The sequence below is a fragment of the Myripristis murdjan genome, chromosome 20 (genome assembly GCF_902150065.1).
Source record: "Myripristis murdjan chromosome 20, fMyrMur1.1, whole genome shotgun sequence".
NCBI lineage: Eukaryota > Metazoa > Chordata > Actinopteri > Holocentriformes > Holocentridae > Myripristis > Myripristis murdjan.
Window position 1 is genome coordinate 9,097,603 of NC_043999.1, and position 112,893 is coordinate 9,210,495.

Genomic DNA, 112,893 nt, shown 5'->3' on the forward strand with positions numbered 1-112,893 from the left:
ACGGGATGAATTGAAACTTTCAATTACTTGAAGAAGAAGGTCGTGTGCAACATCCTAAAACCTGCCACTGCACACCAATGAGGCTTGACAGGACCGTATATCACAGGGACTCGCTTTACTTCAATGTTTCTGTCAGCTTTCTGTGCCTGGATAGTTTATAGAGCAGCTCCATGCTGCCTTCATGGGACCGGGACGTCCGGGTATCAAATATAAAATTTTCACCAGCACAGCGTTTACTGAGTCAACTCGGGAAAGCGTATGTCATCTTCCTTGGTATTTACTTTCTTCTTCTTGAAAACATTAATTTTAGAAATTTATAAGTTAGACTTGCTGTGAAGGCAAGTCACTGTCTCACACCCAGACGGTCACCGTGGTCTCATGTGGCCATCGGTGTGGAGGTAGACAAGCATTCTGAAACTGGAGTGTGTGTGATCGGGCTGCATATTTTTGTCCAAACCTGACCTGAGCCAGAGCACAGTAACTGAGCCTGACCCGAACCCGACAGGCATTCTTTTTTTTGTGCCCGAACCGCAAACTGAGTCCGAGATTTTGCTTGTCCTCCATCGCTACGTTACATTTTCCACCTGAAATTGCCAATGTGTTGCCTTCAGCGTCACATAAACTCCAACAGTATATAGTGTTTAGTGAAATGTTTTGGAAGTTGCCCAGAACAAACAGTAGGTCCATCATTTTTCACTGAAATAACACCGATGTGACCGAACCCGACCCAAACCTGAACATAATTCACAGGTGTGTGACCCCACCTGTGAGTTGACAATCTCCTGTTACAGACGAAGCTGTCAGCAGCTTGATTCTTTGTTTTTGAGCTCTCCTCTGCGACGTTTTACAGCGGCTTCATCTCATCGTGAAGCTATGGCCTAAACATAAGATCACTCAAGCACTGGAGTATCCTAAAACTGTTTTCAGTAAACAGACTCAACAAATATTTTCAGAACATGATAATGGCAAGCAGATGGTATATTCTGTTTCCAATGCCGACCATTAGCTTGCCTTGATGCCCTAGCTCAAGCTATGGTTTGCACTATGCCACAGTTGTTTGCAGTCAGTTTTAATGCGTCATTGTTTGACTTTTTATTGTTTCTTACCATTTTTCTTACTTGTTTATTATTCTGTTTGTGTGCCTAAATTCTATTTCCTTTTAACTGCTAAGCTTTATTACTTCAACTGCTGCAGAGTCCCTACTTCCCCTATGAGAATCAATAAAGTTCAGCTTTTCATCTTGTGATTTTTAATTTGTATTTATTTATATATTAAAGTTTGGAGTACTCACATCTCATTTCTGCTGAATGTGCAAATCCAAACCGTGCACACCCACTCTGCAGATTACTGTATATCCCTGACTTACATACAACCTGCTCTCCGTTCAGCTTGTGACATGTGTTCAGTGTCAAATTAGCTGATGATTGATGCCATCTGAAGAGCCTGATGACTGTCACGACTCAGACCAGGAGGACCGATTGTTCCCCTCACTGCTAAATCAATGTAATATTGCTGTCTATCAGTGTCTCCAAATCGCTCAGGCAATAAAACGGGCTGGGCAGACATAGGATTCAAATGTGCGCATTGGCCACCGAGGCAGTACACTGGATCTCTGCCGATACAGTGGAAGCTGATAGAACTGTTGCGATTTTTTGACTTCATAATCAGCAAAAACTGATTAGTGTGACGCTGATAAATCACCCAAGAAAGCCATCCGCCTATCTCAGGGTTCACGTTAAATCCCCTAACAATATAAATGAAGGCAGATATTATCAGCGACGAACAGCCAAGGGCCAGAGTTAACCTCTTAGCCTCCAACCGAACTTAATGACTCCGCGACATCTCATCATTCACTGCTGTCACAAATCCTACTGATTTCATTAAACCCTCTACAGAGATGAAAATCAGGACACTTCATTCTGCTGTGCGGCATGACACACAGATTATTGGCAACACATGCAGATTCATTTAAATATTTTTCAAATCAGACCATGAAAATATGCTCATCATGCACCCTTGAGCTAATATAATATAAATGTTAATGAAGATTTGTGCAGTGAGCTGGGGAAATGAACATTTGCAATATAGCAAATACTCTCCAACTTTTGGATATGAAATTGGATACTGTATTAGAGTTTTTTTTTTTATACACAGCTGTATATTTGTTGTAGCTGTCAGTTTGTGGGAAGATAAATAAACAGGAGGAAATAGATGAACGCTGAAAATATACAGGGAAAATGGAGCAGGAGAAGGAAAAAAAAAAACAGTTGTTATAACCCAAATTCAGCTTCTAAATATGTGGTGATTTGGCCTGGGCCCAAATTATTATTTATTTCTCTCCCAGTTTTCCATATGTTTGCTGCTGTTCAGATAATTTAAAAATGCATATCTATATGCAAAACTGCAACAATGAGTCTGAGTTTGAGGCGACCTGCTAAGCTAATTTATTCTCCAAATGTAGACAAACAAGTTAATATTGGAGCTGAATCTGTCAGCTGCTGTAAATGCATCTGAGTTGATGCTTGTGCGCCAGACTGAATAGCAAATTTCTTTAAATGAAAGAATGCAGGAAACACATTTCCAATAACTGCTGCCCTTTCAAACAAAACAACAGCAGGAACACCAGTAATGTATTTTGCCATTCTCACATCGACTTTACCTTGTGAAAAAGTGCATTTTCAACATGGAGAAAAAAACCTGTTTCAAATTGAATTCAACCCATGCAGGCAATATCCTTTTATGGCTTACTGTCAAGGTTGAATATCATGTTTTTTTAATCATCTCTTCAAAATTTTTACTTGGTCATACTTGTAGAAATAATTGGATTGCAGTGCATTATTAAAGGTGACAAGGTTTCTCATATATAGGTTAAATGTGAACAGCTGTGGGCAATCACGCCAGGCACTGGTGTGTGGACTTGATACAGCAGGCTAATTGTGTGTGGCATTGAAGTTGGCCCTCATTAACCTTACTGCATTACCTTTACTGTGAATAAATGGAGGGCTTTAAATCGGCCATCTGTTGCTGCCCAGCTACCTTTACACAGTCTCTAATAGAGTGGAAGTGACACACCGGCACCTTTCAGTGACGTCAAAGCTGCAGTCTGACAAGGAAGAAATCTTGCATATAAAACCTGAGGAGCTTTGTAAAGACTTGCTTTTCAAGTGATGATCTCTTCTAATTTTTCTCAAGCTTCACTTTGAAACTTGATCTGGAAAGGATAATGTTATTGGCATTATTTTGCTCCTTTACTGGTAATGCCTTCAAGGTTAGAGGTATGCACCGGTGATACAAAAGATACTGGCATGATTCTTGCAGTGGGCAGCTCACAGGGTGGTGTAAGCTGCTTTTGAGGATCAGAGGCGACACAGTCCATGCAGTGGACCGGTCCTTATTAAGAAGCAATTCTTGCAGAAACCAGATAAAGCAGAAGAGCATTGGACTGTGAACTGATTGTTTCTCTAAGGTAAATTGGGCAGCAGTGTGGTGTAATGAGTGGAGAGATTACCATTCAACCACAGGACCAGGGACCAAATCCCATCTTGCTGAAGTGTTTTTGAGCAAGACTCTAAATACCTAACAGTTTTAAAAGAGCTGCTCCATCACTGACCTCTGACCTCTATGGAGCCCCTAAGGCAGGGGGAGCTTTCAGGCTGCATGCGGCCTGCAAGATCATTTGCTCTGAGCCAAAGAGGTAATTAATACAAAATAATACAGTACAAAATAAATGATGTAAAAACAGCAGCTCAGAAATGCTCTAGAGAGCAGTTACTTTTTTTCTGAGTTAAAAGAAAATAACATAAGATAGTAAGTAGCCTTACACATGTTCCCAGTGGTCTCCTCCAGCTGCAGGCCTGTCAGGGTCAAGGTCAGAGTAAACACAAACATTACGTGTCATCGCTCACATGCATCATAGTGACTTTCAGTCATTCAGACCTCAGACTTCACTTCAGACATTCAGAAGGGGAATTTGTGAGGGGATGCCTTGTTTCAGCTGTGGAGCTGCCAGCACTGGACAAAGTAAAATTGTTCCAAAGTGTCACTTTCTCTCGAAAAACCATCGCAGAGTGGATTACTGATATGGCACATGATATGGAAAAAACACAGCAGTTTTTCTCTCTGGCCTTGAAACAACAGACAAAGTAAATACCGCCAAACTATCCATTTTTGTGTGTGGGATTTCTGCCGAGTTTGATACGAAGGAGGAATTGCCGTCTTTGCAAGCCATGCATGGTGCTATCAAAGCTGAGGATTTGTTTGAGCGAGTTGTTTTAGCTATGCACAGATGTGAACCACCATTTGAAAAGTTACATGCGCTTACCAGAGATGGAGCTCCGGGCATGGTTAACTGCACTTGCCCACAAAGACATGAGACATCTGCGTTTCAATCTATGTGATGTAGTTGTAGTCGTGTCTGCCATTAATTTTATCAAAAGAAGGCCAGTTCAAGGAGCTGCTGAGTGAGGTGAGTGGTTTACCTTTGTGATGTGCAATGGCTGAATCGCTCACATAGTTTTACAAATTGAGAGAGGAAGAAAAAACATTTCATGGAGATGAAGGGAGAACCTGCCGTGGAACTCAGTGATAGCGAGAGGCTTTGTGATTTGGCCTTCATGACGGACGTTTCCAAATACCTCTCAGAGCTGAACGTCAAGCTCCAAGGTCTCAACCGGCTTATCAGCCCTCTGCTTTACAAAGTGAAATCATGTGAAGCAAAATTAAAGCTGGGGCAAGTGTAACTGGAAAGGTATAACACTGTGCATTTTCAAAATCATAGCCTGCTGTGACATCTGAATATGCTGGTGAGTGTGCAAAAACTTCAGGTGTTTGACGAGAGGTTTCAGGACGTGACGAGTCAACAAAAGGAACTAAACATTATACTGTTTGATCTGGAACCAGCTGATATGCCTGACAATCTACAACATGAAATCACTGGGCTGCAAAGCAACGATCAGCTCAAAACTGGGTACTGGAGCTGCCTCTGCTCCATTTCGATAAACTGTACATACATCCTGCGGGTCTTCCCATGCTGAGGAGACATGCACTGAAGTTTGGGACAACATACCACTGTGGGTAGTTCTTTTCAAAACCGACTCTTGTACAGACTGACCCAAACCTGGAAAACCAGCTCTCGCATCATCATCACCACCATCAGACATCAGACATCTTGCCAAAGAGAAGCTATTGAATTAAAAGTTTGACCAATAAAAAGCATGTTAATTTTACAGTTAAATTCCTATTATTAACATTAAAAAAATGCAATACATTTTATTTGAGATTTTTTTTTAATGTCTCTTGAATGGCCGTTGATAGGAGAAAGGTTCTCCACCCCTGCCCTCCCTGTCCTAAGGGGACGTGGGTTTTCATTTCCTAATACAGTGACCAAGGCTTTAAACCACTTTAAGCCAATCCCTAACCTAAACCTAAACTTAACCTAAATCCTAACCATAACCAATAACCCAAAATGACCACCCAAACTGCAAAAATAGGAATAGGAAACGCAAGGTAGCTAAGTATACATGGGGAGGACAAAAAATAAATAGGTAAAAAAAAAACAAACAAAAAAAAAACATTAATATTTCCATATTCTCCCGAGAAACTTTTGCATTCTCTTGCAAACGTTTTGTGTGAAAAAAAAAAAAAAAAAAAAACATGTAAAAATACATGTAATCTCATTTGCACATATTACACCATCTATTTCTTTTTTTTTCATTTCCCTCCCTCATGTTGCCTCTGGCGCTCTAAAGACGTCCCTGAATGTGGTAAGCAAAAATACATTTTTGATACAGGAATACCACACAATTATGATTACCACCACCAATGAGGATATGTTTTTGCCCTATTAGTTTGTCTGTCTGTCAGCGGGACATCTGAAGTGCTTCTGAACAGTTTTCCATGACATTTCCTGAGGCAAAGGAGCAGCTCCTTCAGTTAAGGTGGTGAGCTGCGTCTAGGACTCCCATCATCAATGTGATTGTCAAGTTTTCCCTGGCACTATGAAAGTGATGGAGACTTGATTGTAAAGGTGGCTGTCCATAAAAAAAGCGACATTTGCTCAGCAAAATAGCTCCGCAGTCATTGTCAGTGAGACCAGGCAGCCAGGATGTGCAGGGAATTGTGCTGAGACACAGCGAGGAAGTGGAGAAGGTCTCAAATTTATGCAAAATAGAAGCAGCATCAGCTCCCAATTTCACCTCAGGCACCTATAAAGTATTTCTGATTCCGATTATGATTCTGATTGGCTCTGACCAATCAGGCGGCTGTATGTGTGTCGCTTGAGTGAAAAACCAACTAGTTTCTATTCCGCCTGAAATTTGCTTCCTAATGGACGAAAAACTAATAATCACCACCTTGACTTTTCCAAAGTTGTAGGACCCATGGCTCAATAGCACTGGCGTTTCTGCTGGGTTTTTAGTTTGTTAGAAGAGAAAACGTGTTAATTCATGTTTTGTGTTGTTTGCCAAAGTGTTAGCTAACCAGCTTAGCAATTAGTTGTGTTTGATTTGGTGTTATGCTTAAATAATGCTTAAATAATGGCTGTAATGGCTGAAGAGGTGGGCTGTAGTGAGAGTGCTGCCTAGTTTGGACATTGCACACTGGACACTGTAGATCGATGTGCTTCCAAGAGCAAAAAAAAAAATCAATTTAACCAAAATTTTACTGATTGCATTGACATCATTATGTACAACAAGTGGCTTGTTCCCCGAATGATTTTTAGTTTACATCACAGATTACATTCATACATTTATTCCAGCCCTTGTGCACGACAGGTCATCGCGACCCGGTCCACTAATGCAAATGTGTGTTCACTGAATTTCAGAATTTCAGCCAAACTGCCAATTTGCCTTTCCAAATGGACTATGAATCATTGTGTTGGAGCTTTACTCTGTCTGCATCCAAGTCAAATTGTGCATCGAGATGCCTTTTCACAACCGAGCGTGTGTGTCAAATTCAGCTGACATGAGACGAAATTAGACGAACCCAGACTCAGTGCTGGACTTGACTCTACTTTTTCATGTTTCCGATAGGCTGACCAATCAAAACTGATTTTATATGGCCTGGGCTGATGTGCGCACACACTGACCTACTTTGAAAGGCTTTTACATGGAGGGAGGGATGACCCGCCACAGGTTACACAGTCACAGGACGGGATCATAATAGGAAAAAAGACTTGCAGTTGGTATGTGTGTGTGTGTGTCCTGAAGGTACACACTCATATTAAACTGGCACCCACACTGGCCAAGAAGACTGATGGAATTAGTGGAATATGAGGTGACAATCTGTCGTCATGGCATCCAGTTTTCTGCTGATTGACGATAATTTGAAAGATTTATTCAAATGCTGTGGCGCAGTATGGCTGTTGCGTAAAAATTAAATTGTGATGGCAGCAGTAACACGGTGCATAATCAACTATAAATCATGATTAAACGAGACACCCTGTATTAACAGAGGATGTGTGTTAATGAACGGAGGGGAAAATAAATTTTATCCTGGTAAGCCTTAATGATCTACCAAGGATTTAGAGATGCCTGTAAACAATTTGCAAGTAATTGTCAAGCACTAATGTATGCTTAGGGAGAGTAGGAACAGGGATCTCCAGCCATATACTTTACAATTATAGCGGAGTATAAAGTTTTCTTCTTGTCTTTCAGTTTCTATTTATCGGCAAAAGAAAGTATTCATCATTAAAACTTTTGACTGAAGAAATAAATCACACAAACAATTTTATTGACTGATAAGAACACAAATAATTCTCTACAATGACATGTCATTGTATTTCAGTTTAGGCGATGGGTTCTATAGCCTTACAACAGCTGGAATATACTGTATTGTACATTAAATTAAAATACAAAGATACAATAAACATGCCTTTGATAAAAATATCTTTACAAAAAAATGTACATTTCTATACAACAGTTGTCAGTTACACATCTCTACAAGCCCCATGTCAAATCCCAACACAAGCATGACTCTGGTTCAAACAAATGGGATCATCTGCAACAATTCCAACATATTGTCCCCTATTAGTTGAACATTTTCTTCAACTTAATAAAATTTCTTTTCTTTTTTTTCTAGGTAATCTACTAGGTATTTGAAATAATTGTGGTAAAGTAGTATTTACAGTGCAAATAATAACAGGTAAGGGTGAAAATGTTCTGAAGTGACCTGATCAAAATACAACAGTTAAAAGCAATGGGATGTTTTTTTTTTTTTGTTTTTTTTTAATTATTATTTTTTTTATTTTTGCAAAACATTTGACACATCACCATACTGTTCATTAAATAACAGGCTACCAGCAAAAAAGATAAACATGTAGCAGAGCCATTTCCTCAAATATGTTTTTGAATACAAAAATAGTGCTAAATATTACACATTATTATCATTAACCAGACACGTATTTTGAATGAGCTGCAGGAAAGTCAGCTTTTTTTTTTTCTTTTTTTTTTTTTTTCCTGTGGAGGCAGTGCTGCCAGGGTGGATTTTCATGACTTTTTTGAATTCTAGGAACATTTGTGCAAGGTGACTTTCCCTCCCCAAAGAAAGTATGTCTTTATTTAAAATATCAACAACATTGCATCACTTGATTCGACTGATGCATATCAACAAAAGGAGGAACAAAAGGATCAAATTTGGGGCAAACGTGTTGTGAATGATGAATTCATTAATAGAACATGCTGACATTCAGCGACTCAAGGGCTGTAATTCACTTTTGCAGCAATTCAATAGGACTCCAAATGGCAACAAGAGGTGACTGTATGAAAACTCTTAACTTTAATACCCAGAAATCCTGCAATGTGATGTCAGTAAACTGTGCACAGCCTGATTGTTGCTGTTGATGTTTGCCAATCAGTCCAGTCTGTGACGCTTAATACCAAAAGATACCAAAGGCAAAAACTTGAGCTCACTCACTGCTGTTTAAACAGTTTATCTTCCACTCTCAAGTTTGATCTGTCGCTTTTTCTGCAGGTGGAAATGTGACCATAGCTGCCACCGGAATTTCATTTGGGCAAATAGAGCGAATCTACATATTAGTTAACGGGGAAGGGATGCTCTTCTCTAGTGTAGCCCCATTTTGTCATTTAGGCTGAAAAGACGGGTGCATTTTTACATAAAAATCTTACAAAGTGCAGCTTTAAGGTAATGTAAGCCGTCATGTAGCGTTAGAGTGTTCCCTTTTCATGCCTGGATTTAAAAGATCTGGATCATGGATCGCACACCTGGGGCATTTAAAAAGCCTTTCAGCAGACCGGCCTAAAATAATACGACTTCCATGTTTTCAAAAAATCTCCCTCCCTCGCCTAAATAAGGTGGAATCAGTGCAGAATGCAGAGGGAGATGGAGAGGGAGACTGAGAAAGGGCGTTGGCTCCTTAACAGCCGCAGTTCATGTTGGGATGCACAGGCTGAGCAGGGAAGAGTGCATTGAGACGTAGGGCACTGCTCCCTGGCAGGAGGCCTTTGCCAGTGTTGGCTGGCTACCACAGGAAGCCCTTTCTGCTTTTGAAACTTGGCAGGAGTTGGAATATATGATGGAACAGCCCCACAGGGCATTCGTGTGATAAATGGATAAGCTGGATAAAGTTAATGCTCACAGCGATAGGCTTATGCATGAGTTAAGTCCGAAGCAGCCAGCACCGATGTTCCATTCATTTTCTGAATATCATAGTGGGATTGCAGATTATTGAACTGTCATTTATTCATTTGATTTTTTTTTTAATCACAACAAAATTTAATGGAAAACAATTTGTGAAATTACAGAGCAAACACATTTAAAAAAGCAGCGACAATAGATCATCAACAACAATGCTCGTTTCCTAAGAACATATTTTGATTTATAGTAAATAAACAAAAACAAAAACAAAAAAAAGCCAACAAAAAACATGTTTTCCTCATTTCTTTTATTTTGTCTCTCAGTCAGGGACAAGAATAGTTTATGATGTTGTCAGCCTCTTGCAATGAAATGTAAGATGCACAGAATATCCGTGAGTTAAACTCAGGCCAATGCATTGGAATAGGTCTTGGATACATCTTCTTTAGAAAGCACATCACATTCAGTTTGTGCTGCACAGTTGGGCATTTAAATGTGACTCAACGTCTCCTGAACACAACTTAAAGTCCAGAATGGGTAGCTTGATCCCTCAGAGATCCTTTCCTGTCTCCTGAAGGTGATGATGAATTCTTATACCACAGACTGGGATGTCTGCTCCCTCACCCTGAAGTGATAAGGACAAAACTGATGAAAACACATTATAGGACTGTATCCCCTCCTCAAACATGGTGGCTATTTATAATGTTGTAAATCTGATGAGGATTAGACAGAGCTTAAAGCTTGTCCGTTTTGAATGGCCTCAGAAATATCTTGGGAACTGCAGAAATATTTGCTGGTAGCCAGCGCCGGTTCCCTAATCCTTGTGGACATGACTTATTGAGGTTCTTCTCACTGCAATTTTCTATCCTTGGTAGGCCTGCAAGCGGAACATTCATATATTCTGCACGACCAAAAGTGGGATTTTCATTTTTTTTTTTTTTTTAAATGCATGCGCTCTGAGGAGGCTCCACTTCTTATGAATTGGCTAGCAATAGAATTTTAAAATGGCAGACATATGGAAAAAGAAATGGAAAACTGGAGTGTAACATGTGGCCTCCTTTACATATGGATGAGCAGAAGTTGCGAATTAGGACACCAGATGCCTGGACATACAAAGAAAGATGGGCGAGCATTTTGCTGGGACATGCAGAAACTTTACAGTCTCTAATGAACAAAGTCTTTTTTAAAGATTTCCTGAGTCGGGAGCATAAATAATACATTTTGCTCACCCAGAACCAAAGAAAACTCTAAATGTTACATCAACAGTGTGCAACTCGTAAACACTGCCAAGCACCCCTGCTAGGAAGAGCCGGCAAACACCAAGCCAGCTGATGATGTGGCTGCATCATTACCCACACCCTGAGAGGCACGAGGCGGGAAACACTTTACCTTAGGCCCTGCCATTCACACCCTCTTCCACACAATTCAATTAGACGAATGTTGTTTATGGGCAGTTCTGGGCCATTGGAATGCCATTATTGCTCCCTCTGTCAAAGTCGGCATTAGCTGCCCTTCAGTGGCGCTGGCCTTCCAAATGTCATGGGACTTATGACTTAGGAGATGATTAACGAATGTTTAGAGATGCTTGAGACGCGGTTCGGCGGTTATGGCTTTAACGAAGACCGAATGTAAGAGCCTGCAGGACCTTAGGAGTCATGTCGAACTGCGTCACACATGCTAATATAACAGCTAAACGGCCATCCAAAGCCCTTACCTGGCCTCAGTTGTCAATGTCCGATACATGGTTCTCTATCTGGAAAGGAAAGCACAGAGAGGAGCTTAAATTATGGATATGATATAGCTTTTTCCAGAGTATCTTCTAAGGGTCGCATTTTATCATTCTTGAAGGTGACAGCTGGTGTGCGTAGAGCAGCCCTGCCAACATGCAGAAGAGTCTTTGCGGTGCGCTATCACGATTTCTGATCAATATGACCTTCAAGAAACAAATAAATCTCTTCCACCTTGTCGCTGAAAAATAATCTCCCCCATTAGAGAGGAGACAAAACTTACATCAAGAATGGCATGCCCACGCTCACCTGGTTAATGGCTAATAAATATAACATAATATGGGAGGCATGGTCACAGGCATGGCCGCCCTGAACCGCAGCTGAACCCCAATGAAAAGGAAGATAATTCCTTTGATGCTACTTTTAAAAAAAATGAGACATGAAAGCGGCTGCAGAGTGCAAGTAATATTTTGAAAAATAAACACATAAATTCTTCAAGTGCTGCATAATATACAACACTGTGAGAATTTAAAACCTTCAGCACACAGATAACAGTTATTAAGCCAAAACATTATCTCATGGTGTTTAAGGGGCTGTATGATATTTGACCAGAGCTGTGTAAAGAGACACTAATTAGATTTATTCTAGTTTAATAGTGCAATATTAACACGCAGTTCTCTTTCTGTTCTTTTTTTCCCAGTAAAAGTAATGATCATTGAAATAGGAGCATGTTTTTTCACCAGACACCAGTCCATTTCCCTGTCCTGCATGGGATCTATTTTTTTTTTTTTTTTTTTTTTTTTTTTAAACCAGACATTTTTAAAACAGGCTATTTCAGATTATCTCAAGTTACTGTAGCACTTGACAGCTGGGACGTGCTATTGATTGACACTCCTCTCCAAACAACAGATTCTCAAGATATTTTGGCCGGTGCCTCTGAACAATTTTCCAGCTTTCTGCATGGCTGTGAAGCACTTGGGCTGTAAAATGGCCTGAATGAATCTCAGAAAAAAATCAGAGTTTGTGATATTTTTAGTGTAGACTGCGAGCTGAGCCACAGTCTGCTCTCTGTGGTTTCATTGTCACCTTAGGTTTGGATGAAATTCTTGATGTATTTTATATTCAAGAAGTCCAGTAAATCTCAACCTTTCCCAGTCTCAACAAATGCATCACCAGTGTGTAACCAGCCTGTTGTGGTTGCAAACGAGACTCAACTGAAGTTACTTCTGAGAAGCTGTTGATTTTACATGCCGCAAAAACCACTGATCAAACGTGGCAGGTAGTTGTTGCTGTATAACACCTGGATGTCAACCTGCACGCAGCCCAAGATGAAGAAGTTACGTTGAGCTCGGCTACTTCATTGGCGAGTGTTAGACGGCTTTGTTAAGGCTCAGCATTCTCATCAGGCGGACCGCACTCTGTGGGTTTGCTGGGTGCAATTTCTCAAATCGGCACAAATAAGCAACTATCTGCGAGGAGCAACCGTGTTTTTTATTCATGCGTGCGTTCATATGCAAACGTCTCACATGCCTCATCTGCAAGTGTCAACTTTTTGATCAAAGCTTTGTTCGAACTCAATTGCTAGTCTTGCAGGCCTGTATCATTTCAACTCTGGAGGCTGGGAGTTTTAAATATCATCATAACATAAATACCATACTGTATATGGTGTTGTCACACAGGAGCGGATCTCCTGTTTGGTCCAACCAACTTTAGTGCTAAGGTGTGTGGCAAACACTGCAGTGTGTGTGTCAGCAATAACTTGGTCAGTTTTAACCTGTTTTGGGTCAAAGGTCAGGACCTTAAATTCAGATTATTTTCCTCTTTTTTTTTTTCAAATTGGGCAAATGTAAAGGTCAAGGTGGGACACCAAAATTTGCCACACATACAGTAGATGCATACAAGGGGCAAATTACTAAAACAGCATGTGGGGTGGCTGTCTTATCTCCCTAGACTACACTTGTCCTACTTCTATTGTGACCTTGTGAAAGAAAACCGGCTATTCCAGAGCCATCCAACCTCATCTCTACCACTTTGTATCCATAACTTCACTGTCACACCCCCCCGGTTCATATGAGTCTGGTTTCAAATGCTCCTCTACGTGTCTTGAGCTCCCTACTTGAATTCCAGCTTGAGACTGTGCATGTGTATGAATGTGTGTGTGTGCTTGTGCCTGTGTGTGGGCATGTGAAGAGACCAGCCTCCACTACTCGAGCCAGGGTCGATGGGGAGAAACTGTCAGTCCGGGAGCCCTCACCATTCACTCATGTGAAAACCCCACTCTCTCAGATCTGAGGCCATGAATAATTCTGGAAAATTAACTTTCAGAAGGCGAAGACTGTCTGCCCACTTGAGATCTCCCAAAGTGCCTCCCTCTCTCTATCCCTGTCAGCCCTGTCAACCTTTTTCTTTTACCAGATGGTGGCTGCCCTCCTCATCGTAGTCATCCTCGCCTCCATCGGTCATCTCTCCTGCCTCCACGTCCAGCGCCCCTTCACCAGCCTCCTCCCCAGAGTTTTCTGCCGTCTCCGACACAGACTCCTCATGCAGGGAGTCACAGTTGTCCTCATACTTTCTTTGAGCCTCTGAACAGGAAATGAGGGCAGAAAAAAGGGAGTTAAGGGAGTGATTACACCTTCAGTTTGGTTACTTTAATTCCCACTACAGTACAAAAGTTGACTTTGTTGCATTTTTAAAAAAATATCCAGTTCATTTAGGCCAGGAGTTCTCAAAGTTTTGATGACTGAGGGCCAATTTGTGGGGCAAAAATTTGATTGACATTGCATTTAATGACAAAGGTGCATGTCTACAGTTTATGCATTGGAAATGGTTTGCAGCCAGTAATGTATAATAAACACAATTTGTAGTTAATGAGGCTAAAACAGATGTGAGAAACCGACTGCTGGGCAGTTAAGCCGCTTTGAAATTGTTCAAGCTGAGTGGTGTGCTACTCGCCCGTGAACTTGTACATTTTATGATTGATATTATAATAGCGTTTTATATTAAACCCTTAGCACACTGTGTTCACCTGCTTGCAGATTAGAAACATCACTTTATCTGACCCGTGAGGTACAACGAAGCAAGCGTTGCTCCATTTCTCCTGAGACTTCCCTTTTCTCCTCGCTGACACGTTTTTTTCCCGCAATGGCCCGGGCTTCCCTCTTTCGCTGACTGGCTAATTTACCTTCATTCCCGGTTTTAACCATTCTTAACAGCAAAGTTCTGTGTGATGTAGGTTGGTTTAACAATGTACTGAAACTGGACAAAATATGAGGCATACATTTCATCATGTCACCTTGACTCATTGTGGACCACCAGAAATGTTTCCAAGGGCCGCCACTGGGCTGTGGGCCACACTTTGAGAACACCTATAAACATATTAGGCACCTTACACCAAAAAAAACCTTGTGTGATGGGGTTGTTTCCTTGTTGGTCCAGATTATAATCCCACTCCTAATAAAATGCACAGCAGTTTGCGGGGGAGGATGTCAGAAACTCCCATTTTCATGCAGTCTCGGTGATTTGGTTTTAAAACAGCGCCGTTCCAGAGTTTGAATAAATTGACTCAAACATGCTTGGTGTGAAAGGAGGACAGAACTTTGATCCCACCAGTGATATGCAGCACTACCTGACATGAAGTTTACACTTCTGAGATTGGTGTATACTTTATGTCTGCATGACCTTCACAGGGTGCTGCTTATATGAGACTGTCCTACAGTGCAGAGAATCTATAAAGACCCTCATATAAACTGAGTCAGCGTGGTGTTGACACCTGTCTGCTGTTATGACAGAGAGCTCTGCTTCTCTTATCTCCCACAGTGTCAGAAAGACTGATGGCTAGTGTGTGCACTTAATTTCCTTCCCTCACTGGTGGGTTGCCCTTTTTTCTTTCTTTTTCCGGGTTGCCCTGGCCCGCTTCTCACCAGACTCGGCTCTTTGTTGCTTCTCGATCTTCTCCAGGCGTCCCAGCAGAGAGTCGATCTTCATCTTGATCTGAGTCAGCTCCCGTTTAATGGTCTGAAGCTGGTCTGTCTTCACTGCTGAGACACAGGAATACACAAACAGATATAAATCAGCTCATCACTATTCCACTGTGGGGAAAAAGATGCTGGGCTGTTTCTGTAAACCAATTGCTGGGTTGGGCCACCGATCATTTTTTGGGGTTGTTTCTTCCATGCTGGATCATTTCACTACCCGGCATGGGATTAGCTGCTGGGTTATGTTCACTAACCCACTGGCTGGGTCACTTCAACCCCATAAAACAGCCATATAGCTTGGGCAAAATTGGTTGAACCAGACAATCCACACCAGTTTGGTCTGGCTTTTGAACACGTTGTAGCCTAAAGAGCAACACAGACAGGAGCCAAACAAAATTCTGTCTTCCAAAAGGTTTGTATCAACAAATTACAAATATAATGTGTATTTAACATCAGAGATTAAGAGATTAAGTTATGATACTGTGTGAAGTAATGGAGCTGAGGAGTGAGGTAGCCATCATTAAGTTAAACCCCTTGTGGATGTCAAACAACATCATCGGTGGCTATTTTTTTTTTTTTTTTTTATAATTTTGGATACATTTTATGTTGAAATTTGGGGTCATATTGTGTTTTAGAGGCATGATTCCTCTCCCAGCTGACCGCCTGGCCAAGGACTGATGAGACACAAAGGTCCTTGACTGACCTTCAGTCTGTTAGTATGGATTTCTCAAAGCAGTGAACGTTTCTCCAGGAATATTTTTTCTTTCCTCTGCGCCGAGTTAAATCATTCCTCCTCTTTGTGTGTGTGTGTGTGTGTGTGTTTTTTTTTTTTTTTTTTTTTTTTTCACAGGTTGGAACAGACGGCGCGGCAGCTGGAGCAGCCGAGGGATTGAAGTGTATTGTGAGTTGGGCGGCTGGGAGAGCACACCACAGGCATTTGTCATTTCATACTTTCAAGACATTTATCAAGTACTGTTGGTTTATTGTCATAGTAATAGTATTTTTACCATCCAATGACTGTATGTACTGTGGAATGTTATTATTATTGTTGTTATGGTTATTATTATTACAACCCAAATACTAAATAATAATATATGAATTTTAACTTCAACACTGTTTTGACTGTACTGGGAATAAAATAAAGTAATAATAATAAAGATTTTGTTGATCCTTGAGTTAATAATCCAGAAACAAACAAATAAATTAAAAAAAAAAAAAAAAAAAAAAAAAAAAAACTCAGTGTGCTGGGTTATGATGCCTAACCCAACTTAGTGGGTTGAAACAACCCAAAATGTGTGTTGTCATATTCGCTCAGTAGCTGTAATAAAAACATATAAAAAAACAATTTGGTTTGCTTTAGCCCAGCGTTTTTTAGTGTGTTTGATTTGGGTTCTTCTTCCTCCTAATTTCATTTTGTACACAGTAGATTCAATTTAATGATGCCCTTTCATACGCCGTTGATCACGGACCCCACGTTATCATCTGTTAATACTCTTAGTTTTGGCTATCATTTTATCACCCCGAGAAACATTTTCCTCGGGGGCCTACATCTCAATCCGGCCGACTGCAAAGGCGCTCTGTTAAAAATGCGAACCTGCTGCTTTCAATTTGAAGATTAGTGCATGGCTTACATCCACCATGCTGTGCAACGCTGCTCAATTTCAGCTTGCTAGTGCCAAAAGCTATATACGTGTAATCTTTCAATGGCTGTTTGATGTTTATATCGAGCATGATGAGAATGCTTAAAGTGAAAGCAATTTTTATATTGTTGGGTAACACTTTAGAATAATTGTAATTATCACCGAAGCTTGTCTGAGCACATATGTTTGCTGTTGGGTGAAAGTCCCGTATCTCGAAAGAAAAAAAAAAAACACTTGATGAGAATGTATTTTTGAGTTTATACAATAAGTTTTGATAGGATTTAATACCCAGGCGGTTAGAAAATCATCAACGCAAGCGACCGCTGAAGTGAAAATATGGAATCACGAATCATCTGCAATTTGCTCCCTATGTGTATTTATGCTATTTTCGCAGCCCGCCAGTTACACACAGTCAGTGCAACCACACTGGGCAGGCCACCAAACGGCTCCACAAGGACATCGGGGGTGTTTTGTGCCTTGCTCAAGGGCAATGTGACAGTAAAAGTTGAACGACGGGACACAGCACTTTTCATTCACTTCGCCTGCCAAGATTCTCAAAGTTGGTCTTGGATCCAGACAAGCAAACTTCTAAAACCTCATTAATGCTGTATCTATAAAATATTTCACTTTAATTACTTCATATCTTACCCACTCCAAATCTCCTGGGAAAAGTGAAATGTTCAAATGATTGAAATGCATTGAAACAGCAGGACGTAACTCATTTAAAATTTGAAATATCCATGCACATGAAAAATCCATGCACACATACTCTAAAAACCTTGGTAAAGGATTAATTTGCAGCTGAAATGTCTTTAATCAAATGGAATTTATGTGATTGTACATAATTGGTGGAAAGTATGATGTTTTTGCAATGCTAAAGACAATTTTTTGCTTATTATTCCAGCTCAGTTCAAGTCAGATGGAAATGAGAATTCAATGATGAACAACACTCTTGTCCCTGAACGCTGAGCTGGATGACTAACATAACATTCATATCAGTGTGCTTTTGATTAATTTTTGCATTTCGTGCACCCATTGCACCTTTGCCTGATATGTTTCCTCACAAGTCATACCACATGAGACGCGAGCGGGGTACAATTTGTCTTCCCACAGCTTCTGTTTGCTGCCTTATGAATAATTACTCCCCCCTTTCTGTTTTGATTTCAGTTTAATGTTCAGTGCTGGCTGTACAGCAAATGTTTAAAGTTGGGATCAACGAAGCGCAATGGCATCATGGCACGGAAACGCCTCAAAGTTTGCGACTTAACCTTGATGCACGCAACAAACACTGACTAAAAATAATATAGATAATTCGGCATCTGACGGACGTCAACATTAATTCAAGCTTGCCCATCTCATGGATGCTGAAACGAGGGTGTACTTCTTAGCGGCTTGAACTGAGCTGATTAAAGAATTTATAGTATAAAGTAATAAGATAATCTCATTCCTGAACCCTCGGCGGTCGAAATGTGTCATCTTTTCAGAGGAGGAAATACAGACACCAGAAGTTGAGTCGAAAACATAAAATTCTCTTTGACACCTATCAGATTCTGTCAGCGCTGCGGAGAGGATGGATGAGCAGACGGTAAACAAACCCACAAGTTCCTGTAAAGCTTTGACTGGAGAATCAGAGGCTCCAGACTCACACGGAAAGAAAATATTACTCTTTACTGGTGTCATGTCTGTGTTTGCCTCCTTACGTTGCGCGCTTTGATGTATACAGTGTTTCCACCCACGCATATCACAATGCAAAGCCCCTCCCATGTCAGTATAACACTATTTATGAGCTGAACCCATGCATAATGCATAAACTAAGGTTAGAGAAGATGTCAGGGTATCATATTTTCTTTTCTTTTTTTTTGTCTTACATCCTATTAGCTCAACCTAAACCCGGTTACCCAATGGGACAATTTAATCTTTCACCAAAATTGGAGCTGAAAAACAAAGTCAGCGTGCTAAGCTAAGACCCAAAGCACACTGAAGGTATCCGTAAGACTGTGACATCCTTAAAACAGAATTTTTTAGTATGTGTGTAACAGAGAAAGCGACAGGGAGAGAGGCACACAGACAGAGAGAGAGATAGAGAGAGGGAGAAAGGAGTGTATAATGGCACACCAGAGGCAATACATAGGTGATATGTGTGTGAAAATCAAAGGAATGAGCCTCGTGTTGTTTTGTGAAGCGGCCATCAACCCTGAAGCTACAGAGGAGCAGGGAATCAACCTTTCTCGAGAAAAAGAAAGAAATAGCAAACAGAATGATATCTTGATGGTGGGACACACTGAAGTGTCTCTATCTCCTTCCTCAATATTACCTGCTCCCATACACGTGAACACACAAGCACACACACACACACACACATGCACACACATACCCGCACGTACATTCTTTTTTTTTTATTTCAACATCATCTGAGCTTGCTCTGGGCAGCTTACTAGTTGTCCTTTGATGATAAGAAAGTGTGGAACAGTTTCTAATTTATCAGTGGCTCCAGGCCTTTTTCTTTTGTGCTATCAGTCACATAAGCCACAGAGAGAAAACACACACATCCTCATCCAACATCGTTTCATCAACTGAGCATCTTTAGAGTGTTCTGGTGTGGGGAGGAATGTAATATCAAAAAGAAAAATAACCTCGTTGTTATTAAGCAAGCATTAGCAGAGACTTGGTGAAGGAGGGATGAATCCAATTTTGGGACTTCACGATGACCCAACATTTCATCTTGGGGTAAATGAGTATCTCTTGAAACCCAGCTCTGAGGATTTAAGTGGGCAAAGCGCTTTTGGTTTTGCTGATGTACTTTCTGTCTTCACTGATGGACTTTAAATCATTTCCAAGTGCTGGAATAGTCTCCGGTTTGGCCCTGTGAGCGTCTGAGTGATTTTGAGCCCCATGGAAGACACTCACAGGTTCATTTGACATTCATAGTATTCCTTAATTGAATGAATGTGGCCAGAGCCAAAGTCTGTCTTTACAACTGACACTGAATGTGGCAGCAGGAGGGTGTGAACATAAAAAAAAAAAAAAAAAATAGAGCTGTATCCATTCACATGATCCATAGCTCTGATGACAGTTAGCTTCAGGTGTAAATATTTCTTATACAGAGCAAGTGGTTCAAACTACAAACGCAATCCCTTCCAAATGGCTGGACAAGCTAACCTTATTTTGCTATCCAATCTATCCAGGCCAAAGTCAATACAAACAGCAATTTTTCATGGTCCTGGCAGGGGCAAATTAGTCTCCTGTACATAGAGCAGCACTGCAGAGACAGAGGAGAGAATTCATTGACTCGGTCCAAAAAGAGGGTGTGAAATGGGCTTTTTTTCCTTTCTCTATGAAACCAGTGCAACTGGGTCCTCCTGACAGACCTTACCAAGCTGTTTGGGCTGATAACGCTGGCCTAGACAGGCAACAATGAAACAAACAGAGCACACACTGTAGCCAATTACACAAGCTATGGATAAAGACTATGTTTAGGAAAACACAGCTGACCATAGCTCCATAGGGACGGCCCCAATCTCACATTAATTACATTTAGAAGGTAGTGTTATTACGCATCAGCAGTTAATCAGAGGACCAAACGAGAGACAGATACAGATGAATCCTGGGTGACAGGAATAGCGCTGTTTGCTGAATGGGTGTCGGGGGAAGGCTTGGATTATATTTGTGTTTGTGATTTAGTGTTTGCGCTCTACATTGCAATGTGGCTTGTTCCGTGTTGCCGGAGTGAATTAAATAGCTTTTTATAGTGGCGTAGTGAAAGTAGCACAGCTGAATCACGCCACCCCTTTTTTTTTTTTTTCCACAGAGCCATGGGTTGAGATTTGCATTAGGCCTTCAGTTTTAAAAAGGACAGAATACCATTAGCGTAATTGTGCCATGTTCTCTTGGAACAAAAAAAGAGGAAACATAAGAAGAAGAGGAAAAGAGACAAAGCAAAGCTCGGTTGGTGTAAACAGGTAAACAGAGACAAGAAGAAAGCACCTTGGGGTACGTACGTTTGAGCCCAGAAGAGGATGATGAGGTGGGAGGTCTGGAGGATGATGAGGAGGTAGAAGAGGAGGTTTTGATGGGGAAGGAGGTCTTCCCACGGCGGGAGGTGGGGGCAAGCACCCTGGAGCGTTTGAGAGGGATCACAGCCCTGGGTGGGGGGGCCACTCGGCCGTGGTAGTCAAAAAGCCTCAAGAAAAGGAACACCTATAACATTACACTTCACTTTCTACACCGTGGAACACAGTACAATCAGTGTCTTGCATTAAAAGGCCTATAGCTTTCCAAATACATTTATTACATGCTCACAAAAAAAAAAAAAAAAATCCATCTGCTAGCCTAAATAAGAGGTAACTCCATCTGTTTCACAGGCACCGCATCCCATTCCAAAAGCTATTATCTGCTCCCGATCTTGTATTTCAAGATACAATTTCCATGGATTTCTATTGCACTCACTCTCTTTCCAGCAGCACACACAAAACAAAAGTCAAAAAATTGCCTATCAAATGTTACAATATGCCTTTTTCTCACGGGGCTAGGTGAACCGTTGCATGCAAAAAAAAAAAAAAAAAAAAAAAAAAAAAATCAAAACACTACACATCCCTCAAAAGAGGAGAGGATGAAAAGAAAGAGTGCTAAATGTCAAATGAAGGTGTCAGCTTTGACTGTTCTCCGCGACAGTAGAGTTCCATCACGGCTCTCAACAAGTTTGACATTTAGAAAATGTCTCCCCAGATAAACGCTCTGATCAGCCGCAAATAAATGAGAGGGAAAATAGCAGTTCTTTCATCAGCACTGGAGCTTTGTGCTTCAGCCATTTTTGACTGGAAACGCTCCCCTCTTCTGCTGATCTTTGTTCGTCTATTGGAGGAGTTATATCTGATAGGGGAGGCTTTTACTGTGAAAGGCGCACATGCTCGGTGATTACTCGTGCTATCCCTTTTTGTGCCTGATACGTATTATGATAGGTGATACATACCTGCTGTAGAAATCATCTCTGTAGTACTCATAATCAAATTCATAACCACTGTGGGAGAGAGAGAGAGAGAGAGAGAGAGAGAGAGAGAGAGAGAGAGAGAGAGATGGGTTGTGTTAAGCAAAGTTTGGCATTTTGGATCTGTCTAAAGCAGGTGGATCAAAATCAAAACTGTTTTGACTCTGATGGACACGCTCCAGCTTATGCCTAAAGCTCACCGCAGGTTGAGCAGCAAGCCTTAGCCATCCTGGCATGCAAAGACCGCAGATCAACAACCGCAAAAAAAAAACAAAAAAAACAAAAAAAAAAAACAAAAACAGAAACAAAACAAAAACCCTAAAAAAAAACACTGAGACACAATTCTAAAAATACGGACATGGTTTCTTGAGCCCTGAACGCAGACAAGAATCAATCTTAAGTAAATGTTCAGAAAGGAAACTAATTTGGAGTTCAGACCGAAGTGAGACAGAGGGAAAGAGGAAGGAACAAAAAAGGCTTTTTCGAAACCTTGCTATTCTCACAGGAATTTTAATTAGGATTAATGTATTACTATTTCAATTTAGAGTAGCGCTGTGTTGGTTTTTGCCTCTCCTGTTCCTGTTCCCAAATTACCATATTACATCTTGGCTGTTTTCAGCTGTAGTTATAAAATGCAAATGAGGTTTTATAATGACACAATGCGCAAACTAATAAATTAGTAAACTGAGAGGTGTAATGCAACGAAGCAACAATTCAGAATATAGTGAACTGCCTGGAAATGTAATCTGTGCCAGTGGACAACCTACTCACAGCGCACAGAAACGAGTCCCAGTGAACTGAAAAATATGTCTGGCCTTCTGTCATATTAGACTGCAGTAAACAAGCCCTGCTTTGATCTGTTTGTGACCAGGAGATGTGAACAGGGCAGAAAATCAGGGTCATGCTTAATGAAGCTTATACAACAACATTTCCTTTGAGCATTATATGGCTGTATTGAATAAACTCAAGTCAAGGCTGAAAAATATGGAGTACATTAAAAAGTCAATTAGAAATTCAAGGTTCGAAAGGAAAAAAAAAAAAAAAGAAACCCAACAAAAACAGACCCCAGCCAAAAAAAACAACAAAAAAAAACAAATACAAATCCCTGTATCCTAAATATTGCTCCACATTTGCAACGGCATGAGCGGAGGGATGTGAGAGATTTTTAATATTTATGACAGGCGCTGCACCTCTGCATGTAGGCGTGCGAGAGAGAACTTGTAAGCGAGCCGAGCCTTACCTGTAAACAGCTGAGAGCGGCCGTTTGGATCCTGCCTTAGGCCTGTATGGCTTCGGTTCGCCCGCCATGTTTATGTCTGCAAAAACACATGCACAGCTTGTCAGTCATGCCTCCTCGACAGTGAGCAGCCCTTGCTTAAAACCGTGCATATTAATTCATGAATATTCTCCACTGAATATGTCCCGCTGAATATCCGCATTGTATCCGGAGTCTTCCAGTATCTCAGTCGATCCGGGGCGATCACGTCAGAGTCTAACCCAATTTAATACTTGAGTGCTGCGCAAATGAAAAGCAAAATGAGTGCTTTTCTAAGGCTTCCACAAAATGATGGTTCATGTTGGCAGTGATGATATAGTAGCTGAAATAAGTGCCTCAACTCCAGGAAAGCATACCTGTCAGCTACCTACCTTTTTTTTTTTTTTTTTTTTTTAACCGTTCCCCCTGATATCCTCTGGTTTACTTATTTCTGCAAAACATCTCCATCTTTGCCATGTGATTTAGTCTCATATGCAGTGCTTAAGATTTTATTTTTCTTTGAACAAGTCCAAATCTGAAAGCTGGGCTGAGATATTCCATTTGAGTCCAATGCTAATCAGAATTTTCCAGAATTTTCTTTAATCAAGTGTCATTTTCTTAATTGTACTTGATCTGACTTACTCTGCCTTGTTTCAACACATTTATACTGCTTAAAAAAGTGAAACCGCATTAGAAACAAGTGGCATTATCTCATCCCACTGGCATTTTCACATCCCACTGGCATTTCACATAAAACACCTATTGGTGTTTTATGTGAAATTTATGTTGCCAGATTAGAGTGAGAGAGTATAATCTATGTCACACGTTAGGCTTAAATTTTTCTTACACTACCTCAAAACCTACATCAAAACATCCTCTTAAAAAATGACTACATGAACTGGCTGGTCCACACATAGAAATCATATGGGCTTATTCTATTCTCGAGATTTGGTGTTCCCTAATAGGATTTATACAGATCAATGCTGAAAATCTGTCAGACAGATTGCATATTTGAGACGTTGGATAATTTCACTTTTTTATGTGCATATTTATGTGCATGTTGGTATTAGCTAGCCACACTCTGGCATTAGCCAAATATATAAGAGAACTCATTGACTGTACACTTTCTAACAGTGTTTGCAGTTGATGTGATGAGTAGGCTATGTTTTGTGATGTGAACTGAGATGCTGAACATTTTTTATGTGCATTTTGAATATGCTTATGCTATGTTATTTTAAATCATTTTACTTTTACATGCTTCATCTATTTTTGCTAATTGGGCTGACCAGTGTTAATATTGAACTTCATATCAACTTAGCATTAAAATTGTATCAACTTTGTGTCAGTTTAGTATCAATTTAGCATCAGCCAAATGCTAACCCAGGTACAATACTAAAACTAAATACAGCCCAACAAATCCTCCAGCCCAAATGAATATAAGTCAAATGTTCCAACCCTCTAATACGACCAACTGGAGTGTCTCTAATCCCCAAAAGACCACTGCCTGAGCGACCTAGCTAGCAAAGTAATGTTCGTTAATGAATGCTAACTAGTAAGCTGGCTCGCTAGCCACTAAAAATGCTTGGTTAAAGTTAGGGGAAGCTTTGTCATAATGGTTAAGTTTAGGAAAAGATTGTTTAGGTTAGGGAACATTTTATCATAATGGTTATGGTTAGGAGAAGGTTGTTTAGGTTAGGCAACGGTTTATCGTAATGGTTAAGGTTAAGAAAAGGTTGTTAAGGTTAGGAAATGGTTGTTGTTAAGGTAAGGGAAAGGTTTTTTGTAATGTTTAAGGTTAGAGAAAGGCTGTTAAAGTTAGGGAAAGGTTTTTAGTAATGGTTCAGGTTAGGAAAGGGTCACGGTTAAGGTTACAAAATGTCAGCTAACGCTCACTGACATTAGCTAGCTAACAAACACTGCTCTCATTTGAGGCAGGATGTTAACTGAGGTCGGCTGAGTGAATGTCCTTACACAGACTTTTAATACCACACCAGTGTCGTTATTTACAGAACCACTAGAGGTCGCTCAACTTTAAAACATAACTATTGGTCGTAATAAGCTGCTGTATTTCAACATGTAGAGTCGTTTTTTGCCGGAGGACAGTCTCTAAACGTCAACTGAGAGTCTGTTGGCACTGAGTACTTCAACTGGACAGATTGATAGAAGTTAAGCATCAACACTGACTGAATGTGAAGTGAGTAAGACCCTTATTTCTAGTTATCTGTGGTGTGGGATTATAGGCTGAGACGAGGGCGGCGAGGCTGGCAATTTGCTAATACCTGAGAAAATCTTTTTTTTTTTTTTTTTTTTTTTTTTTTTTTTTTTCTTCACAGTGTAGTCTTGACAGGTATGTGCAGGAGAAAAGTGTAACTTATAATCAAGATGGTAATACATAAAGGAAGCTTTGTGCCACCTTTACTGCAAAGCTGAAAACATGTTGGTCAAAATTTAAAAAAACATGGCATTATAGATTCAGTAGTTTTCATTCATTCATTGTGAAAGTCACTCTCTCTCATCTTCTTTGCAAACAGACATTGCCAGAGTACACTGGAAAGATTACAAATAGGTTTCCTATTGCAAGGGATAAGGTGTGAATCCTTGAAAAAACATAAAAACAATAAAAATGAATAAGCAGAAAAAAGAACAGAAGCAGGATGATACAAAAGCTTTGATTTACAGCCGCTCATTTTATGTGTAAAAATGTTATCTGATGTACAGCTTTGTGGCTAAGCCAGTCGGTGGTGCAGATTTTTCAAATCGCTATCTGTATATTGCCAAGGGTGTTGCAAGGTCCTCATATTTTGTACACAGCCTGAGTGGCTTTTGGGAAAGCAGCCAGTGGGTCAAAATAAGCTCACGGCCCAAAGTGAAACACACTCATAACCTGAGGAAAACAATGGTGCAGGAAACTATATGGTTGCAGAGAGGAGGATATATCCCCAGCAGCAACACCTTGGAAAAACATCTTTGCGTGAGCTTTAGAGTTTGAATAGCATCCTCAACTCTTACCTTACATCAGACCTGAGCAATTATAAACATTATTTTCGAGAAAGATGAAAAGATTATACATAGCAGAGGAGAGAAAATGGATCACTTCAGGCAAAAAGCGAGAAGATTTTTAAGTAGTTTCTGCAAGTCTGACCAGAGGCACTGGTATTCCATCAGTCATCGGCTTTTTTAAATTGTTTTTAATGTCACACAGCATCTCGCATACCTCTGCATACTTATAAGCAGCAGTGCAGTTAAAAAGGCCATCTCCTAACTGGAGGAGGAAAGGTTTTAAGACCTGCAAAAATGTACCAAACACCAGCCATGCATCTCATCAAAGCGTCCTTGAGACACTAAACTCCAAATCACGGTTTGTAAGTCGCTCTGGATGAGGGCATCAGCTAAACGCCTATATGTGCAGCATTTTAATGGCATTTTCTGACAAATTTCCCATCTGGCCAGATATGTTAAGCTTAAAAAATTTATGCCTCATCCTTAGCCCCCCAACAAGTGGAAGCACCCCAAACCCAGGAGAGGAATAGCACTGGGGCGAAAATAAGCTTCTGGCAAACTCCTGCCTTCTTCTCCCAGTGGCTGCTCTTACAAGAAATAGGATTAAACCCTCGGCTGTTTGTATACTACCTACTTAGACATGCTAAAACACAGGCTTTTTTTTTTACAGAGTGCTGCATGGCCAAATGTGTATCTGCATGTGTGTGTATGTGTGTGTGCATACTTGGCAAAGCTTGTTGGGATCGACTGCGATGTTGACATTGGAGATAATTATGATTTTTTTTTTCATTAACCAGCACATTTACCCAGAAAGACATGTAATGAGCAAATTTCTAATCAAATCCATAACTCGAAACAATGCCACTAAATAGAGCTGGAATTGAAAAACCTGATCTGTTTCAACATGGTAATCATAAAACAAGCAATCACAAAACCACACATACATTTTCCTTATGGACCACAGGCACTGCCACTATATTGGTTCCTATAGTCTATGCAGTATAGCAGCCAACACCCTGTTAGACTGTCCTCTGGCACTTGCTAAACCTGGCAATCGTCTACTCTGCCAGAGGAGAGCTTGAGCTCACTTTGAGGCTGTCAGGATAAGCCTGAGTCAAGAGCTAAGTCCATCGGAGCAGTGAGACCCATCAATACCATCGTTTCATGACAGTTAAGGTTAGGCTGATGGGTACACGTGCCGTCCAGATACCACTGTGCATTTGCCGGTCTCTGCTTATGCATGTCGCCGTCATAGAGCTGTTTTACAGTCTACTGACAGCTGCATATGAAACACATTTGCTCACAGCTAGGGATGTCACAATATCAATTTTTTGGAATTTAATATCCATACCTGATTCAAAAGCATGGTGAAAAGAGAAATAAACACTAACTGCATGAATACTAACAAGTAAACGAGGTTTATGTATGAACGCATAGGCTACATTTGAATAAGAACCCTTAGAAGTGCATGACAGGCCTGTAGTCTTCAAGCAGAAACCCAAACACCCCGCCTTAATACTAATCTCAGATTAGAGGAACTGTATAACATGTCCTGCTGCAACAATAAACACAGTGATTTGATTATGTGCTCCCATTTTGCTTTACAGCTCTATAAGCATGACTGCTATTTACGTTTCTCAGCATTTAAACATACAGACTAAAGCTGCATTTGAATGAAAACACTGAGTTACTGAATGAGGCATCAAGTTGTGTTGAAACTATTCATATTAAAAACACTAGTATTGGTATCACTTTCAACATTTTGGTTATGACTTGATAGCTAAATATTTATTCTTGCAACATCCCTGCTGACAACTATGGCAGGCTGAACACTGGTTTATAATGGCATATGCCACATGGTTCACTGATATTTGGACTGGGGTTAGTCTGATGAATTAGTTTATCTAGATCAGATACTGGCCACTCACTGAAATCCACTGCCAGTATCATGAAAGCTCCTCTTTGACTGTAGCTACATGCAAACATAAATAAATAAATAAATAAATAAAAAACTGCAATGATTTTTTTTTTCTCTCATTCCATATTTTACTTTGGAATTTAATTACTCTATAATGTTTTTCAGTTTAATTATTCATGCAAAGGCAGTGATGCATGTATCCCAGATCTTCCATTGAGTCAGTATGATGGGAAGTCTTGTCTTAACTTCTAATCCTGAAAGAATTTCATTGGCATGATATCCAGTGGAAGAGCTGTAGCGTGTCCATGGTTGTATATGCCATTTCAGAGGCCTTGAAACCCCAACAAGAGTCCAGTTCTGTGAGGAAAACTGACAATTTGATATTTTCTGGTGCACAGGAATGGTCAAAATCAGATATACAGATTGTTTTTCAAAGTAGTTTCGGTATAAAACACATTTTAGTTTTTTTATTTACTATATATTAAAGGGGGCTAGGCGGAGGTGACTCCAGAACGTGTCGCTGAAGCTCCATGAAATGCGGCTTTCATCGGATCGGCACAACTGCTCGACTGTGCCGCAAGGGACTGAGGTATTGGTATGAATGAGATGCACCCAAGGTCATGGGCCAAAACTGTTTGGTTTATTTTCTATCTATCAGTCATTCATCTGTTCAGCATTCATTTATCGGTTTACTCAATATGCGGCTTGGTCAGAATGGAAACGGCAGAGCTCTCCATTGTGCTCAACATCATACAAAGGCTTGGCTGGGTCCATTACATTACCATAGTGTAAAAAAGGGCTCAGCCTTGTAGCCACATATGATGCCATTTCATTTTTGCATCATTAAAAGAGAGAGAGCAAGTCTATCTATCTATCTATCTATCTATCTATCTATCAAATAAATATAATTCATGTAAGCTTGAAGAGGTAAGGAAACACTGTTAATGGCTGAAGAATCAATGAGTAGGATGCTTCTTGAGGGGAATTACATTGGAAAGTCAGAGTCAGGAAGTATAAGTAATCATCTGGGTGAGAACCGTGCTCGTCTGACAAGAGAACAAGGATCCGTGACTCCCTGAAGGAACCTGGTCTTGCGTTTTATTGGACTCATTTGTTCCCTAACATCTCTGTCTCTCTCAGACGACTCCTGCTTGTGCTTCCTGCTCGGCTCTCGCCCTCGCCCTATCCCTCAATGTCTCTTTCTCTAGCTCCGTTCCCCTCACTTGCTTTTCCTCCATCACTTTCTCTTTTTAACACTTGCACTCAGCACTCAGCTCTCTCTCTCACTTTCTCACACACACACAGGCACACACACACACACACGCACAAATATCTCACCCTACCTCTCCATCCGTCACTCTCTCTCAAACCCCATATTTCTTCCTGTTTCCCTCGGCGGAGAGGAAGCTCATTACGAGACATTTCAGTGCCGCGCATCACCTGTGGGGACTTTTCTATTTGACACCTGTGCTGCAACGAAAGCTTTGCACGTCTTATTTTTCCCTTCCTTTCATTAGCCAGGGTTGAATAACACCAAAGCAATAGAAGTGGAGGCTTTCAATAAATCATGGCAAGAAACCGAGCCATATGGCAACATATTGCAGTGGGAGCACTGGGATGAGCGAAATTACTCCCATGAAAATCAGCAGGACCAAAAAACATGAGGAGAGGTGTGATTCTGCTGAGGATGCGGCATACAGAAGAGAAACCCTCATATCGCTGGAAGGGCTTCCACCTGAACTACTGGAGCAGACATGAGAGCTGGTGCTGCTGCTGGTCCTGCTGAAGCCGGAACAAATCAGACTGCAATCTTTCATTTCTCATCTTTGTCTGTGTCTCTCAGTTTCTCTCCCTCTCCTCTCACACTCTGAGTTCCCGGAAAGGTCATTCATCCATCCCTCTTCCTCCTTCCCTCTCTTCTCCTCTGTCCTCCTCTTTTCTGCTCTCTTCATCTTTCTTTCATTCTCTCTCTCTCACTCACACAAACAGATGAGGGAAAAACCAGCTCATAGCCCAAGGCTTCAGAGGCAAGGCATGGGTAGCAGGGATCATCACAAGGTCAGACACGGGGATGGACAGACAGACAGACGGATAGTGTGTCTCGCCGGTGAGCCGAAGAACATCTTTGTATTAGTGTGTGCAGAGAGATGGTGGAAGGCAGATGAGGGGCTGATTCTTGAATACCTGTTTCTCATGCAGGACACTGTGCTGCCATCATCCATTATAGAGACCATTCAATCACTCAGCTTCCATTAGCTGACTTTACACATGCATCTCTTCAAAATGTGGCATTAAAGTAGGCTCTGTTAAAATGAATGCCGCCTGCCACCTCTGATGATGTAGTCACACTTCGCCCTCGTCGGCCTCGCGTTCCCGATGTGTTACAATCACGATAAACCAACATCTGAATTGCATTTTAAAAAGGCGTGACATGTACTGCAATACCGCTTTAGACAAAATTAAAAGCAGAAATGTATCTGAGTTTGCAAAGAGCAGATAAAGGAGCAGTTCACTCCCCCCCCCAAAAAAAAAAAAAAAAAAAAAAAAGATATTTTCCCCACTTACTCCTGTGCAATCTGTCTTTGCAGATGGTTTCTGTGTGATCTGGCTGTCAAAAGTTTGCATGTAAAAACATCAATGGCAGCAGCTCTTTCCAAAATCAATGACACAGATACCTGACATAATCCACAGCCCTTGGGGCAAAAAGTTTTATTGGGAACTATTGTCTGCCTTAGAGCCATGGCAAACTGCATCTATCCACCTCTAATCTGCTCTGGTTGGGGGCGGATAGACACAGTTTGCCAGTGTTGTTTTGGCAGGAAATGGTGCCCAACAAACCTCTGTTGCTGTTTTTGAGTTTTTCACATGTCGATTTTTGACAGTTTGGGCGCCATGAACAATTACCCATCCAGCCCCACTGGATCGGGGTGAAGGGAGAGAGGGAAGGTCATGGCAGACTGGAAACCTCACCAAATCACACAGAAAAAAAATCCGGATGGATAAACTGTACAAGGGGTGAGTATAACCTAACCACACGACCAGTGAGGTGCTAAATCCTTTCTTCCTTCTTGATTAACTGAAAAGGTTTTATGTTGTCTTTCTAATCATATCGCAGGCCTGCAGCACGCCGGCCAGGTGATTGACTGCAATAAACTCCCTTTCAGACATATCAGCGAGGACCTTCAAGGAATGAGAAATTACGTTCCTTTCTTTTCCAAAAAACACAGGAATATTCCCCGCAGACCGGCGTTGACGGCTCTACAACACATTTGTCACTTTTTCCCTTGCATGTTCTCTCGCTCTCGTCTTCTCCCAGTAGCCGACCGTCTATTTGATGAGATAAACATTAAAGGCGAGAGAGGGAAAGAGAAAGAATGAGAGAGAGAAAGAGACAGAGAGAAACAGAAACAGAGGGAGCTGCCGATCATCTCCTCACGGAACAAAAACTCTGGCACAAATCTCCCCAATGTCTTAATTAATTGAACGAAGTAGCTAATTATGCAAATTGTTCCTCAGCGGGAGAGTCATAAGAAGCGAGACGGGAACAGAGTGGAGGAGTTGAAACAAGCTGCTGATGGACATACAAGGGGGCAGGTAGGAATGGAGGAAATTGGTCCACGCACTCGGTATGCCTTGGTTGTCTTTGATATGAGGTCTTTGCTGAAGCTATGAGGAAAGCAGGAAGCCTGACATGAAGGAACTGCAACTACTAATAACCAATACCTGCCATAATGACCCTCCAGCAAATTAGCCACCGAGGGCATTACTGAACTCCAGGTATGCCTTTTACCGCTTCATTCAATCTCTTTCGAAAGACTATTCTGCAAAAAATCAGTATCCTACAAGTTGTTTATCTGCATATTGAGTCTTAAAATCTTGTCTTTCTTCAAACAAGTTTAAAAATCTGTCGGCAGAGTGAGATAATCCTACTTGTTTCCAATGTGGTTTCATTTTTTCCCCCCTGCGAACAGCCATGATTCTACTGGAACAAGGCCGAAAAAAAGCAGATCGGCCCACTGGTATCAAGAAAATGACACTTGATTTAAGAAGATCCTGGAAACAAGTTGATTAGAGTTGGAAACAAGTGGGATTATCTCATCCCAAAGGCAGTTTTTCCATTTGTCTGAGGAAAAACAAGACTTTAAAACTGACTGACTTAAGATGGAGATTTTTTTTTTTTTTTTTGCAGAGTCACTAAAAGTTTGGCTACCTAATTGGAAAATTTCCCAAAGAGTTTGGTCTTACAGTAAAATATGTCATTCAGTCTGGATCCCTGCTGTGCCCTGACAGGCTTTCATTTTCGCTAAAGCCTTCCTGCTTCCTACTGTATTCAGACGTCACATTTCATTCACTTCACTTTGGAGACATTACCCTTATTCTTACTTTCCTGCGCCTACGGAGCCTTCAATCAAGGTCGCAGACGCTGCCGTCCCTTCACACTGAAATAACCGTTTACCTTTTTCCCTGTATCACTGCTGGGACATTTTCAGCACCTGCAGAAAAACAGCTTGTTTACTGATACCTCTCAGAAAAACAGGGGAGTCGCAGCCGAGGCTCTGGCTCTGGATGGCTGTTGTCTGATCACACGGCAAAAGAGAGGTGTGGAGACACGGGGACTATCTGCATATCAAAGGTGTTGTTCTTTAGACCTCTGAACATCAGACATCAAACAGAGCGGGGCTAGTTGTAACAACCACCTACTGTGGTTCAAAGTGAGGTAATGTGGCTCTTTACATTTTTCTGTTCTAATTCACAATTAGAGTCGACACACACTATTCTTGTGCATCGAATTTGGACAAAACCTTCATTAAATGAGCCATTTCGACTACCATTTCTTCCTACTATAAAAATGACATTTCAATTAAAAATGACCTTGTTAGCTGATTCTCAGTATCATAATATATGTGCCAAGAACAAATTTATCTTGCATTTTTATGTCCAAATCTTGTTACTTTTATTTCCCACAAAATGGCATTTTTTTAGTGTTTATTTAATGACGTTCCAGTAGACGTATAAAAACGAACCTGCGCCGCCGCCCCTCCAATCCCATAAAAATTCACGACTGTCAAAGTGACATAAGTGGCAACATGACACAGCAGTGCATTTTTGGATGTTCTGCCCCGAAAACACTGTTGCCTTTTTTCTACACGATGGTGGCGTCCCGGTGGCTATAATTTATTCATTTTGAAGAATCTGTAATTTGTGACAGCTGAACATTATGCGCAAAGCATTTCACAGCAGATTACTTCACCAGCTACACTGAATATGCAAAAGGAATCGCTGCCTTCTTTTGTTATGGTTCAACTCGCCCACTTTTGAACAGTCCTGCATTATGTTACGTTTCCACATCCTGTTGCAAGCGGAAATAAATCAAATTATGGAAGCATTACCACTGAAATATTGTTTTTTTGTGACTTTGCTATGGGAATTTTTCCTCACTTCCGTATTCAACCAAAAACAAACAAAAAAAATCTCAATCTCAGTCTCATATTCAGGGTTTCGTTCAAAAATCTGCCAGTGGGACGAGATAATCTCACTTGTTTCCAATGCTAATCAACTTTCTTGATAAAATAGGGCTGATCTACCTTACTCCACCTTATTTCAACATATTCATACTTGTTCCCAGATAAAAATCCTGAAACAAGTCAAACTGCATGGAAATATTACCTCATCCCATCGGCAGATTGGTTCACAACAAGATTTTAACCCTGAATATGAGACTAAAAGACTTATTAGGGTGGATTTTAACTACACCGAATGAATTTCAATGAACATCCATTTCACTACACGACTAAAACATCTCTGCGAACGTCCTATTACACTGCTAGCACATCTTTCCCTGAGTAAACACAGAGGCATGACTTTCTATCCGCTGCCCTGCCTCAGTGGGTCTCCGAGGCAGCATGGACCAGAGTCCAGGGGGATCAGTTCATAATCCGCACACCCTTCAGGCACCAGCAGCAGAGATAAAGGCACGGCATCGCTTTGAGATCACATCTCTCCATGCGATCTGTAGAAAAACCAAGTGAGCTGCCATCTCTTGAGTAAACAATGACGTGCTTGTGTCAAAAAGAGAAGAATTCAGGCCATCGGGTGGATAAATACAATATGTCAGGATGCGGAAAGCGCCACCGGGCTAACCTGTAAAAGAGCTCGGCGGCGGGGAGTGAAGCGCACGGTGGAAAACAAACATAAACATTTAGAACAAGTGTTTCCCCTGATACTCGGTGGTAAGAAATAGTCATGACAACCGTTGATAATCAGGTTATCCAGAGTGTTTATCGCCGACGACTTCCTCGCTGCTTGGTGCAGGGTCTAAAAATAGGCCCTTCATCAGTCTTTGGTGTTGAACCTACAACAGGGATCTTTGAGTGCTCTGACATCACACCGCTTTACAATTCCCACTAAGACATCTATATTTAATTTCAACCAGGAAATAAAGAGAATTACTGATCGAGATCACAGAGCATATTACAGGCCTGCATGCATGAAACTGTAATGCAACTACACACTTATCCTTCACAAATCCATGTCATGTGTTTGTCTGCATGTATGTCTGCGTGTGTGTGTGTGTGTGTGTATGAGAGAGAGAGAGAGAGAGACAGAGAGAGAGAGAGAGAGAGAGAGAGAGAGAGAGGCACCATGCTAGGGAGAGAGCGAGCGAGATGTCACCAAATCTCTAATTAACTCGGTTTACGTGCAATGACATTTGACAGACACTCATTTCAGTTATTCAGACTTTTGTACTGGTACAGTCATATCTGTCAACTATTCACATTAGATCCAATATTAATACATGTCATTCACCAAAGCCCGCTGCTCTAAATATTCTGCTGCTTCCCTGTGGGACCCAAAATATTACATTTTGCACATTTTTTTTTCTCTCCAAAACTTATTAGACAAAGGAATGTGAATAATAAGGGTGTCATTTTTTATTTTTTATTTTTATTTTTTGGTCTGTGTGTTGTTTTGTCCTTACAGTATGTGTGTGGATCCGTGCTTGTACTGTATGTGTGTGTGTGCGTGTCTCTCGGTGTGTGTTTGTCATTGTGTGCCCGTGTTTATGTCACACTGATTGGTGCTTCTCCTGGCACCTGTTCAACCAACATTTGCACCACTCCAGGCAAGTGGAGATGGTGAGAGGAGAGAGATGAAGACTCTGGGGGAGCGACATCTTGTTTACTGTGCAGCACTGCTCCATCATCGACAGAGGCAACTCATTAGGTCTCTTCTGACAGATAAAAATCACATTTCCAGGACAGAGTGGAGTGTGATGCTGTTACTCGGTTGCAGGTCAAAAACTCGTGATGCTCTAAGTGTGGAGTCAAAACTCTTAGATCCTCAGATCTCTGTGGGTATGGGCGGGTTATTGTTTAGAGCACATTTTAGCCACTGCATCTTATGTGATGCATTAAAGTATCTGGAACAGGGCTGGGCGGTCTGTGCAAAACCAAACATCACGCCGTCTTCGACTGAAAACCTCGATATCAGAATTGTGACAACATTGCAGAGGTAACGACTGGTGCATTAGATGTTTAATTTTTCCACAGTCATTAGCAATGTGGAGATGATGACCAAGCAGGTAGAGGCAAATAGCAGAACAGCTAGAACAGTCTAATGAGTTGAGAAAATCCCTTTACTGTAATGCAGCCTCTAAAACCAGGAAAAAAAGACAACATTTATGCGGCATCATAATACGACAATATCCATATTCCCAGACAGTATATCACAATGTTTATTTATAATATGGACATGTTGCCCAGCCCTAATCTGAGATGGATTACACTCTATAATTGCTTGTGATTTATTCAAGAGGCGCACAATGGTCAACTTACACAGCTCCACTGAGGGCTGTGCGGTGCATAATTTGTATTCCTTGCCATGGACATGCAAACAGAAAGTTTGGGCAAAAATGGAGCCAAGCTGAAAGGAAGTCAAGTAGGCAAGACAGAAAAACACACACGCTTTCTCTCTCTCTCTCTCTCTCTCTCTCTCTCTCTCTCACACACACACACACACACACACACACACATACACATACATACACACACAACTGTCCTTGACACATGGCTTGAGGTGCTCAGGGGACAGCTGACAGAAGATGCAGCAGCCTGGCTCTTGTAGCCACCCCCACTCCACCCCCAACCTACCACACACACACACACACACACACACACACACCCACCATCAGCAGCACAGCAGACATACAGGCAAGAGCTAACATCTGTAGTGCTGAGAAAGAGACAGTGCCATTCATTTGTCATGCACTGCAGCTCCTAAATCACGACAGAAATTGCTCAATTGAGACAGCTAGAGCCCAGGACCAGACATCTACAGGGCTGCAGCACATGGAGAAAGTCTCAAGAGAGTGTCTAAAGGAAGTTTTTTTTTTTTCTTCAATCTTTTTTTTTTTTGATCAGTTTTGATTAGAACGTCTGATGCTTCAAAGTATTCCTGACCTGGCGATGAGCGAATGCACACAAGTGCACAGACACAGACAAAAAAAAAACAAAAAAAAAACACACACACACACACACACAAAAGGAAGAAAAATCCAGCAGGAAGGCTGAAAGCCGATTTGATGTCAAAAGATTCCTGAGCTGCAAAATGTTAAATATTTATGGTCTACAACTCAAATACCCTCGCTCACAATCAGAATCACATGGAAGCAACTGAGAGGTTTGCCTTTCCTGATTAATTACACTGCAATATTGTACACAAGCTCACACACACACACATACACAGACTCATGTGCATGATAAAGAGCACGAACTGAAAAGCATTACCTCCCAAAGCAGGTACACACTAGATTTAGATGGAGTTTACATGACACATTCATAACAAGTGCATGACGTGAGTGGTATTTTCAGTGGCACAGATGGAAACTCCTTACACACGTGTCACTCACATCCAGCATTCTAGCATTCCTGAATTTTAAATATACATTGAAAACCATATATTAAATTTTGCAATACATCACTGTCACTGTGCCCTCCGCCACATACCAATTCAAATACAGCACGACACAAAAAAGTAGTGCCTCTCACTTCTTTTTTTTTTGCAATAAACTGTGAAGATATTCATCAATGCATCATGCTTTTTTTTTTTTTTTTTTTTTTTTTTCTATTACATGATTCATGGCACCAGCTATTTTTTCCATCTCTGCAAGAAAAGGGCTTGAACCTTCAAGACTGTTCTCAACTTCATGGTGCGAAGGTCTAGTCCACAGGCGCTGGGAGTCTTTCTTTCTTAATAGCTGACAGGTAAAGTGAAGAACAACCTCTAAAACAAGCTCAGCCTCCTCACCAATTTGAGTCCGCGCACGGATTCATTGGCTTTTCCACTACCTCCCTTGTCCTTTTGCTTGCTAGCTCTGAATTTATTTCCCTGGTCTGCCTCTTGACACTCCTCTGTGCACAGAGTCCAAATTTGAGTTTCCATCCGCCTTAGTCTATGTACAATCAGGGCACCCAGAAAACTGTGAAGACTATGCAGTGTGATCTAGCTTGTGCAGTGTACCTCCACAAACAGCATATTTTGCATATTTTGCATTTCAAATAGAAGGAAAAAAAAAACTTAGTTCGCTCTTAAACTGAGCACATCTGCCTAAGCCAGGCTATCCAAGGGCAACGTCTCTCTCTTTCTCTCTCTCTCCCACATACACTCTCTCTCTCTCTCTCTCTCTTTCTCTCTCTCTCTATAGGCACCACAGCATACAGGCAGTGAAATTATGGTACACCTATTACTAAAAAATATGTGCATTCTTACAATCGCTCAATTTGATATACAAATTCTTTGCATTTAATGCCTATGGGTCTGTTTTCATCTCATATTTTCAGTGTCCTCATCAGATCTTTTTTCTTCTTGAGTGATGTAAAAAATAATATGACAGTGGACCTCTGTGGCATGATTATAGTCTATTGTATTCATGAATTAAATATGACAACATGTAATGGCCCTTAATAGTGGTTACAGGGTACTGTTTGATGCTCTGAAGGTTTTCAAAACTTATTAATAGATTATACGATTCTCCAGGGTGCAGAATACCTTCCATACATTACAGCTGTGCTCATTTCAGATTTCAGTTTCTCTGTTCAACTTGACACCAAAGAGAAGATCTCAATCCTGGTGTTAAAGAGAGTAAACATGCTCCATATGTCATTCTGTGCATGAACACAAGCACATTGACTTGCCCTTCAATAGAGATGAACATTTTAATGGGAGTCCAGATAGAAGAAACCTGCCTTTATGTTGACCTGGCATGTAGTTTCCATGAACATGACATGGCACTTATGGAGCTCTTATGAAAATAATGCAATCACATGCAAACACCATGAGGAGTTAAAATGACCACACTCAGTTCCTATGAGCTGCCACATAATCCCAATGGGTCGATGGATTTGAAGCATCATTATAATGTATGCGCACTTGACCAGAAGGAATACATTTCAGCAGACAGCAGAACAGGTGCACGGGTGGCTTTTCAAAATAATAGCCTGACGCAAAAATAATCAGGCGGTGCGCAGCGGTTTATTTCGCCTTACAGAGAGCAGACACCCCACTAATAAGAAGCCATTACCGAAACCACAGCGCTACAAAAGGCAGAATCAATAATTAATGTACTTTTATATGCACCCCAGCAGAGGGTCGCGGTTTTACGCTTAACTTTGGCATGACAGACCGAAACTACGGCTGCGTAAAACCATTTTTTCACTTGAATTAACAACTTAATAGGCCCGCACTCCCGATTAAAGCCAAACGGGACGCATGTGCCATACGTTAATCGCGACCAAAAACATTTGCAACTTATCTCTGGGTTGCAAAGGACGGAGAGCACATCCTCGGCGTGAAAGAGGAAAAAACAAATAAATAAATAAATAAACAAACAAACAGACTTCGGGTTTTCATCAAACCTTTTAAGGATGCTGTGCAACTTACAGCGGTGATTGCGACGCTTCCCCTTGTACATGGTCATTCTGTACGGGTCCAGCTTTGCGCTCTTTCAAAGCCTCTCTCAGATACAAGACGGACACGGAGCGGCTGCCTTCGGCGTGCTGCGATACTTTATGCCTAGAAATAAATTAGCCCTTCAGAGGGAGAATTGGAGATACTTCTTGAGCGAGGATCATACCATGCTCAGCAGCCACAGAGGGGGTGGGTCGGACTACCGTGCATCTCATCCCCACCACCATCATTGGAGTCCAAGTAGCAGCACAAATTAATGTAAACAGGTATCTGAGCCGACCTGCATGTGACCAGCTGTGAGTGCCTGCATTCAGAAACAGACATGATCCCCCTTACAAATTTGAGAAAGATATTATAAACACATCCGGACATATTATAGTGAATTTCTGCCATGGGTTGCATGCAGAATTACAAATGAATGGGTAGGTTTATAAGGACAAAGGGTCACTAGTGCATGATTTCTGTATTACTGATGCTGCAAATTGCATGGTACAGTCCAAATATGGTCCCATGTCTAGCCGTGCATTTTTTTCAACACCTGTAGAGAAATAATTAACTATAATATAGACAATGAAGTATGAACCTGCTCACCTTTTTAAGTCACTGTCTCCAAAATATGCAAAACTGGTGCTCCCATTTTGGCTCTAATGGTACTTACAAGCCTTTAAAATGCTATAATTTGATCTGGTGTTGTGGTGGAATCTGGTGTTGTGGTGTGTTGTGCAATAGATGGATTATAAATATTTTAATGATGATGATGTTTTTACTTTTGGTGTCCTCCATTCATGGCTTTCACCAAGCAACCAAAAATACTTAATCACTGCCACCAAACCCTGAAAACAAGGAATCTGACACTAATTAAATCACCTCAGCAAGTCATTCCATCTGAAAACTTTTTTTTCTTGTAACAAGGGCAAAAAAATATGTCAATGCCATGAGATAATCCCACTCATTTCCAATGCAGTTTCACTTGTTAGCCTACAGTATAAATATGCTGAAACAAGGCAGAATAAGGCAGATCAGCCCACTAAGTATCAAGAGAAAGACACTTAATTCAAGAAAATTTATCAGCATTGGAAACACTGGATTAACAAATTGATTAGCTCTGGAAACAAGTGGAATTAACTTGTCCGACAAGCAGATTTTTTGCACTTGCTTGAGGAAAAACAAGATTTTAACACTGGATTTAAGACAAAATTATGTATTAAAATGAAGATTGTGGTGCAGTGTAACATTCAAGCTACCAGGTCACACCATAAAGCAATAATACACTCCTTTTGGTATGGTATTTGGGTGAGAGAAGTTAAGTATAAGGTAAGGTAGAAATGTCATAAACACTTAACCACTCTCCTAATGGTTTAACTCTATGTGTGTGAGTGTGTGTGTATACAGTGACATTGGCATAAATATATTCTACCCAACAACCTCTGGGCATACTTGAGAAAAGGTGCATCTCATCTTACTTGCAAAGGGGGATTGGGTTGCTAAGGAGACAAGGATAAGGAAGAGGCCTGGATGTTGATATTGTGGGATTCATTCCACCACATTACATTATCAGCGTGTGGGTTGAATAACAACACTTTTTTTTTTTTTTTTGGCCAAAGATGAATTGCGCGGTAGAATCAAACAACTCAAAATCCAATTCTATGGAAACAGCAGGAATCGAATCAATATCCCTGTCTTCTGAAAGTGCGTCTCGCACATGCTCCCGAATGACAAATGGCCTTATTTTTAAGATTTCTTTCTCCTTTTAAGTGCTTAGAGGTGATGGAATTCTCCATTATTAATGTTGGGAAAATGCCCAAATTCAGTGGAGCAACTAAATGACACGGCAGGTGTGATCACTGCCAAATGCACTGTGTTATGGTCACTGATGCAGTCATGCCCTTTTAATTTTAACACTTTGGGACTTCTCTGTCCTCACATTTGAAACAATGCTTTTCATAATGACAAAAAAAAAGAAAATGCAGTCATGTACCATAAGGGTTAACAAACACATGAAAAAAACAACATGTTTCCATACAGTCAAAAGTATAGTGGGGACATCTACTGTCCATGAAGGATTAATACAACAAATAACCTAACAGTAACAGATTTTATGTGGCAGGTTGCCAGCATAACTACCGCAAGAAAAATGTGAAACATAATAATCCTCCTCTCGCCATTCTTCTGCTTAAAACAGAAGCTACAAATGACTTTACATAAGGGTAATGAGATCTTTAATACTTCCAATCCACCCAAGGCCTTTTTAATGAACAGCAGACAGCAGTCTGAATCGCTGAGCAAAGCTAGTGAGTTCATTTAAAAATCTTAATGTTAATCAGAAACTAGAAATTAGAGTTTCACTGCAAAAAAAAAAAAAAAAAAAAAAAAAAAAATGTCTTGTGGTTGGAGAGAGAGAAAGCTTCAGATTTCATGATGTTATAGTGATGCTGAAAGAAGGCACTTAAGAAGAAATCACTAATTACTAGCAATAATGAAACTAATAACACTAATTACTAGTAATAATTAGTAAGTAGTAAGTAGTTGTGGCTGCATATCTGAATAGGAGCATACATATTAAGTCATTTTTCTTATTTTTATTTATCCTTTATTTGAAAAGGAAGGTTCCATTGAGATACAGAGATCTCTTCTTCCAGGGAGTTCTGGTCAAAATACCAGTACAATTCATTTCACTGAAAAAACAGTTTCACATGATAGAATACATAAAAGCAGCATGAGGGAAATAGTGAAAGAAGGGAGGCATGCAGGCCACAGCAGCAATATCCAAACACAGTCCACCTCAAGTCATGGAAATGATGTAAAACAGCAGCACGCTTCCTTCACAAAGGCCTTTAAAAATGTTCAAAGAAGGGAGTAGCTCTGGGGAAAATGATGTTTCTCAGCTCGCTCCATGCAAAATATCATCACAGTATCATTACATTTAAAATCTGCACAGTCTCCATGACACTGTTTTACTGTTTTACTCTGCAGGAAAGCCAGAGGTCAGGGTGGGATACAAAACAATGCCTCACTAGAGCTGTTCTGTTAGCTCAAGGGCACTCCAGCAGGGCAGACACAATGCAGTCGTGCTGTCTATGCTGCCATTACTTTGTGTTTAAATCCAAAATGTTTGTATGTTACTGTCGTTTTTTTTTACCTTGTCTGTGAAAGCAGCTCTCCACTATCATATTTGGACACTGTCCGTCCATCGCTGATAGTGTGATATAGTTTTACAATTTAGCAGCCAGTATTAGTTTGTCTTGCTGCTGAACAAGTCAAATTGAGTCAAATTAATCTGATTACCACACATCCAGGGTGGTGGAAATTACTCCAGTATGGGTCCAGGACTGATATGAAATTCACAACTACGTGTATTAACCTGGATGTGGTGATTTCCTGGAGGGAAAAAAAAAAACACTCTTGCTTTCTATGAACCTTGGAAAGTCTTTAAAGCGCCGAGCACATCATTACTCTCTTTCAGATATGGATTGCTGTCATACTCCGACTGCAGCAGACGAACATGCATCAGCCTAATCTGAAGTGCTTGGCATTCTCAGACAATCTTCACTGGCATTTGAAATACACTGCCTGTTAACAAATGACCCTCATTTGTAGCTGAGATGGAGGGATGCAGTAGTTGCCCAGGGGGTAGATTTTCTACATGATGGATTTAAATCTGCTCAAGCCATCAAATCTCATTGGCCTATGACTTACAGCCTCTCTTAGCTCATTAGACAAGCACCGCTTTTGGCACTGAGTAATTGCAAACGTATCTAGTGTGTCAACTCCCACACTGCTTAGTAGTCTGTGACAGCAAATCATCCCTCATTGCTGATACTGCACTTATACTGCCCGACCCATTCGGTCTCATTCAATCCAATTCAGCAAACCACTGTCAACTTCAAGGTTTCAAGGTTTAAAACAACAAGGGAGAGATAAAAATAAGTACCCCAGCCACCAAGGTTGGACATATGTCTCTTGTGAGCTCTAGTTCCTTAAAATGTGTCTGATTAAATGCATCAGTTTATTTATGCAGCCCATACAAATGCGCCTATCCCAGATCCACACGTGTGCACACACAAGTTGCTAAAATTGTGGCCTATTGTCTCGGTGCTAAGAGTGTTTTTCTGCTTCATTTCATGTATTTTTTCATTTTCCCTCTCCAAGTTTACACATGCAGATTAGCCTTGAACTCTAAAAGGGGCACTGTGCTCAAAAAGAGGCCTCATTGTGCGGGTGAACAGAGAGAGAGCTGCGAGCATCTGAAAATACTTCAAAACAAACACAGTCTAGACCAGTGCAGACATTTTATCCCACAATGACACAGCTAATAATACACAAGTATTTCATCAGAGAGGAGACTGAGGGTTGTTTCTCAATAGGTTTCTTTCTGGCTCGAATACAACATTGCAGCCCAAACCAGAGAAGGTGAATAGCACACTCTAGTGGACAACAAACCTCATGACAGCAACAACTGCATTTTATTGAAGTGTTTATCCTCCTCAGTTGTGCCACTCCCACAGGTGGTTTCGCCACTGCTGCTTGTCAAAGCTTCATTCAAACCCAACACAGCTTTATCTCAAATTATAATGGAGATCCCAGGGTTTTCAAAGATACCAAAAATGTCCTGCTGACTTACTGGGAAACTGTGTATAAAATGGTGCGCAAGATGTATATTTGGCATGCTCTATTTGATATAAGTGTGCAGCCATAAAACGTCTGTGGCATTTTTTATATGAATATTGTGAATTTCCCCGTAATAAAGGCTCATCTTATTTTACCTTAGGCTTATCTTATTTAGCTCAGTGTAAGCGTGATATAGTTTACAAGAATTACAAGAATTACAGTCGGAAGATATAGAATATCTAATGCTATTTTACAATAAATATTTTTCTTCTAACTTTGAAAGCTACATGAGGGAAATCTAAGTTTAGTGGGTTAATTTGAACAGCTGAATATCCATTTTGGAATTACAATAGTTTCACAGAGTTCATTGTTTTTTAATATATATATCAATATATCTATAAATACATATCTATCTATCCAAGAGATCGATAGATAGATTTTTAAAATTTGCAAAATAAACACAGATCCTTAGTCTTCTACCATTTCTATCATTTGTCTAGTGATAATGTACTGAATAATAGCATAGAATAGAATAGACCAGAAAAGAATAGAAAAGAATGGTGGTCACGATGTGTTTTTGTAGCTGTGGAAATCACATTTTGGAAAAAAAAAAGTCCTCAATTACTGGCAACTGAAGCAAATCTGGCTCTTATTAGAAAAAATCCTTGATCACCCCTCGAGCTCAACAAATCCGCAGTGCACGCACACACACACACGCACACGCACACACACACACACACACACACACACACACACACACACACACACACACACACACACACACACACATGCATACATGCACATATTTTGTTTTACTTCAATTGTTTTACTAAGTTAACGGATTATCCTCTAGAGTGTATTCTCATCCGTCCTCTAACATACGCTCATTTAATGCTACTATTTTCTCATAAAGTCCACGCAAATTCCATTCATTCAGTGTACTTTCTCTCTAGTAAGACTTGAATTGATTTTTATTTGGGTCTTAATCTGCAATATCCCTCCTTCTTGTTTCCTCAACCCTCCAAACTGAGTCTCTCCTCTTTTTTTTTTTTCTACAACAGATTTCTCTCCCCGCACTGTTATATTTTCTGTCTCTCTTTAGCTCTCTTGCTCCTCTTCCTCCATCTGTCAGGGTCAGCAGAGAGCAAAGAATCACATTAAGAAATATTCAGATGCTGGGATGTTCACAACCGCTATTCATACAGGCATTAAAGGCTGTCGAATCTAATTCAGCTCAGACGCTATCAGTGTCAGAGTCATTCATCCAGTCAGCAGAGATAATACAAACCACACAGGGCATGAGGGGTTGGAAAAACCTAATACACAGATTGTGATGTCTCTGTATGATGCAGCCACAAATGGCGGCGGCATCACCTGTTAACCGAGGGGGGCGATAGATTTCACTTCATTTCTAGTTCTGTTTCACTTACAGAATGGGATCAGACGCCCCACCATCATTCATCTTGTCCTCTGTATCAGACAATAACAAGGCCGTGATTTCTTACTGTCATTTGGTGGGAAGTTGCACCATCAAAGAAGCGGTTACCAGTTTGTGATTAATGTGCCGAGGATGATAAATGTCAGGTTGTCAGCTTCATTTATTTTTGAACAAAAGACTAGATAAGACAAGGGACACTAACTGGTAGATAACTGTAAAAACGGAGCGTCGATCTGTAATTGTGAGTTGTAGAGAATGGTGGCGCTGTTGCCAAAGCATCTGCTCTCACTGCTAAGCCGCCTGCTGCTGAGCTCAGTTCAAATCCTCCCCAAGTCTCTTGTGTGTGTTTCCACAGTGATTTTTTTGAGTAAAAATAGCAAGGATCCAGGGATGATGCTGAGAGTCCTGTTGCTGCAGCTGACAATGCTGCCATGAAAACACAGCAAAGACACCAAAACCTAAAAATGTATGTTAGTGGTATTCAAAATGGGCTGCAGGGACTCCCAGGGGTCCCCTACAGGAGCTTCAGCTAAATGAGGACCAGTTTAATTTCACTATAACTCATTTCACTGGAAACTGTTACTTTAGGAAAAAAATGGGATTATTTCACCATTATGTTTTGATTTAGCCATTTGATATCTGTTTGTCAGAGTTCAATTCTGACATCTAAATAATTTAATATTTTAGACAAACCAAATATCTGTTTGTATAAGGGTTTCTGGGGCAAAAACACTTATGGCATCATAAATGGCAGGACATCAGCTGAATGAAAGCCAACTTTAGGGTCTGGAACATGAAAAAGTTTGAATACTGTCTAGAAATCATTGTTATCTAACAACTTTATTTTAATGGTTTTACACCTTGTACTTACATTACAAAAAAAAAGCTTTCTTTAAATATTCACATTGTAATTTTGCATTTACAATACATTAGGCAACAATACAGGGTGAATCAACACAAGCACATAATGGACACACATGCATGTACACACATATAACAGACAAAAGACTTTAATACAGATAAAGACAGTATATACTAGGGATGCATGATAAAATCAGCAGGTATCGGCCAATATTGGCTTTAAAATGAAATATCAGTATTGGCTTTATATGAAATTATTTGCTTATATGATGTACCAATATGTGAAATAGGTCAAACGTGCCCTCAATGTGGCTATTTTCAGGATTTATTTGAGGTAAGATTTTGTATAAAAATAAATATGGCATGTTTTGCATGCCCTACATCAGGATCTGTCAGTGGGCCTTCACAATAAGAGTAGCATTAATAAAGTGTTAGTTCCACTACAGGAGAGATTTGATATTCTCGTCAATTAGGTGAAAAAAAAAAACAAAAAAAAACCAAAAAAAAAAAAACATGCATCTGTCGGTATCATAGGAGATGGAAAGAATCAGCATATCGGCTATCTGCAAAAAAATTCAACATCATGCATGCCTAGCACACACACAATCCTCAAACACACATGCATACATGCACACATTTGTTAAAAAAAAATAAATAAATGAGTAAAATCCCCCCTTCCCTCAGTTTAGCAATCCCATTTTTGTCCAAAATGCCAATTAAGCCCTTCTGGCTCCAAGCCCTCCACGTTATGTGTGTCAAATCCTATTGCACCAAAATCCAGACTTGCCCACGGTTTGAGAGGATCACACACGAGCACATGCAGACGCACTTTCTCTCTCAAACAGCCGACAGGCCGTTTCACATACTGAAATCAATCGCAATTAGACCTGGAGAGGAATTGGCTTTAGTGTGACTGGTGTTTCCGGGAAACAGAAACACAGGCTCACTGCACGTAATTGCAACTTAAGATAATGCTGGTTGTGTCAGTCACAAGTGGTAGTGACGGCCGAGCACCACAGCGGGGAGCTCAGTAACCGTGGAGTGAGCGAGCATCTCTCTGACAGGTAGTTCAGATTTCATGATCTTCATTTATTCCATATGAGGAGATGTGACTGACACTGTCTTGACCCATCATTTCCAACCAGATTAACATTTGATGATTTTTTTCCCCTTTTGTTACAACTAGTACCCGTCTTATCCGAGGCTCAAATTCCTTCTGACAGAACGGTCCCCCAAACTCAAAGTAATAACGGCAGCCCATCTTCCCCTGTTAGATGAGGTGCATAAATACAGACACAGCTCATTAATAATTCTGTCACACAGGTAGGCTGCAGAGAAATGGTGACACACTTTACAACGCAAGCACTCCAGCTCCCAGTACTTATCAGTTGCAGTGGCCCACTTTCACGTACTGTACCCTACAAACTGAGACCGTATATCATGCTTTAAGTCCATGGTGGTATCGTTGCATCGCTGCTATGTAACATGCATACAAATCGGGGACCACACTGGAAAGCGAGCACCCCGCTTTGAATCATATTGCATATTGTACAAAAGCAGCATGAGCAGCAAAATGAATGTAATGCTCGCGATGATCACTACAAGCAAAAGAAACTGCACTACATGTGGATTTTGGTCACCTTTAGGGAGCAAACAAAAACTCCTTGTAATCCCTCTTGGCTATTCTTATTAACCACTCATCCTTCCTATTTATAATACCTTACTTACTTTAAGTATTAGTTTGGGGACTTGTTCAGTGCTTCTTACTTTATAACCAAGGTCTATAGGCTGATAAGGAGGTGTGAAAAAGCCACAAGGAGTCATGAAGGTTAGGAAGGCGCTTCAAACCAGCTGCTATCTATTGAATGTGACCCCCTCCTATGTGTATAAAGCTTGCATCTCTCAGTCTAACCTTCAATAGACTGCACAGACACCTTGTGGTGCTTCCGCTCTCCTCGTGGCTATAATAAACTTTTGGTCATCCTGTCAGTTTGACCTCCGCCTGTTCCTTAAATATCTCTCTTTGACTCTAGCAATCTTGCTGAGCTCTTATCCAAAGTGAATTTCACTGAGTGTGCAAGTAGTTCAGTGTCTTACTCAAATATCCGCTGAATGGACAGTATATTAGGGACCCTTGCGCTTTTCATGAGGCACGCAGATGAGGTGAATCCAGGTGAAAGCTATTATCCCCTATTGATTTCCTTCATTAAATCAATGCCAGTCGCAAAGGAGGAGACACAGATAAACAGAGGCAGACAGGGCAGGGGTTTTCAAAGCGCAGTCCTGGGCACCTCAGGGGTCCTCAAGGGGTTTTCAGAGGGCCTTCAGCAAAAAGAGTAATAGTTCAATTTTACTATAATTGAATTTAGGATACAAAAAAAAAAAAAAGGATACAAAAAAATGTTCAAGTATGATGTCTTAACAATTTAATCTTAAACACAAACTGAAATATGTTTTCATATCTGGATACATAGGGGAAAATCACTGCAAATGATGGTCCACAGGTTCATGAAAGTCAACATGGGGGTCCATAACATGAAAAAGCTTTCAAAACCTTGAGTCAGAGAGTGAATTTGAAGCTGTGAGACAGCTGAGATGTTGATTGTGCAACAGCGACTGCAACTGAGTGTCAGGAAATCTCTGATATTTTGTACATTCATAGTATTTTTTAAAAAAAAAAGACATATGGTTGGTAATGAATCATTTGTCAGGCATAAAAACCTGTTCTCTCTCAGTTAGGGGATGACCCCTTAAACCACTCTTCCACTCAGCTGCTCCATGCATAATACTGAAAAAACACCACAGGCTGCAGGTCTAACAGGGCCAAGTGACTAGTTTTGTCATGCACCAGTGCTCTAAGCAGCCTTAAAGTACCTTGGGATGGTTATGGCCTCACAGTAAACTGCATCTGGATGGTGTCAGAGAGGTTACACAGGGCTGCAGCTTCTGCGAAGTGCTGCCTGCAATAAACTTGAGGTAGTTAACGGCCATCATGCTTTTGCCCAACCTTTACTGGACAGCAGAGCCTGAGGCTGGGTTGCCTCCTGCAGACATGAGTCAGTATTCAACACTAACAGCTGGGTGCAGTGATTCACATTCCCTCAGCTTTGCAACTAATTGTGTTTGGCGAGGAGGCCATGTGAGTAAGAGGAATGAGGGAGGGTGGGTACACAGCAAACTAGTGTAGGAGAGAAAGGAGAGGGAGGGAGAAAAGGCATGAGAGAGCGCGAGCGTGAACGATGGAGTGAGCAAGAGAGAGTGAGAGAAGTCAAATGAGGAGATGCGAGTGAAAAAGTAAACACATGAGAGAACAAGAGATTGCTCGGGGCGAGCTTATGGGCTGTTTTTAATGTTATTTTGTTTATAGTGTCCATCTTCATTCCCAGGGTGAACTCCCCAGAGAGTCTGTCAAAGTGATTCTTAATTCACCCAATAAGCGGGGGAGTCAAAAGGGTTATGCTGCAGAGCCCTTTGAGCACGGGTACACAGAAAGCCTCCAGGGTGACAGTAATTATCACCGCATGTGTAATCACAAGTCATGAACCATTACTCACGCAATACGTCACCTTTATCGCCAGGCTATATCTTTGTTGTACAGTTTCAGGCTCATATTGGTGATTATGGCAGGAATTAAGAGCTAGACATGACTGGCTAGATCAATTATTATGGAGTGTTAAAGGGCAGCTTTTCCATTCCAGGGGTCTATATCAGGTCTGTTAAGGTCTGTCTGTTCAGCTGTTAGCTGATGCTCCGTTTAAAGGTCACACTGCAGTGGGCTCGGCTGTGCCAGCGTCGCACGGCTGCACTCCTGGCACAGGCATGCACCCACACACACCTGCACACACACCCCCTTAAGCACGCACTATCAGTAAACAAACACAAAGTTCTCCATTAAAGAGTTATCTCTCAGTATGCGAACGCAAAGCACCTGTAAGAACAATAATCCTACAGAAAAGGCTCATTACTCCTGATGCACATTCCCCAAGTCTCCTGCAGATAAAGTGGGTGTGAAAACAAGCCTCTTTAGTCAATATGCCTGTTGCAAGCTTGCTGTCTCATCTAAACAGGCACACTATCAACATGCATACAATATCAGTTTTACACTCCTGTCCAAGTATTAAAGCATTATATATGATTGCACATTTCCAAGTTTAAGACATCAACAATGTTTTTTGAGAAATGGGTCTAGCCATTCATTATATATCTGTTCTAAAATCCTATTCATTCATTCAGACCCATCTTGATTCTGTTTCTAATATTCAAAGCAACATGACCCAAATGTGAACTCTAGTGCTCCATCGTAAACATGCATCTTTGATAATGCACGGTAAACAATTACAAGGCCACTTTTCCTCTGTCTCTCCCTCTCTCCCTTTGCAGAGCGATGTAAAATTAATGAACACATCTTAAGCAGGGTGGCCTTGTTAGGCTCGAAGCTAATCCTGTGTTCCTCACTGTCCCCACCATTCATACCAGAGTGGGCTGCCATCAGTCTATTTACTGTCAAATAACGGAAAGGACTAGAGCTTCAGATCTCCTCGCTCGACTAAAAGGAAGAGATGCAACCTCGGATTTTGCTGGCTGGCTGGTCAGCCGGAAGATTTGAGGACATGAAGACGAATGTGCGTTGTACTTCCTGTGTGATGGCCTGAATCATGTCAGCACTGAGGTTCAGAGCCTCAGTATGACCTATGCTCTCTTAGTTACTCTACATTGCTTACATTAAAAAAGTAATTAGTTATATTACAAAGTTACTCCTATATTACAAGTTACTCCAAAATTGACACTTTAGCACACTTTTGCCCTACCCAGCACAAGAACACACTGTACGGCTTGTGCGGCTGAGTGTGTTGTCAGTCCTTGTTTCAAAATGCAGTGTCAGACTGCTGCTGTTATTAAAACGACAAGGTATACTTAGATCATGTTTTCAATTAGCAACACATTGTCTGTGTGAGATTCCACAGCACTTTCACCTTTTGCTAGTTTTTTCCCCCCCCTTAATTGGCTTGAGCAAAAATAACCAAAATGAAAGAATATGTAATTAATTAATGGTCTAATTTTAAGTTGACTGTCATTAAGCTGTTGACCCCCATTTTAAGCGATTCTGCCCTTGGGATCCTCATATGAAAAGATACTGTAGTTTGTGTTGAATATTAAAGTGTTTAAACTGACAAATAGATTAAAAGCTGTGAGATGAAAAAAAAAAAAAAAATGCTTTGGACCTCCCGCTGGAAGCCCCTCAATGACCCCTGGGGGACCCCACTTTGAAAACTGGCATTAAGTCACGAGTGAACACTATAATTTATACCAGTTATGTTCTTCTGAATACCGATTTTATATGTTTCATTTTAGGCAGGTGGCTGGAGCCACTTCCAATTAGGGAGCAAGTGGGGTTTCAGTGCTTGGCTCAAGGGTGCTTTGACACATTGGCTGTTGCTGGGATCGAAACTCTGACCTTCAGGACAGTTTCTCTAACTAGCAGGCCACCCTCCAACACGATGTGATTGATGTGATATACTGTGAAGTAGCTGGGCCGCTGTTACCTCCTTCATGCTGCACCATCTCCTCCAGAGGCGATGGATCATGACATTTTGCATGTGAGACCGTATATATCACGATAAAAATAACTGAAGTTCACACAGAGATACCGTATGCACATAAACTTAGATGAATACAATTTCAGGCTTGCAGACGTGAGTATATACACCCACACATGCACCCATTCACCCATCTGCACTGCTTCCTCCACAGACACACACACGCACACGCACACACACTCGCACACCGACACACAGACACACACACACACACACACACACACACACACACACACACAGACACAGCTTGGTCAAGCCCACTGAGCCCAGTGCTCTGACTCTGATTCACAGCTCAGTGTTTCTCTGCCTTCTGAACCCAGGTTTCTAATCACAGAATTAGCTGCGGTTTTCGCTGCCAAAATCCACACAGTAATCCATCTCACTTTGTCCACACTATGGCTCCTGCCCTACAGAGGCTTTTGTGAGTGCGTGTGAAAGGGAGAGAGAGAGAGCACAGAGAGAAAAGACAGACAGGGCGAGAGACAGAGACAGAGAGACAGGGAGAAATCCTAGCAGCGAGGGAAATGCTCCTCCCTGGTTTCCTGGGTGGTTTCATTAATGCTGAATGAAGCACATGCCCCCGATCTTTAAACTCAGTGCTTCTGCAGTATTGTTTCCACCAAAAGAAATGCATTCCTCATATTCTTACCACATTATTACTGTGATAAAACTTTGGGCGGGATATATTGTAAGAGTTATTGTATGGCTTCGGGGCCTGTGTGCATTTCTGGTCTTGGTGTTACGGATGCGTTTGTCGAGTGCTAGGTCAGGCCAACTGTGCATTCAACGTCCGGCCCAGTCTCTGGGAGTGTGATTAATGAGGGACGAGACAGACAACCAGGGTGCATTCTAATCACCCGCAAGGACAAGGAGAGATATGGAGAGAGAGAGAGAGAGAGAGAGAAAGAGAGAACGAGAGAGAGAGAGAGAGATGGTGTTTTGACATTGCCATTCATGTGAAGTGTCTTCCCCCTCTTTAAAATCCTCTTTCACTGAGGACAGCAAAAACCCTGATTCCTCTTTTTACCTTATCTCACCACCCTTTCCAGACTTCCTATAGACACACTGCCATGTGCAAACACACACCCAAACACAGACACACACACATGCCCCGACACACTGAGCAGAGTGTCAAAGCCTCGCAACCAAAGACGGCGACATGAAAGACAGAGAGGGCCTTTTGGGGTTTGCCCTGGCACGGCTCAGTCCAGTGGATCAGGAGGAACTGGTCCATTCAGTTCCATACTGCAGTACCCATAAGGCCTTTCACTCATGGTTGTTTCATGCTTTTCTGGATCTGGCATTCAGAACACAGCTACTGAGCCACAGTTATTGTATAAGTAGTTTGAATTATCTATGCAAATTCGAATGTGAAAACATGCCAATGAATGCTAATGAGGAATACGATATGGGAGAATTAGAAAGATGGCGGTGCAGTGGGAAAGACGGAAGGAGATTGGTTTAGACACACACTGAAGAGGAAATTCACCCCGGGATATTGTTGGACAATTATTCTTTCACATCACTCTATTAGTGATGTTACATGCATTGGATTCCAGAGGCTAATCCAGAGGCTAAGATGTTGTATTTTTTTTTGTTTTGTATGTTTGTGTTTTTATGCATCTTGCTTCCCTCCAACCGGTCTCACTTACTCAAGTTGTGTCCTCCAAAATTTCCTGTAATGCCTTTCAACATCGCCAGAGACAGGCATGAACTTGCTCTCCTCAGCTGTGGATTTTATGTGTAGGTGGAGACAGCAATAATGACAGCGATAAAAATATATTTTCTGCTATTAATCACTATTATAGCCGCACTAAAAAATTTCTCAAAGCAATGTCATATACTATAATCCATTTTTGGCCAGTTAATAAAAAAACAGTCCTGCCGAAAAATACCATCAAACAAAAAAAATTGGCACAACAATGCAAGCTACATTAGCTGTTTCTTTTTTTTTCTTTCTTTTTTTTTTTTTTTTTTGGCCACACTTAAAGTAGCACCTCTCACTCATTCTCCCTTTTTTTTTTTTTTTAACCGTGGTACTTGATGCCTCTCCTTCTTGCCAATATGGTTTATTTTCTGTGTCCTGTGCTGCTTGCTATGCATCATGTTGGCCCAAAATGACGATTGATTGCAGTGCTGCTGCCTTTGTAATCCGCTTAGGATGGATTTTGCATCTAAATCACTTTGTTATTTATGTGCCTAACTCTTGCCAATGCCATTTGGAGGCAGTATGATTGGTGATCCATCACACATTATCCTTCACTGTGGTCATTAATATTGTAATGTGATGGACCTTCACCATGAAACTTCCAGGTGGAAGGGAATGCAGATCTCTTTCGGGAGGGTCGGGTCACTCACAACCGGAGTCAGCAGAGGGGAGATTATCAGACATGCTTCTGGACGGACTCTCCAGGGATGTTGCTACCTCTCACTCTCTCTCTATTATACTCTTAACCTTTCTCTGCTTTACCCCTTCGTTCTCTATCTCTGAACTTCCCTCACCGTCTCCTTCAAGCTGCACAGAGGATTGTATGTTCATATATGGCCTCTTTCACAAAAAAACATGCTGTTTTTTTTTTTTCAGTGTCCTTTCCATCAGAGCTTCAATCACCACCTGCCAATCACACACGTACAGCGCCTTCAGGCAGACACACACCAGCCCACTGAGTCACATCGGGGCATAGTTGAAACAACCGCCTTTGTAGACAGGAAAAACAAGAGAAGATGGATATTCATCTTCCCACACGCAGGGCAAAAGGAATTCGTATCAAAAGGCCTTTAATGCAAATACATCAAACCATTCAGGGAGTATTTCGTTATTCTGCAGTCTTAAACTATTCATAAAGTCTTTCAGAACCCGGAGTTCGACTGGGTGCAAAGGGCTGCATGACATGCTCAGATACCATATGGGCTCTGTGCTGTTGTGTGCCATATGGATTTGGACTCTCATCATAGCACCAACAAGATCTGGAGGCTCAGTGCATGCTGGGACGGCTCAGGGCAAAAAGTCTGTTGCTCTTTGTCTCGGTGGCGGCCCACTGAGCCCAGTGAAGAGTGAAACTATACAGAAACAGCAGACAGATCTCTGTGAGTGAGGTAAGGCAACTGCTCAGATGCATTTGAGTATCATGGATGCCAGCCATCATCATGTCACCATTGAGGAATTTCCCCTGTCAACTCATGGCCAGAGGGAATGCAACACTCACCGATATGAATAAGATATTAAGACAATTGCCCCTAATGCACCATGTTTTAGGACAGATGCTGGACATTTCCAGGACCTCAGATGGCTATATCCGACTGCTGCGTCTTAAAAACTCTGTTTCTTGTGATTTCTTACACTAAAATGATACTTGGGTGGCTGATTTTTTAAAATCACTGTTACACGGCCACACGGTAGAAAATGCATGTGAAAATCTGTACTATCTACACATTTGTATGCACAGATTAATGAACCGCACCATCAAATTGAAAAATCTGTACCCTTAATATTTGTAAACCAATTGTAAATTTGTAAAAAGTGATATTTCCAATTGTTGTTGAAATGATATCAATTTTAAAAAATCAAATTTGCACTATTATGCATGGACAGTATTCGCTTCTGCAAGTTTTTTTTCTTTCTTTTTTTTTTTTTTTTTTTGCATTTATCTGTTTTGCAAATAAGCACTTCATAGTAGGTTAGATTAGTAAACTGTTCTCCCAAGTTGAACCGATGATAGATAATGTTATTTGTGCTTTGTGTACTTTAATGTGTGCATCTCATGCTTTTCTTTCTACAACTTTGGTCAGACAGTACAGTGTTGTAAATCTGACAGTGCAGTTTCCAGCGTAAGGGTACAAAAATGTGTTTGTGAAGCTGAGCATACAGATTTGTGAACTGAGAGTACAAAATTAACCACGGATTTAATCCTTTTTTTCCTACCATGTCACCCCAAGGGGCTACTGTACTGTATAAATGCTCATAAGGAGAGACATAAATGAAGCGGGAGTCCAATTAAACATGAAGATCTCAGTTGACCTGGATTTGAACCTTGCAGAAGACCAAAAAGTGAAAGACCCACAGAGGGAGAGACAAAGACATATAAAGTTTGCCCTGTGAGGCTCAACATTTGACAGGACTGCTCATCCGAAGCAGATCTAGAATAATTTATTTTCAAGCGTGCTCATATCTCCAAATTTCCTGCAGATAGATACAGTTCCCAGCCCGTTCAGAATGGCATTGCATGTACCGCTATTTAGTAACCAGTGCGCTACACACTTGTTCAGGAATCCTAGATGTGATCTCATGAACTCCTATTCATATTTGATAGGGTAATGGAGCATCCATTTTTCACTCAGCAGAGAAGGGAGGAAAGCCTCTGTGTGCTTGCCAGCTGTGTTTTTACAGTATTTATGCATTCATTCATCAGCTGTATTTCATCCATATGCATGCCCATCACCCACCCACCACACACACACACACACACACACTAAATATGTGACACACTCATATGCTGCAATGGTGACAGCCTATGACCTTTGGCACTTTTGTGTATCATCGAGTGTGGAGATTAGTCATCACCAGTGGGTTTGAGCAGTAGTGGATGTGTGCAGCCACAGAATGATATGATTATTCCACTGTGTTTTTTTTTTTTTTTTTTCCCACTGACCACTGGCATCAGAAATATCTCCTTTCCCGATGCATCTCTGCCTTTACAACATTTTCTGTTTCCCTTTCTGCTTGGTGGATAATCTCAACAAACACGGTCAGCAGTGGCTGGAGAATCGACATATTTGAATGCAATTTCTTCAATGACATGCCATATTAGCTCGCCTAGAAGTCATCTATGGGCTTGAGGCATAAACAACTTGCAGGTAATAACAGTTTAATGAGAGTTTATAGAACACGAAGACAAATTCTTTGCAGAGGTCATTCTTCAACCCAAAATTATTACGTGCCTGAATCATTTCCTCACAATCTCAGTGTAAAAAAAGTAAGAAAAAAAAAAATGCAGTGTCAACTCGTGAGAATGAGATTGAGGGTGTCCTTAATTGCCAATTAAGGATGTATTTCCCAGTAATACTCCCGCCACATGACTTGTAGATTGAGTGATAACCGTGAGAGCAGAATTGCCTTGCAGCAAGGTTGGTTTGAAATGAACTCTGGAGTAATGAAAATACTTTTGATTATGTTTGCTTTCTCAACCAAAAACAAGCAATCACACATGGCGTGCGCCAGGAGAGCGTCAGATGATTTGCAGAGACCTCAAAAAATAAATCGCTATTACTGTTATTATGGATATGGTAGAGAGCTTGGTGGTGGCATTGGCTCTGACTGAAGATGGTCATGTTTCTGGGTTTTAGAATGTGGTGTATTTCTGCGTTTATACTCTAATTAAAATGTACATAACGCACATTCTCATACCAGTGAGACACCAGACTTAAAGTGCCATCAGTAATCAACACTGCATAGTGTTTATGTTTTCTCAGTCTCGATCTCTTTATTGTGATGGAGCAGTAGTGAGATATAGATGCAAGTTATGCAGCACAACAATCTTATTCGTACGACTGCACTAAAGCTGACACTTTCTTGGATGTATTTTTACTCGTTCATGTAAGTCTTCATGTTGTTTTATTCCTGTTAAATGTTATGTGCACCTCTTGGTCATCTCAATGTGATTTTACTTGGCTAAATAAAGGTTAACTAACTAACTAACTACCTAATGCATAAATAAACTGGATTGGATTGGCTTCAGTAGTTGCTATACTGTTCATATTTAACATCCGTCCAGACTAAGAGGCCCCTATAAACAGCTTCATCATCACCTGCACAATACAATAGCAAAGCAAATGCAGAAACCACTCGAACCTATCGGTGGCCAGATTGATTTTGGAAGAGGTTGGAGCTGTTGGTTTGACATTACAGGTGATAAATGCAGCCGAGAAAACAGGAACACAGATAGCCTGCTCTGTTGATGCAGAAGACACAGGGAAATCTTTACATTTGTCGTGAAGTTCTCCTGTTTCATGCTGCACAAAGATGCTGCTGCTCGCTCCACACCGAGGTTGTTTACATCACTTCAGAATCAGTATTTCTCTGGTTATGCTTTTCTTTTCTTTTACCAGAGGATGCATCTGCCTAGACGATATAAAGGAGTGCTGTAGAGGGGCCTAGTGGTTAGAAAGATCATTTTTCAGGCCGTCAGACCTTTCAGTCCGGGTGCTAGATCCCACATTAGCAAACATGTGTGCTGCTGAAATGTCCTTGATGGAGACTCTGTATTTGTTCTGTAGCTGACCCAGCTCTCTAACCTCCCTTGCATGGGGAAAGCATGAAGTCAGGGATCAATAAAGCATCACATTATAATAATTTACCACTCCCTTTAATCATCATGCTCTGATTTTTTTTTTTTTAGAACATATTGCAACCCAGAAATGTCTGCATACTCCTCCCTCATTCTCTGGCTCATTCCCATGTTCCCCAGCCTTGAAATGCTAAACAAAATTCAGGCTCGTTTTAATCAAGGTCTCTTGCCTCTGCTCAGTGTTATGCATTCATAAAACATGAGGACATGATCATTGTGAGGCTAAATGCCTTCTTATTAAAAGCAGCTGTACAGTTGCAGTTTACCTCTAGGCTTCCTATGGGGGCGCAAGGTGAGCTGCAAAATGATGCTATTCACAGACACGACTACTTCTACATTCACACCTTAAGGGTCAGAGGGAGGCCAAACATGTATCCTTCCAGAGATAATGTCAACAGCACTCCTAAAACTCCTAGAATATGAAGATATTTTTGTAAACACTGTACGATACTCAGCTTGGTTTATAAATATTTTTCATCCTGACAATGGGCAAAATAAATGTGCACTCAGCATTCTCAAAAACATCCATCCCAAAGTGAATACACAGTATAAAATAAGATCTTGCACAGCATACTGTAGCTGCATCCCATGCTGTCATTAACATATTCTGCTCTGCCATCGCACAGAGTAGTGTGCTACAAGAACTTTGACATACTTTAGCAAGTTGCTGTCTGGTAAATGTTAAAAATCAAACTGTGCTAACATTCAGTAGTGGATCAGCTAATGGATTCAGCGGGGATTTTTTTTTTTTCCCAAACAGCATGACAACAAACACAGACACTTCAGCATTTAAGAGCCAAGGGAGGCTCTAAACTAAAAGTCTGAGAGATGCCCAAGGCATGATATGTTCCCAAGAGAGACAATCCATTCCTCTAGCAAAGAACAGGCTTTAACAGAACATGCCATATTTCAAGTGGAAAGTTTTTTGAAGTGCAAAGGTTAAAGTGTGCCTGCAGTGTATCTAGCACACCACTATACTGGCCCCTCATGAGTTCTTAATGACATCTGCAGTGTAAGTAATTCAAGATATTGTGAACACAGCATACGGAAAGGAAGGAAAAGACTCACCGAGAGGCTGTCCGGCTATGATGCGGGCATTTTCCCCTGCCACAGCCGCACGGGCGTTCCTCTCGCTCATGTACTGTACGAAGGCGTAACCCTTGTGCACTGAGCAACCCACTATTTTCCCATACTTGGCAAAGATGACCTCTATGTCGGTCTTCTTGACGATGGCTGTGTTGAGGTTGCCGATAAAGACTCTGGAGTTGAGGGATCGCGGGTCATTCTTGTTGGTCACGTTGCTGGTCTGAGTCTTACCAGTCATTCTCCTCCGGTTGCCCTCCTGGGACACAGACAGAGGGGGGGACAGGGGGGACAGGGCTTTAGAGTCTTTGGTCAGGCCAACCCCAGCTAATTCTTACCTAAAGAGAAGACAGTGTTAGTATCATAGTTTGCTTTTGGGATGGGATTGTAAGTCGTAGAACATCAATTTTGAAATGGGATTACACGCTTTGGGTTTGAGTAGCGAATCCTGTAGGTTTGTCGTTTTACCTTATCTTTCAAGGTCAGCGGTCATTTTATCCATGTGCTCAACAGAGCCACTGTTTGGCAAGGGTGAAATAGCTCACTGGGAGGACTGGAAAGAGCTGTGTAATTGTTGTAGCAGTCTCCTCTGCTTTATGAGCAACTGAATAGAGAAGCTGTCAGCATCTGAAGGGAAAGCCTTGCTATCTCAATACCCATATTGTTGCATCCCTAATGCTGTGTGCCATTTCACTGATCACAGAGTACGTAGGCTGTTATTCATGTTACAGTTTATTCAGACTTTTTTTTTTTTTTTTTTTTGCGCTGTCAAGTTATCAGTGTAAATTAGCCTCAGCAATTTAATGCTTTCACAACAATCATTTCGAAGTGACCTTTTCATACCCTAAATATCATCTATTATGAAAGATGATTGGCTGCAGGATCAAGGAAGTGATATTTGACCCGGACGGAGGCGTGCTATCAAAATATACAAGATTTGGCATATGCATTCTCTATTTTTGATTATTGGTATCATTAGATAGATAGATAGATAGATAGATAGATGGCATATTTCATGTTAATACAAAATTAATAAAAATGCTGCTTTGTGACTGATCCTTGCAAGTGTTTAATTTTATCTTGAGTGTAATATTTCTCTGGCAGCTGGCAGGTAGACTATGCACTACATTTAATTCATATTTCTATATTACTTAAGCTTTTTGTTTCCCTTGCAGAGAACATAGTGCTTTAGGAGGCAGACAAGAAGGATTTTGTCATATTCCATTCTGCTTTTCTCATTGATAAAAACATTAAAATAAAAAAAAAATAAAAAAAAGTGCAGACGCATAATGTCGTTTTTATAGGTGTAGTGTTCCAGGTTTTCATTATAGCTTCTATTGTAAAATGGATTACACTTAGTACATTAAGTGCTGTGAAATATTGTGGAGAACATACTGAATATTCAATATTTGTCTCCTCTGCGTCTCTGTCCCTGACACACGGTGATAACAACTATTCAGCTTTGAGACGAAGAATCTGAATAATGGATCCAATCCTCGGTAAATAGGATTAGTAACCAAGGTAACACTGATGTTGTTGGAATACTACACACACACACACACACACACACACGCACACATTCTCTCACAGACAACCTTTTTTTTTGACAAGAATTCATTATCCTTTATCCAAGTTAACTTGCCATTGCAAGGGATTGTACATCGTTACAAGGCAGACAAGCACACTCTATGGCCTCAGTATCACTGCAATTACATTATATAGTTTTACTGTGAAGTGATATTCTATAATGGGTTTGTTCAGCTCAATATTGCATGGCATGCGATTATGTTGAGACTACAGCGGAAGGATATAATTCACCATTGAGCGACGGTGAAATTCCCTCTTAAGGTCGCTTGTTTTGTACCTTGAGGAGGGAGGAAACTGTCCAGTCATCCAGGAAATAAGAGAGCAGCCATGTGATTTACAGAGGAGAGATTCTCTGTCAGGCATCCATTACACCTGAGACTGAGATTATGCTAGACATTCGGCTGCTCACTCATGGGTAAACACATATTCTTTCACTTGATAGCACATGTTTTTTTTGGCATTACATCACCCACAGTCAAATGCAATTCACTTTCCAGTAACTATTCAATGCCGAGCGCGGCCGTGTGACGTTCCTCAGGCCTGTGGGCGCCCTGTTTGCATCTGTGCATTTGCGTGTTGTTTGGTGCACGGGTGTGGGATGTGGGAATAAACCGCTGCTAGCTGTCGCTCAAGTGGCCTTGACATTTATCAGCAGCACACATGGAAAATGAATGCGGCGCGCGTGCACACACACATGCCCACACACACTAACTCAAATGAGCTTCATAATGACCATCTAACGGTAATTTAAGCCCACAATCTGACACCCACCCAAATTGATGTCAGTGGACAGGGCACGGAGGACATGACAAATCAGTAGAGAAGCATTAGATTGCTTCTCTCGTCAGATAAATCAGGAGTGGGTTACGGTCACTGAGCCCTTCCTCTCCTGTGCTGCTCCTTGCTGTTATATTTCATGTTGTCTCCTCTGTTGTTTTCTTTACAGCAGGAGACTAATTTATTCCATCACCGGCTTTCCTGCTGACCTTGCTGTTTACTTTATTTACAGCCTCCATTAAGCTTCTCATCCTATGAAGTGATAGAGTCATGAGGAGAAACATGGGAAAACAACACAGAACTGAGAGGCTCGAGCTGGAGCTGTAATACAACGGTTAAAGTAACTGTTTTGGGGTATATATGTTCATTCGAGAAACGGCGCAAGTGAACAGATTCATTCAAAACGCAATACATCCACATTAGAAGAAAAATGAACCCTGGCGTGTTCATTGCCCACTGTTTAAAAAATGATTACACCCCCTGAAATACTGCAGTTCTGTCAGTAAAGGGCTAAAGACAGATAATAACTTCATATTTTCCCATGCGGGCTTTTATGTCCATGCCAGCAATAATTTTGTCAAAATGGGTGTCACATTTTTCAAAAGGTAGATAATCTCCTTTTGGAATGAAACCCTTGGCATTAGAAGGAGTCCTGGCACTCGTATATGATTATGCACCACAAGCTAATGCTCAAAAGTAGCCATTAATAAGATAATGCCGTGTCCATCAAATCGGCGAGTTAAACGAAGACAGTAGAGGTCAATCCCTTGGATGTATAAAAAATGAAGTTGTCTGGACAAGATGAAGGCTAAGGGGCTGACAGTATTGCTGTATTGGGATATAGTGGCTGCCTGGAAAAACAGCGGCCCGAGACAGGATTTAGTATAGAAAGAGCCGTATTACTGAAGTGCTACCAAGCTGTGTAATGCATTGTGCCTTGGTAGACAGGCTCTTAAAAGGTTGTCGTTTGGGTCTGAAGAGGCCACCTGCCTGATTTATAGAGATTTTTTTGGGAGGGAGGGAACTCATTGAATTGATTTCTTGTGTAATTTCCCACCACTCCACCACTGTACATTTCTCTTCTCCTTGCCTCAGCCACTCTGCTCTGATTGTTGGCAAGGCAGTTTGACGGGCTGTGGAAAAAGGCTGGAGAAGCTGCTCAGTGAAACAGAAAAAAAAAGAGAAGGCGGCGTACATAGCCTCGTGCACCTTTTCAGACGGTGCGGCTGCCGTGTATTGCAAAAAGTATAATAATTGACTCACAGATCTCTTCCATTTAAAAGTTGTCTTAAAACGTGTCAGAAGGTGCTTCCTGCTTGGGAAAGCAATGCAAATGAATAAGCAAACTTCCCTCCATTTGTAAGTCAACACAGTGCTTCTGTTAGTGATGTAGCTAGCTTTGAGGTTCATAGGCTCATACCTATACTGCCTTAAGAGACAATTTTTGGTGAATACTGAAGGTAAAATGCTGTAACTGGGATTTAGATTTCATGTCATCAAAATTAGTCTCCTAAAAATGATCACAGATATACATTCTACCTCTGTCTCTGCCTGCTGTACCAATACTTTTGCAGCATTTTGGCTTTGTAGGGAGGGATACTAAGTTGGTGCACCTTTTACACAGTTTGTAGAAAAATATAACTGATTCCAAATTTTGATTTTTCATTTTTTTCAAGTCCCAAAGACATCCCCGCCCCGTGACATCATCTGCCACCGAAGCCTAGGCATCCTCCTGTTCACCATTAAAGGTCAGGCTTCACTCTCTTGAAGTTCTTTAAATGCATTAAGACAATTCAGCGCAAAAAAGTTGAACGGATGCTGTAGAGGCTGCCCAACCCAGCAACAGAAAGCCTTTGTATGCAGTTTGTGGAAAAGTCAGTTATTAGGCCTAATGTTATTATTAATCAAAAGCCGGTGCTTAATGTTCATTGTGATTTTGCGTCAAGCTTTAAAAAAAAAAAAAAAAATGTGAGCACGGTGAGAAGACAATACATGTACGCTTCAGTTAACCAAAGACTACAGAATTGCTTTTTTTCTGTTTCAGTAGAAAATCATTACATCCCTAATGCTCGGTGGAAGACTGAAGTTTGAGCCGAAACATTAAGTACGCTGCTGCAGTTTTATCCATTTACAGCAGCTCGCTCCAACAATAGTACTGTAAGACTCCTGCAGAACGACATAAAACAGGCTGTTCACATCGGCGACCTTTACATGGTGATGTGCAGAATCCAAATTGAAAATAGTTTATTTATGGTCGTGTGATGTAGTCATCATTTATCTCTGGTAAAGCAGCACTACCCCAGCCTGTAATGTGTTCAGAGTGTTTTCTGTCACGAGCCGACACTGCAGCAGTCTGAGTGCCTCATACATCTCAAAGCACCTCACTTCCACAGCCATTTTCAGCAGGGCCTTTTCCTCTTACCTGCAGCAAAGCTCATTTCACTAGAAATATTGGCTATGCTTTGCAGCTTCTCCTTTTTTTTCCCCCTCCTTCCTCCATTCCTTCTGTCTTTTCTCGCCAAATTAATAGACTTTTGGAATGCCGGGAGCAATGATACAATTAGCTAAGATGCAAATGGGGCCATCTCTCATATGGGCCCCATTCACCTGCAATAGGGAAAAGGGGAAAATGAGGTGGGAGACACCCATGTGTGCTGGAGCATGGCATACCCAAGATGGTATACAAGGGGAATTTGTGATTGTCCAGGAGGAGTCTATTGCTCGTGATGGGAAGGGGAACACATCAACTGCAATGACAAGATTTAATTTCTTTCTATGGTGGTATACAGCTGCATGATGTTGGAACTAATCTGGTCAAACACAGTGAGCCGTAAAACACATAATAGATCAATCTCTGTCTGCTCTTAATCCAGCTTGATTGGTAAGGATAGCACCGACATGCGATATGATTTGAGACCCACTGTGCAGACTGTTTTGCGAGCTTCCCCTCTACTAGAGGACACAGCTCCACAGGATATGTAAAAGCTTTCTTTTTCATGGTACAGTGGGATATTTCCGTCTCCTTAAAATGGTAAGCAAGACAAACAACATCTGTTCCCGAGTTTGCAAACGCAATTAGGGTGTTGATAAAAACATCAGTCATAACTCTGTTTAGAGAGAAAAAGACAGAGAGATGCTTAGGCCATACATTTTCATGATAATTCCAAATAGAGTTATTTAACAAGTTTCATTGTCGGCGTGCCAATTTTTAAATTTAATGTGCGAGATATTAAGCACACTACGAGCTTTATTTGCTACATCACTGTCCCACAGCCTCTGATATGCAAAAGCAGGCAAATCCTTTAAACATAGCAGTGGAAAAATACTCCAGTAAAAGTGAAAGTCCTGCATTCACAATTTTACCTATATAAATGAAAAGAAGTATTAGCAGTAACACATACTTAATTATGAAAAACAGAGGTGCTCATTGCAAAGAATGATTCACTCTAGTGTTTGAATCTTGCAGCTGTAACTGCTCCTTATACTGTTGGTGAGTTTACACCATAACAATGAATCCGATTTGATGTTTTGTATGGAAAAGCTCATTCTGTAAAGTAACAAGTAACTTCAGCTGTCAGATAAATGTAATGCAGTAGAAAGTATAACGTTCCCCTGTGAAATGTAGTGCGGTTAAAGTATAATGTCTCAAAAAATGGAGCATAAAGTACCTCAGAACTGCACTCAATGTACTTGGTTACTTTCCACTCCTGCTGATTTGACATTATTCATCTATCTGCTGACTACATATTGAACAGACATTTAAGGCAATTGATACAAGCAATATAACTTCAGCTATTAAAGCAGCATCAGACTACTTTGAATAAGACAACTATTCACAGCTGGAAACAGAAATCTTGTAATCTGATGTCAGCATGCGCGTGTTTACCAGCCCGACTGGTCTATGAACTCTTTACACCAAAGGATACCAGCGGGATGAGAGAGGCAAAAGATAGCTTTCTTCGGATGGAGCACTCTCTCACTGCTGTCCAGGGGACAATTTTATATTTTGCTTACAAGTTTTGTCAGTCCCTGTGAGCAAAGAACTGCCCATACAAGACACCAGAATGTCTTTTGAGCAAATACAGTGAGCCCTCGGCATCTCAATTAGAGGGGATGGGGTGCTTTTCTCAGCTGCAGGACCACTTTATAATTTGATAACGGGGTGTGTATATACATGAAATCTTGCCTTGTCAGTGCTATCAGTGCAGCAAATAAACAGGACTGACTATCCATCTACGGTGCATTCAAACCACAGGTAGAAACAGCAGGAAAGAGCAAAGGTATAGTAAAGAGAATCAAAGTGTTCAAACATGTTTTAATACTGTAAGAGTATGCTCTAATGTGATGGGTCTGATGTATTTGCCCATTGACCGCTCTGCTTCCCTCATTAAATCCGGATGTGTCATCATTAGTCCTCCAAGTTGCAGCTGCAGCTGGGACAAATTTTTAATGGGGGCAAATTAGCATTTGTTAACATCTACTCAGCAGGAGAGGTAAAATCAAGTCCCAACTCTTCATTAGGAGCAATAATCCACACTTTAAAGATAATGAGATGTTTCACTCTACTGAAAACAGATAGCATAAGCTACAGAACGTATGGTAGCCCATCCAAAACATCCTAATAGAGGGAATGTGCTTTTGTTCGGATCAGAGAAGGGGATGCTTTATTTGATCTTGTTGTCTGCTCCTCACAATTAACAGTTTGCAGAGGGATATTTCTTATTTATGCACTCCCGAGAGCTGCGCTGCGCTCAATTTCTTGTTTTGTAAAGAGATGACAGGCCATTTTTCGGCTTCAAAGGATTGCCGACAACTCAGTGGAATTTAAATGACCTCAAATTTCAGAGGTTTCATTTACAGAATGACTGTGCTGAAAAGAGGGGGTATTATATGGACAATGCAATCATTATAATCTTATTTTTCACATTCTATGAGGGCTTTGCTTTAATTGAGGCCTGCTCATATGTATGCTGAATACTCTGTTCTTGAAACAGATTCAAAGACGCTGCTGCTAAAAGGCATTGCCTCTGCTGCTCTGGTGGTGCTGTGCAGTGATGCTGGGGAGCTATTCGTAGCCTTGCCGTGACCTATGTGTCAGCAGAAGCCTTGCCCAGCAGCTTCTGTCCTTGCCTGCAGCACCGCCTGCCTTGAAACCCAATGCTGTTTTATGATGAGGCTTGTGCATCTCACCCACCACCAGTTTGGGGATGTGTACATATTTCTGCTGGTGGTTTAGCAGGGCACGATGAGCTGGACACAACAAGAGCAAAGACCAGCTTCCTCTCTGCTGTTTTGACACTTCCACACGGCTGAGAATTGAACATGCCCTGACTGTACTTTCGCACTGAGTAACACAATCCACCTGAAGTTCATTTATTCTCTAGAGCCGGGCAACCAAGGAAACTTGGCTGATGGTGTGGATAGTCAGCAAGCTTGTTACATGACAAAAGTTGGCTGTGCCTCAACTTTTTGTGGTCAGAATTCCACACTTCCTTTTCTCCCTACCGGTGTAATTTTGTTTCACGAATAACAGATGTGCCTTGGAATTACAAAATGGATAAGAAGTTGAAAACAGCCATTTAAAAAAAATTGCATCTCTCTGCAACTTGTATTTTAAAAACGATGGGAATCTGCGTTTGAAAGTGCTTCTGTTTTTGATTGATGTTCCTCAGCACTTTCTACCACTGATGTCACTGTAACGTGTCAAAACAATACAAGATTATGAAACGCAATGGACCTGTAAAGTGTTGTCGTCATGTTGTCCCTCTTTGGCCTACTTCTGGATTTCCCAATCGCTCTACTTTTCAGGCAGTATAGTTTGAAATAACCTATAATGAGATTAATACACTTTTTGGTGAATTATTGAATTTACAGTTGTGCAGATAATGTGTCTGACAACGTGCCCTTTGTTATAGTGATGTGTTTGTCAGCCCTGTAATGCACATCTAGTCTCCACTCCTATGATTTCCCCACTTTTTAACGCATCTATGATCATCTTTGTAAAGTAAGTGATTTCAGAAACTGATTATGAGTTTACAGAGTACCGGGCTTCAGCAAGGTTAGACTGAAGAAGTCATTTGTACATCAGTCAGTCCTAAAACTAAATCAAACTCTGAACCACTGATCAAGAGAAAATGTTGATTATGCTTCTGTCTTGTATGTGTCTGCTATGAATTGCATGTATAGTACATGTGTGTCTGCTCTATGTGCTGCATGTGCTTGGCACTTTTAGATAGATAGATAGATAGATAGATAGAGATAGATAGATAGATAGATATACTTTATTGATCCCAACCAGGGAAATTCTGGTGTTCCAGCAGCAACAGTAGAAACATATAATAAAGTTAAATAAAATAGAATAAAGGCTAAATATTTACAATAAAGACTATAAAGACTAAAAACTATAAAGACTAAAAACTAAAAATATACAATAAGGGCTAACCTAAGAAAAAGAATGCTCTATGTTGCTTTCTGTTGCTTTATGTGATTATGTCTGCATACAGGTGCTGTGTCGTACAACCAATTTCAGTACCACTGACAATAAAGTTGTATCTTATCGTATCGTATCGTATTGTATCGTATCGTATCGTATCGTATCGTATCGTATCGTATCGTATCGTATCGTATCGTAGTTTTTCACCGTATTGAAAAAGAGCAGCCAAACTCAGTCAGTTAATGTTACTCGGGTCTTGAACTCGCCTGTGGAAGTCCATGAGCGACTTCAACTAAGCTAAAGATAGCCAGTTGTTTTCAAAGCAGCTTCAAAACCGAATCAAAATCCATCTTAGATAATCTAGAGATAAATACAAAAGCAATTGTCGAGGGAAAAGAGTCAGTATTAATGCTGGGCATCATTTAGACCCCATTTGGACCACTGGACATTTTAGACCTCTTTCATTTTAACACTGAACTGGAAACAGGATGGAGGCAGAGTCCCTTGCTTTGGCATAAAAATCACCCTTTATAGATCTATATGAGAGCAGAATAAAAACTTTGTAGCACCTACTGTATGTGAGACAGACAAACAGAGCGTTTTGTGGCTTACTACTATACTGATAACTGGTCAGAGAAGAGTCAGGCATCAACCAAATGTCTCTCAGGGTGAATTCACAGAAAGGTACGTGTGCACCCTGGAGACAATATGGGAAAGTGCATAGATTGCTATAAAGTTTTCTGTCATAATCTCATTGAGGAAAAGGCTAATCACAGAAAACAACATTGATAGATCTGTTTGAAGGGACCTGTAGGGTATCTGAACACATCGGGTTGAAACACACCTCAGATGGACTTTGATGATGTAATCTCAGACACGTTATGCTCATGACTGTGACTGTTCTTCGCTGTAATTGTCAATCCAAATGTTCAAAGGTAAAATCTGTCAAGCAGAAACTTAGTGTGGCACATCGACAAGAAAAACTCGCATCACAAACTTCAAAGAATCCCCAACACTTCAAAAGCTTCTCCATGGTTCGGTGACTAATCTTCAAAGTCGTGCCAAGGATTGAACTGATACTGCAGCTGTGTATAGCAGGTACAAACATCTTTGTCACTCCCATGGAGGTGTGTGTCGTGGAGATGGGTAGATGAGATGAAACAGAAAAAGTTAATTGAGACAAAGTCTGCCCCTTGCTTGTGTGAAGTACCGCGGCCGCTGGTTGAAGACATTCAGGTAATTACAGCTGTCAGAGAAACAATCAGTCAAAGGAACACGCCGTCACAGGTTGAAGCCTGACATTAAGGAAAATCTGAAAATAATTGCTGATCCTGTGGGTCTCCCGCGCTCAATGTGGAACTTTTGCACCGTAAAAGTAGACATTACCTCTGTTGCTGCTGCACTGCAAAAAAAAAAAAAATCCATCTTAACAAGTCATTCGCTCTGATATGCAGCCTTAAAATCTGCTCTTTCTTCAAAACAAGCGCACAAATCTGCCAGTGGGACAAAATAATCTCACTTGTTTCCAGTGCAGATTCTCTTGTTTCGGATTTATTCTGGAAATAAGCATAAATAAGGCAGATCAACCCACTACTATCAAGAAAATGACGCTTGATTTAAGAACAGTCTGGGCAAAATAAGAGACGATTGTCACTGGAAACAACTGGGATTATCTCAACCCACTGGTAGATTTTTTTCATTGGTTTGAAGAATTTTTTCATAACATGGATATGAGACTACAATAAATGACTTGTTAAGATGGAGGTTTTTCAGCAGTGTTGAAAGTATTTAGGGCTTCACAGCAATCTCCCAATAGGTTGGAGGAAAAAAAACGAATTTTGTGCCTCCAGAGCAATAATTTAATAATTGATGAACTGGCTGCATTTTCTCACACTGCACCTGGCGAGTCGATGTGCTCCTGCTGACTGACGGTAGCGGTACCCTCTGCACAATAAAAGGAGAAGTAACTGTCTGAGCCAAATTGCTTTAGTTGTTACTGAGGTTGGACTGGTGCTTTTAGCGACTGGGTCTTCTATCCCTGCAGTGGAGATGCAGTACAGTTGTACAGGGAATAAAACAAAAAACAAAAAACAAAAAAACTTCCTGATTTCAGTGTTTGTTTCTTCCTGAGACTCTCTCTGCGGATGTTTGTGACAGCATCCTCCATCTACTGTGGGCTTTCAGTGTTTAGCAGAGGGTCAGTTACCTGTACCCTGGCAGATGCAAGGATGTAGATGAAGCGTGCAGCTCATTGGACAATAACTCTGGTTAGACGCTTATTCATCCGAGCAATATGCACTCTGAAATTGAGATGTGATTGTTGCTTTCTCCAAATGAAAAGGTCTGTGCAGCTCTCCATGGGGGCATCACCCTCTTTTTTTTTTTTTTTTTTTTTTTTTACTCCAAAGCCACTCTAAGACATGGAGGCACATGCAGGAAATTAATGGCGCCTGTAAAAAATGCAAAACTGTACTTGGAAATGAGATGAGCAGGGCAGTTAAACGCCTCTGTAAAATAAACAGTTCACTTACTTTATTTTGCTCTGTTTCAGCGTCTCCACTGAATTTTGCTCCGCATTTGCATTTGCAAAGTGGCTGGGACAGCTCGGCTATCTGTACCTGTTTACCCCCCCGTACGCTCTCCCCTCCAGCGTTGTTTACCACATTAGCCGGCTGATGAGCAGGTTCACCAGCTACCTTGAGTTCCAACGTGGAGTGTTGTTGTTGTTGTTTTTTTTTTTTTTTTTTTTAATTGAGAAAAAAAAAGACAACACCACCTGAGTCACGATGTGAGTCAGATCCAAATGAAACCAAAACAGTAGCTGATCCTCTCGTCTGCCCTGGGCTGAGGACGGCTGCCAGCTGAGTGAGGAAAACTACAGTATTTCCCAATATTTGATAGAACAGCTTTGGAAATTATCCAAAATTCCCTTAAAATATATTTCACAAGGGCAAAAAAGCCCTTGTACAAAAGTTAATTTCCTACCCTGGCGAGTGCACCCCATCCAACAAAAACACCCAGTATAGTATTCATGCTTTTAGGAAGTTCAGAGGATCAATCTTTGTGTCAAACTGCTAATGTTTGAATGTTGTATGGAGGTTTGTACACAGAAGCAGTCACTCTCAACTTTATCTCCTCTTCAGTTTTATGGATCGGAGAAATTCCTGCCGCAGGTATGTGTAAAATCGAAAATGCATACATTTTGTTTACAAGCATGAATGAGTGCAAAACAAAAGCAGAGCTCACTAGGTGTTACTGCAGAACAAGCAGATTGATTTTTCTCCATTTAAAATGTGCATAATCAACTAGCCTCTTGTTGCGAAGGGCATAGTTCCCGAAAATCAAAGGAGACTTAACAGACCCCTGTATTTAATGGCTGAATTTCAATAACCCAAAAGGGCTGAAAGAGCCACAACTCTGTCAATACAGATGGTACGAGACATCTCATATTCTATCTGATACACATTTAGATCCAAAACAAATCCTAGTATGGTAGTCTTGCACAGAAGAAGATAGAGACAGAATAATAAATTGCATGTCTTAGCGCAGTAAATTGAATGTTCAACAGCTTTATCTAATAGGCCGGCTGCATATGGTGTCTATTAAAAATGGCTCCCACCCTTTCCCTCTGTAAATAGAAAGCTTCATTACAGCCCTTCATTTCATTTCCCTTTAATTGCATAGCGTTTGTGGAATAATAGTACAGTACAGTTAAAACAGTCTCAATATTTGTTGGCACCCATGCCTCTCACAAAAGTTCACTTGATGTCTCAATAATTCAGGAACGGGAAGAGCTGCACAGACAAAATTAGACAGGGTTGATGAACAGGTCGATATTTCTCTTTAACTCTCTCTATCTCTCTCACACACACACACGCGCGCGCACACACACATGGCTGCTAGTTCTAACTATTCTGTAAAACTAAACTGTGTTCACTTACTCAGACCAGCAATTGCAAAAATAATAAATAAATGAATGAATAAAATTACACTCTGCCAGTTGGAGCCCAAGGGAACCCTGAAGGAGACTCCCTGGGCGATGAAGCCGTCATTGTGCCTCATGAAGGGTAGCAGCTTTTTTTTTTTTTTTTAACACTCTGGCTTATTTCCATTTATCGGGTCTATTGACGTGCACTGTAAGAGCTGCACGCATCACTGAAATAGATCACAGTCTGAGGCTCTGTCAAAGGAAACAAACACATTGTATGCACACACAGACGTACATACAACTCATACATATACGTGTGTATGCCCGTGAACTCGCATGCACACAAACACAAACACAGACACACCTATGCGCAATCAGTCACACACATGCATACCCAACCCGGCAAACATAAAAGTGCTGGAGAACCTTACACAGTGGACCGATCACAATCCTTGAAGTAAAATGTTTTGACAGTTTGACAGCACACGCTGTCTTTTGTGTAGCTGAAGAGGTTTATGGAGTCTGTCTCCTGCCCTCTACACTTCTTCTCTGCTTAAACTAAAATTTGTAAAGTATATGGCTTAATATATAACACTACAGAGTGGACATAACATCCCTGCTCCATTAGAAATAAAGACAAAATGACAGCATGAAATAAAACACATACTAGCTGTGGTTTTAAGACACAGTGTTTCATTTCATTTTCATTTCAAAGGAAGGTGTTTGCCATTTGAAAAAAACTGAGGCCGGGGTTACATTTGAAACTTTTTCATGCAGTGTAGTTGCATGCAACCAGAGTTCCAACCATTGCAAATCATGAACTGGTGTTGCATCTGGGTTTGGTGACATGGCAACGGTAAAAATGTTATTTACAACAAGCAGCAACCTGCATGTCAGTTGCACTGTGTATCATCAGCCTGACACTTCTCTCACAAAACGATTGCGAGTATGAAAGTAAAGCACATAACAAGTTACTTGAAAAGGTATGAGGCAGAGTCAGACCCTCAGATTATATATATATATCTATTTATGTGAGCCGCTATTCATCTGAGAATAGAGCCATATGTCCTTTTGAACTACAGTATTGACCGAAGACTTTCAAGGGGAAAAACAATCTTAAATGGATTTGTCGCACTTGGAATGAGAACCTGCGTTCCTTTGGCCACTCGCAGACGACACAGCAGCCTTGAAGTCGGGCCATAATGATACAGCGGTGGATGGATGTTTGCACACTCTTCAGTGCAATATACAGAATGAGCTCAAAAGCTCAAATGACATAAATTCCTATTAGGGATTGTTGCTTTGGGGGTCGATCTGCCAGCCTTAAATGGAAACACCGTCAGAGCTGCTTTTCAGCTGCGGCAAGACAACTGTCATCGCTTGACATGGCAACTGTTTTGCATTTTGAGTATGAAATTCATCTCTACATCCTACATGCTCAAAGTCTGTTAAGATTACTTTAAATGAGTGATGATTTCTAAAAATATCAGCAAATAACAAGCATGTGCTATAAAAAAAAACAGGGTGACACATGAAATGTCATCCATGAGGATTAGGTGGGGGGGGGTCTATATCTGCCAAATAAGTACAGTGCTAAAATAACTGAAGGTGACGTTGGAGGCTGAACCTTTGATGCTCTTTCCTTCTCTCTCTCCCTCGCTCTCTTTCTCTCAAGCCTTATCATATCATCCGTTTCCTCACTTGTTTGTTGCTCCAAGTGACACCTCATACCCAGCTTTATACAATATCTGTCAACTTGCATTATTAATGCTGATAGAGCGCCGGTTGAATCGTCATGTGATTAAAACAGCACAGAAAACGGGGGAGGGTGTGGTGTGCAGAGAGGTCACCTAATGATCAAAGCATCGCTGGGAATTGGATGACAGACAGGGCATTTAGCCTTGCCACACCAGCCCCAGGGAGTTTACAATAGATAGATAAACAGCTTTTTCATGGAGGGATGTATCCTGCTTATTTATCTTGCTGGAAGAGTAATAACAAGTTTTATGCAATAATAATCCCGGTGAATGGGCTTGTCTTGTGGAATCTGTCTTTTAAAATAAGATACTCCCTTTCGCCACATGACACAATGTTTTAAAATCATGCGATGACAGAACAATAAATAACTTCAATACAAATTTTCACTTATCGCACGCCGTTATTTTCCTGGTGGTAAACTTGTGGATTTGCTTTAATAAAACTATAAACACTGTCATGTGATTATCACTGTACGCTGATTCCTTGCTTTGCCTTGGAGAGTTGAAGAGGATTAAGCCTGGGTTCCCTTCATACCAAACCCAATAATATGTATGACAGAGCTGCAGGCAGCTTAGTGTTTACTGCCTCACATTTCTCTGAGGAGCTCAGCAGTGCAGCATAGACATGCCTGATATTTTTCTCTCCATCACCTCTGCTCCTTCTCACTCTAAATCACTTCCAGTGCCTACTGCACTGCACTCGAGTTTTGATGTTATGTACCATCACTTCCATCTGAGTGCTGCATTTCTGGTTTGTCTTTTATAGTTTCTAATTAGCATACACTACCACAGCTGACACAGGAGATGTAAAGTCCAATGAGCATCGAGCTGCAACTAGCACCCACCAAGGCCGACAGTCAGATCACTCTGCATCGCTGCACATCGCCTGCCAAAAGACTGCAGCGGACAGTCAGCATTCACATTCTGAGAAATCTCTCCATACCAGGGGGAGACAATAAACTCAAAAGCAAACCAGATCATGGTTTGAATCGTGATCGTGGAAAGATAACATTAGAGCATCGTTTTCTGTTCAAATGATTTTGTTGTGCAGATAGAGAAGATGCTGGAATGTTGCAGTTGGCATTGATGTTGTCTGTGGAAAAAAGGAGCAATAAGATCCACCCATCAAGCTCTCATTGGTCTTTTGAATTGTCCATCTGAATTTTAACAGGAAAGTGCAACTTGTTAATTGTTCCTAATCTATCGATCAATCGATCTATCTATCTATCTATCTATCTATCTATGTGCATATTGACTTATAGTGGGAGGAACACCTCATTTCAGTCAAAACTCATGTCTCGCATATCATAACTGAAATGTTTTCTAAACCGATGTGACACCTTTTGTTACTGGCGCTGTACACACGTCTTTTTGACATCACTGCCAGTTCATATTGGTATCTGATACGTGTTACATCCTGAAACAGATGTGACGAGTCAGCTAAAAAAAATCAGAAATGAGCAGCAAATAGATTGGCAACTGGGCATGAACGTCTATGGTGTAAACGACAAGACAAAACGCCAAAGTTGTGGATATAATTCTGTTGAAACTTTTACTTTTTGGTATCTATCAGGAAACCCTTTGTGTTAATATTAGCTCAGTTAATTTGGATGTCTTTGTTTTTGGTTGGGACGTGACTGAGCCAACACAGTAATGAAGGAAACATTGTCTCTGAGAAGCTTGATTTGACTGGTGTGTCTGTGGTCCACTCCGGGGCCAGAATGAGCCCGGTAATGAACACATTAATGACCAGCACACCCGGCGACCACCAACTCCATTATTCAGCACGCGGACGACATGTAATGGCTTTCTCACCCAGGAGCTTATTTATGAAAGCGTGCTCGCGTGTGAAGTAGACAGGAGATGAAAAAGAATACGATAGAAAGCACTCCACTTTGATTAAAATTGAATGTCACTTTCAAAACAATATGAAAAATAAAGAAAAAACATGTTTTCTCGCACAAAGAGAGCCGAGGCTTCATCGGGGTGTTTCGGGAAAGATGGCAGCGCACTGCACCAGAGTTTTGATTTCTGGAGGCTAAAGAGGCAGCGAATCTCATGTGCGGCTGAATTTACCAGGACGGGTCCGACGGGAGTAAGTTTGTCAAAACCAAACTGCGTCTCCAGGGTAAAGGGCCTCATAATAATCAATATGAGAGCTAAAAGATGATTGTTGTGTTGCTGGGTCTGCTACACAATGAATACGGCAGAGACAAATCCCTGTTCGCTGGCGTTAAAGAATTCTCTTTGAACAATACATGCAGAAACAGCCTCTGTTTCTGCATGTGCTCTCTGTACTTCATGACATATTTTGCTCAGTGGCCCTAACTGTAACTGCACCGTGCTCCCATATCTCTGGATGATAACAGTATGAAAGTAGAAATATATGTTTCCCGACTAAAACTGCACACCATTGACGAAATAAAATCACATTGCAATCATTTTGAAATATGAACTGTAGACAAAGCTTTTTCTATTTTGATTGCTCAGCACAAGAAAAATACAAACAATTGGGTGGGGGCAGAGAAATGAGATACGAATCCTTATAGTTGCTTTGGTTGCTGCACGATGAAATAGTTTCTCCCAAAAAGCATGCCAACACGTTTTTTCGTCCAGGGAATGTGCTCGCTGCAAGAGTATCTTGTATAGGAGGCCGATGCAACACATTTTTCTCTTTTGATTTTTAGTTGAAGTCCCTCTGGAAATTGCTGAGGTCAGTGCGGCGGTTTTGATTATTTTTAAATTAACTGTGCAGCCCCGCCGCCACCTCCTAATTCTGACGACAGGCGTAATGATATAGGTGCTACCGCCGCTCATAATTCCTTAATATTCGCCTCATGCGTTAAACATAAATTTGAGAAATAATTGCGTTCGTGTTGTTTGAGTTCAGCATTACATCGACATGTCTGATTGATTTGTCGTGTGTGCGGAGGCTCGGAGCTGCTCACAGCCCCCGCACACAGTAACTTCGTCCACACACACACACACACGCCCAACACACACTTTCAACATTTTTTCATCATATGTTCTGCTTTGCTCTGTTCTCGTCCTCTGTTCTGTTCTCCTCTCCTCTTTCCTCTTCTCTTCGTTCTCCTGTCTTCTCCTCTCTCCTTTTCTCTTTGCTTTGTTCTCTTCTCTTCTTCATTTTTCTGTTCTGTTCCTCTTGTTTTTTTTTTTCTGTTCTGTTGTCCTCTGCTCTATCCTGTTCTGTTCTTCTGTTCTGTTTCATTTGGTTCTGTCGGTTCAGTTCCTCTCGGTTTTGTTTCTGTTCTGTTCTGTTCCTCTCTGCCCTTATCTGTTTTTGTTTTTGTTTTTTGTTTTTTTTTTCTCGGTTCTGTTCTCCTCTTCATTGTTTTGTTCTGTTCTGTCGCCTCTCCTCTATTCTATTCTGTTCTGTCGGTTCTGTTCTTCTTGGTTTTGCTCTGTTCTGTTCTGTTCCTTTCTGCCCTTTTCTGATTTGTTTTTTTTTTAACTGTTCTTTTCTGTTCTTTTCCACTATAGTTTGTTTCTTATCATAACTATTTTACAAACATCTCTTCCATGGACATTAAGTAATCTGTGGCTTTAACAACAACAACATCGGCTGGCCTCTGGCGCAGCTTTCATTAGTCTGTGGTGGACAGAAACATAAAAGTTACATTTTCACAGTCTAATGAGCACGACAGGTAAATAGAGCCCAGAGCCAGCTCGAACAAAGAGGTAAAACATCGGGATATAAAGTAATATTAATGCTAATTTTGTTTCTGCATTTCTTTTTTAGGCTTCAGAGCGAAACGCGTTGTGATGCTGGTCACTCGCTCATAGCGCTATCTTCCATCTTTGAGCAGCTGAAAATGTCTGTGAAATGTCTGTGTGTGTGGGAGGAAAGTTTCCAAAGCGAGGAGAGTATGGGCAAGAAAGTTTCTGAAAGCCAGAAATCTCTGCATCTGGCAAAATAATGGTTGTGTCATTGCTATTGATCAACAACCCTATGAAACCCTGTGCAGATATATTATGGTCATTTTGTGCTGTGGGGCAGTAAAAAATCTTTTACATCTATCTCTAAAAACCATGACATTAGTTCATGAAATATGTATGGAGCTGGGCAAACAGCAGGATATATAATTATCATCACACACAAGAGTACACAATGGCTGCAATCAAACCACTTCTGTCTCTCTGTCAGTCAATGCAGGGAAAGGTTAAGGGTCCCTCCCACTCCTCTAATTTCTGCTGACCTTTCCAGGGTGATGCCTCCAACCCGGCAAACTTTCTCAAAATTCCCCAACACTTATTGGAACACTCACAACACAATCAGCACCGGTTGTCTAAAAATAAACAGAGTGCTAATAGTGTTTGCAGCGGCTCATGCACCCAGCCAAGGAGAAGCCCCTCACAGATTCCTGTGAATCATCGGGTTGCCTGGATAAGACGACACTTCCTGACACATTGCTATGACACTAGGAAAGACTCAAAGCGTGAGAAAAGACTTCAAAGCGCAATGAGAACATGCAACACTACTAACGTTTTTTTTTTGACACTTAAGTACGTGTTGATTATTCACATGAAACAATGGTTTGGTATTGCTCGGTAAAGATTTGAAAAGTTGCCTCATTTAGGAAATAGTTGCAGGAATTAGATGCCACAGACACGCGGGCTGCAAAATAGCGTTCTCCGTTGGGAAATGTTAAATATGCCAGCCTGGTTTCCAGACGCCGGGAATCACGCTGCAGTTCAGTGAGGTCTGGCCACATGTCCGTGGGATGACTTAGCGAAGGCAGTGCCTGTCCCACCTATGGCCCAAGACCATTGGTCAGCGTTAACCTAATCACAGCAGGAAACTGATTGTGTAATCAGGCATCACACAACAGTGACCTTTAGACGGGCTAATTGTTTGTGTTTCAATTTATCGATGCTGTAAAGTTGGTTGAGAACAGAGGTATGTGGAGGCACCACCATTTGTATTTGCATTTATATTTGTTGTTGTTTTTTTTTTTTTTTTTTCATCATTGGATTTTAACCACAGAGAAAAGAAATATAAGAATGACTGAAATTCCTGCTTATAAGTTTAGGAGACTCACTTTAATGCATTCTGCAAATCCAGAGAAGTCTAGTTGTGGAAAAAAATGGAAAAATGAACTTCTGTCTCTGTCGGTGACCGACGTCTGAGTGAACGCCAGTAGGTGGAGTTTCCCAGCATGCTTTTGGGCAACATTTACTCATCCCAGTTCATTGCTGATTGGCTCATGTTCCCTATTTAGTTCTTTAGTTGGTATGTGTGTTGTTTCTTATGTGTTCTTTGTGTTGTGGTATTAAGTTTAAGGATGGTTTTACATCATTGCTTTACTGTGACTGTTTTTGTCTGTGTACCTCCATCTGCTGTGCAGTTAGTAATAAGTTATCTGGCTTTATGCTGTTTAGAAGAGGGAGAAGTGGATGTTGAAGACAGTCAAGTAGTGTCATCCTTCACAAGGGAACCCAGATTGTGAAGACACTGTATGTATGATATGAAGCCAAATATTTTGAAAAATGCCCTGAAGGGTAAGTTGATCATTAGAAAGCCTTTACATGTTGCTTGTTGAATATGGATTTGGGTTCAGGTGCATCCCTAGTTGAGAACAGAGGAAATTTAGGTCACATCACAGTTCTCCACCACTGCTGCCATGTTTGTTTACCTCTCTTAGGTGTCAGCAGAAAATTTCCCAACCGGCCAATCAGGCATCTCGCATGGATTCCAGCCAGATCTACCTCTGGGAATGAGTACACTGGGATTGCACCACATAATTCAAAAATGTGGGTGTGGCGAATCACAGGAGCGTGATCCAGGCGGTCAACATGCATCACTACAATGAACGCCAATTATACTTGATTAAGAGGGAGAAGCTGGGAAACATGACATGGGAGCAACTCGGTAACACTTTACAATACACTTTACTTTACAAGAGTACAACAATTAACGTTAGTTAATGCCGTAATAAACATTAAGTAACAGGTAATAAACATTAAGTAACAGTTAACTAACCGTTAACTAATGTGTCTAAGAATCATGTACTAATGCTGTTCATGCTAAGGTATTAATTTATATGTTATTTAAGGGCTGTTGTAGATATTATTGACATTAGTAAATGCCATAATAATCATTAACTAATAGTTAATTAACCATTACGGCATTAACTAACGTTAACTAACGTTAATTGTTGTACTCTTATTGTAAAGTGTAACCAGCAACTCTTTATTTTGAAAGTCCACCGTTGACTCTCTGACTGATTTTGCATGTTGATTTCTCAACACAGAATTCACATGTTTTCGGCACATCGCTCCCACACTACAAAGGGCATCTCACACCCCAATCAACAGACCTCATTAACCCAGTATCTGTTTACATTCACCCATTAACAAACACACTCCTACGTGTATGAAAGTCCTTTGTGAATTCAGGGCATCAGGTCCTCTAACCCAGTTTATGGCTGATACTCTCTCTGATTGTTGATAGCTGACGTTGGAGTATGTCATGTTGACAGTCAGCTGATACAGTGCTGAATATATACTTACATATTTTTAAGCGTCAACAGTGGACTATCAAAATAAAGTGATACACAAATGGACGGCAGTAAATTAAAAGTGACATGATAAAGCATTTTTGTGTCGAGTATTGTTTTTTTTTTTTTTTTTGGCTTGTTGTCACAGAACGTTTTCCTGCAGATTTTTTTTCACAGAGTATTTTTCATGGCCCAGTGCATCATAACAAGACTTTATTACACTCAACTAGCAAATTAGATTTATTTATTTATTCATTCATTTATTTATTTATCTCATGGGAGCTCTTCTCCCCCACTTCAGAGGGCAGCCTTATCATAATGCCCAGTTATGTCACATGATTTGCTGTACTTGGATTTGGAGACTGAAATGTCCTCATCTTGACTGAACAAATTTTTTAAAGTAACTCAATTTTTACTATCAGGACGCACTTGCCAATAATCCTAATAATGTAATGGAAAGGAAACGTCAGCTCGCTGCCATGGCCGTGCTTTGAGCCGTTAATTTAAGAGGATTTTCTATGAAAAAAATTTACTCACCCCTGTCCTCTCTTAATGGGAAATCTTTATAATATTGTTAATCATGTCGTGGCTCATTGTATTGGTTTGTTATTTTTAGCGGGGCTTGGCGCTGCAGCTGAGCCACACGCATTTTGTAGTTTGGGTATCAGGAATCACGAGTCAGTATCCTATAGACCAAACACACACACACACACACACACACACACACACACACACACACACACACACACACGCACACTAAAACTCATTACACCTTGTGTTTGCTTGTCAAACATATGGTTAATTTATATCCAGATTTCTAATTTAGCTGCAATCGGTCATATCAGAGGATCTCAAACTATAAAATACGACAAAATAATAATAATGATAGAAAACACTAAAATAAAATAAAGGCATGATTATTAAAAGAAATAACTTCCCCTACTGATCAATTACAGTAAAATAAATAAATGAATAAATGATTAAAGATAAATAAATTAATTGGCTGTCAGTGTTGGACAGGTCAGTGTTTTTATCACTCAGTCTGAGGCCGGAGGTGTTTAGGACCCTGTGCAGGCTGTGTGTCTGGAGGCCACAGCCACTCCAGCAAACCCCTGGACATTTCTGCGCCTCTTAGCTTCTATGTAACGCTGTCCTCTCCTCCCTGCAAATAACTATGTGTCAGTGTCCACTCAAGAAATGTAATGACCCTTTAGTTGAGCTGAATTACTCTTCACAATCCTCTCCAGTCTCGAAACCCTTACATTTAAGGGCTATTCAGCTGACTTTTATGACCATAGCAGTATGGCATAAAAATCTTGACCAATTTGCCATTAAATCAGAAAAGAATCGTTCTTTATAACCTTTCCCCCTACAATCTGATTTGCCTTACTCTCTTTCACCTCAATGTGCTCTTGTCACGGTAAGCGGAAATTTATTTTGGCCTGTACTATAGCGTGTCAAGACCTTATGATTTCTTTCTGGAGCTAATAATACACCCTGTTTTGTTTTGAATTACACTTTTCACCATCGTCTACAGACAAGCAGCTTGGGACAGAGCTAAGCCTCCGAGAGTCAGCCAAGCTGCAGTGTTAACACTGATAACAACACTAATCTGAAACTGATATACAGTTGCGCGAAGTATCACAGCGATATAGATATTTGAATGATCTAAATCGCTATTACAGATACATATTTGTGACATATCTTGTTCATCAGCTTTCAGTTTAAAAATAAACACAAAGAAAAGCCCCAGTTGGATGAGGAGTGGTGTCTCTCCAGTTTCTGCAAGATTCACTGTAACTCTGAGAGAACAACAGAGTCGGATCAGTCACTGCCTCTGTGTTATTCAGAAATAATCAGAGAGATACATGGCACAGCATTCATGTCCCAGGAGCTACAAGGCAGGCGCTGCAAGCTTTTGCTGCACTCTAAGGGCTCTAGTTTCGCAGACCTGGCGAGGCGCGGGCGCAGCGCAGCTGCGCTGCGCCAACTGGGTGTGGCCAAGTGGATTTTGCAAGTTTGGCACGCCGTGCGCCTTGGCGCATCTACTGCGCCGTTCCTCCTACCGGCGCAAGGGAGGAGAGAAGGCGTGGTGTGGGTTTGACACAGCCGATTCACTTTAAACCAATCAAATGAGCCCCTGTCCTCGCCTTTAAAATGCGCTGCGCGAAGGCGTAGTGGTAGTCTACACATTTGACATGGACGAAGAGAGCAGCCGCATCACACACGCAGTGAGGCCAGTCTTGGCTGCTGGAATGTTGCTGGAGCTACCTGCCATCCATCTGTGCACCCATCCATCTAACCACCCATCCATCCATCCATGCATCTATCCTTAAATTCGTCTTCCTGAGTCCCCTGTCTTTCCATTACCTGCCTGCCTCGCATCTCTTTTTTTCCAGCTCTGTCACCGTCTGTTAAAGTTATTGATTTTTACGAGCAAATAAAAATTTTACTGTGAAGCCCCCATTTTTAATGAATGTTTTTACCTCAAAGGATAATCCTCGCCATATTCATATAAATAGCCTACATGTTTGTTTTGCAACTTTCGACTCCATCACTTACTGATGCAACAACACACTAGAGATTAAAACAAAATCCGGTTCATGAATGCTTTTACATTCGCTGTTCTAAACGCCCAGTGTCTGGCAAGGAACCGATGCATTTTACATTTTCGATTTGTGTGGAATCAGGGTTTCATTCATTCATTCATCTTCTAAACCGCTTATCCTCACTAGGGTCGCGGGGGGGTGCTGGAGCCTATCCCAGCACTCATAGGGCGAAGGCAAGGAAACACCCTGGACAGGTCGCCAGTCTATCGCAGGGCAAATCAGGGTTTCCGTTAGAAGAAAATGGCACAGGACAACGTGACCGGCAGGTTTTCAATTTACCGGACAAATGTTTGAAATCCCGGTCAAATATTATCTGAATTTACTGAGCTTAAAATTATATGCAGGCTATATAAGAATGATATCAATGCATGTCAATTTATAGCATAATCTTTTTTTTTTTTTTTTTTATTGAAAAGCAGGCTGTATCAAATAAAATTAGTGCCGTCAATTGACTCACGTGCGTAACGTCTAAAATAAATAAATAAATATTGCACAAGCCTGTGCTCTTTTAACATGAACATTGCATAAAATTGCAACTACAATTTGCTAACAAAAAAACGGGCTCATATCATTTTAATAACGCGGCGTGCTGCCAACTTGAAATCAAATAGATGCAATAAAAACTTAATTCAGCAGCTGAATTAAAATCAAAAGTCTCAAGTGTCTCTCCGCAACTTGCAATGCGCATCAGTCTTGTGACCTTGTTCTCCCCAGGCGACTTTTGATCTGGTTCTGCAGAAAAAAAAAAAACTCTCTCTCCCTCTGGTACACCGGAGACAGGGATCACGCAGTCTATTTTTTTTTTAAATTATAAATAAAATTACGTGGAAATTGACTGTTTTAATAAAATACAAATTGTGAATATTTTCACCGGACACTTAAAAATTACCGGACTTTACCAGTCATAGTCCGGTGATTACCGGATAACGAAAACCCAGAGTGGAATATTTATATATATGGAAGAAAAACTGTGTAGTTAACAGGAGCAGCGCCAGACACCATGACTGGAAAAAAGACATCACGGTACTGGATACATTGTTTGACTGACAGGTGATCAGGTTGGGTTTCCATTACGCTGCCAAACGGTGCCAATCTCCTTTGATCTGACATCAGATGTGACGGGACAGTTGATATGGAGATACGTTTATGTGTGGACTGAGATAGTAGCATTGAATAGTGGTTTCTGTGGGTATTTATTGCATTGTTAATGTGCCTGACAATCTGGAAACCTGCCTGTGAGGTTTTGGTGACGTGTGCGCACTGCCCGCCTGTCAGCCAAACTTCCACTGCGCCAGCCACGCTGCGCCTTGCGCCGAAAGTAGACGTGGTTTCAGGAGGCGAGCTTTTGGCGCACCTCGGCGAAGCCTTTTGGCACGAAACTGTCACTGCGCCAAGCCGAATCTGTCGACACCTCCCCCTGCTACGCCGCCACTCCCATCTCGGCGCAGATCCGTCTGCGAAACTTGGAAACCTTTCGCCTCGCGCGCTGCGCCTGTCGAAACTAGCTCTGCGCGGGGTGCGCCTCACTGCGCCACCCTGCGCTGCGCCGGGAAACTAGAGCCCTAAGTCTTGAACCTACACCGATACAAAACAGCAAATCAACATTTTGTTCCTTATCCATCAATCGGCGGCTTGGAGATGTTGTGTAGTGCCTCTGATTGGCTATTGATTAAACAGCTCAGTCAGTGTTGCTCAGTGTGGCACATTTTTCACTAAGAGGCTGTAGTAAGTAGAGTTATCATTAAGGTGACCTTCTCCACTTCCTCCCACTCAAGCACATTATGCTGAGTGGCTGAACAGGGACACGTGTGATCCAGCACTTAAATGTCGCCAGGAGGAGCGGCAGAGAGGCGGGGGCACGAATAAAACTATACATTAAACTACATTTAAACAGCCCGTAAAACTATGTAATTGCCTTTAGTATTTTGTTTTTGCTAATGTGTGTGCAGAGTTTCCATGCCGGTGTGCCAGGAGGGTTTCTCATTTTTACCACAGCAGTGAGGAACAAAGCAGGTTGAACCGCTGCACTTCATGTACAGTAGTAGTGTAGCTGCTTTATTGCTATCGCTTCAACAATTGAACGTTTCGCAGCCGTTGCTATTTGGGTGAGATTATAAGTTGGAAAAAAATCCCCATCGTAACCATCTTCAGTCATTTAGTCTCATATTCAGTGCTAAAATTTTGTTCTTCTTAAAATTAGTGAAGACAGTCCCACTTGTTTCCAATGCAGTTTCACTTGTTTCAGTCTTTTTTTTTTTCTGGGAACAAGTACAAATATGTGAGAATAGTCCACTAGTGTCAAGAAAGTGACACTTGATTGAAGGAATTCCTCAAAACAGGTTCATTAGCATTGAAAAAAGTGAGATTTTCTAATTACAATGGCAGATTTTTTTCACTAGTTTTAATAAAAACAAGATTTTTTGTACTAAATAAGAGACTAAATGACATGTTAAGGTGGAGACTTTTTTAGAATAGTGTTCACAAAATACTCACACGACCACAATAGATGGACCTTTATACGTATTTGTTTTTCCACTTACCCTTGGTTCAATCTATCCACACAAATAGTTTCAATGTGATTGGCTGAACTGTAAAAGTAGTTTCTGAAAGTTTCTGTGTGAACTGGCAAAATGTATCTATCCGTCTGTCTATTCATCAGCAGGACATAATTCCCAAAGAAACTCCTCACCCCTGGAGACTGTGGATTATGCTGGATATCTTTGTTCTTGCAAAGAGCTGTTGCTGTTGAGTTTTTCACATGTAAATTTTTGACAGTTTGAGCCGCACAAAAGAATGCACATCTGGCTCCATTGTAACGGGCTGAAAGGAGACACGGGAAAGGATGGCAATGTGGAAACTTCACCAAATCGCACAGAAACTATGTGCAATGATAGACTGCAGCAGAGGTCAGTGGGAGAATGGTGATCAATTCAGTTTATGAATCCCGCTTGGTTAAATGCTGTTGCCATCACTTTATCCATTTTTGTGTAAGTAGCTTGAACTCTTCAACACCCACTACATCCCCTCTCTGCTATGAGAAGCGCTATCCTGACACTGGATGGTGTAGTGATTGCGCTGAAGGCTGATGTTCACAAATCTGTGTGTCAAAATCAAAGAGTGGCGAGATCAGGTCTCAACAAAAGGGGAGGTTTAGGCAGGAAAATCAGCTTAGATTAGACAGCTGAAGCCGGAAAGCCAGTGAGACAGGCAGTGATAAAAAGAACTAGGCAGTTTCTTGTGTGCTTGCATAGAAATGGATAGCGTTATTAGAGTTAAGTCTGTTCCTGCTTTGCCCATCTGCAATAACAGCTGGTGAGGCACAGGAATAAAAGGAAAAAGTACGCAAAGAAAAAAAAATGAAAAAAAAAAGCAGAGAGATAAAGCCTGAAGGCATTTGTTCCCATTTCTCTAAAAAAGAGTAACTTTGTGGTTTCTCTGAATCATGCTAGATGCCAAGCCATGCCTAAAATTTCATTCTATAGGGCACCAATTGAATTACCAATGTGCATTATTTGTATGTCAAAAATATACATAAGTACTTCTGAAATTGTATTTTTCTCATGTATTCTTCTCAGGCATTGCTCTATCTAATTCATTCTGTTCACTGCAGCAAATCATACACTTTGGATTTGTTTGTCATTTGTGATAAAGAGATTATCATTTTCCCTCCTGCTAATTCACAGGCCCGTGAATGGAAACTGAAACAAACGTAAAGCTTCCCAGTCAATCACTTTAACCTCTTCCATTGTGCGATGCAGTCGGGATGATGTTACCCGATGTGAGCCTTATCTGAGAATGTGCTGCTGTCCTGAAGTGTCTGAATCAGAGCGAACATGGAAGAAGTGGCTTGCCAACAGAAAAAGAGAAAGAGACAGACAGCTAAATAATCAGCCTGCAAAGACCTGGCGATAGAATGTAATTACTGAATGAATGGACAAAGCATCTGTCTTTCAGGATGCTTCTGGCGAGGTTTCTGAGGATGGGAGAATAAGGCAGGGCTGAGGGAGAATAGAAACTGAGAAAGAGGGAAATCTGTGGAAAAAGGTGAGGGAACAAAAGGCAGTAGATGAGCATTAGGGGATCTGCTGAGGACAACTTCTCATCATTACGTTGGTGTTCCAGTCTTATTGTATTTGAAATGATTCCTTTGTAAGGATGTAATTGAAGCTCGTGACACAATATTACACTACATGAATTATATAAAACTACCAAAAAAATGTGACAATTTGCATAGTGGTTGCAAAGCTAGCATTTTTTTGCTTTGGTCACAACACGTGCGATGAGCCCGGCTGAACGCATTACTGTTTAAACACAGAGAGTGACGAGACGCATTCAGGGAAAACTGACACTGATGATGCTCTTTCATGCTTTAGGGCCACCGTTTTGGGTTTCCAGTTCAGAAAGAAAACATCAAGGAGACAACTGACGAGACAAAATGCATGTTTTACATTTGATTTTTGGTTACTCCCCTGGCGTATTTTGAAACGAAACTACTCTTAAATTTATTTGAGCTGACAAAGTCTTGCAAAGACATAAATTAAACTCACAGGACCCTGTAGACACTCTGTTTACGGTTTGTATTTTTGTGTACGTTTTCCTGGAGAAGATAAGATTTTTCTCAGTTAAACTTGTCCTGATTCAGATTTTCCTCAACATATCATGGCAATATCATTCTGTGAACTTTTACCTGGGTGTATTGTTGCATCCCTTGTTTGTTTGTGTGTGTGGGAACAGGGTTTGCACTCTCCAGCTGGGTATGCTGCAGAACTTGCAACTGGTTTGCTTTTCCATCAGAAAGGTGAAATAGTGTTGTGCATTCCTCTGCCACTATTCACTTCTACATCCTCTTGCTCCTGAGATACAAACACAGAAAATCCATGCTGGCTCTGAGCTTGGTAAACATACATTTCGTCTTAGAAATCTCAGATACAGTTGAAAAACGATGACTAAATCTCAAGTTCATGTTTTCAGCTGAAATTCTGGGCTGGACTTTCTTGGTTTCTGTCAGTGCGACACAGTCTCCTAAAAAATAACATTCCATACTCCTGTTCCTATTCCCTGACACTACATTCTCCATTATGTTTCGGGGAAACCTATTTTTTCATGGTATATGTTTGTTGACATGTCATGGTTTATGTGTGACGTATCACAGATATGTTTCTAATCAACATATTTTGTATATTGTGCCAGCTGGCATTGTAGCCAGTTTTGTTACCTTACTGATATACCTTTTCATTATCACCAAAATACTTTGTTATGGTTGGAGAAAGGTTTGGTTTAGGTTTAAATTTAGGGAAGGTTTGGTTTAGGTCTAAAAACCAACTAATTAAGGTTAAGTATAAAAAACAACTGCTTAAGGTTAGGTATAAAAAAAAAAACAAAAAAAAAAAACACTTGCTTAAGGTTGGGGAAAGGTTAGGTTTAGGCATAAAACCACTTGGTTAAGGTTAGGGAAAGGTTAGGTTTAGGCATAAAACCACTTGGTTAGGGTTAGGCACACACACAAAAAAAACACTGTTAGGGAAAGTTGGATTTAATCATAAAAACCAGCTGGTTAAGGTTAGGTATACAACACTTAGTCAAGGTTGGGGAAAGGTTAGGTTTAGACACAAAAAAACAATTGTTTGAGGTTATGTAAGGTTGGGTTTAAGCATAAAAGACACTTGGTTAAGGTTAGTTATAAAAAAAACACGAGGCTAAGAAGGTTATGTTTAGGCATGAAAAACACTTGGTTAGGTAATGTAAGTGACAAACAAACAAACACCACTGTCACTTCGTGCTGGACTCAAACTCAGGTTGCCTAGGTGATAGTCAGTCATTTAACCCACCTGCCAGCCCACCTGCCTTCTTGTGATACTTTACAAACAAATGTAATCCGCGACAAAAAACCATGCCCCTGAAATCGAGAATGAAGTTTCGTATGAGGCCGTCATTTTTTGTAGACAGGGCTCGTCGGTGTTTACTCCACCCCATTTATGCTGCTGTGTGATTGTCCTGCTCTCAAGGAGTATTTCCGTCATTAGCATAGGCTAACACATTCACATTCAATATTACTTTCATTCTCTTAGTCAAGAATTAATTGGAAACTGAAATTGCTTTTCAAATTGTTTCAACTTGCATTGACTGACCTAATTAGTTCAGTGATTACACTTGCTGGGAAGAGATCCCTGCCTAATTGATGTGACTAATTTGAATGAATATTTCAAACCCATGTCTGCAATTAATGTCATTTACATATGTAATGTGTCTGCTTGATTACATAATTATGTTTGTATTCCCTGATGATGTCACTGACAGGTGTCTTTTAGAGTACAGTGAGAGACCTATACAGATGTCTCCGTTCACTCAACTCTTAATGTGGCATTGCATGCAATAACTGTGGCTGTACTTGCAACACAGAGCTGCCTGAGTATTTCCTGCAGCTTGCAACAACTTTGCATCTGCAGCCTGACAAATGTATTTAATGTCATTGATTGACTTGTCACAGACTTTAAATTGAAATTGACTTTCCATGCAGTTACCAGCGGCTCCAAACAACATCACAAAAAAAGGATAAAAAATAACAATAAAACACTAACTAGAGCTTTTTTTCCCCCTAAGATTTAAGTTATGATCATAACAATTATGCATCACTGTTGTGTAAAATATCTGTTTGTTGAATTATTCCCAGACATAGCATTCTGACTTTGGCAAAATGGCCTAGAAACCGCGAAATATTGATCGATATCATCTTTAAAAGGCAATGTTGCTTTCAGTTTGAAAATTATTTTACTGTTGATATTTGGCTGATTGTGAAATTTGACATCTTTAGGACTTTTTTTTTTGTGAGGTGTGTTAGTAATGCAGCACAACACGTACTGTACAATGCTCAAATCAGCAACTGGTCAAAAATAAAAGAATGTATGAGTGTCTTTTGTCTGTCTGCAAACTATACGATTTTTGCAAAAATTCATACCAATATTAGATTACTATCTACTGCTATGTGAAGACATTGGATATTGAAACTAGCTTTTAAAAAAAACATATCGTCCTTTCCCTGTATACAGCTTTCAATGGATGGGTTAATTGCTCTCTTTTGCAAAGCACTCTCACTCATTGGAGGAGATTTTTGAAAAAATTTCTGTGAAATGAACTGAAATCACAGATGATTTTTATAGGAAATGAGATTTCCTGAGTGAGAGGAACAGCGCTTTGCAGTAAATCCATCCTCCTCCACTGACGGTAGCGCTCTTTAAACACGCTTTTCAGGTAAGCGACCCTGCTGAACCGTGCAGGAGACAAATGTTTTTGTCCTACTGGAATATGCAGGCACTAGCACTGAGGACTCCTGAGGGTGTTTAATTGCACATTTGAACTGTTTTGGAGTCATTTGGAGCCACAAGGTAAGCACAACCAGGAAACAAAATGCTAAATTGTAAGTGGAATGAAACCATAAACAGATTACCATGATGAGGCAGGGAAATGTAAATTTTAATTACACTGTAAATTTTCCGTTGATAGACTGTGATAAAGTACTGCGAACTCTTTCTTTCATGTCTCAGCCTCGCTGTCATTCTCTTAACACACGCACACACACACACACACACACACACACACACACACACGCACACACACACAGACACACGCACACGCACATCCAAACACTCAAACACACCACTTACAGTGTTGTGAAAAGACGGTTAGAAAAACAAAAGAGAACGGTTGTGTTATAAATGCCAAAGTCTAACTGCCGTTGGCTGAAACAACTGCTAAAAGCAGACACACACGCGCGCACACACACACACACACACACACACACACACACACAACATCCGTTCCGTTTCCAATAAACATGACAATAAATCTAAAATATGTGTTTGCACAATGGCTGGATTAATGTATATGATACGTATTAGATTAAAAACAAGGGGTAGGAACTGCAAGTTGAAAATTAGCCACTGGCCCATTGATAGAACTGCTGATTAATGTTTGTTGCCTTTATAAATAAATAAATGAAATGAACAGAGGTGATGGCTGTAACAACCGCTGGTAACACGGAGAAAACACAGCTATGAGCTCCTTGATTTCCTCTAATGTCAAAACCTGGAGGAAAAATCAATATGAAGAATGAAGTCTTATTTACACACGTCACCTGATAGACTGTGGCTCACTGCAAGATGTCAACAAGCTATTAATGTTTCAGGAGAAGATTGCTTTTTGAGGCTAAGTGGGGAATTAAATGATGGGAAAGATATTTTTACCCACTAAACACCGCGGCAAGTAGGGATGAATTTTTGAAAGCAGATGTTTGATTTTTTTTTTCCCCTTTCAGATTTGGCTTAGAGGGCCCCTGTAGCCTGAATGTAATCAGAGAGACTTGCCATTCTTAATCTCAATCCACAAACATGCAATCCCATTCACTGAAGCATAAACACAGGCACGCATGCACGTACACACACACACACACACTTCCACACTGTCATACATGGGCTGTGCTACCTTTGCCCTGTTTTGCCTCCAGTGCTGATAAACCAAGAGCTTAGCAGGTGGAATGCTGCACTGGTGGAAAAACTCCTAATATATATATATATATATATATAAAATATTCTTGTATATACTTAAGTATACACTTGTATATGTACAACTCAAGTATATGTATGTATAACATGTAAAATGTCCTTTAACAATGAAAAGTAAAAGCAGTCATTGTGAAGAATGGTTCCTTTCACAATGTTAAATTATTAACCTGTAAGAAGTATTTTCATGTTGCAGCTCTGACTGCTCCATATACTTTTGACTGGTTTACTCTCTAATAATGCATTATATCTTATGTTTTGCATGGAAAAACTTTTTTCTGCAAAGTAAGTAGTAGCGGCAGACATCAGATGAATGCAGTGCAGTAAAAAGTACAATATTTCCATCAGTAATGTAGTGCAGTAAATGTAGCCCACTGTATTAAGACGAACAAAATATGGAATACTGTTGAAATGTGCCAGTAAGTCAAAATTGTTTTCAGTTACGGCACTTGAGTGAATGTACTTAGTTATTTTTCACCTCTGCTGATGTGATGTTATGTTTATCTATCAACCTGCTGTATATGGAATATATTACATTTATAGGGCTGCTAACACTCGCAGTATATCACTGTTAAAGCTACAACAGAGTAAAGATACTTAGTCTCTGTCACCTCTGGAATGCTGTAATTGTTGTAACGGAGTGGCATCAAATAAACGTGAGCGCCTGCAAGAGCCAAAGCTGTGCAGTTTATCCAGCATTATCCATGTGCCTCTCTCTCTGCTCGGTGAGAGAGCTGCCGCGCCACAGAGAGAGACATCATTCACATAACTCTGAATGAACAGCCCCAAATCCATCCATATGCTGTAGTCAGTTAAGGATCCTCTGTCAGGCTCAATCAAAGCTTGAATGTGGAGCAGAATAAATGTTCACCATCCTAACAGACCCTCACTCCCCCTGAGTGAACCGTTTGTTGAGAGACACATAAAAGGTTTGCTTGGTGGACATGTTTTTGCCCTCAGGGGTACACAAACTCAATAGCTAGCTAGCTAGCTAGCTAGCCGGCTCTCCATGAGTGCACCTGTGCTTTCCTTGTGGCACACACTGGAAATTGAGGTCATGATCTTCATGAGTGTGTGAGTCAAGATGCCTCTGTGTGGAAATATGTCTCTTTCACTCTCTTTCAGAGGACGTCTTCTTGGAATATCTGTATATTCCTATACACCCCTATAGATCCACACATCGACCTATAGCTCTCAACATCAATGCACATGCAGATATTTTTTAGATTAATAAGGCACAATATCAAATTATATTCTGCAATTTTTTTTTTTTTTAAATGTAGAAATAGACCCTGTCTTATTAGGCCAAATCACCAAGTGCACTGTAAAGAAATGTCTAAAGAAGTCCTTTAATTCCTGATAGAGTCTTAAAAAAATCTGCCAGTGCAATGAGATACTGTAATCCCAGTGCTAATCAACTTGTGTCCGGGATTTCCCTTAATCAAGTGTCATTTTCTTGACATTAACGGGCTGATCTGCCTTATTCTGCCTTGTTTCTACATATTTGTACTCTGTTCTCAGAAAAATTCCCCACACAAGTGAAAGTGCACTGGAAAACAACTGGGATTATCTCATCCCACTGGACACTTCTTCCACTTCTTTGAGGAAAAACAAGATTTTGAGATTGGATGCGAGACTAAATTACTTGTTAAGATCTAAAGTTGTTGCAGTAAATTAAAGCAGAAATGAAAGTATAGCATTCTACACACTAACTTCTTTGCGTAATGGTGTTTTCTCAGGTGCTAAAGGTGTGTTTTTTCAAGGTGGTTTGCGCTGTGGTGCTTGCCTTTGTCATGTACGCAAAATGCACACACAAGCCTGGAAAGCAGGAACATTTAGCTGATGATCTGCGCGGCCTCTGCAAGTTAAAAGCGAGACTAAATGACTTGTCAAGACCCAGTAAATTCTCCCGGTTTGCCCAAATGGAAGGGTAACATACGGTACGGTGACACCTCTAATTACAGGAAGTGATGACACAAAACTGTACAGCGACATACAAACTGTCCCCTTAACAGCAGTGAGGAAGCGTCCCGTCCAAAGACAGCTGGACTCAAATTTTGATCCCTCCCTCTTTTGTCCTTTGCTGTAAACCATCACAGATCAGCTGGGCTGGTAAACGTGAGCATGCGGTCATCACCTTCATATTTACTGAATATTATGGTTAATTTTTTTTTCACTCACTAAAGTTTGATGCCAGCTACTGCGTTTAAAAAACTGCCTGATGCTGCTGTAATTGAAACAGCACTGCCGTGGCTGTGTCTTTGCCCCCCTTGCCCTTCTGTTGGTATTGTGGTTCTGAGTGTGTCAATACATCCACAACTGGTCACGAACAGGTGAGCCACAGCTGAGGCCAGCAGGGCGACAGCAGAAACAGCTGATCCCTGCAGAACCGGCTTGGAGCTGACCCAGATGAGGACGCTCCACTGTAATCGGGTCCCAGAGGTAATCTGGGGAGGACATTATCTGCTTCACTGCTTCTCTGCAGCATCTGGAGGGCTACGCCACCTGCTCCGGAGGGCCACAGCCCGCTCCTCTGCCTCTTTTTTCACCCTTTTTTTTTTTTTTTTAGTTTGTTTGTTTACCTTTCTCTCTTGGATTCACTCAACATCACACAGCCACTTAGGCATGTCAGATATGTGTCCGAGAAGCACGGATCAAGTCTTCGTTTTTTCGGTCTGAACTGAAAGCAGTTGTGTTCCGGCAGTTTCTATTTCATGTGGTTAGCAAAACTTGTTGTAGGCACAGAGGCCTAACGTACAACAGGAGTCTTGTGTCCTACTTGCCATGCTGTGAACTACTTCTCTAATAACAACAAATCAAGTTACCCCGACTGCAAACCTGGACACAAATTGCCCCAATTAAATGGTAGATTACCATGCACAGTGTTACACCCATTGTGTTTACATGCACATGTTGTTTCTCAGCAGTCAGCTACTCCATCTTAACAAGTCCGTTAGTCTCAAACTGAGTCCTAAAATCTTATTTTCTCAATAAATAAATAAATAATCTGTCCGTGGAATGAGATAATCCCACTTGTTTCCAGTGGTAAAGGGCTTGTTTCCGGTATTTTCCTGAACCAAGTCTCATTTTCTTGCTTCACGTCAGCTGATCTGATTTACTCTGCCCTGTTGCAACATGTTTTTATTTGTTTCCAGAATCTAGTGAAACTAGATTGGAAAAGAGTGGGATTGTCTCAGCTGACAGAGATTTTTTTTTTTTTAAAGGGTTTAACACTGAAGATAAGACTAAATGACTTGTTAAGATTTTTTTTTTTTTTTTTTTTTTGCAGCACACGTTTAATTGCAAATAACAAAATGACTATTTAATCTGTGTACAAATTGCTGATCAACTTGCCCTCTTACATTGTATTGATAATTAATATTTCTCGATTATGTTTATTAGTGCACGTCTGTGAGGAATACAACAGTAAAATCAAAGATTTTGTGAAATCTCTCCACACCCTGGAGACTATAAGACCATTTCCATGGCACTTAAGTGAGACGGGCACAGCTAGTATTCTGAATACTGAATGACAAGTGAGTAAGTTCACTCACAACAATTAAACTTAATGAGGATAAAAATGTCAGCGAGACATCTCATTATATTCTCCATAGAAGAATGACCATAGCACAAATCGCACAAATCCATTTCGAGGATCCATGCGAGTTCATCTGAGCCTGGGAAAGTAAAGTAAAACATGAACGCTGCAAAAGTCTACATCTTATTAAAATCTGATTTGTTTGCTTTCCAAACAATCTGCCAGTGAGATGAGATAATCCCACTTGTTCCAACTTGTATCAACTTGCTTCCAGGATTGTCTGGAGGTGTCAAGTGTCATTTTCTTGACACTATTGGTCATATCTGCCTTATTCTGTCTTGTTTCTACATATTTATCCTTGTTGCCAGAAAAAGTCCACAAACAGGTGAAAGTGCACTGGAAAACAACCGGGATTATCTCATCCCACTGTCAGATTTTTCACCTGTTTAAGGAAAATCAAGATTTTTTTCTAAAGCAGAAATTAAAGTGTTGCCTCTGTGAAATGGCATTTTATCAGGTGCTAATGATGTGTTTTCTAAAGTTATTATGGGCTGTGGAGCTTGTCATTGCTATTTACACAAACTGCACACACAAGTCTGGAAAGCAGGAATATTTGACTGAATTGCACTGCCACTGCAAGTCAAAAACAAGTGTAAATGACTTGTCAGGAACTAGTAAATTCTCCCAATTTGCCCAAATGGAAGGGTAACACATGATTTGTGTGCAGGTGTATATATGTATTACTTGCATGATGCTTCGTCCAACAACAGGAGTGCATTGGGCCAAGACATGTCTACTGCATTCCTATTACTCTGTACAAATTGAGATTGCAGAATTGCCATTATATTTGGGTGAAACAGACGAGGTTAGAAACTGGAATCATCTTAATGCCTGGGGGCAAAACTAATGAAGATGCTCTACAGACAGATCTGAAAAAGATGTATTAGTATGTGAAAAAAAGACCAAAAAAAGTTAAGTATAATGACAAAGCTTGCCCACTCCTAGTGAGACAAGCCATTCTCTAAAATCTCAGTTTAATCTTGGGGGAGATGTTGCTGAAAATTGGTTCCATGAGGTGAATGTTGATATTATACTGTCTAACAAAACAGTGTAGACAGCCCAGGGATAATAGCACTGTATCCATAAGCACTGTGAAAACCAATCTTGAAAGTTTTGATCCCATATAATGCCGTTCTTTGTCATTTTAATGGCGAGTCTGATTAGAAATTTGAAGAGGACACGTAACTTGCTGGCGATAAGTCTAAGCAGACGAAATACTGAACCAGTGTCCAGCCTACATGCTTCCATCAGGGAGTTGATCACGTTGAATTTGGTCTATAATTATATAATTATTGATATACAGTGTGATACAGTGATAAACCTGGACAATTTGTTGATGAAAGAATTATATCCCAAAGTCAACATGAGAGATGGACTGAGATAGAAAACGTCCCACAGTTTATGAATTTATGTGCCATATTCCTCTGTGGATTTGTTGGTTTAAAATATGAGGTATATGCAAGTAATTAGTGGTTAAATTGTATTTTTTTTTATTATTATTCACAGTGAACTGACAGTGCTTTCAATGACTCTCTCTCTCTCTCTGTCTCTGGTGTTTGCACTCTTTCTCTCTCGAGTTTAATCAAAAGGTAAAAACATAAAATAAAGAATAATCATCTACTACTTTGAAAAAAAAAAAAGGCTGGTTGCTTTCTAGCTTTTCTTCATATCTGAATGTCCCTGCAACTCAAAAGAAGACTTAATTGTTACCGATGAAATGCTCACATGTTAATGAAATATGATTTTGTCAAAACTGTGATTTAATCTGAATTTCTGAAAACACAGCGTGGGTCTCAACACTGTCAGCGTTCAGGGCTCATTTAAGTGATGCACTATAACTCAAATGGTTCCCATAATAGACACTGGAAAGTCATTCAGCCTGACCCTATTCTTCAGATATGGGTTTAATTGCCCAGAATATGAAGTGTGAGATCCGCTCACTTATCAAATTAACAGCTCAGAAAAGGACAGTAAAGTACTTAACGCTCATTTAAGTAGAATGGGTCATGCCAAAGGTAAGCTGTTTATCTGCTAAAAGGGAGAGAAGGAAGAGAATGCTTCATTGAGAAAGTAAAAAGTACATGCCTTTCTTTTCTTTTGTATTCCACGTTATAAAGATAGGAGTAATATATGAGCGAGGAATTAACAAGGTCCATCGGTTACATTTTAAACCTCTGTGTAGAGATATAATCCCTCCTTCTATTTTTATGAGCCACCCTATGAAGTCCATACATTGTGTTCATGTTAAGGTGCAAAATGTCACAACAATGGCTGTTTTACAGTGATTCATTAAAAAAAAAAAAAAAAAAAAAAAGTATATTATCATTCAGCTACAGTGTCGAATGGATATATCAGGAAGGAAAACCTCTACTGGATCTGGTAATGTTATACAATAAATGCTTCAAGTTCATGTTATGTAATTTTAAGTCAAAAACCATGCGAGATTGTAACTTTTTAACCGACTGAGCAAAATATAAACCCTGAACCCTTGTATACACCTCGCCTGCCAGTAAAAAGTGTCGTTTTAGCCTTAATCTTCGCCCTCCTGCTCTCAATAACCTTTTATCATCTATCGTTTGCATTATATCTACACTGAATGTCCAACACATTAGAGGCATCTTCTTGATATTAAGTTGCAGCAAACTTGGCACAGTCCAAAGCTCCATTGCCTCAAAGGTTAAAACACTTTTACTCATCTGCTTCTCTTTACCTGCAGCCCCTCCTATGTAATTGGCATGCATTTGAAAAGGAAAATCAACATGTAATGATAGCTTTTAACCTGGATTTGCTCTGTCCAGGTTAGAGATTGTGCCCCTATTATTTTGTAAATCCAGTCTATGTATACTGACATTGAGACTAAATAAGTCGGACTGCGGGTCAGAAGGACGACTGAATTAATATTTAAGAATCTTGTTTGTTGTTGCGTGTTATACCATGTGTCACTGGCTCTGCTATTCTGAATTAATACATGTCATAGTAATTGTGCAACATGTGTAAGAGAGGACTCACTACACAGCATATTAATTCTGTTTCCATATGTCTAACCCTTTCATGCTGAGAAGCCTATATGTATGATTTTAATGTGGTAGATACAAATTCCAATTAAACCTCCCTTGCATATATGCGCTCTCTCTCTCTCTCTCTCTCTCTCTCACACACACACACACACACACACAGACCTGCTCAACAGTTAAGCACATGCTCAGTGTATACAACTTCCTCTTTCGTGATGTTTTATTCATGGGAGCAGAGGTATCTCCACACATGAGCTATCATATTTCTCAGTAAGTCTCCTGTGCAGGTCTGGCTAGGCCCAGATAACAGGAAACCTGCCTGGAGGGGAGACACAACACCGCAGGACGTAATACAAGCTATCATAATGCTCAGCAGGAGAGATGTCCAGGAGCTCATATCGGCATGGCAGAAACACCTCTCAACACATTACAGACACAACAGTGACAAATTCACACCAATACACCTATTTGAACCTGGGTGTTTTATGACGACTCTATTAGTAAGAGACCTGCAGTGTATCCATACACTTAATGTGCAAAACATTAGAGACACCTTCTTGATATTCAGTCGCAAGCGTTTCATTGTCTCAAGGCTCAAAACTCCTTCTTTAACTTGTCTGCTCCTCTTTATCTAAATCCCCTCCGTTGTGATTGACACAGATTTAATAAGGGGAATCAATAAAGTCTTTTACCTGGATTCACCTCGTCTGTTCACTTAATGAAAAGATAGTGTCCCTAAAATTTTGAGGATTCAGTCCATATCAGTATTCTGCTCAACAGTTTAGATGATTATGCTTGCACTTATAATAATCCTGTCATAGCATCTCATGAAATAATAGTATGAATGATGACTTAATGGTTCAGTCTCCTTCTTCATCTATCTATCTATCTATCTATCTATCTATCTATCTATCTATCTATCTATCTATCTATCTATCTATCTATCTACAGCATTACAGGCTTGTGGTCTAATCTTTAGAACAGGATCAGTTCAAGAGTTATAATTTTGAATGACTGGAAAAAGAAAAGCGAGCTTTATGAACGTGATTTTAGTAGAGTTACTACCTGCCTTCTTGGCTACAGTCTCATTTAAGGCTAAATGTGGGACTGTTCCCTGAAAACATTGAAATGGACACAGCAGTTTCGTCCTGGCTTAGAAGACCTGCAGCTAGCTGTCAAAACTAACAAGGCACAGGAAATATTTAGATAGCAGTACAAACACAGGTGATGCAGTTAGAAACCACGCTCCTCCCTGGGATGAACTAATATCCATTTACCAGCCTTGGCATCTCCTACAGCACATCAATAATCTGAAGTTAAACCTGCCTCTTGAAGGATTAATTTACTGTAAGCCCTCTTTTAGTGCTGGCAGTGGCTCTATTCATTTTCTGCGAAATCAGATTTGGCAAATCCAACAGTATTTGTGAATCTAGGCCTATGAAAGCCGATTTGAGTTTGTCCAGCAAAAGGAGGGCACTTAAGTGTCGCACAAGACTTAGCTAAAGAAAGCCTGCAAAGTGGGTATTCATATTATTTTCCAAGCCATGGACTTGGTATTGAATCGCATCCGAGGTCATTGTTATTTCGCTCCCTGCACGCTGTCTATAGTGATCAATGGAGCTGGGATACAGTCTAAAAATCATTCGAGTCGTTCTTCCATATTCTCCCAAGGGACCGTAAAGTAGCTACTTACATTTGCTCCTCAGTTGTGTGTAGCTTCTTGAAGATTGTTGGTAAGGAGGAACTCAAAACAAAGAAAAGGCTGTGGTCAAACGACCTGCGTGTGGTTTTAAACCCCTTTTGAATTGTTGATCACCGTCAGATAGTTTTATAAAGCATTATAGGCAAACAGATCCCATCAGATAACCTTCAGATAACATTGGTGAAGAATGCCTTTTTTTTTTTTTTCTAGTAAACAATTTGGCCAACCTCACAAAAGAACAAGTCAGCCACAGGTGCATATTTCTGTCACCTTATTCTTTATTGTAAACACAAAGGTACTTAGAAACGTGTCACTCATCCACTCTTATTATACCTGCAAAAGGAGAATGTCTGTTCATCCTCGGCGATACAGAAAACAAAAACGCATTGAACTCCCCCAAGAATCAAAACTCCCCTTGTCCACCCAGCATCATCTATTCAAAAAAATGATACATCCAAAAATATTTGACACTGCTATCAGCAAAAGTATAATGAAATCGAAAAAAAAAAGGAAGAGAAACACAAAAACAACAAACCTGTGAGCTCAGCTGCAAGAAAAGTACCACGTTAAAACGTCATCGGGTTTAAAAATGACTCCTTCATAAAGAAAAGAGGAACAAAGTAAAAGCAAAGGTTTGATCGGTGGGATTCCCCGAGACATCAAAATCACAAAACTCGAAGGCTACAAACAACACTGCAAAATGCAAACCAAAGCACAGCAACAGCAAAAGTCGACAGAAACAAAAAATAAAAATGTTTCAAAACCACCAATAAATGTTTGAAAAATCTCAATACTGACAAAACCTGCTTGGTTTCGACCCCCGAAACAAAACTGCAAGCAAGTAAAGGCTTTCTCCAAGCCCAATAACGCACCCGTTTACCCTCTTGGCACCCTCGATCAGAATAACTGCATGCTAAAAACTTGAAGCCTGGATGTGAAAAACGCTCAAAACCACCATGTCAATGCTCATTTCAAACACCAGCAAAAGGAGGAAAAACAAAAAAGGGGTAATTAAAAAGACAAAAAAATGCTTACAAAAAAGCCATTGGAAATGTACTCACCGAGCGGGAGTAAAATGTTGCAATAAAAATGTGATATGGCTCAAAATACAGTATGGCGGTGCAAGCCGAAATGCTGTGCCTTTTTCTCTAGATCTCAGCCTCCAGTTCTGTCATGTGACTGATTCAGCCCGACTTCCAGCAATGAGAGACCAGTGTTGAACAGCTGATGCCGAATGCTCTCCTAACGGCTTGGCTCTCTCCAAAAGTAAAAAGAGGTAGTCCTTATCATCCTACAGTTATACTGAGCTGGTTGTGCGTTTTTCCTCTCGATTTTTTTTTTCTTTTTTTAAAGATGCAGAGCTCGCTCGGTGTCAGCACCAACGCAACATCCAGGCAGCTTTGGAGAATTTTTTATTTATTGCAAGCAAGGGCCCTAGCACACTGCATGTGTCTATTTTTTGGGGGGATAAATGAAGGGATGTGACGCTTATTTGCAACTGTACTGCACGTTTAGGACTTGCAGTGCTTTTGTAAACAGCGCTGTCATACTTTTAACGCCCGTGTTGCTGTCCACGGTGCTGAAACTGTATACCGTTTAATCTTGCGTTTGCCTGCACTCTCTTTCAGCACCACGGACAGAGAGACGTTTCATTTCCATCACATGCATGCACAATCCCACGAACCTGCAGTGTTTTCAGCGCATGTTACAACAACGTGCACCACTCTTCGCACAGTAATTCAAGTCTATGCAGCAAAGTATCAAAAACGGCTCTCATTTGTTGAGTAAATACACCAGAGCAATGCTTGTTACTGCTGATTGAGCCAGACAGCAAAGATATAATGTGTTATTGATGTATTAGTGTCTCCCCACAAATGTCAGACAGAATTCAGTACAAGTTCATGCAACACACAGTGCTGGAGACAACTGTCATCATTCATTCATCATAACCCTGGTTGGTACACTGTTTCCACCTTAAGCACTGTCTAATTTAATTTACATTCCTCATCACATCTAAGACACAGGAGGCACAATGCAAAACATTTCATGATCTCCCAAGAAGAGCTTGCCTAAGAACATTGATCCAGCTTTCCTTGAGGCTAAATCTTGCATCTCTTGGTTGGGTCTGTTTACCTGTCCTTTCATTTGGCCATTAGAGCCTGTGCGGTCGATTTGCCTAAATGCCTAAATACTGTGTTGGTGTGTTCGGTCTCATTCAGTGTGATTTGTCGGTCGTGCTAAAGAGCAGTGTGTCATAGCATGTTGGTCAGTCTGACTATAGTGAAGCTGACGGTCAGCTTGTTGCCGTGCAGGACATGTCAGACTGTAATTATCTATGCCTGGGGGTGTTCATGACCTAACTCACTGTCAATGAGGTGACTCAGAAATCTGCAGTGGTCTGACTTTATAACACATGGATACTGAACAGATAGGTGCCAAAGCGTGGGCACAGCTGAACTGACCAAAAAAAAAAAAAAAAAAAAAATATTTAAAAAGTTCACATAAACAGAATGACGCCCTCAAAATGGAGCTGGTATATTTCCTTGTAATCCATTACCACTCTCTACAGGATACTATGAGTAATGCTTGACCTCATTATTGGCAAAACAGTAGTTTGGCTGGAAATCCAACTAACCTTCCTCTCAGTTTAGTACTGCACTTTTTAACTTTTTTATGCATGCTGTGAATGATTTACAGACATGCAAAACATTTACGCCTCATTTGACATGATTTATGCATATGTGACCATAAATAGATGAGAAGATGTCATGTTTACTGCGATGGACACCTCAGTTTCAGGTGTGTGCTGTTTTACCAGCCATGCTGGTGCATCATAAATGAACCGGCAAGGTTAAAAGTATGCCCTGTATGAATATCAGAAACAAGAAATATCAATCATATCAATGTTTTGACATGGTGAGGCCCTTCCTATATCACCAGAAGCCCCAACACAGCCAAAGAAATAACAAATATATGCATTTCTGTTGAATTTCCAAGTAAGACTTGATTGCAAATTTACTAACTTGAATCTAAGTGTTTTTGCCATTGGCGCTTTCAAAGATTAACTATGCTATGAAAGTAAACAGAAACATAATTCACTGGTTAGTATGAGCCCCCCATTAGTGTAACATTGTGCAAAGACCGCTGAGTAGCCTGCTCATTGCCTTTGGCCAAAAACAGCCAATCAGAGGCAGGCCTCAAAACATTAGGGCTTTTGGGCCTTTCTACACATCCAAACTGTTTCCTCCTGAGCTACATTAATCAATATGCATCAGTACATTATTTATAGACTGATTTTTTGGGATTCAGTGTGTATCAGGCTGCAAAGTAAAAATCAACTATCATTCATCTGCATCTATATGTTATCCAAATGTCTGTCATCCACCCAACATTTGCAGTGGAAATGTGTTACAGATAGTCGCCACACATATTCTGTCAAATGTGATGAACGTGCCATGGTTTTGCCATATGATGCTCATTCCCTTCCCAGCTAAGATCCAGTTCAACATTTGGCAGAAGAGTGTGAGCTCCTGTGGTGAAAAAAAAGAAAAGAAAAAAAAAGAAAAGAAAAAAAAAATGGACTGAATTAATTCCCCCATTCTCGCAATGAAGGGATTTGTATTCTTTAATTACCATTTTGTCATGGACTCTGCAGAAATTGTGCAGGATATTTTAATCAAAAATAAATGGAGTGCGCTCACATGACTGTAAAAGGATTTAATGCTCATTACCGTAAATGGGCTGCATTTACAAATCTAAAGCTTTAGGTAGCAGGATTATATCAAATAATTCAAAATTAAAAAAATACTTGAAGGTTTGCCACTCCTTGCTCACCATTGAGATGGGCTTAGGAAAATCAGTGGAAAAGGTTTTTTTTTTTTTTTTTCCAACCAGTGTGCACATTTTATTGTGTGTGACGTGTGTATGCTGTGTAAATATTACCCTATATGTGATTCCTTGTGGTATGTCTGATTGATATATAGATATTTTACTGATATATATGAGACTGGATATTGCCTGGGATGTTAGGTATCTTAATATTATGAATATGGTAGTAGTTTTGTGGAACCCTAAGAATCCAGAGGTGTCATGGCAGGATATACATGCATGTATATATATATTTTTTATTCTTGAAATAATCCACATATGATCATATTCGATCAAATCTTGGGGTTTGTGAAAATGTGCTATATTTGGGATTTGGGATTCTTGACTTTTTTCTTACAGGAACATACTGTGCTCATATGCATCAAATTTTATGATACATGTGAATTCTTGTATTTGACCATGACTTCATTTACTATATGAGGCTATGCGGGTTCAATATTTTTGACATATGAACATGAATATGAGCCTATCAGTAGCATATTAGCACTTTTTAAATACAAATAAATATATGGTGGAATACTGACAAACATTCTGACGTGCCAAGCATATAGTGAAGAGATATGATCATATATGGCAAAAAACCCCTAAATCTTCATATCTTGGACTACATATTATATCAGTGTCAAACTGGTCCCATACTGGACTGGGATGAAACATGAACATAAAATGTTTGATTCTTGTGATCAGAGAGAATCTGCTGTGGATATTATCATATTTGAGTAGTGTCAAGGGATATTTGGGCAAAAATATCTCTGTATTCTTGGGGGGGGTTGTGCAGTTGTGATTTTAAAAGCTGCATTACAGTATACGGAGGTAATTTTCTGCTCTAGGCTGTTTTTAGCTGCTCCATTGTTTGCCTCTACCTGCTTGGTCATGCTTGGTTATATTCACATTACTGCTGATTATGTGTAATAATCATAAGAAAGCATCAATAATCACCCTTGCAATAATCATAATATCGATACTATGGTATTACGTCAAAGATGATATTTTGTCCCTATTGTTTGTACTGGTCTTGCAGAACTGCATCATTTGCAGACACTGAGTGCACGTACGTCCCATGTAAATGTGATGGTTAGGTGCCTTCATTTTTATTCCAGCTCCTTTAGCCTCGCCGATGGCTGCACTCTCACCAGGCACAAGCTGACTGACCTCCTGCTTCTCCACACGGCAGCGAGGTGGGAGCATGAGAGAGGCAGGCTCACAGGCTCCAACAGCAGTCAACCTGTGTAGAGAATCCTAATTTCTGACTGGGAACGACTCGTGGGTATGTATACAGAAAACCCTCGGCTCACACTGCCATCGAGGTGGCCCACAAAAAAATAAAAAAGAAAAGACAATGGAAAAAAAAAATGTCTTCTACGGTGTATTTCAGTTCACTAGGAGATAAGCAGCTTCACAATTTACAAGTAAATGACAATTAGCATCCATGCATGTATGTTTTTGCCATTTTACAGACAACATATGCAATATTTCACAATCAGTAATATGGCATCCTCTTCTGGCAGTGTTTGACACTGTTTACCATCAGTGTAGATTTGGCAAAAAATCTGTTGCATTACTTTCTGACACAAGACAGGAGGAGGGCGCTATTCTTCCCTCTGTACGATGATACATGGTGAAACAAGCAAAAAGCTGATAGAGAAGTCACTTCCAACATGTTTGTCCTCTTCAGTAAAGCTCAAGTGCCAAAGATCCTTTGTAAAAGCCCTGTCAAGATAAACATTAATCAATATTAAACATTTACATGTGAAATATACATGACAGATCATCAGATAATATCCTCCAGTTCTAACAAACCGGTTTGATATTAGACTCTTTACTGAAGCAGGTAAATGTATAAAAAGTACATTTTGCTTAGTGTATGCCAATTTGATAGGTAAATTAAACTGTATATTTCTGAGAAGAGATAATATATGACCTCTAAATGTCAGCTTTATCATTTTAATGTAACGTAGAATTGTCCCTCCCTTCCCTATACTATAATCCTCAATGTAAAAAAAAAAAAAAAAAAAAAAAAATCCTGTGGGATTTGTATTAATCAGCATGATAGGATATTATCACTATCAAATCGCACTTAAAGGGCTTTGCTCTATTTACCTGACTTTGGGAAAAGATTATGGATCATGAATTAAGAGCTTATGTTTCTTATCTTCACACTGTAAAATGATATTTCTGTCTCAATTTGCAACTTTGATGACAGCGTCCTCTGATGTGCCATAAAAGTCAAAAAGGAAAAGTCTAACATCTGCCTGATATTTTTGGTTTTAGCCTGTGTTTCATATTTTAAAAAGTCAGCCGTAAAAAGTTGACAAAGGATTTGTGGTGCATGATTAAGAAAGTTTTCAAATGTTAATCCATCCATTTATTTACATGCACCTCATGTACAGCAGCTCATTATGACCTATTGTAACATTTTAAAACGAAGCAACCTCTAGTAAAGAACAACACTGTGGCGAAATATTAAGGGAACAAAACGTCTGCTTGCTTTTTCACTCAGCCGACCTGATTTCAAATCCAAGCTAGAACAGGTTGTTTTCTTCAGGTGGCTAACATTAGCTAGCCAATGTAACATCAGCAAACATTTCATAACTCTTTTCCTAAGCTTAACCATTACGATAAACCTTTCCCTAACCATAACAACAACCTTTTCCTAACCATAACCCAGGCCAACTCTCTAGCTAGTGGGCTGACAGTCACATGCACTGCTGATTTAGGAAACACCTGTTGGTTGTATTAGAGAGCTGAGGCAAACAACCTGTGTGGTCGAATGGGTTGGAGGACTTGTTGCTCAGTTAGTTTGCTCAGTCAATTAGTTTTTAGTTCATTTGCATGTGTGTATTCTCGTAACCTTTCAAGACCCAGGCATGAAAGCAATCCTGCAGTGCACAGTGGGAGCAAAATGGAGTCGACTCATTTGACCTGAAGGGGCCGCTTTATGCACGATCAGTTTTGGAAAGTTTAAAAATCCATAACTCCTACATGAATGTATTTATAATCCTTGTTGCAGATAGAGTGCACAATTAGATGTGCTCCGCAAATAGATTTCCCCATTTCAGCGTCGGGCCTGTTCAAGCCAAACCTTATAAATGGCACTGTGAGTGGGACTGACACACATCCAATAAAAGTTATGAACTGGATCATTGCATTGAATCCAGGAAAAATGATCATGGCAGCAAAGGTATTTTTGGTGCCACAGGTATTATCTCTTTCTCTATCTGTCTCTCTCTCTCTCTCTCTCTCTCTCTCTCTCTCTCTCAGTCTGTCTATCTTGAATAATTTGGGGCCAGATGTATATTCTTAAAGGCTATAAACCATTTAAAAAGATACATCTTTTCCTCAAATGTATCCAGACATGGTTTTCAGACACTCTTCATCATAAATTACATAAATCCCAATCATCATAAAACCACGCGCATGTGCATGAGCCTAATGCCTGCTCCCAAACTGGCTATAAATACGTGGCACCACACTCATTTAACCTTATTTGGACATAAATCATCGTCATGGGTGATGATGATGATGATGATGATGATGATGATGATGATGATGATGGTGATGATCAGATTTTTTTTGCCCTTAGGCCTGCATTGGCTTCTTGTGCCACTGTAAACAGTCATTGTATCATTACACACTGATATAAATAACTGCTTGACCACACAAGCAGCTCTAATTTATGATCTAATTTGAATGTATGAATGTTACTCATATTCCTGTATCACTGTATGATATAGGTGAGAATTTGTAATGCTGTAAACCCGAGATAGAATAAAAATAATGCTTGCCAAAAAATAAAAAAAAATAAAAAAGAGTGCATATATCTATAAATATTACATGAAAACCTGTTGAGAAACACTGTGGTGTGCTGAAAAGGTTTAAACTCCAAATAGCGTTTTGTCCAAATTCCTCTTCTTTGTCACATGGATAAATCACACTCAGCCCTGCTCATTCGTAACAGTGTGTGCATGTACGATGTCCAGCTTGCACCCTCTCACTGCACGTCATTTTTACTTACTATTATGATTTTTTTTATGTGAAAAAATGATTTTCGTTCGGGAACCAGCACATGAATTGTTTTTTTTTTTTGTCAGCAGTCAACAGTAACTGTAATTCTCATGCAACCCATGTAACTCCTTTTTTGTTTGGCAATAAAAGAAGACCCAATTACAGGCTTTCTGTATTCAGTCACACTGTGCTTCGCTTCCCCTACAAGTAATGTACGTTTTGATGTGTTGTCAAAAGGGGTAAACAAAAGTATGAATTGGCAGGTCAAAGGTACAAACATACCCAGAAAGATAAGTAGCCATACAGGCGCGAAACACCTTCACTTTGCCAATTTACTGACACGGTGCTGTACTGCAATCTTACAAAGTATTTAGGCTTCCAATTAATTTTGGGGGAAGAGGAGACTTGAGGAAGACGACAGCCCCTGCATTGAATTAATTGTGCTCAGTCAGTGACACAAGGAGCTGGAAAAATAGCTCAGTATTGTTACATTCTGATGAACAAAATAATTGGCTTTGAAAAGGGAAGTAAACAGTGTCACGGTTCCATAGTAACTGCACCACAAAAAAAAAAAAAAAAGCAGAGAGGTGCCTTTGAACAGACACACACACACACACACACACACACATCTGATGTACTTACCTTGTTAACAGCAATCAGATTAATTGTCACATCTCACAGGGACATTTCCATTTAGACGTTGCCCGCTGCAGCCACCCACAGAGACCGAGCCACGGTGACCTTTTCACCAGAAAATAGCAGGACATTCAGCCACTACATATTCAGGAGCATTGTGGCACTGAGGCAGCCTTTCTCACCATACTGTGTGTTACGATAATTAGTGGACATGATTACATGACAGTTAATCTGTGTGCATGCCATGTTACCTTTCCTCTATCTGCAGTGCCCTTCCTGCGTGACATTATTCCTGATTGTGCTGCACGTTGCTCCATATGGCGCTCTGTATGGTTCAGGATGCAGGGTGGGACAGCGCAGCTCGCACAACGCACCACAATGCTCCCTTCCTAATGACGGACATCTCATTGTAGTTTTTCGCAGATGCTAAACCATTTAAGTACTTTGTCCGATCACAGGAGCATGAAATTGGTCTGACTGAGACTTGGTGGGGAATTAATTGGGTGTGGCTAAAACAAAATGAGTTTACTGGGTTTTAATGTGTTACTTAAAATCTCTTTAGCCACTGCATGTTTCCCTTTGGGCACCCTATTCGACAAGGTTCAAATAGAGTAGAGGAGTCTCAGTGCCAGAGGTTTTGTAAATTTTTACATGCTTGCTGAAATTTCGCGTCAGTCAGCAGTGTTACAGGTCGTCAACAATTCTACCCTCAAGAACACATAATCATGCCTAATTTTTATGTGCAACAATCAGTAATGTAAAAGAGAGCTACACTGCCATATCATGGGCAAATAAAGGAGAATATGTTAATAGAATTGGTCAGGTATGTCCTTCCTTTGCCTTCTCGCCCCATGTTTGAGTGTCCTTTATTAGCAAAAGAGCCGAGAGATAAGACTTGACACATTGTACAAAGTTGGGCTTATAAAATAACAAGTGTCATTATTTGTCAGTAGTGGACGTGGGAAAAATTACTCACAGTCTTCAATTTATTCTCAGGATTTACAAGGCCACTTTGAAATCTTGAGAGAATGATTTGGCATTCAGGCTCTGTCCCTGTATCTGTGCAATATCTCCTTGCAAGTTACATAAAAAAAAAAAAAAAAAAAAAAAAAAAAAAAGAATATAGAAAGTCTTTGATTTTGATGTATTAAAGACCTCTACAAAAGCATTGCCGAGTCTGATTTGCTACCTCTGTTTTCAAATCACGCCAATCCAAATTAATTCATTTTCTCATAGAACCAGTTGTATGATATCTTGAGAAAAGCGATGCACTTTCTTATTTGTACCATACCTGTGCATGATCGGCTGTATCACTGTGCTAAAAATGCAAGATAGGATTACATTTTAGCAACTAAAACAGGTTCGATTGAGATGTTTGTCATTGCTGAAGAAAACCTGTTCCTGACAAAAAATAACAAAATCACTCACAGCAGAAAACATGACTTGATAACTAAACTCGGGTTGCGAGAGTTATCTCAATGGAAAAGCACTGCCTGAACCCCACATCCTGTTAAATTTGATTTGTATAATATTAACAAAATTGGGTGGATTACTACAAATTTGATGTGAGATCAGGCTGCTGCTGAAGGAGAACCATTTAATTCATTTTTACATGCGCTGCTGGTACATTAATTGGCTATAAAGAGCTTTCAGGGTAGTATATCTTTAGGCATGAGGCAGAAAATATGAATTATCATCCCTGATATCTCTAGATATAAGAAAATCTTAATGTTAATCTATTATGCAAACTCGCTACAAGGGGGGCTATGATACTGAAATAGCCGTATTTTATGAAATCATTATTGAGAGGGGAGCCAAATATCAGCAAACAGTCTGTCATGTTGTCAATATGCCTTCAGCCCATGCCAAATCCGACATTGATTCTTGGAGGCATTTTTAATGTTAATGGGGTCTCATATCGAATATGTTGCATTTGTCTTGTTTACATGCTATGTTGACGTCATTCAGGCATTTATTCACCCACTTACCATTATTGGTTTAAGGTAAAATTTAGTTTTGGAGAGGTTTGATAATGTCAGGCACTGTTGTTGTGCAGCAATAAACAATAGAACAGGAAGCAAAATTGGGTGTAAGAGGGGAATGAGGTGGAGGGAAGCAATATCCCCAGGCTCGCCTCATGGCAAAAGGGTATCTTGTTTCAGCCAAAATGGAGGGTCTTTGGTTTCAATTTGGAGGTGAGGGGGATAGTGGAAGGACGGTTCCCAGCAGTCATGAGTCATTCACTGGCCATGGAGGCCCGTCTCAATCAGATTCTGCAAAAGCTGATAGTGGATGGCGGGCTCCCAGTGGCCAAGAGGTGTTTGGTGGCCATTAAAGTCTTCCCCAGTCAGATTCTACAGAAAAAAGGGGCAGGAGAGGAAAGTGTCTAAGTGTGTTTCCCTGCTGTGGGTCCTTAGTACTGAGCCCCCTTGTGTGGTTGTGGCTGGCTTTTTGTGGCGCGTCTGACAAGCCAGGTTTGCGACAAGCTGACAAGCTGCCAGCCTCAGCTCACCTTGCGGCCTGTCTCTCCACTTGTGTGCAGTGAGCTTATTGGTTTTAGTATGCGCTGCCTATGGCACTGCAGTGTTGCCGCCACAGGGATCATGTGCAGGATCAGGTTATACTTGACTTTATCTTAATTTCACAGCCTGTAAACCTTCAAGATGCTGTACCACAAAATATGTTGTGCACTGTGTAGTGTAACAAAATAAGGTAAATAACATAAGCTTGCTCTGGTGCATTTGACAAAAACAACAAACAAAGCAATCTCATATTCTGTGGCATTGTTTTCATCATTATTATTATTAGTTTTTTTTTTTTTTTTTTTTTTTTTTTTTTCAGGGGAGGCAACTATTGTGCAATCACTGTGCAACTACCCTAACATTATATGGTCTACTAACCTTCTTATCTTTGTTGTTTTGCAGAAATTGGAAAAGGTTTCAAACAAGTATCATTTTCTGAAGAATAGTATGGCAACTAATAATGACACATACCGAGCTGAGCAGCATTAAATATGTCTCAGATTCAGCATCACTCATAACTAACAAGACAGTTATGGCTTTCCTGTTGGTGGCGATGTCGTCCAGCTGCTTCTCCTGGTCATCCAGTTGTTTTGCACTCCAAAAACAATGACAAAATGTCTCCCAGTTGTTGAAATGCATGTTAATGATGTTAAAGCTTCGCCGTCCTGGTGCTCTAATTGGACATTTGACACTGCACAAAGAACACAACAGCTGTTCTTTTCCCCTTTTTGCCTCCTTCCCTAATTCTAGCTTATACCATAATTATAGGCTCCAATTCTGATACTCCAATATTTCACCATCCCAGTTTTCTGTTTTGTGGCTTTCTGTCTGCCTGTGTCTTTTATAAACCGTTTGCTTTTGCTGGAAAAAAAAATATCATAAGTTTTTTTAGTGACTGTTTTTGTTAGTTTTGGCTTTGAACAATGTTTGTTTGGTTTAAGGCAGCCTTGGACCTTACAATTTCAAAGTAGTGTTTGCTCAGACAAGACAAAGCCTTACAAATATTTAAAATCACATTTAAACGGCAGTCACTGTGTATTTCTTCATTTGTGTGCACAGAATGAGATGGTCAGTTAAGATTCAAATTGTTGCAATGTCTGAATTTTTTTTGCATTGGTCCATGGCTTGAAGTGGCAATCTTAGTTGTTCCATTATTTCATTCCTCATTAATTACAAGAATGCACAGTTTTATGGGTGCTGGTTGAAGGGGCTGAATGTCCCTTTAAATAATGAAGATATTCGCAGTCATGTTTACTGACACTGGCTGTTGCAGGTCTTTTAAACACCCCTGATTTTCATGGATTCAGCTCTTGTGCATTCCCTAGTCCATTACAAAAACCATTACTCTACAGGGAATACCTTAAAGTTACATTTTACTTCGATCCAACAGTTGAGCTGCCTCACTTCCCTGTAAATGCATCTAAAAGTATAGAGCAACATTAGCAGCCACAACTCTCTGCTGTCAGCATCGGCATTTCTCTCAGCTGTCAAGGTCCTAATCCACCTTCCATTCATTTTCATGGCCTTGCCTGAAATAACAGTTCTCAAGTATAAACCAAATACAGCGGTAAGGAAATCAATGGAATATTTGTGCTGCCTCAAAAGGTATCTGCTTTTATGGGCCGATTTGCTACGATTTTTAAGTTACTCATAAATATCAGGAGAGGACCATTTTGTCAAACGCCATCAGTAATTTCACAAAGGCATAATTTGGCACAAACTGTTTCTACCCCAGATTAATTCAACTGGCAGTTCAGTTCAATTCATCAGATATATCAAGATTCAAAGATCTTATTCAGGATTTTCTTTACCACTGAAACATGCACTTCCTTTCTTAACTGATATGAACCATAAGAGCTATTTCCAGTAAAAATAAAAATGAATGGCAGTGAATCGGGATCCCAGTGACTAGCAAGAGCAACGATAAAACAACTGGGGGTTCCATTTTCAGAGCTAGGAGGGTCGCATGTACCACCCCAGTCCAACAGGAAGTTCATCCATGATTTCACTGGCTTGGAAGACCATGAGCAGACAGATTTTCTTGCCTTTATAAAACTCCAGGACCAAAGCATTTCAGTGTTTTACATAAATAGATTATTTTCTCTGAACCTGACTCTAACCCATGGTAGCCAATGACAAAGCTTATAGCTACAGCACATGCAACAGATAGTGACTAAAATCCAACATCAGTACCAAATAGGCTCAGGTGTCAGATAGGTCCAATTGCACCTATGCCTGAAAATTGCATATTTCATCCTGATTGGATTACAAGTCAGTCATTTGTCTGGTCAAAATACACTGATAACTGCATCCCCCATTGCCAACACTTTGGTTTTCTACACTATTACTATGGAGGTTTTATAGAAGCACTACATCTTTTAC

General features: G+C 40.5%; 1 protein-coding gene across 4 annotated transcripts; it reads right to left on the reverse strand.

Moving 5' to 3' along the window:
- Positions 1 to 7,707: 7,707 nt before the first annotated feature.
- Positions 7,708 to 100,710, reverse strand: ralyl (RALY RNA binding protein like). Of its 4 annotated transcripts, none has more exons than XM_030079755.1 (9): positions 100,522 to 100,710; positions 58,968 to 59,241; positions 23,154 to 23,229; positions 21,899 to 21,946; positions 20,928 to 21,109; positions 15,236 to 15,352; positions 13,728 to 13,897; positions 11,303 to 11,341; positions 7,708 to 10,213 (listed from the first exon to the last, which is right to left on the reverse strand). In XM_030079755.1, the coding sequence occupies exons 2-8, from the start codon at positions 59,221 to 59,223 to the stop codon at positions 11,309 to 11,311; spliced, it is 882 nt and encodes a 293-aa protein (XP_029935615.1). In that variant the 5' UTR covers positions 59,224 to 59,241; positions 100,522 to 100,710; the 3' UTR covers positions 7,708 to 10,213; positions 11,303 to 11,308. The 4 variants fall into 4 exon arrangements, with proteins under 4 accessions (XP_029935615.1, XP_029935617.1, XP_029935614.1 ...); XM_030079757.1 differs by having other exon boundaries at positions 15,236 to 15,349; positions 99,794 to 100,710; XM_030079754.1 differs by having other exon boundaries at positions 99,794 to 100,710.
- Positions 100,711 to 112,893: the final 12,183 nt, after the last annotated feature.

Bases quoted from the DNA above. Each gene is read 5' to 3' on its own strand.
- ralyl (XM_030079755.1), bottom strand. From the start codon at position 59,223: ATGACTGGTAAGACTCAGACCAGCAACGTGACCAACAAGAATGACCCG. The intron at 21,110-21,898 runs GTATGTATCACC...CCTTTTCTTGAG, and splicing joins AGAGATGATTTCTACAGCAG to GCTTTTTGACTACCACGGCC. The intron at 15,353-20,927 runs GTACGTACCCCA...CCTGTGTCTCAG, and splicing joins ATCCTCTTCTGGGCTCAAAC to CAGTGAAGACAGACCAGCTT.